This window comes from Bombyx mandarina, chromosome 06, assembly GCF_030267445.1.
Source record: "Bombyx mandarina strain Sakado chromosome 06, ASM3026744v2".
NCBI classification, from domain to species: Eukaryota; Metazoa; Arthropoda; class Insecta; order Lepidoptera; family Bombycidae; genus Bombyx; species Bombyx mandarina.
The window spans coordinates 13,972,981-14,117,159 of NC_143213.1; the positions used below are offsets into that span (position 1 = coordinate 13,972,981).

Here is a 144,179-nt window from a genome sequence, read left to right on the forward strand (position 1 = left end):
TTATTATTTTTACTTAATTCCGAGCATTTTCATATTTATCTACCTTTTCAACCTTCTCTGGACTTCCACAAATAATTCAAGACCAAAATTAGCTAAATCTGTCCAGCCGCTCCCGAGTTTTAGCGAGATTAACGAACAGCAATTCATTTTTATATATACAGATAGATAACAAACACCCAGACACAGAGCCAACATACCTGCTCATCACACATTTGTCCGATGTGGGAATAGTACCAACGACGCCGAGGGCGGCGCAACAGTCAGGGAAGCTAACCACTGCACCACCGAGCCAGTCGCTATATAGTATAGTTGCTAGTTATTGAGTTAGATTTTTTCGAGATAATTTAGTCTTCGATCACGTTCCAGTCGGAACGAATGATTGCGACGCAGAATAGGCAAGATGGTGAAATTATAAATGAGGATAAATATTTTCGGGTACCTGATTTTCGAGGTGTCATTCAGGTGGAATCTTCCGCGCGTTTTATTTCGTTTTCTAAATATTCTATATTTACTACACCACGTGGATGTGGCGGGTAACCATCATACAACGCAAGATATTTGACAGATGCCTATATCTCGCTTACGACATTATCAAGATAAACTTGCATCTATACAAGTTCCGAACAACAACATTCGGACCGTCGGTCTACTGAGCAATATCACCCGCTCGGTGGAAGATCTTTCCCTATGTCGATTAAGCTTCCCACGGTGGGAATAATGTATAATCTGGTAAATATGACAGGAAGATTTGTTATACAATATTTTCTGATGGTATATGGGGCCGAGACATGGAATCTCACTAAGAAAATTTTGACCAAAATGCATATCACGCAAAGAGCCATGGAACCGACTGTGTTAGGAATTTTTCTACGGATAATGATGCGCAATACCAAAATCCATAGAAGAACTGGATTTGGCAGACATAGCCAAAGTGAAGTAGTCGTGGCCTTAAGGATAAGACGTCCAGTGCATTCGTGTGTAGCGATGCACCGGTGTTCGAATCCCGCAGGCGGGTACCAATTTTTCTAATGAAATACGTACTCAACAAATGTTCACGATTGACTTCCACGGTGAAGGAATAACATCGTGTAATAAAAACCAAACCCGCAAAATTGTAATTTGCGTAATCACTGGTGGTAGGACCTCTTGTGAGTCCGCACGGGTAGGTACCACCACCCCGCCTATTTCCGCCGTGAAGCAGTAATGCGTTTCGGTTCGAAGGGTGGGGTAGCCGTTGTAACTATACTGAGACCTTAGAACTTATATCTCGAGGTGGGTGGCGCATTTACGTTGTAGATGTCTATGGACTCCAGTAACCACTTAACACCAGGTGGGCTGTGAGCTCGTCCATCCATATAAGCAATAAAAAATAAAATAAAATAAAAGTGTTTGTTTGGAGAAAGTGGAGGTTGGCTGGCTACATATGCCGTCGCACTGACAATCGGTGGGACACAAAAGTACTCGAGTAGAGATCGCGTACTGGACATCGTCTCTTGAGTAGACAACCAATCTGGTCAATATAGCTGGTCAGGGCTGGATCGATCGGAAAGAATGCAGTGCATATGAAGAAGCTGTAAAAGAGATGTCTGAGGGTAGCTTGTTCTAAATTAGAGAATAATCTATCTTATTTCGAGTTCTTATTTTAGAAGTCGTCGTGGACTAAAGGATAAGACGATCGGTACATTCGTGTTGAGCGATGCACCGGTGTTCGAATCCCGCAGGTGGGTACCAATTTTCCTAATGAAATACGTACCTCACGACAAACAAAATTAAATGTTCACGATTGACTTCTACGGTGAAGGAATAACACCGTGTAATAGAAATCAAAATTATAATTTGCCTAATTACTGGTGGTAGGACCTCTTGTGAGTCCGCACGGGTAGGTGCCACCACCCTGTCTATTTCTGCCGTGAAGCAGTAATGCGTTTCGCTTTGAAGGTTGGAGCAGCCGTTGTAACTATACTTGAGACCTTAGAACTTAAATCTCAAGGTGGATGGCGACATTTACGTTATAGATGTCTATGGGCACCAGTAACCACTTAACCGCCTTAGTTATTATATAATGTTTTAATGTAAGGAGGATATTATTCAGCGAACCGATGTCATTCCAAAGTGGTCAATCGAAACATATCTATATGTAGCTAGTTAGGCGGTTAAAATTAGGAGTCCGGATGACATGCCCTAGCATGGGAACCATCGCGTCTATATTAGTGATGATGTGTATATTCTATAATAATCTATTTATAACTGAGCCGAGAGCTTGTTTACTTATCTATGCGGTAAACAGAAAACAGAAAAATATTTTCTTGATTTCTTCCTTACGGCGATTTTAGTTATTATTGATATGGTTTCTGAAGCACGGCAACATATTACACCAGTACAATAAGTGTGTTCAAGAAAACTAATGAACTGTTCTGTTAAAAGTATCTGTGAGCATCTGTAAATCTGTGAAAGAAAAATGCTTTTTTTATCAACATTGTACGCGAAAAACTTTATTTCCACTCAATGGTAGGTATTCACCGTTATTCCTGGACATTTGCAATGAAAATTACTAATAAAGGGTTCGAAATATCAGAAATAATAAAGTTAAAATAGTAAACAAGAGATTAAGTCGTAATAGTAATTTTGATTCTTTTTACGATCCGCGATAACCTAAGAAAATACTATTTTTGGTCGCCTTGGGTTGATATTATAAAGTTTTTGCAAACACAAAAAAAGTACACAACGCAAGTTTTTATTTAAGACGAACACAAAATATACTTGTCGAAATCTGACTTGCGAGCGCGCATCCCGTGTTATTCTTCCTGTACTACGCCTTTCTAATTATTGCTTTTTCTTGTTTCGTGTACCTCTTGTGTTGCTTGAACTATCATATGTTTCTTGTTACTTTCTCCTTCTTTCTATATTTTGTGATCGTCTTAAATAAAAACTTTCTTTTTGTCCTTTTGTGTTTGCAAAGACATATAATACAAACCCAAGACGACTAAAATCTCTCTTTAGAGATTTAATTATGTAGAGTTTGAGAAGGGAGGGAATTAAAATGAGCGTTATAAAATGTGGGATCACAGAATTTCTGTGCGCAGAACTAACGCTCGTCTGCCTTGAAATTATTGGTCGGTAATGTACAGCAGTTCCAAACCAAACAGCCCTAACCGCCCTGAACCCTCTAATGAGCAATACAAACAAAATCACGGAGTAACTTAAACTATATTTCTACGCTACTTATTACGTTTTTTAGTTGCTTTTATTTTTCTATAAGTTTTCGGATAACACATTAGGGTATTATTAAATTAATGTTGAAGTGACAAGGTTTAGTTTTGATTGACTTGATTTTTAAATGAAAGACGCGTGGTCTGTTTAGCACTTTCTGTGATACTGACAAAGATACTTTATTTAAAAAAAAATTGTCAGTAAATGGCTGTAACGTTTTAAATGTAAAGATTATTTACAGTGCATTATACAAATAAAATTGAACAATAACACATTCTAATTTTCATTGGAGACTAAATCCCTAGAGATTGTTACATTGTTTTATATTTAAATTCTTAAGAAGAGAAGAAAACCATTTCTAAGTAATTTTAGTGGAAAATGATTTGGGGATCGATAAAGGACATCCAAAAATACGATGGATAAGACGCTCTATACAGGTGCTGTAAATGAGCAACCGGTTAAGTAGGTATCCGGGGTATCCGGGGATTTAACCCTGGGAATCCAGACAGATTCGATCCGCGCGGAATGCGTCGCTTTACTGTCTCGGTTGAGAGCAGTCTCATCCTAGGCTTCATCGGAGTCCCTACACAGTTCAATTACTCCATGCTTGCTCTAGCTAATGTTCTCAATGCATAGACACTATATACGCGCATGGAACTACTCCTTTTTCTTTGGTTTTTTGGGCAGGGGGCCGAACCTCATACGAGGTCAGTCTGGCAGAACCGCGGGCCCAATGATGTTTTAGGGTCCTACCCACCAACAGCGATTTACTCTTGATTTAAAAACAAAGACTGCGTTTTCGTCATGTACAGAAATATAGAATAGCTGTTTTTCAATCTATTTTACTGCGGCTATGCGTCATTTAGCGTCTACCTCATAGAATTCATTGTTTGGTATCAGGGGTCCAGCTATACAAAATTGTTGAAGGTCAAAAATTAGAACCATAGAATTAGTATTAAGGTAATGGACAATCTAAGATTGCTATTCGTCCATCTCAGCCATGCCTGTATCCTTTTTTCCAATTTGAATGGCAAGGAAGCTGTTAAATAACACAATTGAGACTTCGTGTCTTGAGTTGGATGACAGCGTCCATGTTTGTGATAACTGTGGGCTCCAGTAATCGCTTAACGTCAGATGGACCATGCGCCACAATACAAACGTCTGGTAAGTACTGTTTGTGAGATCTACGAAACTTATCATGGCTCTACATAGAAGGCTTTATTGCTCGACGAATAAAGCCAAAAACAGTACGGATTTAAGTATGTTTAATTTTTGCACAGATGAGTTTTAAAAAAGAATGCCCACGAATCTGGAAAGTTTTCCAGTTTTCCAGAATAATCAAGTTGGCTTTTGAATCACAAAGCTTACATCAAAACTTCTAAGTCGCCCTAAAAGTAATAATTTTCACGTAAAACTTTGCTCTGTGCTGAAATAAAGTACTCAACAATACTTTAAAAGTAAAATTGAACACAACGCACACAATATTCTTACACAGGTGTCGAGGAACTTAACGATCATCGTTAAAGATATAAATGGATGAAGGATTTTCTAAAATATCTTTCGAACCCGGAGAAACGGAGAATGCTAATTCAGAGTTCGGTATCTCACATAAGGGGCTCATACGCAAAAATCGGGCGGTAGATAATGAGAAATGAAATCCAATATTAAACGCGACTACTAAGTCAAGGTAGGTCAATAAATATTTTACAGTACTATTTTGTTTATTACTGGTGGTAGGACCTCTTGTGAGTCCGCACGGGTAGGTACCACCGCTCTGCCTATTTCTGCCGTGAAGCAGCAACGCGTTTCGGTTTGAATCGTTTCTTACTCTTCTTCTAAGTCGCTCTTCTATTGTTTAGGATTGAGACTCTACTGTAGTCTTCTCCGTGTCTCTCTTCAACAATTCCTTTGTCTTTTGGAGGTCTTCATTGACGGACATTTCCAGCTGCTATGTCATAGCTTTAAGTTGGACCCCTTGGCCTTTCACCTTCTATTTTACCGGTAATTGTATAAAGGATGATAGCTAGATGACACGTAATAATTATTATATTATTACACATCAATAGCCCTCACGGCGTGTTCCTATATAGCAAACAAGTATATGGGCAAAGTGAGGGTGAGTTGCAAGAACTTCTGTTTAAGCTCTGTTGTGAACGAAGGGTTTCCAAGTTGTAGGGATGAGTTCAATCCCAATGATAGGTAGAATGATGATAAACCATGATGCCGGATCGTCTTAAACAATCGCTAAAATATTCTTAATCGGGGTTTGGTCTATACAAACTTATTACATGTTTTCCTCTTCCTTGTTCTTAAATATTAAACAAACACATTTTATGAGTAAAAAACACATGCAGGCAATCCCTTTCAATTATGAAAAATACATGTAATTTATTCCTTAATAATAGGAATCCTTAATCTTTAATAATAGGAAACGAAAGAGGGAGAAGAGTTGACATTAACTTAATACAAGTGTTGCAACTTGTAGCAGAAGCTATCATAGAATAAAAGACACGAGAAGCATGGCTCGCGTCAAAAACATATTCTAGATGTGCTTGTACACATACAAATCTGAAGTAATAACACCAGAACCATCGGTCTAACTATCAATCACACGTAACTAAGCCTTGTCCCTTTTTTTCTTTTTTTTCGGATGTGGGGCCAAACCTCCGAGGTCCCCGCGCCTAGGGGACTTGCGGGGTATGTAGGACTTGACGATCTGCAGATTTTGGGTGCTCCCAAGGATCTTTTACGGCCCTATCGTACTAAATGACTCCCCTGTACTCTTACACCCGACGTCCGATCTCCGTCCGGGGTCAGAACCCGGTCAGAGTAGAGGACCTGACGTTTGTCCTGATCTTACCTCTGTATCTTGGTAGTTTCGGTCAAAAACGCGTTTGTTCTTTTCGTGGTCTACTAGAGGAGGCAGTTTAAAAATAAAAATAAAAGTCATCAAATTTCTCTACTCTTGACGCTTCAACCGATTTAAAACAAACGAAACTTAGGTATCGAATACTTCTGCCTCACTAACACAGATAATCTTTGTGGTCCACCTTCCAATACTGATCATTATTACATTATTAGGTACCTACATAGCCAATAGTTTAATTCTACACGACGGAGATAACCTACACCTTAAAAAGTAATCAAAAACTGTGAAAACGTAGTTACTTACTTAGCTTTTTTTCGTGCTTTTGTGAAAGTAGAACCAATTAATTAGAATGGATTAGATTTCGACTGAGCGGCTTCTATCTTGAACTCTCATCGCGGTTTACGTTAAAGCCATCTAAAGACTTGATAATATCTAAAAGATTCGCACTACGGCTTCTAGTGAAATATCTCGGTTGCACTAAGCTAGCGGATATTTATTTAACAGACCTTAATGTTTCGCAGTAAAACACGGCAGAACGGTAAACAAAAGCGAATTTTGTTTGTGTTAAATCGTTCTTTGAAGTAATCATAGGAGCCTATAGACAACACGGCGTCAATACGACGCACACAGATATGAGGTCGAAACTTCAATTGTATTGTATTCAATGAACCGCTCAAATATATTTTAAAATAAACCTCATTATTTATCTTTATTGTTAATGTTTCACTCCGGAATGTATGACTACTTTGCAACAGAAATAAAATGTATGGTTGTACTTATCCGTGCGGACTTAGAATACGTCCTACCAATAGTAAATGCTAATTTGAGGTACGTTGCTTTGATAATTATAGGACAAATCCGCTGTCAACCGGTAAATCTCTTTGTCGCCTTATACCACATCGGGATGAGATGGGGTGGTGATACCGGTGGTAGGACCTCTTGTGAGTCCGCACGGGTAGGTACCACCGCCCTGCCTATTTATGCCGTGAAGCAGTAATGCGTTTCGGTTTGAAAGGTGGGACAGCCGCTGTGACTATACTGAGACCTTAGAACTATATCTTAAGGTGTGTGGCGCATTTACGTTGTAGATGTCTATGGGCTCCAGTAACCACTTAACACCAGGTGGGCTGTGAGCTCGTCCTCACATCTAAGCAACAAAAAAAAATCTAGTACACTACACAATCTTACCTAAAGGGCAACGGTTTCCAAAGAACCACGTCACATGTTCATGTTCATTATCAGCGAAAAGACGTCTACTGCTGAATATATGTAGCTTTGTAGTATTGTTCTCGTGAAGTGACTGTCATGGCACGTAACTTAATTGCTCTGTACAAATATTAAACAAAAGAAATTAGGAAATATGATGAAAGTACCTGACGTTCGTTCACTGAAAATTACTTTCATAATGAAAGCATAACAATTCTGTTCTTAGTTTTCATTTAAATAGTTTATTGTTTCACCCTTTGTTTCATATTTTTGAAATTTTATTTTGATTGGATACCGTAATGACCAGATATTGTATTTCAAATATTAATAGCTATTGCTTTATTTAAACGAAAAATCAAATTGGTCCAATCTGTGAAAACTATTCACGCGAATGCATAAACTTTATTCATTTTTACGATATCCGAAATTATAGATTTTATGACAACAATTCAGTTAAGTGGTGGCGAGACGAACAATGCACGTGGATAGAAATCAAACCAGCATAAAATGGATGTCCACAATACGTTTAAAGCCTTAGCCGGTTGTCGGACTAGCAATTGTCATTTAAATCCATCCCAAACGTAGCACCGGGCGTCAGCTACACGAAGGTGGCACAACCACAGCCTAAAACCCTCTCGACTCAATAGTCGCCCAATACGCAGTCTTTGAAATACTTCACTCAAGTTTTCCTGCATGTGGTCCGCCGCTGAAATCTGATACAGATATCAAGCGAAGTTTCAGTATTTCGCTGACCTTCGATGAGAGCAGACGTCTCGCGTGTCCGATCTCTGGCGCGGAATTTCGAATTCGCAATTTAAACTCGAAAGTTGAAGGAAGATGATGCAAAAATCTTTGTGAAAAGATCTGTTAACGTAGATGAATTTTTGATTTTGTTATTTTTGAGTGGAAAGTGTGTGTTAATAATGTTGGCAACAAGAGCTCCTTTGACGGCGATTTTCGTCATATTATTTGGAGGTGAGTTTTTATTATTATGGAGTCCGCCACAGTGGCAACAGTCTTTTGAAAATCATATCGAGCAAGATCGAGGGACTGCTGATGGGATGCTGAAAAAAAATAAAAGTTATGTGTTAGATTTTTTAAGTTACTAACATAGATTATATAAGTAATTCTCACTAACAAAATGTTATGGTTTAAAAAAAAAAAGAAAACTGAAATAAAGTATTAATAATAATAATAATAATTATTTAAGTTGGTAACTCGAATTTTGCAAGACACGTATTTTTTAATTGTTCTTGTGGCTTATTCCGCGAAGGAAATTGGATTCCGTCGCAATATTCCCATTTCTTAAGTACTGTTTGTCATCATAAAGGAATTAATATGACGTGAATTCATATAATAATGTGACGCTGTGAGTTTTTATTTAATGGAGCGCTACGGATTTAATTTTGCTGAGTGCGTGTGGGTGAGGTTTTAGTCAAATGAAAAATCCGTTGGTAAATATTATAGTGAAATTGAAAAACCAGAGTTATGTACTAGCAAATTAATTAAGTGATACTGAAATATAAATATTCGGATGTGAGGTTTCCTATAAATATTCAGTACTTCGATGAATTGTTTTTTTTTTATCTCTGCATAACGTGCAGTCGTGTTCGTGGTTCATTTGCTGTTAAGCGGTAATTAAAGTCGATTGACATACTACATACATACAATTTTTTTATTGCTTAGATGGGTGGACGAGCTCACAGCCCACCTGGTGTTAAGGGGTTACTGGAGCCCATAGACATTTACAACGTAAATGCGTCACCCACCTTGAGATGTAAGTTCTAAGATCTCAGTATAGTTACGACGGCTGCTTCACCCTTCAACCCGAAACGCATTACTTCTTCACGGCAGAAATAGGCAGGGTGGTGGTACCTATCCCTGCAAACTAATAAGAGGTCCTACCACCAGTAAAAACCATACCATTGACTATATGGATGGTAATGCTAATTATGGTGACAGAGGTCTATCCTGATACATTTGTTTGAGTTAATTTTCTATAAGATGTTAAAGAGGTATATTATTCAACTCTACACTCACTGGCAGCTTTTCAATGTTACTATGATATTCATTAATCTCGCTAGTCTTCCAGTAGATATTTATAAGAGAAATAAATAGTGCCCGTGTACTTAAATATCTTTTTAATATTTATCGTTATATTTTTATGCGTTATCTATATATTAAAATGTGAAACAAAAACTTTGTATCCCTTTTTACGAAAATTGCGCGGACGGAGGAGTATGAAATTTCCCACACTTATAGAGAGTATAGAGAAGGAGTGCACAATCTTAATTTTTTTTTAAATTATTGATAAAAAACTACATTAAACCAATAAAATAAACATTACACACATTAAAATGTATTTGACGCACACACGCATGCATACTATTTGTTTATTGTCAAACTTTTCTTTGCAGTCTGTCAAATTGAGAATAGATTAAATATTGTTAGTCTTTATTAATATTTTTCTATAGTGTAGTCTTGGCGAAATCTGTCATTAAAAGAGTATTTAATAGTCTTTGACAAAATAATGATAATAGTGTACAAACTTATAATTTCAATTAATTATAGTCGAATTTCGATTATCGGGCTACCACTGGTATACGTCAATACGTAAAGTTTATAATGTCAAAACAACAACTGTTACTGACTGTTATTAAATACTTAAAGAAGTAATTATGGTACACATGACAAAAACAAAACACAATATTTATAAATTTTGTTATGTAATAAGCATTGTTACGTCCAAGCTTTGAAACGTCTAGACCAGCGATTCCCAAAGTGGTCTATATCGACCCCTAGAGTTCTACGACAACCTGCAAGGGGTCTACGTCCCCAATATGAAATTTGGGAGTCCACGATAGTGGATCTCAACACATACACTGATAGTACCTATTTACTTACATCATACTATCTTATAATATCAAGACATCATTAGCCGAGGAGATTTAAGATTAACCTTTACAAAATTGACGCCAAATGTTGATAATTTATTATTATAGCATCAGGTTCATCCTTGAAAATATTGGCTTATTGCTTATGTTATTTTATTTATAGTTTATGTTACGTATATTTTTCATAACAGATACAAAATTTTATTTTGAGTAGTTTTAATTTAAATTCAATTAATAAATGTATAAGTTAACAGGTGTTTTTACTTTAAGTTTTTAACACTAAACTTTACTACAGTTAGAAATTTACAGGAAATCAATATCAGGTAAGTAGGGGGTCTACCCAACACGGAAAAACATGGCAAGTGGTCTACGACACAAAAAAGTTTGGGGAACTCTGGTCTAGACAGATTTCAATGAAACTATATTATAATTGGCATATAGCTGATGTTACAAGATGGAACTTAGTTTACTTTTAATTGAGAAAATGTGTTGGGACTCCGTACCTACAAATCGGATTTTAATCCGATCCGATTAAAATCCAATTTAAATAGGATGTTTTATTAATATCAGAAAATGTTTGTCGGGTTTAGCTAGTAAATTTCTTCCTTCCTTCCTTAGTCGGGTTCTTCATTGCTTTTTTTCCTAGGTATTCTATTAACCTCGAGGGGTTATTCTAGATTCACCGAGCTAGTAGGTGAGCTCACGGGGCTCAAGCCGGGAGTGTTGCTAACACCGGTCATCGTTCTCGTCGAACTCGTCGCTTGCGACGAAGGGCTCGACGAGTAAATTAACCCCCAGACACAGCCCACTGAGTTTCTCGCCGGATCTTCTCAGTGGGTTGCGTTTCCGATCCGGTGGTAGATTCTAAGAAGTACGGCTCTTGTTAGGTTTTGTGTTAGCAACGCCGTCAGGTTTGAGCCCCCTGAGCTCACCTACTAGTTAAGGTTACGCTGAAATAGCCTTTCAAGGCTATCAGCTTAGGTAGGAAAAAAAAAGTTTGCTAACACTGGCCCTAGCCTTCGCAGAATCTACCACCGGATCGGGTATGAGCTTCATTGCTGAAGGTCGTAGCTTGAACTGTTGATCGCTCGACGCATTATGATTCCCATGTCTTCCTGTCCTCGGCTGTCTTCATAGCCTCGATTATTGGCAGGCCGATGAGCATCTTTACCAGATCTAACCAGCGGGTAGGTGAGCGAATTGAATTGGGGGAGGTGGAGGACCTTGACCCTCCTCGTCTCCCTCTTCCTCTCGGGAGGCGCCGGAGTCCGACATAAACCGGTTCGTAGCCCCCCTTGACCGGGTATCCGTAAATTGATTCCTCAGCTATGAAAAACAAAAAGGTGAGCGAACGCGTGATCTCCTGTCAGCTAGCAACATAACAAGCTAGTAAATAAATGATTCCAATTCAATTGAATTGATTCACGACAGGAATTTATGGGATCGTGGTACTAACTAGACCCACTGTATTTACACAGTTCGATGTTCCTCAATTGAATTCAGACGATAAATAAATAATTTAATGTGTATATATTTTATAAAATAAATTCACGTTTATATTTAGGGCGCGTTTAGCAATGCTCAACAACTTAATTATTTTATTACGTTAATGAGATAATTCAATTATTTCGTATTTCATCGTAAATATGAGTGGGGCTTTAGCCTGAAATTAATTTAATCTGGAAACAAACTGATTTAAATATTTTATGTTAACGCTTGTTTTTCTTGGAAACAGTGTATTGTTTTCAACAAGAAATTTATTTAATTTTAATTTTATTTATATGTATAGATATAGTCGGACGAACGTTATTAGGGTGTTTAGTATTTAAAGGTCAAAGGCCGCCGCTTACCTTGAGACATGAGACATTTCGCCGGGGCGCCCTAACAGGCTACCGTACCGCGGAGACCAGCGTCGTTGGTCGTCAACAATTGTCACAACACAAATAAATATCTGATTAATTGTAATTAGAGTTGTAATGAGCTTAATTGTGTATTCACAGTAATTTAAATATTATTAAAAAAAAAGAACATAAATATTCCTAACCTAAAAGTACATGCTATTATCCGCAACATGCTTCGTCAGATTACAGAAATAGAGTTATCAGCAACATGCTTCGTCAAAAAGTACAATACTTACTTTCAGCTACAAGCGTCGTCATAAAATGAGCTTAATTGTAATTAGAGAAAATAAGCGAGATTGATTGTGTATTTTACTTACAATTATTACTTATTTTGTACTATATCGTGTGTCGTATATTTTTAATTGGACGTACAATTAGCCGCTCTCTTCCAGGATTCTTGCTTGAGCGAAACAATATTAGTATCGCCGATCGTTAGAATACTTCCTCTGATTCCTGTAATTTTAAAATGTCAACAGTATTATTTATAAACTAGCGACCCGCCCTCTCTTCGCTTCGGAAACATTAAAACACACATGAAACCAAAAAAAAAAATAAAAAAAATAAATAAAAAAGTAGCCTATGTTCATCAGGGACAATGTCGGCTTCTAATGGAAAAAGAATTTTTCAAATCGGTCCAGTAGTTTCGGAGCCTATTCGAAACAAACAAACAAACAAATCTTTCCTCTTTATAATATTAGTATAGAAGTATAGATTAGTATAGACGAATAAAATTCAAGTAACAGTTTGTGATTTCGAAACTAAGGTTTTTAAGACTCATATAGTTCGTCGGTAACGGCTTGGCTTGGCTCCTGGTATTGTTGGTGTCCATGAGTCCCATCAAGCAGGCCGTGTGCCTAAAAAGTCAATAAAATTCTATTTAATACGATTATATATTGATGATATATATATGTGTGTGTCGTGGTTAACGACTTTTAGTAATATTAAGACGTTGTTTTGACTATTATTTTAAATGATGAAATGTTGTTTTGATAAATATCACAAAATGTAGGGTAGACTCCGTAACGCCACAGTATAAAATGGTGGTACGTGGACAGAGTCGTGGCATTCCGTGTCAGACAGTCATTCAGTCCGTATCAGACGGTCCGTCCGTCTCAGTCAGTGAGTCTCTGGCAGTCAGTCAGTCAGTCTGTCGGTATGTGGAACGAAACTGTCGGTTTACCCTGTCATTGTGAAAGTTGTGTGTGTTAGGTTTCAATAATTATTATTCAAAAGGTTTTATTGACTTTTTATAAACTGAGTTCAATCGAATACGAGTGATGATGGAAACTACCGCTTAGCCATCCCTGACGCGCGCGCCGACATATATGATATAATAATATGAATATACAGATTCAGACAAAAAAAAAGTGCGTGTGTACAAAGTACACATGTCAGAAGTGAAACTTTTTTGGCGAACTAATTTATGAGTCTTGCTTATATTTATACAAATCTAAAACTTTAGATTTCCGAGACTTGGAGGAAGGGAAAAAGGAAGACATGTTCCCGCCAAAAATCTGTCAAATGTCAATCTCAAACCTCAGTGTTGACAGTCACATTATGTTTAGATTTCTAAATTGTAAATGACTAATATTTTCCCAATTGAATTGACTAATTTAATTTCATGCTATTTGATTAATGTTCCAAATTCTTTTCATTTCATTTCAATTCCTATTAACATTTTTCACAAAAAAATTATAAAACATTAGGCTGTATGGTATGATACATTTGCTTTTCCAGTTGGAAAAATACAACAACTACTACTACTGACATTTGACAAGTACTTAATTTCAATAGTAGTTTGACGTCACTTCCGTTGCATACCTGCGTGACGTTCTGTAAAAATGTTACCCTGATGCGCCTAAAGAAGTTTCACTTCAAAAATGGTCTGTTGATTTGTAATTAATAAATAAATAACAGGTATTTGAATTGTTTGTAACTTTTGCAACTGGGTTACATTACATACACTATTATTTAATGGGATTTTTACTTTGATTTACTGATTCAATTTTCGGTACACAGCGGCTTGGCTCTGCCCCTGACATTGAAGTCCATGGGCGACGGTAACCACTCACCATCAGGTGGACCGTAATCTCGTCTCCCTACAAGGGTAATAAAAAAATTATATTCAATGATTTTCCGATCTTTTGGCGCTGTTGCCATCGCCTCAGTCACGTGTACACTATTTTTCCTTATTTTCGCAATTTCGATTCTCCCATATCCTCTGGGACTGAGATATAGTTTAATTTGCTGTATTCCATATCTAATATTACATATAGAACTATTATTTGTTTAGAATACGCTTTTATATGAAGAAGCCTTCTAAAGCAACTGGAGAAAGTTAATCGAGAATCAAACTAAAATATAATTTTGTATAGTTGATATAAAGTAAAGCTTTTGGCATCAGCCGACCATATTTTTGGTTTTACAACTCTAATTAATTGTTTTGGCAAAAGTCGCCACTTTGTTATTGATATATCATCTTGTTATTGTGGGAGTAATTCGTGCTTGAGTTTCCTTAAGAAAATATCACAGTTGTACGCAAGAATTACTTTAGTATTTCTGGGTTAATTAGCATGATATTTAGAGTGTAGGGTGAGTATTCCGGTAGCCGAAAAAGGCAAAACTATCATTTATTTACTGAATTAGGAATAAACGATAATACTTTAGCAAGTTGATGTTCTAACGCAAACTCAAGACGAATTGACTGCTCTTATTGATTTTAGTTTTTAACCGACTTCATAGAGGAGGAGGTTCTCAATTCGACTGTATGTTTTTTTTATGTTTGTTACCTCATAACTTTAGACTGGGTGAATCGATTTTGAGGATTCTTTTTTTATTAGAAAGCTGATGCTTCCCGTGTGGTCCCATTTCAATTTAGTCCAGTTCTGATAATGGTATCCATGAGAAAACCATATAAGTCTTAAATTTACATTAAGTACGTCCGCGACAAATAGATGAATAACTCAATAATTCAATATCACGCCAACCGATTTCGATGATTATTGTTTTTAGTGTATGTTACTTTGTTTTGGAATATCTTTTTTTTTTCTACTTGAAGTCGGTTTTTGTTTATTGTTTTTATACTCCTCAGGTGGGCGGGTACGCGGATTGTTGTTAAGTGGGTAGACCGTAAACATTGCAACGAGAGTGCCCGCATCCACTCCTAAAGACAGGGTGTAGGTCCCACCGCAAGACTCTTATATAATAAAGATGCCTCAGATCTATCCCGAGGGCACGAATGTTTTGTTCTGTTGCCATTTTCATGTTATTAGGTCTGAGCTACGAGCGCTTCTTTGTTTTTGGAAACAGTTCCGAAGCTGACCGGGAATTTTGTGAGTTTTGCGTACTTCTTGTACGGTAGTGGTGGCAGTAAATTCTATCTCAGGAATGTGGAAACCTTTTTTTTATTTTATTTTTTATTACATAGATGGGTGGATGAGTTTAGTTTAAGTTTCTTAGGTGATCGGAAAGTGTCTGAAAAATCACTGCAAAAATTTGTCGTTTTTTGGTGTCGATCTCAGTGCTGTGTTTGCATTGTTACATTTTTTCGATCTAGTCCCTGGGCCCGCAAACAAAACACGCAATAAGGAACTCTGTTCAAAAAAGGACCAGCGCTAAAAGCAGAGAATATAAAATCGCTTCAACGTTTAGTCTTCAATTTCCCTAATTTTAATTTGACGGCACGAAAATCTCCAAAAAAGGCATTAGCGAACTACAGTGGATGCTGTCGTAATAAAAGTAAAAGCAAGTTTTAATTAATTGGACGCTCCGTTTTAAAATGTCTCTAACGATCCTTTCCCTCGTAAAGTTGGTAAAGCCGGGGTCTTATTAATAAGGAGCCGAACTTTCACCCCTTTGGCAGCGTACAGGAAATAATTATTATAAACATTCAATTGTTTGCGTTTGTACTTTCAAAAAATCTTTGTAATGGCTTCTGTTTTCAACATTTTTAATACAATGTCTTTTTTTTAATTTATATATACAAAAATGAATTGCTGTTCGTTAGTCTCGCTAAAACTCGAGAACAGCGGGACCGATTTGACTAATTTTGAACTTGAATTATTTGCGGAAGTCCAGAGAAGGTTTAAAAGGTAGATAAATATGAAAATGCTCGGAATTAAATAAAAATAGCAATTTTGTATTTCCTTTGATGTGTTCCCCGTCGGGCGGATTCCTTTTGTTTGTTTTAAGTTTGTTTTATACAAAAGTTTAGGTCTTTTATTTATCGATTGAGGCACTACGAAGTCTGCCGGGTCAGCTAGTAATATAATAATTTGGAACGAATCACGCACGGTCATCCGTACTCAATTTAGGATTTCCAGTGTTATTGGTATCAGAGACTGACAAAGATACTTGTATATATTACGTTTAAATATGTATGTATTTTTTACCGTATGTTCCATGGGGAGTGCTCTGAGGAATTGTTTGAGATGATACCATCATCTCATTTTTACCGTAGCACCGCCTGCCGTCGGAGTAGAGTTCATCCATACTACCTGGAGCCACTGCGGTCATCGACAGTGCGTTTCCAGAGATCTTTTTTGCCACGTACCATCCGGCTATGGAATGAGCTCCCCTCCACGGTGTTTCCCGAGCACTATGACATATCCTTCTTCAAACGTGGCTTGTGGAGAGCACTTAACGGTTGGCAGCGGCTTGGCTCTGCCCCTAGCATTGCTGAAGTCCATGAGCGACAGTAACCACTCACCGTCAGGTGGGCCGTATGACGGTCTGCCTGCAAGGGCAAAAAAAAAATTATATATATATAGTCTCAAGATGGGTTTAGGTAGTGATGACTATGCGCTCCGAAAGTCAACACCATCTGAGTCTTTTTATTTATTTATTTTTATTGCTTAGATGGGTGGACGAGCTCACACCCCACCTAGTGTTAAGTGGTTACTGGAGCCCATAGACATCTACAAAGTAAATGCCGCCAAGGTGTGTATTGAGATATGAGTTCTTAGGTCTCAGTATATATTAGTTACCAGAGCTGCCCCGTCCTTCAAACCGAAACGCATTACTGCTTCACGGCCGAAATATGCGGGGTGGTGGTACCTACCCGTGCAGACTCACGAGAGGTCCTACCATCAGTCTTTAGCTCGTTCACCCATTGCAAAAATATGCAAACATAGTACAATATTATATGTATCATATTATTTGTAATGTATGTTCTAGCGTCAATGACGTCAATGACACAAGACGGACCAGATAACCTCCTGCGATAGAATTCAACACTAATTACTGTAGTTTGTTGATTAACTGACACTCACGTACCCTACTAATGATCTACTACTATCAATAAAAAACAACTGATATTCATAAATAAAAAAAAAACATACATAATTTCTTGTTAGTTCTTGTTTCGGAATATTTTTGTTACGCTCTACATACTATATACGAGGGCTGCACTAAAAGTATCGGGAATGGAATATTTCCACTGTTCCTGTCATATTAAAATATTTTTAATTGAAAACTCCATGGTTTTAAAAATCGAATACCATTTATTTATTTTAAAAAAAAAATTCGGTCTTGTCACGAGGTTTTCTCAAACTTGTTTAGTCGTTGAGAAAATGGAATTGACTCGAGAAAATTCAAGAGCGATGATTTATTATGACTTTCGAAGTGGTTTAACACAAAAACAGTGTGTCGACCGGATGATTTCTGCATTTGGTGATGAAGCCCCATCCAAAACCACAATTTATCGCTGGTTTGCTGAGTTTCAACGTGGACGTGTCAAGCTCAGTGATAATCCCCGTCAAGGTCGTCCAAAAACTGCAGTCACCAAAGAAAACGTTGATGCTGTGCGTAAGCTGATTGAGGAAGATCGACATGTGACATACCGCGAAATTCAGGCAACTTTAGACATTGGCATGAGTCAAATACAAATAATCTTGCATGAACAATTAGGTGTAAAAAAGTTCTCCCGATGGATACCGCATTTGCTCTGTAAAGAGCAAAAAGCGGCTCGCGTTACTTGGTGCGTCAGAACTCTCGAAAGATTCCACGCAGGATCCTCAAATGCTGTATACAACATTGTATCAGGTGACGAATCCTGGATATACGCGTACGAACCCGAAACAAAAAACCAGTCACGAGTTTGGGTGTTCGAAAATGAGTTAAAGCCAACAAAAATTGTTCGTTCACGGAGTGTTGCAAAAAAAATGGTGGCCACTTTGTCTCCAAAACCGGCCATGTTACGACTATTCCTCTTGAGGGACAAAGAACGGTTAATGCAGAGTGGTATGCTAGCATTTGTTTGCCACAGGTCGTTTCTGAACTCCGTAAAGAGAACTGCAACCGCCGCATCATCCTCCATCACGACAATGCGAGTTCTCACACTGTGCACAGAACAAAAGAGTTTTTAGAGCAAGAAAACATATAATTATTAGACCATCCGCCGTACAGCCCCGACCTAAGCTCTAATAATTTCTATACTTTCCCTAAAATAAAGAATAAATTGCGTGGACAGAGATTTTCATCACCCGAAGACGCTGTGGACGCCTACAAAACGGCCATTTTGGAGACCCCAGCTTCCGAATGGAATGGTTGCTCCAATGATTGGTTCCATCGTATGGAAAAATGTGTCAAATTTCGCGGAGAATACTTCGAAAAGCAATAAATACATTTTTAAATAGTAATGTTGTGTCACTTCGTTAATTCCCGAAATTTTCAGTGCCGCCTATGTACATATTATAAGTACGTTTCCCACAGAGTAGTTTGCGATTGTTTTAAAACAACATTTTATCGTTTTTCTTGACTTCATTACTATGGTAATGGAAAATGAGATATTATTCATAATACTACACATATTACACATGCATAGTATACCGTATTGTTTATTCTTATTTATGTGTAAAGAAGCAAAATCATTATTACGTTACATTGTGTATTTGTATGTATATTTATAAGTGTATATATGTAAGGAATTGTGTATGTATATGTATGTACGTGTGGGTAATGAATACACATATATTATATGTATTTCAATTGATTGGTACACCGCATGTAATTAGTTTCCAAATGATTCTTTTCCACCTGATGGTTATCTAGAAGAGATCGCTCTTAGCGTTAAGACCAATTGTATTTTTTTTGTATTTAATGTTTCGCATTGTTTGTTTTGTTGGTGTACAATAAATATTCTCCCTCTCTCTCTCTTTCTCATAGACATCACAGATCGGGCTTGACAGTTAAGCTTAGTTCACGTCCAATCTGCCAATTGCTTGAGACATGTGTAGACTATCTTAATAAGACAATATCTTTAATACACAATAGATAGAATGGTGGTACCGAACCACATTGCTCTACCGCCAGTTAATAAATACTTCAGAACTTCAAACCGAATATGAAAATAGGTTGTAATTCAACGTTTTTGTACGTTACAAAAGGTCCGATGGTTTGATGAATTCACGTGAAAATTAAGTGTCTGGCTTCTAGCTGAATACGTATATTTTTGTAAAGATCAAAAAGGATTGGGCTCTATCGCTGTGGAATGGAATAAAAATCGAAAATTGTATTTATGAAGTCATAAACGTCAGGTTTTTTTTATTGCTTAGATGATTGGACGAGCTCACAGCGCACCTGGTGTTAAGTGGTTACTGGAGCCCATAGACATCTACTAGGTAAATGCGCCACCCACCTGGAGATATAAGTTCTAAGGTCTCAGTATAGTGACAACGGCTGCCCCACCCTTCAAACCGAAACGCATAGCTGCTTCACGGCAGAAATAGGCCCCCGCCTGGTGGTACTTAGGTACCCGTCCGGCTCACAAGAGGTCCTACCACCAGTAATTACGCAAATTATAATTTAGCGGCTTTGATTTTTATTACACGATGTTATTCCTTCACCGTGGAATTCAATCGTGAACATTTGTCGAGTACGTATTTTATTAGAAAAATTGGTACCCGCCTGCTGGATTCGAACACCGGTGCATCGCTCAACACGAATGCACCGGATGTCTTATCCTTTAGGCCACTACTATTACTACGTTATATAAATATTATAATAATAAAGATTGTATATATGTAAGTACTGTTTAAATCCATCAGGCACTAAAGAGACAAAATATCTTCACTCTACTCATTCTCTTTAACTTCTTTTTTGCTACAACTGAATACATAGGTAGTGTAGACGCGAGATGAGCAAACTACGAAAATATTTGAAATTTGGTCGTTGCAAATGAAGGACACAGACTGCGGGAAGAAATGATAAGAAGCGGCAGTTCTGCGTTAAAGGAAGGATGCACAATACTTTTATGTAGTCCTTGCTGCAGATTCGTACCACTCCGCGATGAGAAACACCAACGATTTCACTTATTTACGTATTTAACATAACATAGACACGAAGCGCGCGCGCGGTTGTTCAGCCATATTTTTTCGTCTCGATGTCACCACACGATCTCGCTCGCACGCGTCCGTAGGTGAAGTGCCGGAGAGGGATGGGACAGGATTTGCAAAACCAAATTAAAATGTTGCTAATTTTCGAAACTTAAAACTAACAGTTTTAAACCAGCGCAACCAGGTAGTATTATGGACCTATGTATACTTATATGTATATGTTATCGCTTTCTATGTAGTAGGACCAAATCCATCTCATGTTTTTTAAAACGAAACTAATATTACGCTTCCGAAAATAGATGGTAGTTTTCACTTTTTTTGTTTAATAGTATGTTTGAAGGATTATTGGTTGCCCGGAGGCCTTTCCAGTTTCACCAGAACAGGTAGGCGAGCACAGGCTCAGTCAGGAGTTTTCACACCGTGATGTCTTCTTGAAATCCGCAATTTTACTGACATCTCATGCATTTTTTTAACGATACCAATGTGCGAGAAGATGGGTGACAGTTTTCATATCGTAATGTCCTTCTTAAAATCCAGTTGTGAACTCGTATACTGATCTTAGCTTTAAATAGCATCAGATTTAAGGCGTCGTAAGCACCGGGTACAATATTTTTGTAATCAACTGATTGCATGAGAACCTTCCTTGATCAATTAATATTTCGGTCAAATTTAATAATCAAATACCATTCTCGAAACTCCTCGATGTTATCAGGATTAATTCGTAGAATTCACTTGACTGGAACTTGAAGCTTCCGGCCCAAGTCGATTTCCGTTTCTGAAAAAGGTAGAGCCATTAATTTAAGGTTTTGTTCAATTAAATGCTCTACCTTTCTATGATAGGTTTGGTGTATTTTGAATTTAATTATTTATCTTGATTGAAATAGTGTTATAACATTGTGTTTCTCAAAATGCGGGTTGATGCGGTCAAGTGAATTTGAATTGTGATTTAAAGTAGTATATTTTTTTTTTTTCGAGTAACTGAAGAACTTGTTTATTAATGCTTTATGGAAGCCATAGTCACCCCAAAGAGAGTGCCCCCACCACGAAGGGGCAGTATTCTAGTACGAGTATCCTCCGAACTCGATCTTGCAAATGACTCACAGCAGAAATAAACAAAATGGTGGTATAGACTTCTGCGAGCTCTGAAAATAGGAAACGCCGCTGCCTGAAGTGCTTACTGAAGGATCGCGAGGTTGAGGGGGCAGTGAGCAGGGCACATTAATCGAAAAAAAGCCTCGGGTTCTAAAAAAATGCAGAGTAGCGGCCGCACGCGAAATTCTGTGTCGCACGGGTAGATACCACCGCCCCGCCTATTTCTGCCGTGAAGCAGTAATGCGTTTCGGCTTGAAAGGTGGGGCAGCAGTTGTAACTATACTGAGACCTTAGAACTTATATGTCAAGGTGTGTGGCGCATTTACATTGTAGATGTCTATGGGTTCCAGTAACCACTTAACACCATGTGGGCTGTGAGCTCGTCCACACATCTAGGCAATAAAATAAAAAATAAAAAAAAGAATAGGCTTGTATAGGCTTGTGTATCGAACAGGATTACGGAAATTATTTTATGAACAAAAGTGTACGCGATTTCGTGCACGCAAATGGAGCTCATCCCAATTGATTGCTCTCTATTGTGAGAAAAAAATCACTGTTTATTTTTCTTAATACACTTTTATTACCATGTGATCTATTTCATGGAATCTTTGATCGTCTTTTTACCGAATTCGAGAATTTATCATCTTCAAAGTCAGTTACTCTTGGTAGAGCAGTCGTGGAAATAGGCATTCCAATGCCTATTTATTAAAGCCTTGGCAGCTGTTCTCCATAGTTCGCAAAATGAGGCATAGCGCATGCATTCGTTGTATCAGGTTTTGGGAAGGATTTTCATCTAATCAGTCCAACGTTTTGCGCCATTTTGAGAAGGCGGCACGACATGAGAACCCTCTCATCGTAGCCGCTGGAAATTACATACCCGACCTAGTAGACCGAATGGTAAACCGTCGACGTCGCCCAAAGCACGTCATTACGGATCCTCCTGATCCATTAACGGTGCTTTTAGGCACCACAAGCACCGGTCACCGTCCTCGTCGAACCCGTTGCTTGCGACGAAGGGCTCGACGAGTGAACTAACCCATAGACACAGCCCACTGAGTTTCTCGCCGGATCTTCTCAGTGGGTCGCGTTTCCGATCCGGTGGTAGATTCTGCGAAGCACTGCTCTTGCTAGGGTCAGTGTTAGCAACTCTCCGGTTGAGCCCCGCGAGCTCACCTACTAACGTTAGGGCGAAGCTGAAATAGCCTCTCAAGGCTATCAGCATAGGTAGGAAAAAAAAAAAAAAAAAAAAAAAAAAAAAAGTCCAACGCATAGGGTTTCGTCCATGATATATTTTACCATTGACCCTACCCTGAACAACAAGTTTCTCGATAGACTCTGCTGGCCGTTGCGATACATGTCTAAAATATTGGAGAATCTTGGATTGCACTATTGACGACAACCTTTGAGAGATATTAATTTATTTCAGGATCAAGGCATTGATGCAAAGCTCAATCCAAGATATCGAGACGTTAGATTTACTTAAAAAATTGCATACGCTTTTATGGTCAATGCCAATACAATAACTTTGTAACTTCGCTCTAATATCCTGACTGGTATCGACAGAAAACAAAAAGTAAATTTTTTATTGCCCTTGTAGGCAGACTAGCATAAGTCCCACCTGATGGTAAGTGATTACCGTTGTTCATGGACGTCAGCAATCCCAGGGGCACAACCAAGTCGTCGCCTACCGTTAACTACTCTCTGCAAGCCTCGTTTGAAGAAGGACATGTCATAGCGCTCGGGAAACACCGTGGAGGGAGCTCATTCCAAAGCCGGATGGTACGTGGCAAAAAATATCTATGGAAACGTACTGTCGTTGAACGCAGTTTTAGTTCTAGGTAGTATGGTTGAACTCTGGTTCGGTTATGGAAGGTGTGATGGTTAAAAGGGGATGGAGGGATCATTTCGAGCAATTTCTCAGAGCACTGGAGCCATGTAGGCCAATGTATATACCACAAATAAGAATATCTGATACATTTTTAAGTATATGTGTGGTGAACGTTTTTTTCACACACAGCACTAGGCAACGGGAGACATCCCTAAGAAAAGAGACAGGCTGTCAGTTGGGAGGGAAAAATGTCATGATAAAAAAATGTGTTCTATACCTATATTTTTAAATGGTTCAAAGATAAAAAACCAAATGATTGTTAATGTATACGATTTTAAGGTGCGTGTGGAATAAATAAGTGCTTCCTATACTGCAGTTTGAGTTCAATCCGCAACGACGACAGTTCACAACATATTTCATAAAATAAATAAAAGTTGCTTAGATGGTTGGACGAGTTCACAGCCCACCTGGTGTTAAGTGGTTACTGGAGCCCATAGACATATACAACGTAAATGCGCCACCCACCTTGAGATATAAGTTCTAAGGTCTCAAGTATAGTTACAACGGCTGCCCCACCCTTCAAATCGAAACGCATTACTGCTTCACGGCAGAAATAGGCGAGGTGGTGGTACCCACCCGCGCGGACTCACAAGAGGTCCTACCACCAGTAAATATGTACGAATCAAGCTATGCGAACGTAACTTTAGTAATGTCGAAACGAGATCTTGCATTGCCAGTGACAAATTTGCGGGCGCAAACAGACGAAACTCAAACGCCCCGAGACCCCACTTTAAATTCGTAGGCGTCGGTACAATGTGACTACACTTAGCAACGACAGGGATGTACTGAGCAAGTTGTTGAAGTATAACTTCTTTGGGCGCGTTGAGAGTAAAATTTAACTCGCGAAAGAATTGAAAGAAGGAGAAAGAAGACGTCAGCAATGCCAGGGGTAGAGCCAAGCCGCTGCCTATTGTTTAATACTCTCTACAAGTCTCATTTGAAGAACCCTTGCTCCAACGAGGCTTGCGGAAAGTACTGCTACCGTGGCCTGAACGTGTTATTTTATCATTTTACTTTTAACTGGGAACAAATCACGCACGGTCAACCGGCCAATTAAGGAGCTCCTGTGTTATGGGTACCAGAAACTGATACATACATACTTATATACATATGTTAAAATGTATACATGTATAGATGTATACATACATGTATACTACGTATGTAGACGTAGATGTATAAAAAATACTGGTGGTAGGACCTCTTGTGAGTCCGCACGGGTAGGTATCATTACCTTGCCTATTTCTACCGTGAAGCAGTAATGCGTTTCGGTTTGAAGGGTGGGGCAGCCGTTGCAACTATATTAAGACCTTAGAACTCATATCTCAAGGTGGGTGGCGGCATTTACGTTATAAATGTCTATGGGCTCCGGTAACCACTTAACACTAGCTGGACTGTGAGCTCGTCCATCCACATAAGCAATAAAAAAATAAAAAAAATCAGCCGTAGACAGCGACTTGGCTACTGGGATTGCTGACATCGATGAACAATTGTAATCACCTATCATCATGTAAGCTATAAGCTTGACAGCCAATGAAACAAATATTGCAAAAAAAAATTTCTCATTAGCAACTGATTCTTTTCTGACATTTAGTTTAAATAGTAGTCGTTGTCAAGAATTCGTCGTGGTCTAAAGGATAAGACGTCCGATGCATTCGTGTTGAGTGATGCACCGGTGTTCGAATCCCAGGCGGGTACCAATTTTTTTAAAGAAATACGTACTCAACAAATGTTCACGATTGGCTTCCACGGTGAAGGAAAAACATCGTGTAATAAAAATCAAACCCGCAAAGTTATAATTTGCGTAATTACTGGTGGCAACACTTAACATCAGGTGGGTTGTGAGCTCGTCGACCCATCTAAGCAATAAAATAAAAATAAAAAACAAATAAATAGTTAAAGTAAATCTCAGTGCGTATCTGTATCCCAGAGCTTGAAAGCAGAAGTGTTGACAACAATATTAATTGTTCCCACACAATGACGACGCATATTCCTCTTCAAACATTGTTGTAAAGTCTTTGTTCAAGCGAACTCTTAATTTTCATAAATCTCTTAATTAAGAGATTTCTTGGTTATCTTCTGCCTAAAGGGTTTTTGATAGTAACACAAATACAATCATTAAAATGTATCTATATATTAATACGTGAAGCAAAAACTTTGTATCCCTTTTTACGAAAATTGCGCGGACGGAGGGGTATGAAACTTTCCATACTTATCTATACTTCTATACTAATATTATAAAGAGGAAAGATTTGTTTGTTTGTTTGTTTCGAATAGGCTCCGAAACTACTGGACCGATTTGAAAAATTCTTTTTCCATTAGAAGCCGACATTGTCCCTGATGAACATAGGCTACTTTTTTTTTTTTTTTTTGTTTCATGTGTGTTTTAATTTTTCCGAAGCGAAGCGAGGGCGGGTCGCTAGTAGAGAATATAGAGAAGAAGTGCACAATGCAAATTTTTTTTTTTTAATAATGCATAAAAGATACATTAAATCAATAAAGAAAACATTACACGCACTACATACCATGTATTTAACGCACACACGCATGCATACTATTTATTGTCAAACTTTTGTTCTTGACATCTGGGGTCAAATTGAGAATAGATTAAATATTGTTTGTTTTTATTAATATTTTTTATAGAGTAGCCTTGGCGAAATTTGTGATTATAGAAGTATAAAATACAATCATAATAGTGTACAAACTTACAATTCCAATTAATTATAGTCGAATTTCGACTACTGCGGGACCACTAGTTTACTAAATAAGACCGCTTAGAAGATGTACAACATATTATGTCTACGGGGAGAACTTAGTTCATTGTATTTTGTATCGTGTATTCCAAGGAGACTGCTCCAGGGAATTGTTTGCGATGAGCCCGTCGTTTCCCATTTACCATCGCACTAATTGCCGCTGTAACAGAGCTCAATTTACAGTAACTAAAAATAGAAAGGTGGTGTATCTTTTTATTGTAGGGGTGGGAAAAATCGTATCGACATAAGGAGACTGAATGGGTGGTGCTGTAGTTAGCGTCACTGACTGTTGCGTTATGAGTCGTGGGTTCGATTCCCCACATCGGGCAAACATTGTGTGATGATGAACAGATTTGTTTGCTCTTTGTCTGGGTGTTTTTTATCTTTTTTTTATTTATTGCTTATATGGGTGGACAAGCTTACGGCCCATATGATGTTAAGTGGTTACCGGAGCCCATAGACATTTACAACGTAAATGCCGCCAGCCACCTTGAGATATGAGTTCTAAGGTCTCAGTATAGTTAAAACGGCTGCCCCACCCTCCAAACCGAAACGCATTACTGCTTCACGGCAAAAATAGGCAGGGTGGTGGTACCTACCCATGCGAACTCACAAGAGGTCCTACTACTAGTAATATGTATACATCTACGTCTACATATGTATATGTATGTATACATTTAAGCATATGTATATAAGTATGTATGTATCAGTTTCTGGTACCCATAACACGGGGACTCCTTGGCCGGTTGACCGTGCGTGATTTGTTCCCAGTTAAAGGTTCAAAGAAAAAATAACATGTTAAGTTAAGGCCACGGTAGCATATGGCAGTGTGGGCGTGTATTCCCAGAAAATATACTTTTATAGAGATCATGTCCGGGGCATACGAATTCAGAACGAACTCTTTACCAGTCTTTAACGAAAGCTGCGAAATTTAAATTTAGTTTATTCATAAATACACAAGCTCCCATATTTCAGTAACCATCGAACAGAAGTAATCACTTTGCGTCATTATTATTATAAGAATGAGCGGAAAATATACATACAAACTTTGAAGGTATTTGATTTGAAGACATATTATTATAGCCCACTATTATAGGCCACTGAGTTTCTCGCCGGGTCTTCTCAGTGGGTCGCGATTCCGATCCGGTGGTAGATTCTGCGAAGCACTGCTTTTGCTAGGGCCAGTGTTAGCAACACTCCGGTTTGAGCCCCGTGAGCTCACCTACACGTTAGGGCGAAGCCGATATAGCCTCTCAAGGCTATCAGCATAGATAGGGGAAAAAATAGCCATTGTGGCAAGGTTGGATTTTCTAGATTGAGTGCGGATGAAAGCATGAAAAAATAAATTCAAAATCTAGACATAACGTTGGCAGACTTTTGTCTGTTTATCGATGGTTTTTTTCTCCTTTATCTATATAATACCCGAGCCAATATATCGTGTTCAGTGATATATTAAGATGACCCTATTTCTAGAAGAAAGTATTCGTTTATTACGCCCAGGAGGACGGTCCACTGGGGCATATTCAGAGCTCGAGTTTGTATGTACATACCGACAGCTGCTTAAGGTAACAGGTCTAGGTGTTCATGTCTGAAGGTTACTGGCCAAAGCAGTTAGCCGAAGATATGGCAGTTATCCACTTGTCGTGACCTAAAGGATAAGACGTCCGGTGCATTCGTATGTAGCGATGTAACGGTGTTCGAAACCCGCAGGCGGGTATCAATTTTTGTAATGAAATACGTACTTAATAAATGTTCATGATTGACTGCCACGCTGAAGGAATAGCATCGTGAAATAAAAATCAAACCCGCAAAATTATAATTTGCGTAGTTACTGGTGATAGGACGTCTTGTGAGTCCGCACGGGTAGTTACCCTGCCCATTTCTGCCGTGAAGCAGTAATGCGTTTCGGTTTGAAGGGTGGGGCAGTCGTTCTACTTTAAAAACTGAGACATTAGAACACATATATAAAGGTGTGTGGCGGCATTTACGTTGTAGTTATCAGTGGGCTCCGGTAACCACTTAACACCACGTAGGCCGTGAGTTCGTCCACCCAATCATCAATAAAAATATTCGATGTATGTATGTATGTACATATTTTATATAATTCTCCATAAACCACCTTAAGGTGACGCTTAATGTGTCCTCGTAAGAGGGCTGAGAAAGGCTGTGTTGTTTTTATTATTGCCTTTATAGGCAGACAAGCATGTAACGGACCTAATGGTTAGTGGCTACCGTCTCTCGTGGACGACAGTAATACCAGGAGCAGAGCCAAGCCGCAGCGTATCGAAAACCGTGTTTTATCTTGTTATATAACAGACAGACGCCACTGCTCCGTTATTTTGAGGTGCAAGTCTTTTTCACATCACCAAAACACAATGAAACTGTTACTAATTGAAAAAGAAACTTAATTTCATAGGTAAACTAGCTGACCCGGCAGACTTCGTAGTGCCTCAATCGATAAATAAAAGACCTTTTATATAAAATAAACTTAAAACAAATGAAAGGAATCCGTCCGACGGGGGACACATCAAACGGAAAACGAAATTGTTATTTTTATTTAATTCCGAGCATTTTCATATTTATTCACCTTTTAAACCTTCTCTGGACTTCCACAAATAATTCAGGACCAAAATTAGTCAAATCGGTCCAGCCGTTCTCGAGTTTTAGCGAGACTAACGAACAGCAATTCATTTTTATATATATAAATAGATAGATAGATTACGTATTAACAATATTTTCATCAATATGCATAAAACAGATCTGAAGATGAAAAGAGCTTCACAAATTTGGGGTCGTAGACAATTAGTTTACCCGGGTTTTACATTAATAGATTACTTTTGCACTACATCCGGGATCGACCTAAAATAATAAAGCTAATGTTTGTTTTGAATCAATTGGTATTGGGGGTTTGAGAGTACTTGTTGTTATTTCATTTTGCGTCTACGGCATATCAATCAATCGAATCATTTTACTGGTGGTAGGGCCTCCTGTGAGGCCGCCCGGGTATGTACCACCACCCTGCCCATTTCTGCCGTGAAGCAGTAATGCGTTTCGGTTTGAAGGGTGGGGCAGCCGTTGTAACTATACTGAGACCTTAGAACTTATATCTCAAGGTGGGTGGCGCATTTACGTCGTAGATGTTTATGGGCTCCAGTAACCACTTAACACCAGATAGCCTGTAAGCTCGTCTACCCATCCAAGCAATAAAATAAAAAAATCAAATGTAAAAATAAATCGTAGCGTTGAAAGTGGAGCGTCTGTTTTTTTTTCGTCTCAAATTGGACAGTAATACTGATGGTGATAAGGTATATTGTGGGATCGCGAAGGTAGGTACTACTATTCCACCAATTTCTGCCGTGAAGCAGAAGAGCAGAACAGAATTCATTTCTGCTTGAAGAATGAGGCAGCTGTTGTACTGCAAAAACTGAGATCTAGAATTCATATCTCAGGGTGGATGGCGGCATTTGCATTGTTCTTCTTTTAATGGTCGATTGATTACTGGTGGCCCGGAGGCCTTTCCAGTTTCACTAGGGCAGGTCGGGGAGCAAAAGCTCAGTCAGAAGGGGTGGAATTTGCTAACAGCTGCCTGAGCGCCTCCGAAGGAGACCTAAAAACTCAAGAGTAACTGCTTCACGAATGAATCTACAGATGGGAATCGCGACCCGCTGAGAAGATGCGGGGAGAAACTCAGTGGGCTGTGTCTATGGGTTAATTCATTCGTCGAGCTCTTCGAGGTCCGACGAGGACGGTGACCTGTGCTTATGGTACCTAAAAGCACCGTTAAGGGATCGGGAGGATCCATAATGACGTATTTAGGGTGCGACACGCTTTTATAGTCAACACGACAAGTTTACAATTATCGAGAATATTCTCGATAGGAAGATTTGTTTCAATATGTTTCTGCTATTTGATAATAGATGTCGTTACAATTCTCGAACATTCTCGATATTACTAGTTCTTTTGATATTCCTTTCTTCTATCTGTTGACCGATGGCGTTATTCTTACTGGCGTAACAATAACATTTTTACAGATCAGGAAAATGTAGAAGGAATTCTGATCAATATATTCAACGCACACCAATGGTTAATATAAAATGGGATTGTAGTTTATGGTGGGATCTCATATGGTTAGAGGCGAGTCAGTGGAAATCACATTCGCATGGGTCAGGTGGCGTCGGATGCTAGTGTTGTAAATATCCTCTTATTACAACAAGACAGTTTACCCCACTTGTAAATGACGACGCTTGCAGCTGAAAGTAAGTATTGTACTTTTTGACGAAGCATGTTGCTGATAACTTTATTTCTGTTATCTGACGAATCATGTTGCGGATAATAACATGTACTTTTAGGTTAGGAATATTGTGTTCTTTTTTTTTATAATACTTGTAAATTATATTAAAGCCTGTTGAACTGGTCCCGAGTAAGTTTACGAGATTTCGGAAAGTCACAGACAGATCCCGGATGAGTCTTAGATACCCTTACTGATCCATGATCCTACAAATCAAACGCTAGTCTTGCAGACATATATATAGTAATTCGAATTATTCATCTCAGGGTATTAATTACACATACCCAACATAGTCATGGTAGCGTGTTCAATTCGCTTTGCCACAAGCCTATAAGGTTACAGGTTGAACAATTGTAATTCTATAACCCGTTTGTGTTAATACAGGCCATTGTTGTGTCATGTTGCGTGAAACGTTGATGGTAGTTGCTTGCGTTAAAGAGATAGTCTTACGTAGATCGGGTCCCGTTGCACAGTCTAGTTCAAATGTTGCTGAAAACTTATTCAATTCTGACAAACAATCATTGCCGGAACGATATCTTTGTCAGGTTGCTCATACGTGATAACAGATGGCGCTACAATACAAAATTAATATGTCGTCTTACGTGATCTCTTGTCGGAAGAATTTATGGTAGAAATAGAGATATTTACGCGTTTTGATTCAGGTAGTAAATCATTCAAAAGTATGCATAGTGTTTATACATCATCATCATCATCATCATCAGCCTTTATCTGCCCACTGCTGGACATAAGCCTTCCCCAATGCCTTCCACATAATGCGGTCCTCCGCCTTCCGCATCCATAGTGTTTATACAAGTGTATGAAATTTTTGATAATTTAATTTCGCTTATTTTCTGGTAATATAGCATCTTTAGATTTTTCAGATGGTGATTAAGCTTTTTATTCGCTAGATTTAATTTTATCTTACCTAGTGTCGTTCAGTCATTAAGAAAGTGTTTTTTTTGTTAGTCTTCGCTTGCCAGCAGTCCAAGACCCGGTTCAAGGTCGACTAGGGGTGTCTCGGCGCCTATCCTCAAAAAAATAATTAGCTGTATTTAAAACAGGCGACTTTTTCAGAAAATTATCCTCCAAAATAACTAATTTAGTCTCTCATTTGAACGTGAACATGCTAAAACGCGTTTTTAAACAAATTGAAATGAAATTTAAAGGTGAATTCATTTAGCGAGACTCTCGTAAATGCAGACGGGGTAACGTGCAAAAAATATGTGCATAATTCACGGGTGAACGCAGCGAAACCGCACACCGAAAACACGATTTTTTTTTTTTTTTTAAAGAGAACATGAATTTTTTGCGCTTGAAAAACGTTGTTTTAAGCTAGCGACTCTGATGATGCTCTGCGTCTAGGCTAGAATTATGGCAGTTTTTAATTTGATTTTTCTAAAAAAATCAAAAAGCTTGTCGCATTTGATCGCGGTAGGCAGCGGCCCTGGCTCTGTCCCCCTCGCATTGCTGAAGTCCATGGGCGACGGTAACCACTCACTATCAGGTGGGCCGTATGCTCGTCTACCTACAAGGGCAATAAAAAAAAACCCAAAATCTAAGATGATTACACACATTGCGATTCTTTTCGCACTTCGCGCTAAGTCCCTCGACGCTTTTTCTTTTTTGTGAAAGATAATAACTGACCGGCGTTTTGGTTGGCAATTCCATAAACAGAACACTAACAGACATTTAACTGTAATTGGAAACTTTAGATGTGAGTTGGTCACGCTCATTATAATTCGTAACGCAAGTTGAAATTGTAATTGGAAAGTATGATCTTTGTGAATGAACATTTCCATTCAGGAAATAATTATCTTAATTTAAATTTATAAATTGCGTGTTATTGCAACAGTACAATAAAGAATATTAGCTTGACTTACTATAAATTTTCTAGATGTACGTTTCCAGAGATCTTTTTTGCCACGTACCATCCGGCTTTGTAATGAGCTTGTTTGTCCATGGTGTTTCCCGAGCGCTATGACATGTCTTTCTTCAAACGAGGCTTGTGGAGAGTATTAAGCGGTAGGCAGCGGCTTGGCTCTGCCCCTCTCATTGTTGACGTTCATGAGCGACGGTAACCACTCACCATCAGGTGGACCGTGTGTGTTTGTGTGCCTATACGGTAATAAAAAAAAAAGTATTTTAGATACGCATGATTATGTATTCATTTTATTTTTATTGAATGCGCATACTGCGTTACGTCAGAAATGGCCAGGACGATGGTACCTACCCGTGCGGACTAACAAAAGATCCTACCACCAGTAATTATGCAAATTATTATTTTGCGGGTTTGATTTTTAATTACACGATGATATTCCTTCACCGTGGAAGTCGATCGTGAACATTTGTTGAGTACGTATTTCATTAGAAAAAAAAGTGCGTGCGTACAAAGTACACATGTCAGAAGTGAAACTTTTTTGGCGAACTAATTTATAAGTCTTGCTTATATTTCTACAAATCTAAAACTTTAGATTTCCGAGACTTAGAGGAAAAGAAAAAGGAAGATATGTTCCCGCCAAAAGTCTGTCAAATGTCAATCTCAAACCTCAGTGTTGACAGTCACATTATGTTTAGATTTCTAAATTGTAAATGACTAATATTGTACAAATTGAATTGATTAATTTAATTTCATGCTAATTGATTAATGTTCCAAATTCTTTTCATTTCATTTGAATTCCTATTAACATTTTTCACAAAAAAATTATATAATATTAGGCTGTATGGTATGATACGTTTGCCTTTCCAGTTGAAAAAATACAACAACTATTACTACTGACATTTGACAAGTATTATATATATGAAGTCGTCGTGGCATAACGGTTTTTTTTTTTTTTTTGATTTAAAAAAAAAAAAAAGAAAACCAAAAAAAAAAAAATTGAGGAGAGCAGCAGCCGCCCCCTGATGAAGAGAAGAAGAGAAGAAAGGAAGAGGGTGAAGAAGTAGAAGATGAAGAAGAGAAGAAAAAAGTCGTCCCACCAATCACTTCGAGCCTGCTACATACCATCCCGCAGCGCATCACCCCTGCCTCATCAGGCAGGGAGTCATAAGTCCGGGCAGAGGGGTTTCCCCGAGGCCCGCTCCGCGCCCCCGCAAGGGGACGCGACGACCCCACGACGCGAGCATAACGGTTATGACGTCCGATGCATTCGTGTTGAGCGATGCGCCGGTGTTCGAATCTCAGGCGGGTACCATTTTTTCTAATGTACTCAACAAATACGTACTCAACAAATGTTCACGATTGACTTCCACGGTGAAGGAATAACATCGTGTAATAAAAATGAAACCCGCAAAATTATAATTTGCGTAATTACTGGTGGTAGGACCTCTTGTGAGTCCGCGCGGGTAGGTACCACCACCCTGCCTATTTCTGCCGTGAAGCAGTAATGCGTTTCGGTTTGAAGGGTGGGGCAGCCGTTGTAACTATACTTGAGACCTTAGAACTTATATCTCAAAGTGGGTGGCGCATTTACATCGTAAATATCTATGGGCTCCAGTAACCACTTAACATCAGGTGGGCTGTAAGCTCGTCCACTCATCTAGCAATAAAAAATAATAATAATTCAATAGTAGTTTGATGTCACTTCCGTTGCATACCTGCGTGACGTTCTGTAAAAATTTTAGCCTCATGCGCCTACAGAAGTTTCACTTCGAAATTGGTATCTGCCTGCGTGATTTAAACTCTGGCACAGTCGCTTCGTTCAATACGAATGCACTAGGCATTTTATCCTTTAGGCCACGACGACTTCAAACTCAATTGATTGAATCAAATCCAAAAACTTTCCAGACAATGAATCTGATGGCTTATATATGTATACAAAGGTATACAAAATACTGTATTCATATTATTGATATTTATTTAAAGTAGTTTCGTTTATAAGCTTTATTGTATTCAACTTAAGTAGTTTTTAGTTTATAAAGTTAGCTAAAGAGGGCGAAGTTGTGAAAAATATAAGAGATGAAAAAGAAAAGTCAACGTTTAGAATCATTGGCTTGGATCGGAATAGGAGTATTTACACTATTTAAGTAACTCGTAAATTTTAAAGTAATACCTATGTTCAATGAAAACCCCCCCCCAATAAAACTCCTTTTACGGAACTTGCTTAGCGTTTATCCATTTTTAATACGCTTTTATTAGCTTCAGACGTATGTATGTTAGTATGTAATGGAATCTTTGAACATGATTTTGACCCCCTTCAAAACGTTGGATTAACTCGAAATATGGTAAACTTATTAAGGACCGATGACAATTCAATATTTAAAAAAATAATAAAAAGATTGAAATTCAACTAAAAAATGAAAAATAAATAATAGTTTAAAAAACTCACAAAATACGCTTTTATAAAAAATTCAACTAAAACATAGAAAATAAATTTTAATACAGAGGCTGCACTAAAAGTATCGGGAATGGAATATTTCCACTGTTCCTGTCATATTAAAATCTTTTTATTTGAAAACTTCTTGGTTTTAAAAATCGAATACCATTTATTTATTTAAAAAAAGATTCTCGGTCTTGTCACGAGGTTTTGTCAAAGTTGTTTAGTCGTTGAGAAAATGGAATTGACTCGAGAAAATTCAAGAGTGATGATTTATTATGACTTTCGAAGTGGTTTAACACAAAAACAGTGTGTTGACCGGATGATTTCTGCATTTGGTGATGAAGCCCCATCCAAAACCACAATTTATCGCTGGTTTGCTGAGTTTCAACGTGAACGTGTCAAGCTCAGTGATGATCCCCGTCAAGGTCGTCCAAAAACTGCAGTCACCCAAGAAAACGTTGATGCTGTGCGTAAGCTGATTGAGGAAGATCGACATGTGACATACCGCGAAATTCAGGCAACTTTAGACATTGGCATGAGTCAAATACAAATAATCTTGCATGAACAATTAGGTGTAAAAAAGTTGTTTTCCCGATGGATACCGCATTCGCTCTGTGAAGAGCAAAAAGCGGATCGCGTTACTTGGTGCGTCAGAACTCTCGAAAGATTCCACGCAGGATCCTCAAATGCTGTATACAACATTGTATCAGGTGACGAATCCTGGATATACGCGTACGAACCCGAAACAAAAAACCAGTCACGAGTTTGGGTGTTTGAAAATGAGTTAAAGCCAACAAAAATTGTTCGTTCACGGAGTGTTGCAAAAAAAATGGTGGCCACGTTTGTCTCCAAAACCGGCCATGTTACGACTATTCCTCTTAAGGGACAAAGAACGGTTAATGCAGAATGGTATGCTAGCATTTGTTTGCCACAGGTCGTTTCTGAACTCCGTAAAGAGAACTGCAACCGCCGCATCATCCTCCATCACGACAATGCGAGTTCTCACACCGCGCACAGAACAAAAGAGTTTTTAGAGCAAGAAAACATAGAATTATTAGACCATCCGCCGTACATAAGCCCTAATGATTTCTATACTTTCCCTAAAATAAAGAATAAATTGCGTGGGCAGAGATTTTCATCACCTGAAGAAGCTGTGGACGCCTACAAAACGGCCATTTTGGAGACCCCAACTTCCGAATGGAATGGTTGCTTCAATGATTGGTTCCATCGTATGGAAAAATGTGTCAAATTTCGCGGAGAATACTTCGAAAAGCAATAAATACATTTTTAAATAGTAATGTTGTGTCACTTCGTTAATTCCCGAAATTTTCAGTGCCGCCCTTGTAAATTTAAATTAAAAATAGTGTAAGAAAAAATGATTTTATTGTAAAAAAAAAAGCGTGAGGTGCATGGTATCAGTAGTTATAAATATTTTATGAACATATATGAGTAGAAGGGTTATTTTGATAATATCCTGAAAAGCAGTGTTAGTTTTTTAAACTATTATTTTATTTCATTATTTCCGTTGTTTCGGATACTCCGGAGTTCTTGTGGTAGCGGAAGATGAAAATTATTATTCATCGACATTGAAATGTTTTGATAACTACGTCTAATTTTATATTAAAATTATTGCTTGACTTTTATATTTTTTTCACATAGAAAGAAGTAAAGGATAGTGCTAGTGATCATATTTTAATAAAACACAGGAGTGAACTGTAAAAACGGTTTTAATTATGTTGACAACTAGATATGTGTCGTTCGTTCAATTTTAGAGATTCAGATCAGTACTGACCTGTTGACAAAATGATCCGGTTCGTACGACCCGTTCAGTCGAACGAACGACTAAGCGAGACGGGCGCGGGGCGAGACGCGGCAACCCGAAATGATCCGAATGACCGTCGTACTCGTATGGTTCTTTTCTTCTGATTCGTAGGTTTTGTGTTAAACGAGTCGATTTAGAGAACGACTCATATTTTTTGAAGTGACCCTATCGTTCGCGCGGAATTTGAGACCCGGGTCGTTTGACTCGTTCGTTCGCGAACGACACATATCTATTGACAACTCCTAAAGAACAGAGAACGTAATATAAAAATCAGACGCTGAGATTATGTTACGACATTTATGGATATATTTTTTATTTTTTATTTATTGCTTAGATGGGTGGACGAGCTCATAGCCCACCTGGTGTTAAGTGATTACTGGAGCCCATAGACATTTGCAACGTAAATGCGCCACCCACCTTGAGATATAAGTTCTGAAAATTATAATTTTGCGGGATAAGGCTACTTATTCTAACATAAGAGAAAGCTACTTAATCGGAAATAGCAAATTATACAAACATTTTCAGCAACGCCTCATTAAATTCATTTTGTAGAATGCATAGCTGCTATCACAACACAATCCATACATAAATCAAATTTATTCATTACGTATTGTTTCGCTAATAAAATGTCTAAGAATTAATAATTAATTCTTATTTTAACATTTGTAGTTATAGGTGAGGAGATGAGCTACAACTTTAGTTACTGGTGGTAGGACCTCTTGTGAGTCCGCACGGGTAGGTACAACCACCACGTCTATTTCTGCCGTGAAGCAGTAATGCGTTTCGGTTTGAAGGGTGGGGTAGAGGTAGTAGGTTGTAACTACACTGATACCTTAGAACTTATATCTTAAGGTGGGTGGCACATTTACGTTGTAGATGTCTATAGGCTCCGGTAACCGCTTAACACCAGGTTTGCTGTGAGCTCCTCCAACCATCTAAGCAATAAATAAAAAAAGACAACGGGATGTTAAGTGCTGAGGCTGACAGCAACGTCTATATCTCTATTGTAGTATATAACGATTAGGCCAAGATCCAACCCAGAATGCGCGATGTTTCGCCACCACAGTCACTATCTAAACAAAATATTTTGAATAATATTCCTTTCTGATTTCCTTGTCATCAATATTGACGTCGGTAAAAGAAAAATGTGGCTCTCTATTGATTTTCAAACCGAAAATCAGTTTCCATTGTTTGTTTTGTTCGTCTAGTTCGATGCATACCGGATATTGTCTACTATCCAATTTCAGACTGGAATGAAAAATGACTTTGTCATGTCGTTTGGGTTTTTTTTTTTGAAACGGGAACACGGTACACCGAATACCTGGTGTATGAAATATTTTTGAGGAGCTAGTATTTGGAACTAGTATTGTTATTCCTTTAGATAGGTGCAGAAATTGACAGTTAGGCATTGGTAATATAACGCAAAATAACCTTGAGGCATGAGGTCGAAGTTTGAACAGTCTCAATGCTGTCATCTTCAACTATCAATGTGGAAGGCTTTAGCGGAAGAGGTAGTCCTAAGAAGAAATAGATGGATTGTATGAACGACATGTGTAAGAGGGGAGTGAGCGAAGAAATGGTATATGATAGAGGAGTATGGAAGGAGAAAACATGTTGCGCCGACCCCAGGTAACTGGCAGAAGGGCAGGAGAATGATGATCCTGTCATCCTCTTCAACTATGAATTTGAAAGGCTTTAGAGGGAGAGGTAGACCTAAGAAGAAATAGATGGATTGCGTAAAAGACGACATGTGTAAGAGGGGAGTAAGTAAGGGGAGTGACAGAAGAGTATGGAAGGAGAAAACATGTTGCGCTGACCCCAGGTAACTGGGAGAAAGGGCAGGAGAGTGATTATGCTGTCAACCTTTTCAACTATGAATGTGGAAGGCTTTAGACGAAGAGGTAGACCTAAGAAGAAATATATGGATTGCGTAAAAGACGACATGTGTAAGAGGGGAGTGAGCGAAGAAATGATATATGATAGAGGAGTATGGAAGGAGAAAATATGTTGCGCTGACCCCAGGTAACTAGGAGAAGGGCAGGAGAGTGATGATGCTATTATCCTCTTCAAAACGCAAGTTATAACTGCTATCCAAGCGAATTTTAAATACGCGGAGTGTGCCTGAGTTATACTGATTAGGTATCTTCATTTTTTCGACTATTTCGAAGGCAGACATAAATACGGTCCATTTAATTGTGTATGGTTACCATCCGTCATGGACGTCAGCAATAACAGGGGGACAGCCAATTCATTACCGACAGCAAAAATGTTACATAAAGAAACTGATTTTTTCATCGAATGTTTCTAAGAGACTACCATGGTTGCAATTTATAATAGTTGCAATAGTTGTTACTCGCACTTATTTTTCTTTCGTTGGACTATTACACGTTGACTGGTCACCCGATGTTAACTGCTTACCTAGAATGACGCCTTATAAAATCTCAGACACAAAGCCCATGGTGTGTGCTATGATTCGCGACATCACGTCTGCCACTATTTATTTTTTATGTCGTATGCCGAAACCATATTTATTATCATTAATAATAATCAATATTCAATTGATCATGTCACCGTCACTTCTAGACATCAGCAGAAATATAATCTCTGAGAACTCTCTTCAGAGCTCATTATAAAAAGAATATGTAAAAGCGCTCAGAAAATAATGTAAAGTGAGTTTAATTCTAGTTTCTGATAGGAAGTGGATATAATTATCAAACTAGGTCCATAGACATTAAGATTTGAAAGCTGATATAACGTCAAAGTATCAATCGCATCATTTAGCGGTTTTTGATATGGACGATGGTGGCCTAAATACCTAACAGTACTATTTTTATGTATGTGTTTTGTTTTGTATTGTTTTATATACTATTTGTATGTATATAACGTTACTAGTGGTACCATGGCAGTCAAAATTCGACTATAATTAATTGAAATTATAAGTTTGTATATTATTATGATTCTATTGTCCAAGACTATTATAAAGTTCTATAATCATAAATTTCGCTAAACTACTCTTTAGACACATATTAAGGAGTCAATTATAAGTGTGTGAAACTTCATACTCCTCCGTCTGCGCAATTTTCGTAAAAAGGGGTACAAAGTTTTTGCTTCACGTATTAATATATTATATAGATACATATATCTATTTTTTCTATGTATATATTTTTGATAATGTATGTGTATTAATAGTATACCGCAACATACCTGTTGTATCTTTATCTTTTCCATAATTTATGGTAATTAAACGGTTGTCTGGAAGAAATCGCATTTAGCGATAAGACTATTGTACTATTTTATTATCGCTGACTGTCTTATAATGTTATTTGTGGTTTGGTGTGCAATAAAGTATGTTCTCTCACTCGCTCTCTTTCTCTCTCTCTCCTTCTCTATATTTCTAAGTTACGTCATTAATTTAAAAGCTGGGAAAGGCAGGGGATATCTACAAATAAAAGTAATGTATACATAATTATACACTACAATATATAACACTACACTACTGTACATATAACCGTGCGAAAGCAAAATTACTATATTTACTCCACGTCCGCTCCGGAGGCAATAAAGAGTCTACGAACATGTCACTTTCAGGACTCTAGCTAAATGGCTCATCCTCCATCCCTTTCTATCATACAACAATATTACCGCTATCTCTCACAGTCAATAGAATATTGGGTGTAGGGTGGCATTTCAGAGTCGTCCATAACAACTCTTCATGTACCTAAATAGGGTTAAGAACGCTTTCAAAATTATACAGTGCTGTAGAGATTTGAAAGTTCGCGAACATTTTAACAAGTTTAAATAAAACATGAAAAGGAATTTAAGTTCGAAAATTTGTTTGAAGTAAGCCCAACCGAAGCTTGAATTCTGATTACTATTAAGTTTCAGACAACCTCTAAAACTACTATTCATTGCTACACTACACTTTGCGAAACTTGCGAAGGTCATATTATATTTGTTGAAAAGTCTCATGCGTCAGCTTTAATAGATTCGTGGTGCTGACCAGACCCGAAGTTTCAACAGAAACTACAGATAACTGTAAGTCAATAAGCTTCGAGTGAAGGCAAATAAATAACAATTAAAAAACGCAGCAAATTAACTTTTAAATAAGGTATTGATATGATTTATTTTTATTAAAACAAAAAATGTTTGCTCCAATTATAAATTATCAGACAAGGTAGAATAGACACCCTAGCTCATTTTTGGTTTTTTATTGCTTAGATGGGTGGACGAGCTCACAGCCCACCTGGTGTTAAGTAGTTACGAAAGCCCATAGAATCTACAACGTAAATGCGCAACCCATCTTGAGATATAAGTTCTAAGGTCTCAAGTGTAATTACAATATAGTTAATTTGTCGGCAAACATGCCTATATCAAGGATAACATAATAATTTTTCTCGATTCGATTGTACGATAATGGTTTAGGCTGGTCAATTGTTTCTTTTGTTATTAACGGATCATGGAATAACCCAGTTCAAGATATTTACCTCAAGATATCAATAGTTTACTAATTCATTAATTAACAGCATAGCTTAGTCCACTGTTGGACATAGGCCTCTCAAGGCAAGCCACGAAATCCGATATTTGGCCTTTCATCTCTATTTACTGCCCGTTATTATATTTGTATCAAATCTCCACCTTGTTACTAGTTCTACACTTAGTTTACAAACAGTCCATCAGTAATGGCCACGAATAGCTATATCGATATTTTTCTTTACTCAAAATCATTTAACATCATTAAGCACGCTGGCCCAATGATAATTCTTAACGTCAGTAATATGAAAGCTATATATTTTTTTTAATGCTTAGATGGGTGGACGAGCTCACAGCCCATCTGGTGTTAAGTGGTTACTGAAGCACATAGACATCTACAACGTAAATACGCCACCCACCTTGAGATATAAGGTCTAAGGTCTCAAGTATAGTTACAACGGCTGCCCCACCTTTCAAACCGAAACGCATTACTGCTTCACGGCAGAAATAGGCAGGGTGGAGGTACCCACCCGCGCGGACTCAAACTAGACTCAATCATTCAACCTAAATAAAGGTTGCCAATTTTTTTCGCATTACGTTTTCATGTTATTTTCAAATATACTTTTTTTTTGTCGTACTGTTAATATATAAATTTAGCCTATTTTTCCGCTGTTTGTAAAATTGCTGTAACATGTCATAGTTTGTTATAAGAAATTGCTGTACATGCCTGTAACTGGCTTACATACCAGTACTTAATTTTATACATGTTAATATTAAGCTTGAATGTTTTGTGTGTATTGCTGTTGGTGTGTCTAAATAAATAAATACATAAATAAAAAGCAAGATTACGCAATAACTAATAAAGCCAAATTAAATTTGAAAATGAAATTCCAACCAAAATAATTATACATCGCGAATTAAATTTTAAATCGAGTCCTCTGTCAGAATTCAATATAATTAGTTACAAATTTACGATTCAATTTCGCGCGCATCGAGATATCGTTGTGAAACTATTGAAATAAATATTAATAGGTGAAGCAAAAACTTTGTATCCCCTTTTACGAAAATTGCGCGGACAGAGAAGTATGAAATTTTCCACACTTATAGAGAATATAGAGAAGAAGTGCACAATGCTAATATTTTTTTAAAATAATGCATAAAAGATACATTAAATCAATAAAGAAAACATTACACACACTACATACCATGTATTTGACGCAACACGCATGCATACTATTTATTGTCAAACTTTTGCTCTTGACGTCTGTTGTCAAATTGAGAATAGATTAAATATTGTTTGTCTTTGTTAATATTTTTTATAGTGTAGTCTTGGCGAAATTTGTGAATATAGAAGTATAAAATACAATCATAATAGTGTACAAACTTACAATTCCAATTAATTATAGTCGAATTTCGACTACTGCGGGACCTCTGGTTTAATATAATTAGTTACAAATTTACGATACAATTTCGCGCGCATCGAGATATCGTTGCGAAACTATTTAAATAAATTTTCGTATTCAATTTAAAGATACATCGCTCGGACCTTATCGGTTAATATTAAGATCCAAATAGTTAACAGCTGCTTAATTCAGAATTTAATTACAATAAATTTAATATTTTGTTTGGGGACCGCCCAGTAGTTGATGCTACTTACTAGTGACATTAACTACTATTTTATACCTGTTTTTTTGTCATACCTACGTATTTTCGGGACCCAACGGATTTGTTTTACCATCTTGAAGCACACGGCCCACTTGATGGTTAGTGGTTAGCACTGTTAGGGTTTTTGTCATTTGTCACAGCAGTAGAGCTTACTTAGGAAGATCGGTCTGCATAATGCATAGAAAATTGGGAAAAGTCTCAGACAATTTTAACCAGGCAATCCCTATTGTGGCGTCTGGTTTTAATTAAGAACTCGCCGATGAGGCGTTCGGGGCTGGAACTAAAAAGAATAGCCGAGAAAATAAATAAAAAGAGCTTTCTTTTTCTCGGCTCTAGCGTATAGGAGTGTACCTATATTTTTGCACTAAATAAGTTTTTTTTATTGCTTAGATGGGTGGACGTGCTCACAGTTCACCTGGTGTTCAATGGTTATTGCAGCCCATATACATCTGTAAATGCGCCACCAACCTTGAGATATAAGTCCTAAGGTCTACCCGCGCGGACTCCGCGAGGTCCAACCACCAGTAATTACGCAAATTTTAATTTTGTAGGTTTGATTTTTATTACACGGTGCTATATTCCTTCACCGTGGAAGTCAATCGTGAACATTTATTAAGTACGTATTTCATTAGAAAAATTGGTACCCGCCTGTGATTCGAAACACCGGTGCATCGCTCAACACGAATGCACCGGGCGTCTTATCCTTTAGGCCACGACGACGACAAAACAAGTCTAACAGTATAGTGCGAGTTTACGGTCCATCTGATGATGAGGCGTCACGGAGACTACAAACATTAAGTGAAAAACGCCACCAATGACTATAAGACCTGATATTAAAGTACCTACCAATAATATCTTATGGTTCTAGTTTAGAACGCACTAATGTTACGAAAAGTATAAACAAATATCTCTATTAATATATCAGATATATCATATCAGTAAAATTATTAGATTTGGATTTTGCAACAGAATGAATGAATTTGTTCACAAGTGGTGATGATTAGCAAGGATGTTGCTTACATTATCAATGTTATAAACATTATTATTTCATCACGTGATTCAGGTAGAGAACAAAATGTATACGTTATAGTTCATAGCTGGCAATACGAATTCACGTCCAATGCATTACACTTATTAAATCTTAAAGGAAAGATCCAGAAAAACTGAGTTGGCTTAGTGACGCAGCTGTGTTCTGTTTCCGAAACGAGGGTACCTCACATTTCGTCGTCCAACGTTATTTAAAATAATGAATTGGCTCGCAAAGGTCGGCTTCTAGGATATTTGACTAGCGATACCTATAGTATAATCTGATTCGATGCCAACGCGCGCATTGCTGTTAGCGTGGACCTATATGTTACTTATGACGACGCTTGTAGCTGAAGTATTGTACTTTTTGACGAAGCATGTTGCTGATAACTATATTTCTGTGATCTGACGAAGCATGTTGCGGATAATAACGTTTATTCTGTATGGTTTTGATACACAAGATAAAAAAAAAATACGTGTGGCACTCGGGGACTGCCGCGGTAAAGCTATTGCAAAGCATTTTTAATCAATTTATGCAATTACAATTAGACAATAATATTTTAATATTAAAACAATAATAGAAATAAGACCAGGCTATATTTATAAACATTAACAAAAGCAAAACATTAACTGTCCCCTTCACACTCATAAGCTAGACCGCGGCGTGAGAGAGATGGGCAGACTTTTCATTATGCTCATGCAGTGCGACTTCACGCCGCGCGCTTATTCACAAACACTACACCAGCGCAACGTGTGAATGTGTTGAACGCGACCTACATAGTAGCCGTAGTGGGGGTGTCAGGTTATTTTCGTTACGGAATTTCTTGATTCAGTCGCCGCGCTCAAGGCCCGCGCTAGAAGCTATTCAATAGCTTAAAAATGCTTTTTTTTGGGAATATTTAACAATAAATTTTTCGAGCACTTAACTTTTATTGTTCTTAGGAGCAGAGCATAGAGCCCCCCTGATGAGGAGTGGTTACCGTCGCCCATGGACATCAGCAATGCCAGGGACAGAGCCAAGCCGCCCCCTACCGTTAGGCTAACTGTCCCACGTATCTAACTATATTTAACTGATCATATGACAATAATCTTATTAAATAAAATATTATGTATTGAGCCAAAAATATTGCAGATATTTACGTCTTTATAATAAATATGTATGTATATAATTTAGAGTGAACTCCTTACAAGGCTTTTAAGAGTCAATAATTTTGTAACAAGCTTTGTTTTCTTTGATATTGAGTAACGAAAGAGAGGCTTAGTTATTAATTATGACTCCGTGAACATTTTCGAATAATAAATACTTCTTATAAATATTTGAAATAACGTAAACCCGTTTGATGAGATGGAGAGAGTTCTTGATGTTTTGAATAATTATGAAAAAAGCTCTCCTTAGAAGTTCGGCGGGTGAAGTTTTTTTTTGTTGTAGAATAATGCGACGAATGTACGACTCACCTGTCGTTATGTGACAAAGACTATTATAACGCAATCTACATTAAAAATCATGATTATTGAACCTATATAGTTACTTGTGATATGTAAAATGCATCGCTCAACACGAATGCACCGGACGTTTTATCTTTTAGGCCACGACGACTTGTCTCATCATTTAACCCTGAAAAGTCGTTGAAATACCAAAAAACTGAAAGCTAACAATGAAGATTTTAACTCTTTTGAAATGCACCGCACGTTTCGCCCGGGCTCGGAAGACGTTCCTAATGAGGGCGCGTCAGGTCTTGCTTATACAAACACTGGGGACACATTTGTTGCTTTGAATATGTTAAACAAACGTCAGCAAAGTTGGACATAAGCATATGTGTTCTTGAGAAGCAATCCTGTCCGGAGTAAGGACTTTAGCTCGGATATATGTTCGGGGACTGTTTGGATAATTTTCAGGAGAAAAGGTACTTGATATAGGTTTTTATTTTAATCTTACAACCTGAAGTCATGTTGAGGATGAGAGGAGCGGGATGAGATGGTGAACTCATATCGAACTCTGCTCAAAATCCCACAAGCAGAGTACCAATTTCTCCCAGGAAATACACACAAATCGCCTTTCCGCATTAAAAGTGTACAATTTCCAAAAATAATCGAAATTAATATGCGGAATCATTTGGTAATTTTGTTTTTTTTTCTCATAAATACCGTCAAAAGAGCGTAGTTTAGTTATAGTTTTTATTTTAATTTTTTAGTTTACGTATGTTTTGACTACTATTAATAAAATTAATACGTAATTGTATCTTACTTTCAAAGACAAAACTGGTAAAAAATAAAAAATAAATGTTGCAAATATGGTTAATATTAAGTATATGTTAAACCTTTAAAACACTCTCCTGTAAAATTAGTAAGTTTTGAGATTATACAGTTTTAATGCGAGAAGATGAAATATGGGCAGCACCAAAATCTGCGATGGAGGGATAACGTCGTATGGAATAAATAATATAAACCCAGAATATTTATGATTTTGCATGTTTGCTGGTAGCGGGGCGTATTCTAAGCCAGCACGGGTAGGCTCCACTGCCCTGAATATTTATGCTGCAAGTAGCCATGCTTTTCGGCTTGAAGGGTGTGAGAGTCGTTCTCCAATAAAGTTGAGACTTCGATTTCATGTCTTAATATAGATGGCGCTTTTTATGTGATGTCTACAGACTCTGGTAATAAAATACCACCAGGTGGGTTGGGAGCTCTACCCTGATCTAAGTATTAAAAAATTTTTTAGCTTGATTTCGGTATTGGGTGTTGTTCGAGATGATTCGTTATTTCCATTTTACCAACACACGACTTTCACCAGAGCAGGGCTTGTCTAAAGAACTTGGAATCACTGCGCTCATACACAGTTTGTTTCTATCTATATATTTGGTGTGCCACGCATCATACGGCTCTACAATGAACTATCTAAAATGCTACTTCTGAAATGAAGATGAAAAATTTTGCGTGTTATAAAATTGTTCATGTCATCTATATATTAATACGTGAAGCAAAAACTTTGTATCCCTTTTTACGAAAATTGCGTGGACGGAGGAGTATGAAATTTTCCACACTTATACAGAATATAGAGAAGAAGTGCACTGTGCTTATTTTTTTTAAATAATGCATAAAAGATATATTAAATCAATAAAGAAAACATTACACACACTACATACCATGTATTTGACGCACACACGCATGCATACTATTTATTGTCAAACTTTTGTTCTTGACGTCTGTTGTCAAATTGAGATTAAATATTGTTTGTCTTTATTAATATTTTTATAGTGTAGCCTTGACGAAATTTGTAATTATAGAAGTATAAAATACAATCATAATAGTGTACAAACATACAATTCCAATTAATTATAGTCGAATTTCGACTACTGCGGGACCTCTAGTTATAATAAGCAGTTCAAACCACATAGTGTACTAATTAAAAGTCAACATCACGAATTGTTGAAGATTGCCGTTTTAATCTCTAAGATTAAGCACAACGAACTAAACATCGGTTAAGTTCTCGCAAGCACTCTGCAAGGAGAATTGTACTAACCGAAATTGGTGAAATTACAGTTAAAAGCATCATCAGTTACTTCGTGCTTGGTATTGTCTAAGAGCGAAACGCAAGTATCAATTTTATTTATAACACCATGATTGTAATGAATCCATAGTGTTTTTATTTTTATTTTTTATTGCTTAGATGGGTGGACGAGCTCACATTCTACATGGTGTTAAGTGACCACCCACCTCGACATATAAGTTCTAAGGTCTCAAGTATAGTTACAACGGCTGCCCCACCCTTCAAACCGAAACGCATTACTGCTTCACGGCAGAAATAGGCAGGGTGGTGGTACCTACCCGTGCAGACTCACAAGAGGTCCTATCACCAGTTTCATGGGGAATGTCCTGCAGAATTGTTTTAGAAAATCCCATTTCTTTCTTCGATTGAGGTTTGCGGGAGCATTTAGTGGTAGGCAACGGTTTGGCCCTTGGCGACATCAATACTGACGTGTATAAGCACTTGTAACCACTCACCATCAGACCATTTTTACTGGTGGTAGGACCTATTGTGAGTCCGCGCGGGTGGGTACCACCACCCTGCCTATTTCTGCCGTGAAGCAGTAATGCGTTTCGGTTTGAAGGGTAGGGCAGCCGTTGTAACTAAAACTTGAGACCTTAGAACTTATATCTCAAGGTGGGTGGCGCATTTACGTTGTGGATGTCAATGGCTTCCAGTAACCACTTAACACTAGGTGGGCTGTGAGTTCGTCCACCCATCTAAGCAATAAAAAAAAAAGATAAGTTTCTTCATCGACTACCTGTAACAGCAATAAAAATTAGTCATGATTTTACCACCAATTTAAAATACCTTTTTTCCCTTTGAGAAGGCTCGATAAGAAACTTAAGGCTTTCTCTTTTACAAACGTATTCACAACGACACAAAAAAAGATGTGTGGTGTCGTGGGACACCGGATAGGAACGAAGTTTCTTATTATAAAAATATTAATTTTAAGTTCTACTCGAGGTATAAAGAAAATAATTATTCAGGTATACATTTTTATTATGATTTTTTTATTGATAAAAATATAATAATAACTACATTAGAAAGTTATCAACTTTATTTTATTCACAATTATTTATAAAAAATATATAATAATAATATACAAAGAAACAGCTATTTATACGAATAATAATAATAACCGTCATCACGTAGACTATACATTAGACACTGTATAGCCATCGTACTAAGAATATACATAAATAATAAAAATCTTACGTTACGGACGTTTTTTCTCGGTTAGGGTGCCTCTCCGCATCGTCCCATAAGGAACATCGTTCCAAAAATACAATTAATATATAATATATTATATTCATCCAACTAAAAGTTTATGACTTGTGCAACGCCCCGAAGAAAATCCCTTGAGTTGCGAACCATCGTTTAAGTAACGTTTAACTGCCACCGACTAGAGAATAGTTTTGAAAACTTAAATTACTAAGTTACGTGTATAGAGGAAATTGAACTTATTTTAAAACTAACTTAGATTCCTTTGAGGCTTACTTCAGATTTGTGTAGCTTGGATGTTTTGATTGGACAGGTAAAAATATTAGCATCTGAAGCAAAACTGGATTAAGGTGAGATGTTTGAAAATTGATTTTTATTGATTAATAAATATATTTGATATTTGAATATTTTAGTGTCCGATGCACTGACTTTAACTGATTCGGTGGTGTAGTAGTTAGCGCCTCTGACTCTGGCGTAACCAAGGGTCGTGATTTTGATTTTATATTTTATAAAATAATTTTATTCAAGATTTCCCGATAAGGTCATTGGAAATTAACAAAACAATGCCGCATCTTGAATGGGCAGACTAGTTTTCAGTTCACTTAATTTAAGTCTATAGCCATAACAAAGAAAACTCCGCTATCCACCTGAAACATAAAGTCTATAAACTCTAAAAATTTAAAAGTTGTTATATCGACTTTCGAATTTGATGATGGCAAAAAGATTTGAATGTTCTAGATATACGTAATGTTGTGCCCAAGAGCCTAGTTGCGTTGTAAAGAAACCACACGATTACCACGCTACCGCATAATTATATTAAATGTTTGAGTAAGCATTTGGATCTTTAGTTCGTGCTTAGCAAACATTTTTGAGCGAAATCTGTTAAGGATGATTCTGCTATAAATAAATCTTACACTCTCATACCATTCCTTTTTTTTCCTACCTATGCTGATAGCCTTGAGAGGCTATTTCAGCTTCACCCTAACGTTTGTAGGTGAGCTCACGGGGCTCAACCGGAGAGTTGCTAACACTGACCCTAGCAAGAGCAGTGCTTCGCAGAATCTACCACCGGATCGGAAACGCGACCCACTGAGAATATCCGGCGAGAAACTCAGTGGGCTGTGTCTATGGGTTAGTTCGCTCGTCGAGCCCTTGTGGTGTCTAAAAGCACCGTTAATGGATCAGGGACCATTCGCGCATTTAGAATGACACATTACACCATTAATTTCATTATTCGAGGGAGAGCCTGTCATTTCAAAGAGAAGCCGTTTTTTTAAATACACGGAATTTTTGGAATTTTGTGTAAAGTTTTGCCACGTACCATCCGGTTATGGAAAGAACTCCCCACCACGGTGTTTCCCGAGCGCTATGACATGATCTTCTTCAAACGAGGCTTGTGGAGTGTATTAAGCGGTAGGCAGCGGCTTGGTTCTGCCCCAGGTATTGTTGAAGTCCATGGGCGACGTTAACCACTCACCATCAGGTGGGCCGATGCTTGTCTGCCTACAAGGGTAGTAAAATGTTGTAATCAAGTACATAAAGTTTCAGATTGATCACGCTATATACAAAATGATTGTTGGTGTCTTACACCGGGAAGCCACCATGACCGGCTTATTCCGTAATGACAGACTCCCCAATGTATAATGCCTCAAAATTATAGTTAAGTGATTAGATGAAAGAATAGATGAATGTAGTGTAGGTTTTTTGTCAGGAGGAAATCGCCGGACTTCCGCCCTCCCCTGGGGATGAAGGGCGGGGCATGTCGGAGTCGAACTGACTAAAACCTCCTGTCGCTCAACAACCCGCGTCCGAACCTCGCATGAGACAGAACCCATGAAAAGGCAAAGGGGGGAAAGTGAAGCGTTTAGTGCAGAGCACATCTCTCCCATCACCCTCCCCCTCGGGACGCCGGACCGGTGGTCGTCGGCGCCACGACCACCAGCCCTCTCGGTCGGCAGGCTATCCGGAGCCCGCCTAGATGGCGCCGGTTAGAATGGGTTATCCTACGGAATACCCCGCTGGATCAAAACCAGCGTGGGTCGAGGATAGCCGGCCTTCCATCACCCGGATGCTCTTGCGTAAAACGCGTGCAGAGCAGCTTGCACGTCGTCTTCTTAGGCCCCCTTTGCCGGTCCCCAGACCGACGTGTAAAGGGGACCCGAAACACTTAGAGGGCCAGGGCTTGGGCGATATCCGCCTCCCTGGCCCCCGCTCGACGGCGGCGGGCTTGCGCGTCTCTCACGCGCCCCGCCGCCTCCTTCTGCGAGATGGTACACTCGCAGAAGTCGAGCATCGCCTTCCACGACTCGTCGTCGCCGAGCATCGATGCCACAACACTCGGCAACGACAAGTCGTTTCCTATTTTTGCGACGAGGACACGGCGCCACCCCTCCCATGCGGGGCAGGCAACGAGCGTGTGCTCTGCCGTGTCCAAGTCGCAACCACAATGGTGGCACTCTGCCGTCGGCTCGGCTCTGATCCGGTGCAGGAACTCACCGAAGCAACCATGCCCAGTGAGCACCTGCGTGAGCCGGAAAGTGAGGCGTCCTCTGTCACGATTCGCCCAGTCCACAAGGACTGGGCGAATCGCCTCGACGGTCCTACGACCAGCCGAAGGATCGGCCAGCCGCCTGGACCATGATTCCAGCACGGACCGCCGAGATTGGGCCCTCCGCGCTCTGACCACACTGGGGCTGGGGCGCGCCACGCCCCGGGCACGAAAGTCAGCCCGCCACTGATAGTCAGCGGCGAGCGCCTCCGCTTCCAGAACCCAAGGCGGCGTACCAGCCAGTACACACGCCGCCTCGAAGGAGATGGTGCGATAGCCGCGGATGACCCTGACCGCGATGGTGCGTTGCGGCCGTTGCAGCAACTTTGCTACCCCCACGGCCAGGGACTGGCCCCACACGGGCGCCCCGTATAGGGCCATTGACCGCACCACCCCTGTATAGAGACGGCGCGTCACCTGGTCAGGCCCCCCGACGTTGGGCAGAAGCCGGCTTAACGCGCCGGCCACCCCCAACAAACGAGGGACCAGATTCTGAAAGTGAGCACGGAAGGTCCAACGACTGTCTAGAATGAGGCCGAGGTACTTCAACTGCACCCCGACCCCAATACGGACGCCTCCAACCACGATTTGAGCATCGATAGGTGGCACTCTCCGGGGCCTGTGGAACCACATGGCCTCGGATTTACTGAGTGCCACGTCGAGGCCCAATCTCCTGATTTTGCCGACGACATGCGCCACCCCAACGGTAGCAAGACGGGCAGACTCAGCAAAACTCCCCCCCCGGGCCACGACCAACGTGTCGTCTGCGTAGCAGATTACACTCAGGCCCGGGAGGAGGGCACCTCTTAGCACCCAGTCATACCCGATATTCCACAGAAGAGGGCCGAGCACCGACCCCTGTGGAACACCGCGCACGACCGGGAATCGGTGCACGATCCCATCATGTCCGGTACACGTGACCGATCTGTCCTCTAAGTAGGAACCCACCAGCCGGCGAAGGTAGGGGGGCACTCCGTGTCTTTCCAGCGCCCCCCCTATCACGGACCAGGGCAGGGTGTTGAACGCATTGGCGATATCGAGTGATACCGCCAGGGCCACCCCGCCCCTGGAGACGGCCTCCTCCGAGAGGGCCCGCACGCGAAGGATCGCGTCTACGGTTGAGCGGCCCTCTCGGAAGCCATACTGTTCCGCCGACAGATCGGGTCCCACCCCGGCCAGATGCTGGATGATGCGGGCTGCCAGAATACGTTCCAGCAGCTTGCCCACCTCATCCAGCAACACGATGGGACGGTACCCGGCGGCGGTATCCGCCGGGCGCCCCTCCTTTCTCAACAGCACGAGTCTGCCCGTCCTCCACGATGAAGGAAACCGTCCCGACTCGAGGCAGGAGTTGTAAAGCCTCAAGAGTCGGTCCCCCAGGGCACCAAGAGCCAAGCCCCAAACCCGACCATGGACGCCGTCCGGGCCGGGTGCAGTGTCCTTCGCGCACATTTTGCGTACGGCCACACGGAGCTCCGCCCCCGTTATATGGGGCACCTCAGCAGGGACTTCACCGTCGTATTCCGGCGGCGCGTCCATAGCGGGAGCGATAAATCCATCCCGCTCCTGCGGGAACAGCGCCGAGACGATGTCCCGCAGCTGCTGAGGCTGGAGACGCTCCGTGATCGGGGGGGCCCATGGGCGCATTTTATTGCGCACCATATGATAGGGCCGCCCCCACGGATCCTCATCCAGCGTCTCCAAGAGACCCTCCATGTGTTGGTTCTTGGCTCTTCTGATGGCCAGCTGCAATGCCCTCTGCGCGACGCGAAATGCGCCGTGCAGCCGGACCTCTTCCGCCGCGAATGCAACCGGATCATTGCGTCGCGGCAGGCGGCGGCGGCGGCGATGCCTGGCGCATGCGCGCCTCGCCCGAACGCACTCCACGCGGAGTTGCGCAATTTCGGGCGACCACCAGTACGCTTGGCGATTAGGAAGTCGAGGGCCAATCCGGGGCATCGACGCATCACAAATGCGACACATCGTGTCCCGGAACCACCCTGCCTCGCCCTCGACCTCGACCGGGTGTGGACGCATGGGCGCCCACGCCGCCACCATAGAGGCTTCCATCAGGAGCTCCTTATTCAGGCGCTTCAGTGCCCACTTGGGGAATGACCGGGACGCACCATGGGGGTGGTCCCTGTGGACGTCCGCGACTGCGGAGCGGGCGGAGAGATCAAACCGAATATATCGGTGATCTGACAGTGTCTCCGCCCCCTCCAAGACCCTCCAGCCGCGGATACGGCGCGCGATGGCCGGGCTCGCAAACGTAACGTCCACAATAGACTCGCCCTGCCACCGCACGCACGTCGCAACCGAACCTCTATTCAACAAACAGAGGCCGGCCACGTTCGCCCACCTCTCCAGCAGCCTACCACGAGCGTCCGAGCGGGGGGAACCCCATGCGACAGACTTCGCATTGAGGTCCCCCGCGAGAATCACTGGACGGGGAGCGAGGCGGCGAGCAATCGCCCCGATCCCGCCCAGGAAATGCCCGAACTCGACAGTAGGCCTGTTTGGAGAGAAGTACGCCCCGATCACGACGGTCCCTTCCAACTGCACCGCGACGAAACCTTGGCCCCTGGTCACCATCGCCAGGGGGGGATCGCCGCGTCTCTTCTTATGACTATGGCCGCCAGGCCGCCATCGTCCCCAAACCAGCAATCATTTGCCGGGGGAACGAAGTACGGCTCGGCGACCACAGCCACATCTATGGACCACTCCGCCATGCTCTGAGACAGCATGTCCTGAGCTCTGGCGGAGTGATTCAGATTTCCTTGGAGGAAGCGATAGGTGCGGTCCATTACTGTTGGACTACATCCATCGCCCCCTCCCCGTCACCACTGCCCCCGCCCTCCGGCACCGGCGCCGCAGCGGGGATTACAGCGTTGGCCAGTGCTCCTCTGGCCAACCTTCTGTTTTGCCGACGCTTTGACTTGCGGCGCCGGTTGCGTTCGGTATTATTACCGGACGAAAAGCACGCCTTGCCTCCCGTTCGGTGGCTTGCCCTGCGCCCGGCCGCAGCACACAGAGCGCAATGCGGGGCAGCCGTGCAGGACGCCGCTTTATGTCCCGGCTGGCCGCAGCGGAAACACAGACCACTGCGGTCAACCGAGCTGGTGCACCTGGCGAGGCCGTGTCCGGTGCTAAAGCACCGGAGGCATCGCCAGGCGCGTGGTTCAAGCAAGTGCACGTGGGCCGCTATCCAGCCCACGCGCAGCATGCCCGGATTTCCCGAAGGTCTCCCGGGAGGAGGAGCAGCCAGGGAGGCGGCCGCTTCCACCGGGCAACGCACCCACACCGAGCTGGCCCCGGTATAACCGCGGCGCGGCTCGCCTACTGTAACATTTTCCAGTGCGCATTTGCCCTGGGCAGCGACGGCCGCCGTCACCTCATCCCTGGTGGTGCAGTCGTCCAGGCCGGTTACTCTTAATTCGGCCATTTTTACCGGCCTGTGCACCCGTACCTCCTCCTCAGGCAGGACCATACGGAGCTTCGCCGCCAGACGCTCCGCGATGCCGGAACTATCGGCACCGGGACATTCTAGCAGCTTGGCCCCGTTGGCCGTCTGCCTGCAGCGGAGGCCCTCCTCCTCCGCCCCGATCTCGCCCAGGTCAACTGCCGCACGCGCCCGGGCAATGACATCTCTGTATGTCATGCCCTTGGCTTCAGCGGCTGGCAGTAGGGTAAGAACCACTGCCGCCGACCGAGGCGCGCGCGGCAACTTCTTTTTCTTCTTGTTTTTCTTGGTGGCTACAGGCGCTCGACCCTGTTGGGATGCACCCTGAGCCACCATGGCCACCGGCGCTCTACTCGTTTGAGGAGCTGCCGGTGGGGCCTTTTTGGTACCCCGCCGGGCCACCACGTTCCACCCCTCATCCATATCTGACGGGGGCGGAGGCAGCGGGCGGGACTGGGGTGCTTGTAGTGAGGGCTTCGCGTTAGCGCGACCCCCTCGCTTGGTTCTATCCCGTCCCGGGCCCGACCTGGTGACTGGAGCCCGTACGGGAGCAGGACGAGCGGCCAAAGCACCCGACGCCGCCGGCCGCCTAGCGTCAGCCGAGGTAGGGACTTTCGCCTCGAGAGCCGCCAACCTGCCGCCCAGCCTTTCTATTACAGCCTGGATGGTGCGGCTGATTACCTCTTCCAGGCTGAAGTTTGTTGGTTGTAGCGGAGCCAACATCCGTGGCCCCGCGAGTGCTTGCTGTCGCTCGGCAGCGGTCGTCTCCCTAGAGCGCGGCGACGGGAGACGCGGCCTCTGCTGTGCCACACGCGGTGGCGGCAGCACAGGCCATCGGTCGCCAGTCAGCGCCGGGGGACGGGGACCTCGAGGGGCTCCAGCGACCCAAGGCGTCGCTGCGCCATCATTGGGCTGCTGCTGTGCTTGAAGCTGTGCTCGAAGCCTCGAATTCTCCGCCCTCAGCTGCACTACCTGGTCATTGGCAGAAGCAACCGAAGGCAGAACCTTCGAGACTTGCGAGACCACTTCTCGCAGTTTACGGCCAGCGGCTTTGGTCTTGGTGCCGTTGGCCGCATAGGTTTTGATGGTCTTCATGGCCCTGTCTATGACCAAGGCAGGGTCCTGAAGGCCACCCTCTTCCTCCTCCGTCGTCTGCCCGTCCAGTGAGGCGACAGACATCGACACTGATGATGGCGCCGGTGACGGCGCGCCCCTTCTACGGGCGGGTCTACCTTTAGGGGGCGGCATCTCCTCCGCAGCAGATGCCGCATCGGAGACTACCAGCACTTTCTCCGGCGGGGCATCCGCACCAGAGGACGATGCTGGCTCCCCTACCCCCTCACGAGAGGAAACTCGCCAGGATTTCCTCTTCCGCCTGATCTTCTTGGCGGCTGTCCCTTTCGGATCAACTGTTTCGCCGTCGCTGACGAGCGCAGAACGCGTCGAGCCAGCGCTGGCACACCTCGGTTCGACGGGTTTTCCGCTGCCCGTCGCACAGCCCCCTTCATCATGGCATTCTTTGCCCCCCCCAGAATACGCGGGGCAGCGTGCTCCCACCGAGGTGGAAGCACGGAGGGATTCTCCACCTAAGGTGGTACCCTCCTGGGGTAATTTTTGTTTTAAGTTTGCCATCATTATATTTGTTCCTTTTTATTTAACCAGGGGTCGGTCCCCTGGGACGGTCCTCACGACTGGACTCCCTCCAGCCACTCATCTCATCACCGGACACGTCACAAGCTTAAGATTAGGGCATTTTTTATAGAGGTTCGCATCCTCGCGGCCCCTGCTAGGCAGCGGCCCCCGCCTCCTACTCGGTAGGGATTACGGTATGCTTCTACGAAACCACGCCGGTAAACCGGTACCCCCCTCTGGAGGGCCTTCCCCTGTAGCCACCAAGAGGCAGCCGGGGACATGACGACCAGCGACCGGAAGGGAGTGCCCTCCGGTTCACTTCTCATCCACGTGGGTCTACCATTACTGACAGACCCACACGTCTGACCACGTTGTGGCCACGCCGGCGTACCGGTACCCCCCTCTGGAGGGCCTTCCCCTTTAACAGCCAGAGAACCGCCGGGGACATGGCCTAGCATACAAGAGGGCTCCAGAAGGGAGCCCTCTTCCCTCTTCACGCACCCTTTGCTTAGCAAAGGTGGGAAAAGGGAACACGGTGTGCAGTCTTCTTAGTTCACGCCACCCCTGTGCAGACAACGCTGCTCCACGGTATCGGGGTGCACGCTTAAGCCCCACCGCCTCGACAAGGCGAGACCACGTTGTGTGGGGAGGTTGCATTATGGGCTTGTTTGTGTAGGATTTCCTGTTGAGGCGAAGGAGGTATTCGTTTTGGCTTAAAAAGTAGGAAACCCATTGCACAATACAATCGAGATGTGGGCCTTCCTCCTGTGGACCTGTTTGAGTTTATGTTATTGTTTTTTTTTTATTGCTTACACGGATGAATCGGCTCACGGCCCACAAAACTAACGTAAATGCACAACCCACCTTGAGTCGAGAATTCTAAGATTTCAGTTTATATACTAAATGCTGCCCCACCCTTCAAACCGTAACGCATTACTGCTTCACGGCAGAAATAGGCAGAGTGGTGGTACCTACCAGTAAGGACTCACAAGACGGCTTACCAGATAAATATGAAAATGCTCGGAATTAAATAAAAATAACAATTTTGTTTTCTCTTTAATGTCTCCCCCGTCGGACGGATTCCTTTTGTTTGTTTTAAGTTTATTTAAAAAAAGTTTAGGTCTTTTATTTATCGATTGAGGCACTACGAAGTCTGCCGGGTCAGCTAGTAATGCATAAGGCAGTATGTTAATTCGCTATTTTATTTACCAACGTGTCCAAACCAACCGAATGGTATAGTTATTAGTCGGTAACGTGTTTTACTCAAAAAACTCATTACGTTTTCACTTACTTTACCCTTCTAATCAAAACAACGCCAGCCTTCGTGAGCGTAAAGTTCCCGAAGTCTGGAGAGCCCGATTGGCTCGATTAATGTAGCAGAAAATGGAATTTCCTTCTAGTGCCGTCGATAGATGCGTAACGTACCTGCTCCTTAATTCAATGATCATTATTTAAAAGAACTGCTATGCTGAGGTAATCATTTGTGGGATATTTAACGACAAAGAGAAGATCTTCCACAGAGCGGTTAATATTGGTCGGTAGACCGACTTGAGAGGCTATTTCAGCGTAACCTTAACTAGTAGGTGAGCTCACGGGGTTCACACCTGAGGACGTTGCTAACACGAACCCTAGCAAGAGCCGTGCTTCGCAGAATCTACCACCGGATCGGAAACGCGACCCACTGAGAAGATCCAGCGAGAAACTCACTGGGCTGTGTCTGTGGGTTAATTTACTCGTCGAGCCCTTCATCGCAAGCGACGGGTTCGACGAGAACGATGACCGGGCGAATGTTATTGTCCGGAACTTGTATATACGATTGATTTTGTTGAAAATGTCGTAAGCGAGATTCAGGCATCTGTCAATTATCTTATATTGTATGATGGCTGGCTACCCGCCACAACACTCTCCTCCCCGTCACATCATTGTGCTATGAAACAGCCAGAGACGATTGCAGTTCCTTAACTAAATGCCAATCAATTACGCTCTAAATATATTGGAAGGACAATTAATATTTATTATGAATCCAAATCCACTGAATGCCAAACGACATTACAAAATATATTTATCTAAATAAATAAAAATGTGAAATGTTTGTGTATTCCGTGCGTTCCTAAAACCTTTTATCCGATTGCGATGATTGGCGTGACTATTGTCGGTACTCCAAGGAAAGTTTCCGTCACAGCAACTTGCGAGTAGTTTTAATAAATCTATATTTCTCATACAATAAGCAATAGTCACAGTAGCGGTAGCAATATATAATTTAATAGGAGAATGCCATTCCGAATCAAAATTTGATTGTAGTCGATAGTTTTGTAATAAGAGTCTCTAGTTATATCTAGATCTAGAGATCTATCTATCGGATGTTTTAATGTAGGCAGCGGCTTGGCTCTGCCCCTGGCATTGCTGACGTCCATGGGCTACGGTAACCACTCACCATTAGGTGGGCTGGATTCTCGTCTGCCTTGAAGCAGCAGAATTTTTTTTATCGGATATCCACTGCTGGACTTAGGCTCTATAGTGTGTCCGTTCCAAGCTTATTTAAATAATAGATCAGACCAAGCTCGTGCAGAGTTTCTCAGTTGAACACGTCACGATCCATTATAAACAAACACGTGACCAAAAGCATTCGAGATCAACGTTACGATTCCAATGTAATTAATATCCCTCGGAGTAGGTACGCAGCTTTTCAGGGCACGTGCGCTCGTGGAAACACTCCCATGAGAGGTCTCGTGCGTTTGAATCATTTCAAAAACAATTCAGCGAAATTATTTGGAAGAAATAACATTTGTTAGGTATTTATAAGTACATAATACAAGTTGCCAGGATATTACATAAATTATAATAAAGTCTGCTATCGTCTGGACTTAGCTGCTACGCATATCCGATGAAGTTGTCAATTGTATTATATTGAATATTAATAACATGTGAAGTATTTAACTAAATCGCGCATATGTGTAAAACTAATCTAATTATTCCTGAAAATAGATAATAGTACCTCAGATATAATTAACTGAATTTATTTTAATAATAATTTTAAATAAATATTCAATTGATTCGGTTGGCTCCACCCATCTAGTGACGTTGCCGATCGTACCACCATTCCGTTGTGGTGGGGCGATCAGGCAATATATATTCGAGCGCATCGGAGTAGCATCTCGGCAGAGAGTTGAAAGTGTAAACACGATCACTGTAGACAATTCTGTAAGTGAAAAGTGGAAATAAATACAAGTTAAATCCCGATTTAACCCACGAAATAATTCACAAAATCATAGACGAGAAATGGCTATTACGTTATTTTTATACTTAGAACATAATATTCACGATCAAAAACAATCAACCGCTGTGATAATCTTTGTAATTCGTGAACGACAATAATGATGATCGATTGATAAATATAATAATATGTATATAATAACTTTCTCATTCGCTGACTGAACGTCTCTGGCAACTAATAATACACAAACCGACTACGTTTAATTTGCCTCAAGATAAATTTAGATTTCGAATAACTCAACAAATCAGTACCACTTTTTTTTGTCAATCATAATTATCAGAACCCTGCCCCCCCTTGAGATATCTGGTAGAAGAGACAATTGTATATGACGGAGAAACGGTCCATGGCTTACTGGTTGTAGGGCCTCTTGTGAGTCCGCAAGAGTTGGTACCGCCACCCTGCCTATTTCTGCCGTGAAGCAGTAACGCGTTTCGGTTTGAAGGGTGGGACAGCCGTTGTAACTATACTGAGACCTTAGAACTTATATCTCAAGGTGGGTGGCGCATTTACGTTGTAGATGTCTACGGGCTCCAGTAACCACTTAACACCAGGTGAGCTGTGAGCTCGTCCACCCATCTAAGCGATAAAAAAAGTTTTTAAACGATGATGACATTTTGGCTGACGCCATTCTCTTCATTATGGCCATTGGCTTCCATAGTGATAGTCAATAAAACTTACTTTTCCAAGCAATTAACCCGTTTTATTGAATTTCTGCGGTATAACAATAACAACAGCGAAGTTCAGCCTTTCGTAATCGTATTTATAGTAGAACAGTGGGGTAGTTTGTCTAATAATTTTCCTGAATACCGTCATATACAATTGTTGATATGCGTTGGACTTATAACAGCTATCCAACATAACATTGAGGAAACAGTTAAATCTAATCATCTTAGTTAAATAAATAGCAGGGTTGCGCGCCGATATGATAATTATTGTTTCAACCCTCAAAAAGGAATGCACGGGTGATTCGCTTTAGTAATAGTTAACAGTAATAAACGGCATGGTATTTATTAGTTTACACCTATTATATATGAGATAAACGATTTAAAAATATCCAGACCCCAAATATCTAGAACTGTGATTCTAAATTAGTATTTTTCGTATTTAATAACATACTATTCCACACAGTGTTTTTAGGTAGGCGTAAATCAAGTTTAAATTTCTATTTTATTTATATACCGTTAATTTTTAAGATGGCTAAAAGTGTGACGTAATTTAAAAAAATAGGGTTTACAATCACTGATCTAGTACCCATATCAAGGAAACTTATTTCAATCGGGAATCGAAACCAAACCCTGACCGAAATTAGGGTCATTGTCGCTTATCTAACAAGGCTACGTAATAGCATTAATAAATATTAAGAATACGTAAATAATACCTAATTATTGATACCAATTGCTTTTATTCTAAGCGTAAAATACGTATAGATTACAGTTAGATGCTTAATGTACCACGAAATAAGTATCTTTTTGTTTATTTCGCCTGTTCCTTGATGGATCGAGCGAATGGGATTATCTAGAGGTACTATTCGAAGAAAAATTAGGATTTCTGATACCTTGAGTAAACAAGACCATCCGTACCAATAATGTTATCATTGTCTCTAAAATAATTCGAAGTCAAACGATCAAAGATTTACTTTTCCCTATTTATTGGGAGTGTTAAAGATCTTGCGAGGCGATAAGGAGGAAAATGTTTTGTTATTGACAATTTTCCTTGTAAAGGTGGAAAAAATCAACAATGTTTTTTTTTATCGATAACCTAAAGCTTTCATCAGTGGTAATAAAAAAACGGCGAACGAGCTTAGAGGAAAAAGTGCGGAACCGTTTTGTCTAAATTTTTTTTAATATTCGACAAATTCATCGTCGAACTATTTCGTATCTTCCATGAGGAGTACTCTGAGGAATTATTTGAGGTGATTCCATCATCTCGTTTTTACTATCGCACCGCCTGCCACAGAGTAGAGTTCATCCATACTACCTGGAGCCACTGCGTTCATCCACAGTGCGTTTCCAGAGATCTTTTTAGCCACGTACTATCCGGCTTTAGAATGAGTTCCCCTCCACAGTTTCCCGAGCGCTATGACTTGTCCTTCTTCTAACGAGGCTTGTGGAGAGTACTCAACGGTAGGCAGCGGCTTGCCTCTGTCCCTGGCATTGCTGAAGTCCATGGGCGACGGTAACCATTCACCATCAGGTGAGCCGTATGCTTGTCTGCCTACAAGGGCAATAAAAAAAATCGTATACTCGTTAAACCTGGAACGCAATGTAAGGCGTAGCCTGGCGGTCGCTCCCGTACTTACTTGAGACCGCTAATTTCGCGTGTCAACTAATTCACGTTACATTGCGCGCTGAATAAAAAACACAATTTCCGTAAGATCCGACCATGCTTTTGGAATGAGGTTCCCAAACGTGGTTTGCGGTAGAAGCTGATTTGTAGGAATTTTTAATTAAAGAAAACGCGTTATTTACCGCTACGTAAAATTCTCTCGCTCTGTCTGTCTCTATCTATTATGTACGAGTGAGTATATAGGTACGAGTATCCAGCAGACAAAGACTTTTTGATTTTAGAAGATATTTATGATAATAAGAAACCCAGAAGCCACAAAATTTACTGCTTCCCTAATTTTTTTTCGTATTGGGAATCACATTATTATTTAATGTGTGCCCAGAATACAAAAAAATATTCCTACGATTTTTTTTTATTGCTTAGATGGGTGGACGAGCTCACAGCCCACATAGTGTTAAGTGGTTACTGGAGCCCATAGACATCCACAATTTAAATGCGCCACCCACCTTGAGATATAAGTTCTAAGGTCTCAAGTATAGTTTCAACGGCTGCCCTACCCTTCAAGCCGAAACGCATTGCTGCTTCACGGCAGAAATAGGCAAGGTGGTGGTACCCACCCGCACGGACTCACAAAAGGTCCTACCACCAGTAAATACGTACTTCATTAGAGTACGTATTTCATTAGAAAAGTTGCATCGCTCAACACGAATACATCGGACGTCTTATCCGTTAGACCACGACGACTTCGAATTTCGAATGCTAAATATCTATTTTGTAATAAGAGAGGTAGTTTTCACCGGGTTGGCTATAGTATTGTTAGTTGGCTATAGTCATAGATTATACACTTAATATATTTGAGAGCTATAGTACTAACGCCTCTCTTCGTATTTTTCAATAATTTTTTTGCAGGAAATTCATGTATTAAGAATTATTTTAAATTTTCGATTCTCTCTACATACATTTTAACTCCTTTAATACCGTATATAACTATTACGTAGTTTATCCGTGGCCATGGCGCTTGCAACAGCATTAAAATATTTGAAACTGCTAGAGAGCTTTGGGGACAAAAAAACTTGATAAGAATCATTATTTTTGAGTCCACGCGGGTAGGTACCACCACCCTGCCTATTTCTGCCGTGAAATAGTAATGCGTTTCGGTTTGAAAGGGCCAGCCGTTGTAACTATAATTGAGACCTTAGAACTTATATCTCAAGGTGGGTAACCAGTAACCACTTTTTTTTCTTTTTTTTATGGCTTAGATGGGTGGAGGAGCTCACAGCCCACCTGGTGCTAAGTGGTTACTGGTTACCCACCTTGAGATGGACATCTACAACGTAAATGCGCCACCCACCTTGAGATAGAAGTTCTAAGATGTCAGTATTGTAACAACGGCCTTAACACCAGGTAGTCTGTGAGCTCGTCCACCCATCTAAGCAATAAAAAATATATATATAGTGTACATTTTCTCGCGTAAGTCTTGAAAGAAACATCTATAAATAAGTAATAATCTTAATAATATAAATAATACGAGCGTGAAGAAATAGTTCCAGCGGAGTACGTAAGTGATAAAACCTAGGAATTTATACGAGAAGTGGGATTGACTTTGCCGTGTTTCGCTGCAAACAGCGTCTATAACTTGGGAATAGTTTTTCGGGCGTTTGATTTAAGTGAGCGAACCTTTTTAGGTTTTAGGAGGTACTATAGGCGAAACCTTTTCTATTCGAAGGATATAGATAGATCTCTTTGATTTTTTTTTAACGGTTAATGCAATATAACATTTTTTCTTTATTGCTTAGATGGGTGGACGAGCTTACAGCCCACCTGGTGTTCCACTAGTTCTGCGGATCTCGGTATTGTGCCCTCTATCCTTGGCTCTCTGCGTGACTTGTAGTCTAATATAGTAAAAGCTCCTTATTATTCGAGCTTTGACAATTCACGGATAAAAAAAATGCGACCCAATTCACTGCTATAGATTTCATTATTCGCAGATCTAATAGGTACATTAATACATACGCATTGATAAAAAGGATTCTATTGGAATATGGTAAGTGTCCAACCGAATATCCTTTGTAAATGCGTTTTTATATATTCACGGTTTCTGTATTCGTGGAATATTTACAGAACATATACCCCGCGAATAAGAAGTTTTTACTGTGTACTATATTTTTGGTCCGACTTTTAGTTTGTCTGAAGAAAAAAAAAAAATAACTAGACACGGAAAGACAAAGTCGTTTCTATCGACTTCAGTAACCACATACAAGATGCTCTATCATCTGCCCTGATAATCAAAATCCTGCTAATACCATAAATACGTTTGTGAGGCTGGATGTTTGTCAGACTTTCACGCAAAATTATATATTTTGATGAAACTACAAAATGTCAGAACTTATTCGAATCGACATAACAGTATGATACAGAAAGAAAAGCAATAGGGGACGCGCGTGTAGACTTTAAGCATGGGTGCATATCCAGCTTTCACTAGAGTAAGCTTTTTCGTTATTTCCTATAGGCATGGTAATAAAAAACAGACCGTCTACAAATTCGTTGGATAACAGGTAATTTGCAACGTAATTTATGAAATAGGCTACGGTTGAAAGGCGATTGATGTTATTGATTACATTATCTATGTAAACGTATTTTTGCCATCGAAAATTCCCCGGAGACAGCGAGGGGGAGTCGCAGGAAATTTCCATTAATTAACGTTAAATAAATTTCAAATTAAAATTATTTGAGGTTTTGTATTTGGTTCGATTGTCGTGAGTCAAAGGCGTAAATAAAAGTACTTTAGAACTTTCATATATTCGTATGAGCAAGTCACTATTTGTAACTTTACAAAAACAGCAGTGTATTAAAAAGAATATGGTACATTGCAGTTTTCGTAGTCACGGGCGACTAAGGTATTAATTCCTTGTTTACAGTTGGTAATAAGCTTCTTGTGATGTCATTATTATTAATTAATAAAAAATATTAAATTTTTATTTAAAAGTCTTCTTTTATATTTAAAATGGAGCGAAATCTAGCTAATACATAAAAATAGCTAATTGCAAAGTTGTACAGAACTACATCTACCTCGGCTTTACTATCTATCTCAAGCAAGGGAGGATGTGGTGATGAGATCAGACGATGCGCCATCACCAGGTCGGGGCTGGAATGGCTGGGAAAGATTTGGATGTATAGGATGATTATCAAGAAGACTAAGGTCAGATTGATGAAAAACCTTATGTTTCCAATCTTTCTCTATGGAGCCGAAACTGTACATCTACTGGTTTTAAAGTTATTTGGTCACATCTCCAGAAAAGAGGATTTAATGGAGAGACTGATAATCCAAGACCGGGTGGATAAAGAAGGCAACTGAGTTCACCTTGGTCCATGTACTCGAAACGCTTCGAATCACCAGATCTGGAAGCGCATCGCTAGGAAGGCAATCTTCGAGAGCATGGGGGACCTAACAAATACTTCTACATATACATCGGCAGCGTAACCACGACCACTTTTCCCAGAGTGTCCGACTAAGAGGAATGACTGATCTACCCTTTAAGCCGAAAAAACAAAAGTCCTTGCTTGCATCAGATTGTTAAAATAACTCAAATAGTAAAAAAAATCGACACAAACCTACGAGATGTGTAAGTAAAAGTTACATAAAAAATACACTTGTTTCTGAATATAAATTACCCACTCAGATATTTGCGATCTATATCCCCGATTCAATTGGAATTCCCTCTAAAAGATAAAACTGGGTAAGGAAAGCAAAGAGACCTCAGGGGAGGGAGCCGAATATAATCGTGTTTTAGATATGAAAGCAGGTAGTTCCTACAGTGTAATATATAATAATGTAGAGGTTTACAAAGTACTTTCCATGCTTTATTATTCTGATATCCGATCTCGTCATGGTTTTTTGATTCCTGGTTCCAAATATAACTTAGGTTTTTAAGTATTTCCTTTTTACGTTCAATCAATATCAATTTTTTTTTTTGTTGCTTAGACAGGTAAACGAGATGACGGCTTATTTGAGGTTAAATGGTCGCTGAAGCCCATAAACATGGTAGGCAACTTGAATGTTGACACCCACCATGAGACTTGAGGTCTCAGTTGTATAGTGATTACGCATTTTTAGCGGGTATGATTTTTAATAGAGGAATAATCTTCGTTGATTGTGGAAGTCATTCGTGAAAACGAGCTAAGTAAAGTTTGGTTAAAGCAATTGGTGGCTTGCAAGACTCGAACACCGGTTAAGTCGCAGCGTTCGATATGAGTACATCGGTCGTCTTATCTTTTAGGCCATGATGACTTCTAAAGCCAATATTTTAAATGCGAGAGCATATATAAAGTAGATATAAAATTTACGGTAGGCACCGACTTGGCTATGCCCCTGGCATTGCTGAAGTCCATGGGCGACGGTAACCACTCACCATTAGGTGGGCTCGTCTGCCTAATAAGGCAATAAAAAAAACATGAATGATAGCTGATATGCCTTCAAACACCAAAAGTGCTGTTTCTATATTCGAAGGCCTACATCAAGGACGAACAAACACTGCCCCATATAGTTGTTTTAATATTTACACTTTATTGTTACCCTAATAGCTATATGCTACTTTTTCAGAATTTCTGTAGAACAAAACTGTTGTATAGAAGGCATCGTTTTTAGCAATTATACCTGCCCATTAACTGTGTCTTTGATTGACTTTGACTGTGACTTTGATTGACAACTTAAATGTTGATTATGTTTTGGTGTGCAATAATCTCTCTCTCTCTCTCCTCCCCTCCCTCTTTCCCTTTTTTTCTCTCTCTTTCCCCCTCTCTCCTCCCTCTCTCTCTCACTCTCTCTGTATTTTAGGTTACTTTTTAAATACGGTATTGCTTTAATGTATACTTGTCATTATATCTTTTGACTTAATCATATTATACGTATTGTTGTTTTAACGCAAACAAAAACCAATGAGCTTATAGCCGATCTCAAAGTTAATACATAATATAACGAACTTCAAAGCCTATTAAAGTGTTCCTAAAAGTTCCGCACCTTTTCCGGGCTGGTGCTTTTCGTTTTGTTAGGGGAAACGCTGCTCATTCAGAACATAGAAAGTTAGCTTACGAAATACTTAAAATTTTAGCATATTTCTTTTGTTGTGCGGATCTAAGAAACGAGGTTGAAAGCTGCTTTTCGATTTTTCTACACTATCACATCTTACTCACTGTAACCGGCGCCATCTAGGTGGGCTTCGGAAAGCCTGCCGACCGAGAGGGCTGGTGGTCGTCGCGCCCACGATCGCCAGTACGGCGTCCCGAGGGGGAGGGTGAGATGGGCTCCGCTCTAAATGCTTCACTTTCCCCCCTATGCCTTTTCAGGAGTTCTGTCTCATGCGAGATTTGGACATTGATTGTTGAGCGACAGGAGGTTTTAGTCGGTTTGACTCCAACACCCCTCCACTGAGGACGGCACGGCGGGCGGAAGGCGGCGATTTCCTCCAGAACAAAAAAATAATCACATCTCGTATTTTTGTTTAAATTAAATTTTTTCGACGTTACGCGCTGTTAATTATTTTTTCTTTAAGTTACTAGCGTCCAGACCATTTTAACAAGTAGGCAATACTAGGTAATAATAAGTAGCGTAATGTTCAGAAATACCTAGTCAGGTCATAAATTCTGTCACATGTTTAATGTAAAATAATTGAAACAAGTTTATTCATTATGTAACCATTCATATACCAAAATGAACTTAACAAAACATAGATTCTTATGACACTAAAGTTTATTCAAAATTACCTCCGTGATTTTGAATACAGGCCTTCAATCTGCGCGGCCAGTCGTCTATCGCAGCACGAACGAGGTCCATTTCAATATCGGCGGCTGCCTTAATCAAGGATGTCTTGAGTGACTTCAAATTGGGATGAGGCTTTGAGCACGCCTTTTCCTCCAAGTGTTGCCATATCTTGTAATCTAACGGATTCAAATCTGGACTGGAGGAGGGCCAGTCTTCGTGTCGGATGAAGTCGATTTCACGCGCCGCCAGCCAGTCTTGTGTGCTCTTCGCTCTATGAGCTGGCGCCGAATCTTGTTGGAATACCCAGTGCCTGTTATTGAACATGGTATGAGAAACAGGTTCCACAAGGTTCGTCAGGACTGTATTTTGATACACAACTGCATTCGTTTTTACACCTTTCTCACAAAAATGTACCTCTGTTAAGCCCCAATAAGAAACTCCCAACCATACCATGAGCGAGGATGGAAAATGACCTCGTTGGACACGCGGAATACGGTTGCTCGCTTCTTCACTACTGTGTGCGTACACCTTATCATTTTGTTTGTTGTAGCTCTCTTCTACGGTAAAAATTTTTTCATCCGAAAAAAGAATTTCCCGATATTTTTTTCCCGCGTACCGCTTCAACAAAGCGCGGCATCTCTTCAGTCTCAAGTCCATTAGACGAGCATTCAAATGATGTCCTGTTTTTCTTCGATATGCCCGAAGCCCTGAGTCTTCATTTAACAACCTTTTCACCGTGGTTCTGCTTAACCCCATCTGAAGGGCCAACAGTTTCTGCTTACGTTTGGGATTTTTTTGAATTCGCGCCTTCACAGCTTTTATCACTGCTGGAGTCCTAACAGACCGAGGGCGACCACTTCTTGACCTGTCATCTACACTAGAGTCTTCATTGTATCGTTTGATGGTACGATAAACGAATCTTTTGGTTATATTCAAAATTTTCAGTATGTTAACAATTTGAATTGGCGCGTAACCGCAACGATGCAACGCAATAACTGCAACACTGTCTTCTTTAAGCGTCCACTCCATATTTAAAAATGAGTAAAATTCTAAATGTATACTATTTTTATTTTCATGAACAATTCGAAATTCGGGTTCAATAGACTTTTTTGTGGCCAGCATTCTAAAAGAAAAGTTTTTACTGTGTGACAATACTTATGACCTGACTAGGTATTTGCAGGAAACTGGTAATGAAGTATGATTTTAACTTTGACTGTTAACGTTATTTCAACGTTAAATTTAATTAATATTCTCTTTTATTACTTTATAGTCTTCTTCTCGCTTCGGTTTCCTCAACAGTGAGGGTCGTCACCACATTTTAGTAATACCACGTACTTTATGGTAATCTATGGATTTTCCCCTCAAGCCGACTGGTCCTCGTAGGGGATAAAGACAACAGCCCTCCAAAACAACACAGAGAAATAACTACAAAGAAATAAAAATATACGCCGCAGTTGGAGGAGGATCTGTTTGTCGATTCACAAACAGATCTACAGAAACTAAGGAAAATCCAAATAAGACAGTAAATTATATAATTATAATATGGTTCTGAATAAAAGGCTATTCATTCATTCATTCGTTCACTCTATATATTTAAAATTCTTGTTCACTTCGTCGATCTAATTGGAGTCAGAACACATATTCTGAATGCTCATAGTTGAAGTCAGTCTACGTTAGTAGCGTGTTACTCTTGTGTTGTATATAAATGGTTCGGATTTCTAAGATCCATTACATATTCCTACCGAGCCAAGTTTCTGCGTGTCTATCCGTCCGTGGCGTACTGGGGAACAACAACCTGGTAGGCGGTATATAGCGTTCTGACCCGGCAGGCTGATTCTGATCCAGCGGGTCATCCTGGAACACCAGCGGCATTACAAGGGGGCTGAATGTGCCATCGTACTACGGACACTGGCGAAGTTGATCGTCAACTATCGCCTCGACGGGTACCAGGTGTCCTCAAGGTGGCGTCGCGAGTCTGGTTGTAATGTAGACCGCGGAAACATCTCGTTCTCATCTTCTTGTTTTTATCATCGCACCGCCCGACACCGGAGTAGAGTTCATCCATACTACCTAGAGCCACCGTGCTTGTCCACAGTGCGCTTCCAAAGATCCTTTTTGCCATGCACCATCCGGATTTGGGACATACTCTCCTCTACTGTATTTTCTGAGCGCTATGACATGTCCTTTTTCTAACGGGCTTGTGGAGAGTAGTTAACAGTGGGCATGGGATTGGCTCTGCTCCTGGCATTGCTGACGTCCATGAGCGAAATCAGTCACCATCAGTTAGGCTTTATGCTCGTCTGCCTACTGGGGCAATAAGAGAAAGAATACCCTACTCTGCCCAGATTCTAACTCCGTGCGCAGATCGGTCGTCGGGTGAGAGAGTGCAAGGAGAGTCGTTTGGTGGGTAGGGTCCTAAAAATATTTTTGAGTCCGTGGTTTGCTTTCAATATCTACAGACCTTCAAGTCCTACCTACCCCGCGGGTCTATTAGACGTGGATGCCTCGCATGAGTCTCGGCCCCCTACCCAAAAAAAAAGTATGTACGTGTCACCTTGAGTTCGCCCATCCATTAGGTTGAATACTGGGCCATACAATCCCTTGGTAAAAAAAGGGGTAGGTAATTCTAGCTTGAGGTCATTATGTGTTATTTACCCTCTTTTATCTTTATATACATAAACGGGAAACAAATATTTTTGAAGTCAAATATAATACATAATTATCTTTGAAGAAAGTTCACAGAACGTAATTATCTGTGCCGAATATATGTAATTTTTGTTTCATAAGTATACTGTGATCGAAAAAAATATTGAATAGAAAAGCCCGAAATGCGGAGCTTTTACGTATTCATTACATTACGTCAAGTCTTTAATAAGCTTCTTAAGCTCAAGGGTAATCACGCTGAGATGGACTAAGCTCAATGTAGTCATAAAATATCAAAATTGGACGTTACCAAATAGGCAAAAGAAGTTTATCTGCGTGAGTAACTATATTTACTATATTTAATTATAGTAACTACATATTTACGTTTATTGAAAACCTTTGAATTAAGCTCAAAGTATATTCTTAGTGTTTGCTTCTAAGGGTTATGAAATCGTTGCTTATTGTGAGTTGAGGTAATGAAAAAAGGGTTTTTGTATATATATAATTTTAATTCCAATAATTTGCAATATTTAGAATTACAATTGTGTACACATTTTTATTGGTGGTAGGACCTCTTGTGAGTCCGCACGGGTAGGTACCACCGCCCTGCCTATTTCTGCCGTGAAGCAGTAATACGTTTCGGTTTGAAGGATGGGGCAGCCGTTGTAACTATACTGAGACCTTAGAACTTATATCTCCAGGTGGGTGGCGCATTTACGTTGTAGATGTCTATGGGCTCCAGTAACCACTTAATATCAGGAGGGCTGTGAGCTCGTCCATCCATCTAAGCAATAAAAAAAAAACATATTTAATTGGATTTATTGGTTCGATCTAACAATTCGTGTGAAGTCGTTGGGTTCTAAAGCACAAAAGCGCATTTTTGCCGAGCGATACAAGTAAACAATATTTTTATGAATACACGCACACATGTCGTACTTACGTTTGACATTTAAGCAAGAACTATTTCAATGGTGAGGAATACAAACCTCGTAGAGCACATTACAAGCCCGCAGAATATTTCTGGCACTGAACTATACAGTTTATAAGGTGGGATAGTCACTACAGCTCGTTTTAAGGCTTTGGTGACGACTTAAAACCAGGTGCGCCGACTCACTTACCAAAGTAGTGGAATAAAATAATATAAAATGATTAAAGCTCAAAATCGATCCCGCGAGCACTTTACATCTAAGTTGCAAAAGCCAATTTGAAACTAATATTTGTGTGGTTTGAAAGCTCTCCTTTGCATTAGACGGATCTTGTTTAACATTCTAGTTTTACTACAACACGCGGTGAATGAACTCAATGTTTGTTTTGCAAATGAGTCTATGTATTCTGATTGCGTGGTTTGGAGAGCTTTCAGTATTTATAACAATAACTAACGGGTCGGAATTTAAGTTATATATGATTCGATGTTTGAAAGTATATGTTTTTTTTATTGCTTAGATTAGTGGACGAGCTCACAGCCCACCTGGTGTTAAGTGGTTACTGGAGCCCTTAGACATCTACAACGTAGACGCGCCACCCACCTTGAGATACTACTACACTATACTTGAGACCTTAGAACTTATATCTCAAGGTGGGTGGCGCATCTACGTTGTGGATGTCTATGGGCTCCAGTAACCACTTAACACCAGGTGGGCTGTGAGCTCGTCCACCCACCTAAGCAATAAAAAATAAATAAATAAAAGTTACAGGTACTAAAGTCTCAGTATAGTTACAACGGTTGCCCCACCCTTCAAACCGAAACGCATTACTGCTTCACGGCAGAAATAGGCAGGGCGGTGGTACCTATCCGCGCGGACTCACAAGTGGTCCTACCACCAGTAAATGTAAAGTAATATGTGTATATTTACTGGCCTTATACCCAGGACTTTAACAATATCGATACAATATCGGACAATATCGATAGCTCCGTGGAAAATTCTAGCACAGCAACTGTTCGAACGAAAAATATATATTTATAAGTACATTCACAACTGTCCATTGTTCCATCGGTCGGGGTGTTAAATACGCTTCCCCATTTCGCAGATAAATAATCTCGGAACCACGATCGCGAAGCTTGTTATGACATTTGGTTTTTTACTGGTGGTAGGACCTCTTGTGAGTCCGCGCGGATGTGTACCACCACCCTACCTATTTCTGCCGTGAGGCAGTAATGCGTTTCGGTTTGAAGGTTGGGGCAGCCGCTGTAGCTATACTTGAGACCTTAGAACTTATATCTCAAGGTGGGTGGCGCATCTACGCTGTGGATGTCAATGGGCTCCAGTAACCACTTAACACCGGGTGGGTTGTGAGCTCGTCCACCCATTTAAGCAATAAAAAAAATAAAAAATAAAAGTTCCAACAGTTGTTGCAAGTTTCACTCTTGACCCGCACCCGCGATCACCAACCTAACAATACCTTTTCCATTTCCAGGAGTAACAAGTCTTCGAGACGTCATGCTGCTAGTTGAACCATCAACAATCATACGAGGAGGCACGGCCGCACTCATCTGCTCTAGAGACATGCAGGGGTCTCCATTGTACTCGGTCAAATGGTACCGCGGTAACCACGAGTTCTATAGATACACTCCTCTTGAAGAACCATCTACAAGAGTCTTTGGTTTACCTGGAGGTTATGTCGATGTGAGTTCCTGAAGAAACATTTTATATGACAACCGACTTCAAAGAGTAATCATCAAGATTACATTAATCTTCTATATATATAAAAATGAAACCCGTTTTCCGTTGTCACGACATAACATGCAAACGGCTTGACCGATTTGGCTAATTTTGGTCTTGAATTATTTGTGGAAGTCCAGAGAAGGTTTAAAAGGTATAAAAATATGAAAATTCTCGGAATTAAATAAAAATAACAATTTTGTTTTTCCTTTGACGTGTCCCCCGTCGGACGGATTCCTTTTGTTTGTTTTTATTTTATTCTATATAAAAGTTTAGGTCTTTTATTTATCGATTGAGGCACTACGAAGTCTGCCGGGTCAGCTAGTTAATTTATAATAATAAATAAAATACTAGTTTTTGCCCGTGACTCCATCCGCGTGGAATAGTTACTTTGGCATAACGCTAAATTTTACCCCCCACTTCATTTACGAAGAAAGAAAATATTTTTGAATTATAGAATGCTAAGGAGCTATTTAAACTCCGATTTTGAAACATTATTTATTGGTGCTCCACTTGTATTGGTCTTAGCGTGATGTTATTTACGCCTATAGCCTTCCTCAATAAATGGGCTATCTAACATTGAGGGAGTTTTTCAAATCGAACCAGTAGTTCCTGAGATTAGCGCGTTCAAACAAACAAATAAACTCTTCAGTTTTATAATATTAATATAGATATTTTTTTAAGATTAGACCACTTCGTAAGTATACCCTTTTAAGCAAAAATATTCAATATCGGTCCACAATTGTCGGAGAAAACAGTTTACATGCAGACGTACATTGACCCTCATACTTTTTTGAAGTCAGTTAAAACAGTCTTTTTTTATCTCCACCTTATCCCACTAGATAGGGTCGGCACAGCAGATTTGTCTTTTCCATTCTCTTCTATCAGCCGTCATCTCAACACTCACTCCTCTGTCTCTCGTATCGTCATTCACACACTCCATCCAAGTCTTCCTCGGTCGACCTCTTCCCCCTCTATCTTGCACTACCATTTCCATACATCTCCTAGTCATATGCAAGTCAGTTAAAAACAGTATTACATGAATATGGCGTTGTAAAACTGAAAAGTGATTTTTAATTTCATTACAATTTTTTTTAGCGGTTTTTTGTCAATTTATGTGTAGTTTTGTTTTGGGGCTTTGATTGATTAGTGGTTGTGATTTGAGAAGTCAAAGCCCTGGAAACTTTGATGTTGAAAAATATAATTCCGACTCTATCATTACTTCGTAGCCACCAATTTGCGGTAAATGGCAAAAATGAGGTCTTTCACCGACCGGCTGAGCGCTGGTTCATTGATCGGTAGACCGATAGTCTGGTCGCTGTTGGGTTTGATACTTGTCCGATTATCTTGAAATAGTTGGTAGCGCGATTCAAGTCTTTTTCCAAATTTGATTTCGTCTATAATAGCTACCTCGACACATTAATATCAATAATATCCGTCGACAAGCTTTGACGAATTTCTGGAAACATTATCGAAGCACATCGAAAGCTTGTTTTCAAATGCGTTCCGTGAGCTTTTCTAGATTGAATCAATTTAAACTGAATGGTCTTTGAAAACGATGTTCGCATACGAAAGCTTGTAGGAAGCCTTTTGAAATTGAGCTTTTGAAATTCAAACACGGCTTGATTGGACGTGAAAGTATTGAAAACTCACCGATAAATCCACATGTGTTGAAGTAATTATAAATACTGTTAGTGTATTTTCTTAGAGTTTCACAAAGTCGTGAAAATAATTTAAAATGCTTTTATGGTTCAATCTCGCGTGTTTTTTATTGTTAATACATTATTTAGAACGCTCCGAAAACTTTAGATTTCATGGTCACTCACGACTGAGGCCCTATTCGTTGACGTTTGAAGATGGTACTAATTACTATCTATTTTTTTATGAAAAAATCAATAAATAATTTTTATATAACAGAAATTTCAAAACTATCTACAAGTCTCCAACTTGCGAATACCGAAAAAAATATCGCATGTGTTAAAATTAAAAAAATAAACCCGATAAAATGACCCCTAGTTTCATTTTCAGCGGTTCGGTTTCTCATAGGTGGCCCATTTTGTTGTACACGGTTTGTAGCTTTTATTTTGTAATGGTCAATTTTATATTCTAAACTTTCAGATGAACAATTCGAACGGAACGCAAGTTTTGGTGCGAAGAATGGACTTGAGTCTGGCGGGGAACTTCAGCTGTGAGGTCACAGCCGACGCGCCATCCTTCGCCACTCAAATCAGCTACAAATTCATTGATATAATCGGTAAGTCTAATGTACACCGAAAGTTTCAAAATTATACAAAATTAAATCATCACAATTTTTATTGGTCTGAGACGGGCTCTACGATGGGACTAGGAGTAGAGGTCCCAAACGATGGTCGGACCAAATAGCGGAGGAACTGGGGGTACCTGTCAGCGACGCACTCCACCAAGTTACACAAAACGGGATCGATGGAGACAGCTGGTTGACGGAATCCGACGGAGTCACGATCCTCAGCAGTGAGGGACCGATCGAAGAGACGATGGGCTCACGTTTCGCCTAAAATTGAGTGATCACCAGAGCCATATAGTGAAAATCGCTAATCTTCGTGTTAAAAATGGTTTGAAAAACCCCTCAGCAATAGGCAAGGTCTAGTGTGATTGTGGGTTCCAGCGACAACTTCTTAAATTAAATTAAAATTTGCGTAATTACTAGTGGTAGGACGTCTTGTGAGTCCGCACGGGTAGGCACTACAACCCCGTCTACTTGTGTCGTGAAGCAGTAATACGTTGGTTTGAAGGGTGGGGCAGCCGTTGTACTGTACAAATTGAGACCTTAGAACTCAAATTTTTAGGTGGGTGGCGGCAATTACGTTATAGGTGTCTATGGGCTTCGGTAACCACTTAACACCAGGTGGGCCGTGAGCACGTCCAACCGCCTAAGCATTTAAAAAAAAAGATGTGTGGTGTCATGTCGATGGCTCTGAGATCGTGGTCAATGAATGATAAAAAAATATGTTTTTTTTTGTACGTTATTACAAAGTTAAGTCGTACACTGTGTGCATTACTAATAAAAATCTTACGTTACGGACGTTTTTTCCCGATTACGGTACCCCTTAGCATCGTCCCATAAGGAACTTCGTTCCAACCTATTACAATTTATACGTAGAAGTATCTAGAAGTATCATAGGTTAGCCGTTTGGAAAAATTCCGTATTTTCCCGAACAATTGTTCTGGTGTTGCGTCTAGAACGTTCTCGACGCGCGATCAAACGATACAATGTTACGAAATGAATTCGCTGACCCAAAAACGAAAAGTTTGGAAACACCAAGCAAGCGTGGGCATTGTTAATGACGTCAGTGTCCGAAACATGACGCGGGGTCAGGTCATTTAATTTTGTTCGTCGAAAAAATTATCATCACACCGCTCACCGGAGCACAGTTTATCCTTCGAAAGATAATTTGTATGACGTACGACTCGACTATAGCATGATTTCTCTCCTGAGGTATTTTATAAGCGCTCTGGGGTCTCTTTGTTCAAGCGAGTAAGTTTCTAAAACCACTTAATAGCAGGTGCTCAACTACTGTAATCAAAAACATAAAAAATAAAAAAATGCCTTAAAAAAACTTTTCAAAACAATTTAATATGCACTAAAAAGTAAAAAAAATATTGGGTATTCTTCTATAACTTATGTAACATAAAATATACTATTATTATACATAATATTAGGTAAATATAATGTAGCTAAAATTGTTCTTAATTTGGGGGTCAGTGTAAGCCAAGGCAGGTTTGCAACTACATACTATGTATTTAGTTAAAGGTGACAATATGTTCTAGTGTCGTACGTGCGACTTATTTTTTTTTTAATGCCCTTGTAGGCAGACGAGCACACGGCCCACCTGATGGTGAATGGTTACCATCACCCATGGACTTCAGAAATGCCAGGGGCAGAGCCAAGCCGCTGCCTACCGCAAACCGACTTGACGAAACAAACATTTAAAAAAATACAGTCGAATTAAGAACCTCCTAATTTTTTTAAGTAGGCTAAAAATAAAATTTGCTCTCTCTGGCTAGCGTCTGCACTTCATTGACACTGATATCGTAATGTGTGAAATAACATAATTTTCTTGTTTTTCATAAGCTACCTAACTATAATTTGACAAATAACTCTTAAAATTCGTTTCAGAGACATTCATTTAAAATGATTACTTTAGTATTTTGCTTTGTAGCATTATGTTCGTTGTGTAGGAGTCTCTGGCATGATTCATTCTATAATTACGATTCCCGGTAACTAAAAATTTTATGGCTACGGAAGACTTAATTATAATAAGTATAATATTAGCCTTACCTAATAATACTCATAGCTAAGAATTAAAATGTAAACCAAATTGTATTCTACAAGTTTTTGGAACGAAATACCTTATGGGACGAAACGGAGGGGTGCCCCAACCGGAAAAAAACGTCCGTAACGTAAGATTTTTATTAGTAATGCACACAGTGTACGACATAACTTTGTAATAACGAACAAAAAATAACATATTTTTTTTTCATTCATTGACCACGATCTCAGAGCGTTCGTTTGCGAAATACACTAAATCTTATGCAGATAACCGTGAATGAAATGTACCACAATAAGTTCGCATGTTACCGAATGACCGTGGGTTGTTGCGAAACCTCCAGTTTTATTTTCTTTATACCTCGAATAGAACTTAAAATTAATATTTTTATAATAAGGAGCTTCGTTCCTATCCGGTGTCCCACGACACCATACATCTTTTTTTTAATCGCTTGGGTCGATGAACAAGATCACCATGGTCTTACGTGGTTAAAAGCAGTAAAAAGCTCCAATTTAGAGGATAGGTCAGTCAAATACTATAATAATTGGGACTAACGTCTCATGTGTCGAGGTAGGTGGCCGCATTCGTGTTGTGATATCCGTGACTTCCGGTGACCATTTGACCGTAAAGTCGTTGGTTCGTCCTTGCACAAAAAAAAACAAAATCAAAATATCTTAAAAATTTCCATAAAAAAATTTTTGTACAGAACTTACTATTTAAAGAAATTATAGAGAAATTTAACGAAGACCAAAATTAATGCTGCTAAAATAAATATGTATCTATATCCCTTTCTGACGTTATCAATTTCAACGGTTCACATTACCCTACGAGGTCTGTTTGATCATGAATAAATCAAAGGGAAAACAGGTCAATAAGGGACAAGTTCGTTACGCCGTAGATTGTCTCGCCAAGGGAGGGCTAGCATATTGATATTATCCATAAATTAAGTGAAAATAATTAAGACAACGTGTTAATATAATCAAATTCAAATTCAAATTCAAATTCAAAATCATTTATTTCAACTTGGATGTCATCAAAAACACACTTGTTGAATGTCAAAATGTAAAAGAAAATGTTAACTCTACCACCGGTTCCAAAAAAAGCCACAGTCCTGAGAAGAACCGGCGAAACAAACTCAGCGGGCTTTTTTTTTTTTTTTGTATTTTCTCAACTATTTTCTTTTTTTTTAAACAAGAAAACATATTTACAGTATACAAAAAAACAAGTCAAAAAAATACAATTCAAATAAATAATAATAATAATGAAAAATGAAAAGGCCAGGAGCGAACGCCTCATTCCCACGTAGTGCCATCTAGTAAAAAATCCTTAACTTTATAATATGCCTTGTTGCACAAACGTTCCTTGACAGTTTTCTTAAATCTATGAACAGGTAGTAGTTGAACGTTTTGTGGGATGAATCTATGCGTTTGTTAAATTATTACAGCCAATTACTAACTGATTGCAATCAACAATTCGCTATCACTAGAATAGGCACATGTAAGAGTCAAAATTAGCAATAGAACGTGCTCTTTGTGCTTTCATTATTGGCAACAAGCGAACTGCTGAAAATTGTCTTTTTTTCCCATCTAAGCTGGTAATCTAGGGGGTTCAATCCAACCCACCTTTGTACTGTGAGGCATCTAAACTATACCATAAATTCTTTGTTGTGGAAATGGCATTGACATTGAGATGTCAATGATTTTTAATGACTATTTAAGAACAGGTGAGCCGTAAGATCTTGAACTTGATTCGAAAAGTGTCAATGTTGTGGTAATAAAATGAGGTAACAAATAATAAATTTATGGAACTCTATATTTGAAATAGAAATAAGCATTCCCTCATTTTTATTCCCTTAAATCTATTTTTCGCTAACAATAGACCGCTATAATCTCGCGACTCTGAAAGCATCAGAAGTTACGGTATAAAATATTGACATCAGACCTCGGGGAGTAAGAGGCGACTCGGAAAAGCTTTGAGGAATGGAAGAATTGGCATTCAGAACCACGTCTCGGCGCATTGAAATCAATTAGGATTCGTGAGCCGTTTCCCGAGATGGACACGGATTAAACTGATGTTTTCTGGCGTTAGTATGTCGTCAGAAAACTTCAACGGACGTCTTATTTTAATTGGGGCCTCTGGAAACCGCTTCGTGAATAATGGTCGCTCGTTAAAATAAGGCTAAAACGTATTCATAATCTGTAGCGATCGTAAACACAGCTTAGGGAGATATTTTGAAAGCGACTTGTTTTTTATTTATTTTCGATCTTGTAGAAACATGCCTAATGCCCATGTTCTATTGGGTTATCAGGGCTACTTTTTGTATTGCAAATTAAATTTTTTGCGGATTTGATTACTATTTGATTGTCATTGTCATTTCTTCGTGTGTCAAGTACGTATTTCATTAGAAAAATTAGTACCTATCGAATTGTGGGACTCGGGTAGCAACCAGCCTTTCTCGCGTCGATACGAATTAGGTGTCTTATCTTTAGGCTACGACGACTGTAGTTTTATCAATAAAACAAATATGCATACGAATTTAAAACCATATTTTTTCATGTCGACAATTTAAAGAAAGTTTGAAGAGAAGTTGAGAAGCGCTCGTTTGTGATGGTATGGACATGATGTGATAAACCGAAATGACAATAAGGTTGTTAAGAAAGTTAATGTGGAAGGCTTTAGAGGAAGAGGTAGACCTAAGAAAAAATGGGTGGATTGCGTGAAAGAAAGGAGTGAGCGAAGAAACGGTATATGATAGAGGAGTGCGGAAAGAGAAAACAAATTGCGCTGACTTCAGGTGACTGGGAGAAGTGCAAGAGAATGATGATGATGATGATGATTTCAAATCAAGAAATCTTTGTTTACTTATTACAGCCCTGCCTGAATCCGGCCCGGTATTAAAGGCGGATAAAGATCGGTACCAACCCGGGGAGGTGCTTCAGGCTAACTGCACGTCGTCTCCGGCGAGACCAGCTGCCAATCTCACGATATACATTAACGAAGAACCTGTAAGTATTAGGTATGATATTAGTAACTGTGGAAAAGCCAAAGAATTGATAAATATTTAGGTTGTTAAAAAGTTGAAGAGAATACGTGTCCAAAACTGTTGGTGGGGTATTGACTCATGGACATGTATTCATATCCGGCTCATTGCCGCGAAGCAATCGTGCATCGGACTTCGATTCCAAATTATCTAATTTTAATAGTATTTTTTCCCGTTATATGGAGAAATAGGCTCTTTTTATACTTATTAACTCGTATTAATTTTTATTAAAAAATACTTTCATCGTTATATTTTTTTCTTATGCCTCCCAATTCATAGTTTTTGTGGTCAAGGACGAATTTAATTGTTACTTAAAGAACTTACTAGTGGTATAACCTCTTATGAGTCCGCGCGGGTAGGTACCATCACCCTGCCTATTTCTGCCGTGAAGCAGTAATGTGTTTCGGTTTGAAGGGTGAGGCAGCCGTTGTAACTATACTGAGACCTTAGAACTTATATCTCAAGGTGGGCGGCGCATTTACGTTGTAGATGTTTATGGGCTCCAGTAACCACTTAACACCAGGTGGGCTGTGAGCTCGTATACCCATCAAAGCAATAAATAAAAAATTAAAACCATGTTATTAATTTCCAGCTTCGTTCATCAGAAACTAGCTTTCACCCATCAGAGAATGGGTTGTTGTGGACTAGTGTGAAGGCAGACGCTAAAGTCAGCTCAGAACTCTTCGTCGGAGGAAGGATGAGGGTTGCCTGCGTGGCCACCATACACAATGTTTACAAAAACTCCTCGAATTTGGACTTCTTTACTCCAGAAACGGATCCTAGGCCAGAACGAAGTAAGTTTGAGAAATTGCGACATTAAGGCATGATTAACATTCCAGATTAACGATTTTATTGCTTAGATGGGTGGACGAGCTCACAGCCCACCTGGTGTTAAGTGGTTACTGGAGGCCATAGACATCTACGACGTAAACGCGCCACCCACCTTGAGATACAAGTTCTAAGGTCTCAGTATAGTTAAAACGGCTGCCCCACCCTTCAAGCCGAAACGTATTACTGCTTCACGGCCGAAATAGGCAGGGTGGTGGTACCTACCCGCGCGGACTCCACCAGTGATCCTATCACCAGACCGAACTACAAAGTCGATGACCCTTAATTTGATTGTACAGTCAAGCGAAACAAAAGTGGTAAAATAAACAAATTTTACTAAATTATGAAGCCTTTGATAGTAAGATTTATTGTAGTTTTGTTTTTATTTTTCGGTTTGGTGTACACCACGAAGATAAATGATTTTGAATATAAAATTTGTAATATGTAAGAATTATAAAAAGTACATCATTGTGTTAACGAATCAACGTCGCGTCATACATTGATGGCTGTGATTGGCCAACGATGACGTCATATCACACGAACCAATCACAAAACAGGAAACGCAATAGTGGCACCATTTGTCAAAATTTTAAAAATTTACACGAAGGAAAAAATATGGACGCGCATTTCAATGCTATATTTGTAAAATAATTAAAAATAATATAATGAGTATTTGAAGAAGTAATCGCATTTATTCATTTTCTTGGCCACCTCAAGATACATCTAAGAAACAGACGCAATAATTGTCATTTTCAATGATCTTAACTTTTGTAGCTCCCACACGTTTTGCTTTATATGATAACTATGCATATCTAAGTAACTTCCCATTAAATGTTACTCTGTTACCGAACCAACCAGATGTAAAGAGAATATCGCTGCCAATCTCAACATGAAGTTTTCGTGGCCAAAAGACAAAACGTCAGGTCTCAAAACATTTCTAAAGAAATATACGATTATTACAATGATCATCCTGAAAGTCCCGGCTTTAAAAACGGGGAGAGTAATTTTTGGGACTTTGAACTTATGTCTCATATAATGCGATGGCATTATTGCCCTTAAACCCCTTACAATACCCACTGTGGAATAAAAAAAAAAAAGATCGAAGCAAATTGTCAATAAATCTTCTCTATTTAGCTTATTTACCGTCAAAAACATACCCTAAAAAGGTAAACAAACAAACATTTGGTCTTCATTAATTAATTTAACCGTATCCTGCCGTGTTTACCAAGTTCGTGAGCAATTAAAAAAACATTAGCTTCCCGTCCAACCCTCAGTGAAATACGGGAAATGTCCCCTAGTGACGTGTTTGCTGTTTAACCGAGTAATTGCTTTATGAAATCTCCTTTTTTTAAATCGATCACTGCACGATTTTTGCTCGTGAATACATTTATTGGAGACTAGCTGAGTCCCGCGATGTTACTCGCGGTTATTGTCGTACCGCGGGTGACGCCGTGGGGCGTAGCCTAAGTTACTCCTTATAATATCATCAGCTACCTATCAGTAAAAGTCCCGTTAAAATCGTTCCAGCCGTTCTCGAGATTAGCCGGAACAAACAGACAGACAGACAGACAAAAATTGTAAAAAATATTATTTTGGTGTATGTACCGTATACTTATATATACCTATATTCATATGCATTACAAACAGACACTCCAATTTTATTTATATGTATAGGAACTTTGCGGCGGTCCGTCATTGCGACGTGAATGTTATCACCTGCCTTGAGACACGAGGTTACCTCAATTGTATAGTAGATGTCCCACTAACATACTGTTTATTTTTACCGTAAATCAGTCATGCTTTTCCGTTTGGTCGGGCCATTGTTGAGTCTTCGACCTCATGTCTCAAAGTGGGCAGAGGTATTCACGTTGTGCTAAGTATAAGCTCCAGTAATCACTATACCAGTCAGACCATGACTTCGTTTACCCATGTAGACAATAAATAAAATATCCATTCGCAATTACTTATGCTTTAGTTTGTCACCAAAATTATATTTTTAAAACGCTGTTCGCTCTTCTTCCAGTAACCCTGAATAGGAGTTCCAAAGCGTTTCCCAGCTGGATTTTCTTAATGTTCCTGCTCTTGCTGCCGATGATGGTGATGTCCCAGGACTACTTCGCATACGAAGACCTGCCTTCTTACGACGAGCAGAAGTACGAAGACACAATTAGATCAATGATCGGGGCCTGATTTTGTTAGATAGACTATATTTTAATTTAATGATTCGCTGTTAGATTGGATTAAGGTCTGACAGTAAAATTTGACAGATATATAAAATGAGAAAACACGCTTTAAAAAAGTGGACAAGTTCAAAGTCTCAGTTGTACTCGAATTCAATCAGAGAAATATGCTTTAAGACAGTGTCAGTCTACCCTTGCGAGCTAATTGGGACTCCACGTATCCACAGGCTCTAGCAAGTTTTTAACAATAGATAAAATGGCCTTGTTTGCCTTACGGTAATAATGCGAGTAAATTATAGCGTGTTCATAAGTGCTCATGTTTGTCAGCGTAAAGAGCACCTTAATCCAAAGAAGACGATTTTGTGAGAATGTGATTGTACATGTAAACACATAAGTTTATTAAGAATAAGCACGAATTCTAATAGTTAAGTTTATAAATGTATTTAAGGATCACAATTTTAATATTTGTAATTTTCTTATAAAAAAAATTTTGAATTGAAGTCGGCGGCTTGACTACGATAATAATTTTCATTCCATTGCGGCGCGTGGGAAAGAGATGCCGTTAATGTTAGCATTATGTAAATGATACTTATTGGTTTGGTTCGTAATTAATTAATGTGCTATTAAAATTCATCATTTCATTATTAGAACGTCAAATTTTAATGTACTACAGTGTCTTAAATTAAGCTATCGTATTGTTTCCGATGCACTGTGAATAGCTAATACTTTTTTAGGTCATGGACCCAAGATGAACCAAACACACATGAACGTAATTTTTGCAAAGATTTGGCATGAGGACTGGCGCGTGTTGAAAAATGACTATAGGAAGATCTTCCTTAAGACCAGAACTTTGTAGACCGACTCTCCGAAAGTTTTTGTTACTTACTCATGGTAGGACCTCTTGTGAGTCCGCGTGGGTAGGTACCACCACCCTGCCTATTTTCTGCCGTGAAGGATGGGACAGCCGTTGTAGCTATCTGAGAACTTGAACTTATATCTCAAGATGGGTGGCGCATTTACATTGTAGATGTCTATGGGCTCCAGTAACCACTTAATACCAGGTGGGCTGTGAGCTCGTCCACCCATCTAAGCAATAAAAAAAAGAAAAAAAACTGTTCGGTGATATATTACCGAACACCTTTGTCAGCATAATTCGCGTGACGCGTTAACTTCATTTCCACAAATCGTCAGTGCACGATCAACAACCGCGTCACCCGGGTGCATCCATAACATTTACATTAATTTATTTTCTCTATATTTTAAAAACATTTTTAAGTAACATTATCTTTAACTAACAAACTCACACCGCACCCTACAAAAACAGTTCGGATATAAATTATTATTATGCAAAAGTAACTTGAAAATCTTTTCGATTCATGTTTCTGATGTCTATTTTATAAAGACGCTACACGTACATAAGTTTTAATACGACTATTACCGAATCTAAAATGGTTAAATTAAGCATAAAACCAGAACTTTTTGCTCTATTCATTTAAGGCTGTTACTACACATTTTTATTTATTTATTAGGCACACAATACACAATGCCATTTTATGAAACCACGGTTAAAGTGATACTTTTTTTCACATTAAATACCTTTAACTCCGACAAACAACATTTACATTAAACACTGACAAAAACAAACAAAATAGCGTGGAGCACTGGCACAGATGAGTAATAGTCTATACACTACACGGTCAGCTGCTGCGAACTATAGGCGCCGCCATATTGGCCTTGGCTGCTCTGACGAGCGCCTTTCACTGTATCCCTACTCCGCGGCCGACCGTCACGCGACATGCAACACACAGACGAAAAAGTTTGAGACGATGTAACAAAAGTTTCACTTTAAAAATCTGACTTTTAATATAAGCCTTGTGGGCACGACCAAGCAAGATAAATGTGCTGAGTGTGTACGCAAAGATCCTTACCACTACTGGATAAAACAACACGATGGCGAGAATCAACCTAACTTATAGTATAAGGAAATAACTTTATACACAATAAAAATAAAATATTTAGACTGATTTATCTACTATTAACTATTAACATTGTATGATTTGAAGTATTTTATTTTACTGGCATTGGAATACACTAGTAAAATACTATCACACATACTATATACTATGGTGCAATAGTATTTACGAGCTGTCTGCTTACATTACTTGTATTTCAGAAACGATTGAAATACACCGTGCCTAAATAATTTTATTTAATCCACGAACAACGCTTAACGTTTTTCTCCTACCCTACCATTAGAAGCATCACTTCTGAATTTCAAAAAAGAATTAGTAAAATTAATACTGTGTTTTGCAGACATAGTGACATCTAGAAGTCATTTCGGGAATTAATACTAAAAAAAAACAATGCTTTATTTACTTACAGTATATACTAATATTCTTTAGTAAAAAACCATCTAGATTTAACTATAGATAAAGTAATAATGTAAATAAATAAACAAATAAAATATATACAACGAATGATTTCGTATAATAAAGTTTTAAGTATTGTATATTTACATATTATGAATCCTTTAAATTCATTTTTTTTATAACACGTAGATGGGTCAATTTCGCGAAATAATATTTGAATAAAACTCATACTTGTATTAAGATTTAGTGTGACGCCAATTTGCAATAGATTTAGCTGCAGAACAATTGTCTGGCCAATTTTTCTAATGAAATACGTACTCAACAAATGTTCACGATTGATTTCCACGGTGAAGGAATAACATCGTGTAATAAAAATGAAACCCGCAAAATTATAATTTGCGTAATTAATGGTGGTAGGACCTCTTGTGAGTCCGCGCGGGTGGGTACCACCACCCTGCCTATTTCTGCCGTGAAGCAGTAATGCGTTTCGGTTTGAAGGGTGGGGCAGCCGTTGTAACTATACTTGAGACCTTAGAACTTATATCTCAAGGTGGGTGGCGCATTTACGTTGTAGATGTCTATGGGCTCCAGTAACCACTTAACACCAGGTGGGCTGTGAGCTCGTCCACCCATCTAAGCAATAAAAAAAAAAAATTAATTACAATGCAAATTCGAAATAATGAAACATAGCTTTATTTATGGTATTTATATTATGATCTATGTTATATTATTTATGATATATTATGTTTGAGGGCGCGATAACGTCGAATTCTATTTAAAGTTTACATTCCGTTCATTGGCTTAAAATGTTAAGACGTATTTTATTGAAATATTAATAAGATCATCGAAATGTTTTTTTGTAAATAAATCAATGTTTGTTGTAATTAAAGTTGAACGAATATTTAGAACGCATTTTCATAGTACAAAATACAAAGATTTTTATGAACATTTTTTGCTGCACATTTAGCGTTCAAGTCATGATGTCTATGGACATCGTAAATAACGCTGCTGCTCACCTTGAGGTATGAGATTGATGTCTCAATTGTATTGTAAACGACTGTCCCACCTTTTAAATCGAATGGGCTACCGTTTTGGTATTACCACAGGTCAGTTTCAAACATGCCAATTTTTACCCATATTTTTTAAGCTGAAACATTAAGAAAAATATGTTACCATAAGCTCGAGCAAAAAAAAAAAACTTTAAATATCAAAATCTTTCGTACCTATCTAAGGCTCAATCTTAATTTATTGGGAGTGCATTTGATTCTAAGGAAAATATTAATAAACCATTTCTCAGTAAATGCTCATACATCTCACACATTTCTAAACAATGCGTCTTTGATTAGGTGTCCGTGTGTCTTTGAAATTATTTATTAGATAGAAGCTGATCTACAATTTGTAACCAGTGTTAAAATATTAAGACAGGTAAATACTCTTAAGGATATATCTTACATCTTTGGATTTTTTTAAAGACTATTTACGCATTTACTCTGTTATTAGCACTTTACATGAAGTAAGAATTACGAATATCTGCGAAGTGTGTTTCAATTTATGTAAAAAAAAGTTATTGCTTATTAATTTATACTATCTCTTTATATATGTTTTTTTTTTATTGCCTTTGTAGGCAAGTGAGCACAAGACCCACCTGACGGTAAGCGGTCGTCGTCACTCATCGATATCTGCTATGCCAGAAGACAGTTCAATCTCTGCCTACAGATGCATCATTTTTGAGCTATTGCATAGCTTTTATCGCCGGCTTTAGCGCGGCGACTGAATCAAGAAATTCCTTAACGAAAATAAAACCTAACACCCCCTACTCCACCTACCATGTAGCTCGCGTTCAACACAATGTGTTGTGTAATGTTTGTGAATTAGCGCGTGGCGTGACGTCGCACTGCATGCGAATCATGAAAAGACTGCACGTCTCTCTCTCGCGCGGTCTAACTTATGAGTGTGAAGGGGACAGTTAATGTTTTGCTTTTGTTAATGTTTATAAATTAATATAACGTGGTCATATTTTATTATTGTTTTAATATTAAATTATTATTGTCTAATTATAATTTCATAAGTTGATAAAAAATGTTATGCAATAGCTTTACCGCGGCAGTCCCCGAGCGCCTCACGTGTTTTTTTTAAATTTAATTTTATCTCCTCGTATTTATCTGTTTCGATATATGTTCCTTATGTGTTCCTTACAAGAATCTAGCAAATATCTAGCTGATATGATATGAAAAGCGTTTACTTCGCTGAACGGGATAAGGAAATAAAACCACACTCCGGACGGGTGGAATCACGATTACCTAGTCAGTAATGTAGATGTCATTTCGAAGCACGTTTCATAATAATATAGTTATTATTAAGAAATATGATTTTTCCAAAGAATTTATCACCGTCTTACACCTAAATAAAGATGATTGTTTTTAAGGCATTTGTTTTATTTCGTCCAGAAACATTCACAAGGGTTTTCACAAGTATATAAGCTTATCTAATGAATTCAATTCTTTTTGCGTTATTTCCTGACGAACGTCTATGATCATGAAAGCTATATTAATCCGCGACTAATATCTAAAGATATAATTACGTTCACAACGTGAATGCGTGAATGGGCCAGACGATTCTGAAAACGTGCACCCCTGAGCTGACAGCTGCCCTAACGCGTTTGTATCGCCTCTCTTATTGTACTAAAAGGGTTCTGTTTTCATGGAAGACAGCCCACGTCCACGGAAGACCACCCACGTCCACCCTATCCCCAAGAAGGGTGACCGGTCGGACCCATCGAGTTATAAACCTACCGCGATAGCTTCCTTGCTTTCCACGGTGATGGAGCGAATAATAAATATACAACTCCTGAAGTATTTTGAGGATCGCCAGCTGATTAGTGACCGATAGTACAGTTTTCGTCACGGTCGCTCAGCTGGCGATCTTCTTATATAACTTACTCACAGGTAGGCTGAAGTCTTGGAGAGCAAGGGCGATGTTCTTTCTGTGAGCCTTAATATCACGAAGGCCTTCTACAGGGTCTGGCATAGGGCACTTCTGTCGAAGCTACCATCTTACGAAATCCCCGAGGGACGCTGCAAGTGGATCGCTAGCTTTTTGGATGGGCGGAGCATCACGGTCTTTCTAGACGGTGACTGCCCTGATACTATGACCATTAACGCTGGCGTTCCACAAGGTTCGATGATCTCTCTACGCTTTTCATCCTGTATATCAATGAAATGCTGTCTATTAATGGCATGCATTGCTATGCGGATGACAGCACGGGGATGTGCGATATATCGGCCATCAGGGTCTCTCTCGGAACGTGGTGCAAGAGAGACGATCAAAACTTGTATCTGAAGTGAAAAACTCTCTGGGACGAGTCTCCGAATTGGTTGAATTGAACTTGGTTCAAGTGTAAAATGGATGAAGGTCAAAAGCATGGGGTTAACGACTCAATCCCACTAAAACAGTGGTTAGCATACCCTTTAAGCCGTAATGAACTTCGTTCTATGGAAACTAAAGCATATATTAACATCATGTAATAGGTTGGAGGAAAAGTTCCTTCGCATTTTTTAAGAAAAATCACATTTTTTTATATAGTTTATATACATTTAACTAAAGTATGTAGGTACCATTTTGTTCAATAACTTTTTGCCATTTGTAGGTAAGGACATGAGCACATTGCTATAGAAATTTTGGGGCTTCTGATCAAAATACCGCGACAATTGGTTTTGGCAGTTCTCTCGTGATGTTAACCTGACACTGCCTAAAAAATTCTGCAGAGACCGAAACAGGTGGAAATCTGAAGGTGCAAAGGCAGGACTATACGGCGGATGCATTAACATCTCCCAGCCAAGCTCTCTTAATTTTTGCTGAGTGGCTATGTGTGAGGGCTAGCGTTATCATGATGAAAAACCACATCCCTTCTGTTGATTATTTCCGGCCGCTTTCTCTCAACTTCTTGCTTTCATCTCATCAGTTGTTCGCAGTAGAGTTAAGAATCGATGGTCCTGCCTGGTGGTAACAACTCATAATGAATAATGCCCTTCCAATCCCACCACACACACAGCATCACCTTGTTGCAAGTTAACCCGGGTTTCGCAACAGTCTGTGAAGCCTGACCGGCCTTTGACCGCAACCTTTTTCGCACGTTCTTGTCGTACGTGATCCACTTTTCATCACCAGTTATCAGCTTCTTCAAAAATGGTGCGGTTTCATTACGTAGTAATAAAGAATCACAAATGAGTATAGGGTTCATTAGGTTTCTTTCAGTGAGCTCGTGAGGTACCCAAATATGGAGCTTTTTTGTGTACCCAGTTTTTTTTTTCAAATACGCCAAAACTGTTTTGTGGTCAATTCCCAGTTTTTCAGCTATGTCGTAACTGCTGATATGCCGATCTTGCTCCACTTTTTAAAAAATGGCATCCATTTAATCCGTAATAGGGCGATCAGAGCGACTTGCATCTTTGACATTAAAATTTCCGGATTGAAAACGCTTAAACCAAATCTGTGCTACTCTCACAGACACTGACTGCACTAGGTCCATAAACATCGCAAATTTCTTTTCGCGGCTTGTGCTGCATTTTTACCTTTTTTATATTTAAATTTTAAAATGTATCGAATTTTTTCATTATATTCACTCATCTTAACAGTACGAAGACTCCGGTCACCGTTCTCGTCGAATCCGTCGCTTGCGACGAAGGGCTCGACGAGTAAATTAACTCTCAGACACAGCCCACTTAGTTTCTCGCCGGATCTTCTCAGTAGGTCGCGTTTCCGATCCGGTGGTAGATTCTGCGAAGCACGGCTCTTGCTAGGGTTCGTGTTAGCAACGTCATCAGGTTTGAGCCCCGTGAGCTCACCTACAAACGTTAGGGTTACGCTGAAATAGCCTCATATTTTCCTAATTTGAATTTGGAATTTATTTCTTTAAAATTGAAACTCTTAATGATACCAAAATCAGCCAGATACAAATAGTATATACCCAAAGAGATTTTATTACAAGTACATACATACTATCATGCGAAAAGATTTTTTCCCCAACCTTATTATACAGCGCTATTATTGTTGACGCAAATCAGTAGAAAATTATCACGAGCAGACCGCAATTAGAATGCGCTAGAAATAAAAAAATCAAATTAAAACCCTCTAATGAACAAACAGCGTTCGCGTCTCTCGGCCGTCATAGATGATGATGTAGACTGGGTATTTGGAACTTATAAATCACTGTTTTGGTATGAATTACATTAGCAATTATAAGTCAAAAATGCCATAGTTAGGTAGAAGAACTCACTTTTTTGTTTTGTAAAAAGTAAATAAACTAAAACTTTTGCTGTGTTTTATAGCACCACCCCACCCCGACTCTTTCCATGGGTGTGGTAATTCTATGTACATTCTTTATGCATTACGACGCTTAAAAGGCAAACATGACTAAGCGACAATGCGTGAACTTTACAGTAGAGTAATTTAAAGTTAAAATACCTGGAAAAAAATCTATTTTAACGAATGTAGCTGTAGGATTGAAATTATTTTAATAGACGCAGAATTTTTTTTTGCGCATCGAATATGGTTGTCACCTGTCACTTATGTACAAAGCAGTTATTGTCGTTTGGTCACGTTTGCCTTTCAAGCGTCGATTATTTGTGTACAATAAAGCATCCTCTCTCTTTCTCTCTCTCTATCAAGTGGGTGTCCTTTTTTTTTAACGCTGGGGAATCCATTTACGGATACACAGTCGGGGGGGATAAGAGACCGGGTTATGTCGGACTCCGGCGCCTCCAGAGAAGAACAGGGAGAAGAAGAAGACAGGGTCCTCTTCTTCTCCCAATTCCTGTCGGGAGACTACGCCTTGAGAAAAGCGCGCGAGGCACTGCACGGCGTCTGCCACGCAAGAGCTACCCCGCAAAACCGACTACCGACTAAGCCCCATCGAGCCCCACCACTCCGACTCCACGAAACCCACGGTACCGCAAAGTGCGCGCCGAAATCAAGTGGGTGTCCTGCGAGTATTTTTGTTTGTTTTACATGTATTTAGCACTTATAATATTAAAACTGAGGGTCCATTAGCACTGGATAGTAAATAATTAGTATTAAATTGATGTCTCCTAAATAGCCACTTATTTTACTATTGGTCGATAAAACGCGATTGGGTACCATTACTCTGGTAATTTCAACGGTAAAGCAATCATGCGTGATGCTTATAATTTACATATTATGCCACTTTGTTCGAATTGTCTGGTGATGGATTTGATGATATCGTATGACTTTGATAATCTTCAAATAAAAGCTAGCTGTTAATTAGTTTATCCATATATTTATTTAGTTATATAGATAGAAAAACATAACGATATGCTTATTTCTTTGAGTAAGCTGTTCTAGCAGACTAGCGAGAGTGTAATTAGCAGACTTACGAGAGTGTAATTAAATGTAATTAAATGTGAGTCTCCTGCTAGGTTGGTACTTCTTCAGCGAAATTTGTATCAGCAAATAGAGACGTGTTTAATTTAAAAAACATAATAAATTCGTAATTTTTTCTTTTCTTTGGTGGGTGGACAAGCTCATGGCCCACCTGGTACTAAGTGGTTACCGGAGCCCATAGACATCTACAACGTAAATGCCGCCACCCACCTTGAGATATGAGTTCTAAGGTCTCAGTATCGTTACAACGGCTGCCCGACCCTTCAAACCGAAACGCATTACTGCTTCACGGCAGAAATAAGCAGGGTGGTGGTACCTACCCGTGCGCTTTCACAAGAGGTCTCACCACCAGTAAAAGAACGTCAAAACAGCATGCTACCCACAGTCTGACACTAAAAAATGATTTCAGCTCCAAACCTAATAAGAATAGAAAAGTGTGTCTCTTCTATAAAGGCATATAATCTTTTCCGAGTCATCGGGAGCGACTTCCTTCCCGTCGCATAGTTGACTCCCGCGGGGCACATAGCACGTCACTACGCAAAGCTTACCCCCAAGAATTTATTCAACTTTATGCATCACAATAGAATAGAAAGACGCGGTGACTCCTTCCTGAGTTGTTAGTAGCTCTATTCAATATCTAATTTGAATTATTTGTCAATAGTGAAAATATGCGGTATTAAATGGTTTTCAAAATAATACATATTGAACTATGTCGTCAAATTGTCGTGGCCTGCGGGATAAGAATAATAAAAATCAAACTCGCAAAAACTATAATTTGCAAAAAATATATAAGTCTACTATTTTTTAATACATACTAATGTATGATGGATATGATTTTTGATTGAATATGATTTTTGATTTTTAACCAATTTTATTAGCTCTAGAAGATACATATAAACCAGAGGTCCCGCAGTAGTCGAAATTCGACTATAATTAATTGGAATTGTAAGTTTGTACACTATTATGATTGTATTTTATACTTCTATAATCATAAATTTCGCCAAGGCTACACTATAAAAAAATATTAATAAAGACAAACAATATTTAATCTATTCTCAATTTGACCACAGACGTCAAGAACAAAAGTTTGACAATAAATAGTATGCATGCGTGTGTGTGTCAAATACATGGTATGTAGTGTGTGTAATGTTTTCTTTATTGATTTAATGTATCTTTTATGTATTATTTAAAAAAATATATTATCATTGTGCACTTCTTCTCTATATTCTCTATAAGTGTGGAAAATTTTATACTCCTCCGTCCGCGCAATTTTCCTAAAAAGGGATACAAAGTTTTTGCTTCACGTTTTAATATATAGATAATTGCAGTAACAACACTGATTTGAAATAACCATTTTAAAGTTTCTAAAGCGAAACGCGAACAATCCTATTTGAAATTTAACACCTGATAAATATTTTACGATCGCGCTTCGTCTGATCTGCGAAGATCCCGGATTGGCCGGAATCGTGATTGAGAGGTCCGCGGGATTGGGCGAGATTTCTCAGGGTAAGAAAATGCTTGACTGTCTGCATAGCGAGATAAGCCGGGATACACCCGAGCACGCGGATTTACTGTTCGAATTGTTTTACGGGTACTTTTTAAAATTCAGATTTTCGTTTCGTTCATGCAAATGTTTTTGTTTTGAGCTTTGCATTGTTTGTATTTTATGTTCTGAATCATCATCATTATTTTTTCTTATCACCCTCTGCTGGGGTGTAGGGCTCGAATCAAATCCTTCCATTTACATCGGTCTTGGGCAGTCTATTCTAGCTCCTTCCACGTCATTCCCAAGACCCCTAGCTCCTGCTCCACCGAGCGACGCCAAGTTGTCCTGGGGCGGCCTCTTTTCCTTTTACCAGACACTTTCCAGACCAGTGCTGTCTTTGATAAGCGGATATAGGGTTTCTCAATATGTGACTAATCCTATATGTTATGAATAGTACATATTATTTTTTAAGGAACAAATTAACTAAATAAAGATTATGAAAGGTTTTAATCTATATATATAAAAATTAATCCCGTTTTCCGTTGTCACGACATAACATGAAAACGGCTTGACCGATTTGGCTAATTTTGTTTTTTGTAGTTTTCTAATACTCTGTACAATGTTCTTACGGAAACAAATATTAAGAAAATCTCTCAGAAATATTGAATAATATACATTTAATTTTGCATATTTATTTGTGAACTATTCCACGCGGACGAAGTCGTGGGCAAAAGCTAGTTTCGTATAAAAACTAAATGCCTTGCCATAATATTAAGTACCGTTGACGTCAAAAACACGTTTTCCGGCATTCCGATAGAGGCACCCGTCACGTGCGGACGTGCTCATCGTCCACTCGATCGCCCGGTCTTTGTTCGCCCGGCTTTTGTTAGCCCGGCCATTGTTCGCGCGGCCTGTGTTTGTGATACATCTGCCGACCAAGTGTGTTTCCTGGAAGCTTTTATTTGTTTTGTTTTAGTTATTTTTGTGTTCGTGGAACATTTGCCGACAAAGTGTTTTCCTGCAAGTATTTATTTGTTTTGCTTCTTTTTGTAATTTCTGTTTTGTTGTGCTTTTTCTTTGTCCTGTAGTAATCGCGCCGCATTGCCACCTGTGTTCAATAGAACCGCTCAGGTCCGAGAAGTTGGGGCCTCGCCGCAAGGCGAGTGTTTTCAAGACCCGGGGCCGCCCCACCTGGGTACTCAGCGATCATGGACGCTGTATTCGTGGAATTCCTCCGACTTCGTCACCCACAGCTCGCCTCAGAGTTTCTGGCTTTCAAGGCCAATCACACTGCGAGCTCTCTCGAAGACTCCGCCGTGCTCGCTGCTCCTGCGTCGCCTGTACCTGCGTGCAAAGCGTCTACATCGAGCACCGCAGCCTCCGTCGTGCCTGCCGTTCCCGCGTCGCCTATACTGGCGAGTAAAACTACTGCGTCGTCCGCCGTGGCCACCGTTCCAGCAGCGCGATCATCCGCGGCCTCCGTCGCGCCCTCCAAAACTCCTGCTTGTAGGTCACCTGCGCCCGCCTCCTCGTCCTCCGACTCTGACTCGGAGATGGAGGTCGACCTCGCCCCCGCCTCATCGACGGATGGATTCACCCTGGTACAAAAGGGTAAGAAGCGTGCCGCGGAGTCTCGAGCTCTCGCGGCCGCTAAAATTAGCAAAGCCGCGAACGCGTCGCGCCCCCGCCCTCAGACTCCCGTTGCGCCTCCAGCCCGTGCCACTCCGTCGCCGCGACCGGTGGCGCAATCTAAAACTCAGACCCCTCCCCCGGTTATCCTTCAAGAGAAGGCAGCTTGGGACCGAGTTTCCCTGGCCCTTAAGGCCAAAAATATTAATTTTGCCAGCGCCCGTAATCTCGCCAACGGGATTCAAATAAAAGTAACGACACCCGACGACCATAGGGCCCTCTCAAGTTACCTCCGAAAGGAGCGTATAAGTTTCCACACTTATACGCTCCAGGAGGAGCGCGAACTCCGCGTTGTCATACGTGGAATCCCGAAGGAGCTAGATGCCGATCTCGTCAAGGCAGATCTGATAGAACAAGGCCTACCAGTAAATTCCGTGCACCGCATGCACACCGGCCGCGGTAGGGAGCCATACAATATGGTTTTAGTCGCCCTCCAGCCTACCCCCGAGGGTAAGCAAATTTTTAACATTCGAACCGTCTGTAGGCTCTCCGGTATTGCCGTCGAAGTCCCCCATAAAAAAGGCACTCCTAGTCAGTGCCATAACTGCCAACTGTACGGGCACTCTTCCCGTAACTGTCACGCGCGCCCCCGATGTGTTAAGTGTTTGGGCGATCACGCCACGGCCCTCTGCGCTCGCGACCAAAAAACCGCGACGGAACCGCCTAGCTGTGTCCTGTGCCGAACACAAGGTCACCCCGCGAACTACCGTGGATGCCCCCGAGCTCCAAAAATAAATCGCCGCGTCGCCCGTCAAAACCGCCTCCGAGCTTCCGGCCCAGACATCAAAGCCACGGTACCCTCTGTGCCGAAGGCTAAGCCTGCTTTCGTGCCGGCGTCGGTGCCCAGCGTCTCGGCTTGGGCTAAACCGTTGCCGTACACGAACACGGCTACAACTCTCTCCCCCGCGATACGTCCCTCCCCCGCGACCTGCCCTCCGACCGCGTCCGAAAATCTCGCTCTAGCGATCGACTTTTTTCAGTCGATCAACTTTGAGCGTGTTAACGCTTTTGGTGACGCCATTCGCGCCGCCTCCACTGCACAACATTTTATCGACGTTGTGCAAGAATACGCTGACGTATACGCGTCGTTAAATACGTACGTCCTCCCCTCACTCCGCCGGTAATCAATGGCGTACATTAGTAGAATAAAACCCTTATCCGTAACAATAGGATTTTTTAACGCTTACGGTCTCGCAAATCAACGTGATCAGGTTTGTGATTTTTTGCGTGACCATCAAATTGACATTTTCTTAGTGCAGGAGACCCTACTTAAGCCCGCGCGCCGTGACCCTAAAATCGCGAACTATAACATGGTCAGGAACGACAGGCTCTCTGCCCGTGGTGGTGGTACCGTTATTTACTATAGAAGAGCCCTGCATTGCGTCCCGCTCGATCCTCCCGCGCTCGCTAATATCGAAGCATCAGTGTGCCGAATCTCACTGACGGGACACGCGCCGATCGTTATCGCGTCCGTTTATCTTCCACCGGATAAGATCGTTCTAAGCAGTGATATTGAGGCGCTGCTCGGTATGGGGAGCTCTGTCATTCTGGCGGGCGACCTAAATTGTAAACACATCAGGTGGAACTCACACACCACAACCCCGAATGGCAGGCGGCTTGACGCGTTAGTCGATGATCTCGCCTTCGATATCGTCGCTCCGTTAACCCCGACTCACTACCCGCTAAATATCGCGCATCGCCCGGATATACTCGACATAGCGTTATTAAAAAACGTAACTTTGCGCTTACACTCGATCGAAGTAGTTTCAGAGTTAGATTCAGACCACCGTCCCGTCGTCATGAAGCTCGGTCGCGCTCCCGATTCCGTTCCCGTCACGAGGACTGTGGTGGATTGGCACACGCTGGGCATCAGCCTGGCTGAATCTGATCCACCATCGCTCCCGTTTAACCCGGACTCTACCCCGTCTCCTCAGGATACCGCTGAAGCCATAGACATCTTAACATCACACATCACCTCGACATTAGATAGGTCATCGAAACAAGTTGTAGCGGAGGACTTCCTTCACCGCTTCAAATTGTCCGACGATATTAGGGAACTCCTTAGAGCTAAGAACGCCTCGATACGCGCCTACGACAGGTATCCTACCGCGGAAAATCGTATTCGAATGCGTGCCCTACAACGCGACGTAAAGTCTCGCATCGCCGAAGTCCGAGATGCCAGATGGTCTGATTTCTTAGAAGGACTCGCGCCCTCCCAAAGGTCTTACTACCGCTTAGCTCGTACTCTCAAATCGGATACGGTAGTAACTATGCCCCCCCTCGTAGGCCCCTCAGGCCGACTCGCGGCCTTTGATGATGACGAAAAAGCAGAGCTGCTGGCCGATACATTGCAAACCCAGTGCACGCCCAGCACTCAATCCGTGGACCCTGTTCATGTAGAATTAGTAGACAGTGAGGTAGAACGCAGAGCCTCCTTGCCACCCTCGGATGCGTTACCACCCGTCACCCCGATGGAAGTTAAAGACTTGATCAAAGACCTACGTCCTCGCAAGGCTCCCGGTTCCGACGGTATATCTAACCGCGTTATTAAACTTCTACCCGTCCAACTCATCGTGATGTTGGCATCTATTTTCAATGCCGCTATGGCGAACTGTATCTTTCCCGCGGTGTGGAAAGAAGCGGACGTTATCGGCATACATAAACCCGGTAAACCAAAAAATCATCCGACGAGCTACCGCCCGATTAGCCTCCTCATGTCTCTAGGCAAACTGTATGAGCGTCTGCTCTACAAGCGCCTCAGAGATTTCGTCTCATCCAAGGGCATTCTCATCGATGAACAATTCGGATTCCGTACAAATCACTCATGCGTTCAACAGGTGCACCGCCTCACGGAGCACATTCTTGTGGGGCTTAATCGACCAAAACCGTTATACACGGGAGCTCTCTTCTTCGACGTCGCAAAAGCGTTCGACAAAGTCTGGCACAATGGTTTGATTTTCAAACTATTCAACATGGGCGTGCCGGATAGTCTCGTGCTCATCATACGGGACTTCTTGTCGAACCGCTCTTTTCGATATCGAGTCGAGGGAACCCGCTCCTCCCCACGACCTCTCACAGCTGGAGTCCCGCAAGGCTCTGTCCTCTCACCCCTCCTATTTAGCTTATTCGTCAACGATATTCCCCGGTCGCCGCCGACCCATTTAGCTTTATTCGCCGACGACACGACTGTTTACTATTCTAGTAGAAATAAGTCCCTAATCGCGAAGAAGCTTCAGAGCGCAGCCCTAGCCCTAGGACAGTGGTTCCGAAAATGGCGCATAGACATCAACCCAGCGAAAAGTACTGCGGTGCTATTTCAGAGGGGAAGCTCCACACGGATTTCCTCCCGGATTAGGAGGAGGAATCTCACACCCCCGATTACTCTCTTTAGACAACCCATACCCTGGGCCAGGAAGGTCAAGTACCTGGGCGTTACCCTGGATGCATCGATGACATTCCGCCCGCATATAAAATCAGTCCGTGACCATGCCGCGTTTATTCTCGGTAGACTCTACCCCATGATCTGTAAGCGGAGTAAAATGTCCCTTCGGAACAAGGTGACACTTTACAAAACTTGCATAAGGCCCGTCATGACTTACGCGAGTGTGGTGTTCGCTCACGCGGCCCGCACACACATAGACACCCTCCAATCCCTACAATCCCGCTTTTGCAGGTTAGCTGTCGGCGCTCCGTGGTTCGTGAGGAACGTTGACCTACACGACGACCTGGGCCTCGAATCAATTCGGAAATACATGAAGTCAGCGTCGGAACGATACTTCGATAAGGCTATGCGTCATGATAATCGCCTTATCGTTGCCGCCGCTGACTACTCTCCGAATCCTGATCATGCAGGAGCCAGTCACCGTCGACGCCCTAGACACGTCCTTACGGATCCATCAGATCCAATAACCTTTGCATTAGATGCCTTCAGCTCTAATACTAGGGGCAGGCTTAGGGACCCCGGTAACCGTACTCGTCGAACTCGACAAAGAGGTCGACGTGCAACCTAACCCATGCATCAGCCCGCTGAGTTTCTCGCCGGATCTTCTCAGCGGGTCGCGATTCCGATCCGGTAGTAGATTCATTCGCGAAACAATTGCTCTTGAGTTGTTAGGTCTCCTTCGGAGGCGCTCGGGCAGTTGTTAGCAAATCCCACCCCTCTTGGCTAAGCCTTTGCTCGCCCACCTGTCCTGGTGAAACTGGAAAGGCCTTCGGGCCACCAGTAAACTTACAATCATAAAAAAAAAAAATAAAAAAAAAAAAAAACGTTTTCCGGCTTCAAACTGCTTAAGCTAAAAGAAAACTAAACTAGTACCTGAAATAAAACTAATCTCGGCTTCCTCGAGCTGACGTAGCGTTTCCACCATGCGTCGATCGTGGTAATAACTCGGTGGTTCAATAGTGTGACTTGTTCTCGGCTATGTTCTTGGTATAATTTTTGTTTTCCTTTTTAACTAACTTTCTTATTTCTATCATATGCAATAACTCAAACAAGTCGATACATCCGATGTCGTGGTTCGTTTGGAGTTCAGACCACGAAGAGGATTTAGATCATTTTGTGTTTTGCACCGTATGTAATTACGGAAGATTTTGATTTCTTTATTGTGTGAATGGATGAGCGGTAAGCCTATGTGGTGCAAAGTGGTTAGTGAAGCCCGTGGAGATCGAGACGTGAATTCCATCACCAATCTTAAAGTATAAGGTCGAAATAGAAAGTATAAATTAAGTATTTTAGGTATAAGGTCCAAATTTTTTTTTATGGCTTAGATGGTTGGACGAGCTCACAGTCCACCTGGTGTTAAGTGTTTACTTGATCCCATAGACATCTACCACGTAAATGCGCCACCCACCTTGAGATATAAGCTCTAAGATCTCAGTACAGTTACAACGGCTGTCCCTCCCTTCAAACCGAAATGCATTACTGCCTCACGGCAAAAATAGGCAGGGTGGTGGTACCTATCCGCGCGGACTCACAAAAGGTCCTACCACCAGTAAGAAAATCTCATTAGCGTGTACTACAAAGGCTCGTCCACTTTTCAAACGGGAATGTATCTAATCAGTTTGAAGTGTAGGACAGCCTTAATCGAATAAAATGGGCGGCAGTTTTTACCATATGATGTCTATGGACCCTGTTCGTCAAAATAAGTGAGCTCACTAGCCCCAATAAAAAATATTTTAATGAACGAACGTTTTGTAGTTGGCAACGAAAACGCTTAGCGAAGCCAGCTTCCGCCTGAAGCGTTTAGATAAAACTGCTATTTACCTTGTACGTAGCATGAAAATGAGATTTTTGAAATATATGACAGCACTAACATATTTACTTTTTTTATCTCAGTACCTATTTGCTGGTAATTTGGTCCAAGAGAGAGCACTGAACTGGAAAGTATCTGGCAAATAGAGAGACCGTCCCAAAACCACTTGGCGTCGCTAAGTAGATCAGGAACTGGACGTCTTCGGCATGACGTGGGGGGAGATTGATTGCCCAAGACCAATGCAAATGGAAAAAATTGATTCGAGCCCTACACCCTAGGAGAGATTAACAGGAAAGAAAGAACAAGAAAAACATTTGCTGATAGTCTAAGGGGTTATTTCAGCTTCGCGCGGATGAGTGGATGAATATTCAAGCAGCGTATCAATATTAGACGAAATGGCTTATTAGTTTCCGTCATGTACAGCTTAGATTCTAGTTTCGTTTCCAGAGATCGATCCTGCGATATTGAGTCAGTAATGTAAATCGTAAACAGCTATTAATGTGGGGTACTTAGGTAAGTAGTCCTGTGTGTACATAATTTCCAAAAATAGTGTGTGGAAGCTCCGTTCTTGTTTATTTGACATTCCGAAAGCACGTAGTTGTGGATGAAGATATAGATAGTAATCTTTTTTTATACCTTGGATGTGTGGACGAGCTCACAGGCCACCTGGTGTTAAGTGGTTACTGGAACCCATAGACATCCTCAACGTAAATGCGCCACCCACCTTGAGATATAAGTTCTAAGGTCTAAGTATAGTTACAACGGTTACCCCACCCTTCAAACCGAAACGCATTACTACTTCACGGCAGAAATAGGCAGGATGGTGGTATCTACTGCGGACTCACAAGAGATCCTACCACCGGTCAGTATTAGCTGTCACTATAAAAATATCATGCATGGATTCCCCAAAACATGTAGCAGTCATTCTGCGCATTAAAAGATAATACTCAAATATTATTAATTGAATTCCAGTCGAGGGTCGTTTTCAAATTTGGGGCCAAAAGCGAGTTATTTGATTTAATTCTCATAACGTTAATGTTACCGTAATTATAAGTACAGTAAATTTGATGTCATGACGTGACAAGCACGTGGTCCTACAACAATATATTTGTAAACACTGTTAAATTAGGACTACCCCAAAACTACTAGGACTACCCTAACTACCCCAAATCTCATACGTATCATTGGTTCGAAATTCAAATTCTAACTTGTTTGCTATTTTTCCAGTAATGCGTGTGGAAATTCGGCAATTTTATTAAGTCAGTATAATAAAATAATATAGGAAAATTAGCTGGATGTTAGAACATTCTTAAAAACGAAAGAAGTACGATTTCTAAGCTTTTAAAAAAAGTTCCTATTTAAATTGTCATCCGTGTTGGCGTTATCAAATGCGTAAAATGGAAAATATAATTGAATATTATATTATATTATGAATAAATGAGTGATTGACTTGATTGTGATGAAGCATTTTTTATTCTGAACGTGCTTAAATACAAAAAAAAGCGAAAATTAGAGAAAGTTAAAAATTCATGAAATCGTTACTTTTTTGGCCGCAAAATTGAAACCGACCCTCGAACGCAATCTCGCAAATCGGAACGGCAACTTAACCCACAACTAGATCCTTAACTTGTCTCTATTTGAAACAAATCAAGCTAGATTACTTGGTGTTAAGATAAGGTCAAGTCACGTAATACTTACTTAGTATTCTGTATTCAATTAAATTAATTAGTTGTCGCTGATGGTTCTCAAAGAGGCTCCGGTGTGTTCTGTCGTCTTAGTATTACGCAAGAAATTCAATTAGTTTTTTAGTTTGAACTAATCCGCTGACCTCCAGTACCAAGAGTCGTCACGTTTTTCAGTTCTTTTTTGTTAAATTATATTTAAGTCATGCATAATCTTTATAATTTAAAAAGACTGATCTGTATAAAAGGATTTTTTTATGCCAGTCTCCTTTCTGCTTTCATTTAATTATGATGAAACTTTGTACGGTCGATTTCAGTATTTTAAGAAAGGTTTTTGCTATAGTACCATCAATATACGATATGTGATGCATGTAGATTCATTAAAAGAGCGTATTTCATATGATATAATCAATCGCCAAAGTGGGACTTGATCGATTTTACACTCACGTTAATTAAAAAATGTCTAACTGAGAGATAAGATTGAAAAAAATAATTATTTAATCACAAATGTTAGACAATACGTATGCATATAATAACAAAATTACTATATAACTTACTTGCTACTATATATGTACATAAAGAAGAAGGCATATCATTTGGTGGCCTTAACTGATTAAAAATTTGGGTGGACAACCGCAAAACAAACCCCACCTCAAGCTGATCAGTCACCTCCCTTAATATTTAGAGTATCTACTATACATTACATACTATTAGTACTATCCTCCTTGTGTCGATAATCCTCATGCTGAGGATTGTGATCTCATGAGACTTTCTTGGGGAAATAGACATGGTGGGGTCCTGCGTCCTTCCACGGCATTACTTTTGGAAGAGATTTAGTTCTTCAAGATTGCTGAAGCCTTATTGAATTAACCGTCGTCCGGCATTCGGCGATGACTGTTTTACGGTGAAAAGGTCAAACTCCACCTCAACCCCCTCTTTTCTAATCCGGGCTTGGGACCAGCATCGGCAGAGTATTAGTTCTGTTACGCCAGTAAGAAAAACGCCATCTATCGCCGAATAGTCGAACGAATATCTAAAGCACCTAGAACGCTCGAGAAGTACAACGCCATCTATTGTTAGATAGTGAAAACACAATACTCGAAATGTGTAGAATATTCTCCATAATTCTTGGCATGTGGTATCGGCTATAAAAACGTTGCAGAGATGGCACACTGTCAGTTAGTAATCGGAACTACTCGAAGCGAAACGGCGAACGGATCACCTGAAGCGAAGCGGAAGAAGCGAATTGAGAATTTTAAAGTGCTTGTGAAGTGTTTTAAGTGTTCTAAGTGTTGAATGCAGTTTTTAATTTGTACTTCGGTAGAATTTTTATACATCTCGAACCCCAGCGCGTAACAGTCAATAATTAGTGCTATTGATTGCTTTATATGATACAATCAAGTAAATAAAAATACCCAAAGTGGAAGTATGAAACTCGCTACATAAACCATGTACCCACCAAAACATCGGAGCGTGAGCGTAGCCGACATCTGCCAAGTTTCCGAAGCCCGAGGAAGCCACAATTAACAATGCAAATTCGCGGTGTGAACGCTGCTCTGAATTTCATACATTGTATACATATGGTAATCGAGTTTTGAAACAAGAAAAACCACATGAGGTCCTTGCACCTCGTTAGCGCAGCTCTGAATACTCATCCGCGCTGAATAAGTTTGTTTCCTTCTTTGATCGAATTAGCAGTCTTGTAAGCTTGCTTCTTGTTGATTTGAGTGTTAAATTCTCGTTTTCAGAACTGAAATGTCTCCTTTTGAGGTGCCGCTGAAGGAAAATCTTCTTTAAGCGCAGGAACGTAGAGACGTTTTTTGCTAATTCAAAGTTCAGTTTTAGGTAGTAATTACGTAATGGAAGCTCAGGATCGTAGAATGAAAAGAGTTGATAGAAAAACTAACGAACAAATTATTTGTTGCTTTTCAGGTTTGCACACAGAATGTACTTAAAGCGCACCTTTTAATCTAATAAATAATTAAATTTTCCAATTTAATGAGATTTCTGGGTGTCAGTAATGCTACCGTCCAATCTATTGCTTCGGAAAAGCAGTGATGTATTTCTTTTTGAATATTGGGGTAGCTGTTGTACTATGTGATTGATTAACTCTGTAGACCACACTACTAAATCCTCAGTTGGCCGTAAGGATACTGCACTATTATAGTGCTTAAGGATCTATTTTTTCCCTACCTATGCTGATAGCCTTGAGAGGCTATATCAGCTTTTCCTTGACATGTAGGTGAGCTCACGGGGCTCAAACCGGGCGTTTTGCTAACACTGGCCCTAGCAAGAGCAATGCTTCGCAGAATCTACCACCGGATCGGAAACACGACCCACTGAGAAGATCCGGCGAGAAGCTCAGTGGGCTGTGTCTGTGGGTTAATTCGCTCGTCGAGCTCTTCGTCGCAAGCGACGAGTTCGACGAGGACGGTGACCGGTGCTTGTGGTACCTAAAAGCACCGTTAATGGATCAGGGAGGGATCTATGCGTCGCCAGACATCGCACGTCATAACAAGAGCAGTAACCTACAAAGAGAGTGACAGAAAAATAAATGTTGTAAAATTCCCAATTTCAATACAAACATTATCACGCGAACGATAAATATTTTATTTTTATTTATGTATTCGTAAAATATTTATTGCGTTGGAAACCGTCACTGAATGCGGATCGGGTTGTAAAATGAAAACAGATTTATTGTTTTTCGTGCATTGTTTTTGTTCGGTGCTCATTTTAGAAGCAAACTGCAAAATTCAATACGAAACAATACCATCCGAAGATATCAGAGCTACCACTTATTCTCCTAAAAGTAATTGTTTTTTTACTATATTTGGGCAAATAAATCAATAGTTCAGACACTATAGCATAAATTGACGATCATTTCTATTGCTTAAGGGCATACAGGCCTTCAAATCCGGATCAATAGTCAACTTTAATAATGTTACGTGTGGGCATGTAAATATTTTGCCTTAAGACTCCTATTTTTATCAATAGGTCATCGTGATCCACGTGGACTTAAGAATCTGTGACAGCTTTTACAGTCTATTTTTTATGAGTTTCAATAATAAATTAATACAAATTGAGCCAGGGTTTCGCTTGCATTGTTTAAAAATATATTACTCCCGTTTCTTCGAATAACTTCTGACTTTATCCGTAATATCTTTCAGTCGTATCCAAGACTTGTACACTGATACCAGATGATGGACCCTGCAGAGGGAACATTCGAATGTACTACTTCGACCCGGCGTCATTGAAGTGTAATATATTCTTGTGGGGCGGTTGTCAGGGCAATGGAAACAGGTTCAAGACCGAGGAAGAATGCATAGGCAAATGTCTTAGTAAGCCTAATGCTGGACGTAAGTAGGCGTTTTTGAAAAAATTCAAAAGTAAACTTTAGAAATATTTCTATTCTTTCTATTAGGGGCTATTTCAGTTAGGTTGTGACTGGTGGGTGAGCTCACGGGGCTCATCCTGAGAGAATGTACTATCACTGGCCATAGCAAGAGCAGTGCTTCGTAGGGTCTATCACTGGATCTGAATCGCGACCCACTGAGAACACCAGGCGAGAAATTCAGTAGGTTATGGATATTGGCGAAGATTTGCCATGTACTACATATTATACGCTGATTGAATAAAATTTGGTAGCTGTTTAACGGCCGTCTGGTGTAGTGGTAAGTGACATGGTCACTACACAAGGGGGTCGCGGGTTCGAATCCCGCCAAGGGAAGATATTTGTATGATAAATATAAATGTCTTTTCCAGGGTTATGGATGTATATTAAATATGTGTATGTGTATAATAAAAATCCTATATTTATTTCCGTTATCTGGTACCTGTAACACAAGTTCTTTACGAACTTATCACGGGACCAGTTAATGTGGCGTGACTGTTAGTAAATATTATTATAGTCTGTTGCAAATAAGCTCTTTTTCTTCTCAGCGCACCGTCCGCGTTGGTGCAACCTGTCATTTGACTATGGTTTCTGCTTCGGGAACGAGGAAAGATGGTACTACGATCATCTCTGGAGAGTTTGCAAGAAGACCCTTTATTCGGGTTGTGGAGGCAACAAAAATAACTTCTATAATCGAGAGCAGGTATCTTTGAAATAAAAAAATAGTACTCTGTTCTCATTCTTACTTTTAGTAGCTTCGTTTCTCTGATATAGGAAACTGATGCGACACGTACATTTGAAATTTGAAATCGCTAAATTTTTGTAGTACTTAGCGCAACGTTATCCAAAATTTTACATTTTTTTTATTGCTTAGATGGGTGAACGAGCTCACGGCACACCTGACGTTAAGTGGTTACCGGAGCCCATAGACGTCTACGACGTAAATGCCACCACCCACCTTGAGATATGAGTTAAGGTCTCAGTATAGTTACAACGGCTGCCCCACCCTTCAAACCGAAACGCTTTACTGCTTCAAGGCAGAAATAGGCAGGGTGGTGGTACCTACCCATGCGGACTCACCAGAGGCCCTACCACCAGTAATTTTTAAATATACCTTCGTTTTAACAACTTCGCTATGATTGTATTACAGTGTGAGTCCGTATGTCGCTTCGGACATGAAGGTCTTATGAAGGTCCAAGAAAAGAAAGATAATGGAGGCATGAGTAAAATTCTCATTATCAACCCTGAGAACGCCACAAAGAAAAGAGGAAGAATACAAAATACAGTACCAACAACGCCTTCTAATGCTAAAGTTCAATGAGATAAATCCATTGCGCGATGGAACTTTATTGTTTTATTTTTAATACGCTTTTATTAGCTTCAGACGTATTTATGTTTGTAATGGAATCTTTGAACATGATTTTGACCCCTTCGAAACGTCGGATTAACTCGAAATTTTGAATACTTTTAAAAGGCCGATGACAATTCAATATTTAAAAAAAATAAAAAAATTGACATTCAACAAAAAAATGAAAAATAAATAATGGTTTAAAAAAACTAACAAAATACGCTTTTATTGAAAATCCAACTAAAAAATTGAAAACAAATTTCAATAAATTTGAATTAAAAATAGTGTAAGAAAAAATCATTTTATTATAAAAAAAAGCGTGTAAAAAAAGCGTAAAAAAAATATTTTCTATTTTTTTGTTGGATTTTCTATAAAAGTGTATTTTGTTAGTTTTTTAAAACTATTATTTATTACAATTAGATTTCCAATAGATATAAAATCCTCATGTGAGCGGTCGGTGAGTTGCGAGAAAAACCGTAAAATAGTGACATGTGACAGTGAAATTAGTAACGGCAAAAATTAAAAGACCTCAACATAAACGTTCCAGACATTGAAATCAAAATTACGTTGATATAACTTTTATAAAACTGGACAACGTTGTTGATTTGCGGCAGAAGCAGGGGAACGGTGGTATCTGCGTATCAATTTACAATACATCCTGTAAACTACTGTTTTCAGATAGTTTCACGACCATAAGAAAAATATATGAGATATGCTGAGATGATGATGAGATAAAACATTCGAATATCGTTGAATCCAAATTATGGAATTAGGTATGCCAACATTTGTAAAAGAAATACCCGTTATAACTGATATAAAAATTGATTGAGATCAAAAAATTTGCGGTAGGCAGCGGCTTGGCTCTGCCCATGGCATTGCTGAAGTCAATGGGCGACGGTAACCACTCACTACCCGGTGGGCTGTATGCTCGTCTGCCTACAAGGGCAATAAAAAAAAAGTTAAATCAAAAACATACTTGCAATAGCAGTTTAAAAAAAAGATTATGATTACTACCGTCACGTATTTATTAAACAAGATGAATATTAAAAATATAAAACAAAACAACACCTTACAGCTTAGATTGGTAATAAAACATTGAACTAAACTAACTAACGTATCATAAATTACCATTTGGAATGTTTAAAAACTAGGATTGTTTTAAAGCCTTGTCCAATAGTAGTTTGTAGTTGCTGTAAACCCATTCGGACCTGAAAATGATATTACAATAAGAAAAGGTCCGCCTAAAAGAAGTGAAACTTCTTTTGCGGTGTGTAGTATTGTGGTTTTGTTCATTTGTGTGATAGGAAATGCTGTGCATAAGAAAAACGAGCTATCTCGCTTCGTCCTTTCCCTCTCTCCAAGGTCGAGTGGTTCGCGAGACGTTCTGTTTATTTCTCACTTTCACTCTTCCTAAATTGTATCTTTTCTCTCTAGCCGTAACGAAGCTTTGGCAATTTAAATTTTACTCTCAACGCGTCTAAAGAAGTTTCACTTCATATACAGGACAGAGATTTCATCATTTTCATCACCTCCTTTTTACAACCGTCCTTATCGATAGAGCAAAAATAGCCACTATGACTTCAAACAATTTTGTTTATTTATAGCACGTTTGACGCATGTTAATTATGTAAAGGCAGTTTTACTAAAAATCGGACCGTAAAAATGTTTCACTAAAAAGCTCCGTGACAACTCTATACAAGTAAATAAGCTTGGAGTTTCTATTTGTAATATTAAAATAACGCTTTTTACTACATGTATTTGAATATAACGGTATAAACAGTACATAATAATTATACCAAAATAGCATTTCTTTTAATTGTTGTCTGTCTATTTAATTTATTTATTAGTCTTATTAATATCTATTATATTATATATCTATTTATTAGTCTAAATAAATTTAATTTGTTCCGGCTTATATTTGGATCGGCTGGACCGATTTTGACGGAACTTTCACTGGCAGACAGCTGATTTAATAAGTTTAATAAGGAGTAACTAAGGCTACATATTTCTATTTTGTTAAATTCCATGCGGACGAAGTCGCGCGCACTGCTAGTTAGTCTTTATGATGCTACTCATCTATGCGGCCTTGCAATATGCGTATACATTAACCAACCTGTTGTTGCTGACTTTAGCTAGAAGATTGAAAATGTATGAGGGACACTCTTCTGGGTAAAACACTCGAGCACTAAACAGGGTACCCTGACATATACAGTACAGGAGTTCTGGTAACGGCAAACGTGAGGGCAGTAGCTTTTTCTCATACAGTATTGTTGAATATAACTGAAAAGGTAGGTATATTAAGTTTTACGGAGTGGGTCTAAAATTAAGAGCTTACGGCAGCACGAAGCTGGTGCTGAAGCATGAAGTGGTAGAACGTCTTGTGAGTGCTCACGGGGAGGTAGTACCATCCTGCCTATTTCTGCCGTGAAGCAGTAGTGCGTTTCGGCTTGAAGAGCGGGGCAGCCGTTGTAACTATGCTGAGACCTTAGAACTCATATCTCACGGTGGGTGGCGGCATTTACGTTGTAGATGTCTTTGGGCTCCAGTAACCACTTCACACCAGGTGGACTGTGAGCTCGTCCACCCATCCAAGCAATAAAAAAAAAGACGTTTTATAAGACCGGACGAGTAAGTACCATCATCCTGCTTATTTTTGCCTTGAAGCAGTAATGCGTTTCGGCTTGAAGGGCGACGCAGCCGTTGTAACTATACTGAGACCTTAGAACTCATATCTCATGGTGAGTTGCGGCATTAACGTTGTATTTGGGCTCCGGTAACCGTATAACATCAGATGGGCCGTGAGCTCTAACTATCTAAGCAATAAAAAAAGTTCATTGAGTGAACTCTGTCTTATGATTATAATATATGTATATATAGACTATAGTATAGACTTGATGACGTCTAAGCCTATTAAAAAATGGAATTCATTCGAAACGTTACGAGCAAATCTAAATTCATTCACAAACAAGATGCCTTTTTATAACATACTATTTTTAGGTATTTAATGATGTACAAACTCCGAGTACATTTTGAATTTATGTATGGTAAGTACATTAACATAAAATCAATGAGTTAATTACAGTAGCTATATTGAGGGTCGATGTTTGATATCGAAAACATTCATAGTCTTACTTAGGTGAATGGAAAGCTATTATAACTACATTTATTCGCACTATTTACCTTCATGGCTCCTGTCATTGCCCCAATAGCTATTCCCAGACTTGGGCTGAAAATGAATGATAATCCGGCCAAACAGCCAGCTGGTAAAGCGTATATTGCAGAATCACATCCTCTCTTGCGACACAAATAACAGATCACAGCCTGAAAATTATAATATAGTAAAATCATTTTGGTTTAGATATTTGTGCGAATGTAGGTTTGATTGGATTCAACTATGACTTCATAAGAATCTTTGTGAAGCTATGTATAGCACTTTAGTGTTCGCCATCGTTCTGGTCGAACCTGTCGCTTGCAACGAAGGGCTCGGCGAGTCAATTAACCCACAGATACAGCCCACTGAGTTTCTCCCCGGATCTTTTCAGGTGGTCACGTTTTCGATCCAGTGGAAGAAGAGCTAATGTTAGTAATGACGTCAGATTTGAGCCCTGTGAGCTCACCTACTAGTTTGGTGAATCTAGAATAGCCCCTCGAGGTTACTAGAACAGGTAGAAAAAAAGCTATCCAGCTGGGTTAAGTGCTTGCTACAGATAGCCGTTTTTCGTGATAGTTGGAGTGTTTTAACTGGGAAGCTCTAATCGCATTTGTCTTGGTCATGGACGGTATCACCAAGCTATTCTTTAATAGTACTATTTTTAATCTTATTTCTATTTTTCTTACGCAATTGATACCGTGATAATGAATGTACAGTTGATATTAATAGTAATCCCCGAAAAACTGTTGTTTAACCATTTGAACAAAAACTTATGATTGCAGTTCGGCAGAAACAGGCAACATGGAGGTACCTACCGGTCTGTGACTCGCAATGCCTCATATAACCACTAATGATCTAGTTATAGAGGTTTTTTTCTACGACATTCCTTCACCCTGAAAGTTATATGGAGGATTCCAATCATGATGTAATCTCATCGCCCTATATCAGCATACCGGGCGTTTTGCCATTTAAGCTACAGACATTTCATATCACACATTAAATCGATCGTCCATCAAATCTCCGCCCCCATTCTATTTTAATACCTAACGACACGAAACAAATCGTACTCTGTAAATACCGATATAAGAACCGAAGAACATCGCCAGTTTCAAATGTCTCGTCCTCAATGAAGCTATAGCTGTCATAGGTGAGCGTATCCTTGGTAATATGAGTCTTGCTACAGTAAACGCTAGGCCAAGTGCAAAGTATGTAGCCGTACCCTGAAAGTAAGAGTATATTTAATTCCTCCTGCTTGCATCGATAATCCTCAATGCTGAGGGTCGTGGCTTCATCTAACAACTTTCTCATGGATTATCCTGCGCAATTCCTGCCTATTCTCAGCTATGTGTATAGCATTATATAGCAGATTTACTGGTGGTAGGACCTCTTGTGAGTCCGCACGGGTAGGAACCACCACCCCGCTTATTTCTGCCGTGAAGCAGCAATACGTTTCGGTTTGGAGGGCGGGGCAGCCGTTGTAACTATACTGAGACATTGAACTTATATCTGAAGGTGGGTGGCGCATTTACATTGTAGATATCTATGGGCTCCAGTAACCACCTAACACCAGGTGGGCTGTGAGCTCGTCCACCCATCTAGGCAATAAAAAAATAGCAACGTGGACTGAAGTGTTGAGAGGAAGCGTATCTGGTCCGACCAGTGCATTAGACTTCTGCCTCTGGGCCTTCTTCCGCATACCTTGCCTGTTACCAGCAGCTTCTCCAAAATTGTCCAAATTTCTGGCTGTGTCCTAAAAACTCGAAACTCATCCGCGCGCAGTACTGTGGCGAATTGGAATCTTGAATATTTAATTAAGAACCAAAAATCTCTAAGCTAAGGAGAAACAACAGAAGAGTATGTTGTAGAGAAGCAATGATATACCTCCAACGCGCAGACATTTGAGAGCCGTTTATTATTTGCTTGTAAATCGAGACATGGTCATAGCTTCTCAAACTGTATTTATAGTGAATTCATATATTCAAAAGGCGCTTCAGGTTGCTCAATACTAAACTTATTCTCGATATTCGAAGCCTCAGTCACAATTACGTGGAATACTCACTCTTTTAAGTGAAATCGTATTGTTTATATGAATTTATTTTTATTCTGTTTTAAAAATAATTCACTCTAACAATAGTGTAAAAAAATAATAAAAATAAAAAATAGACTATTGTCGGTAATTACACAAATATTATTATAGATTATCAATATTTGTTCTACTATTTTTATAATTACCATATCATAATATTGTTATCAAGTTGCTACTCACTATTGATACTAAAACATAATAAAATTAAATTTACTATCTGTTTATTACTATTTACCTATGTGCAGGATAAATAATTAAAATAAACAATAATTTGAAACACAGAGCCTAATTTTAAGGCTCGTGTTATTTTTGTTTAACTGGGAGGACGAGTTTAAGATCTTCCTGGTATTAACTGGTTAGAGAGGTCCACAGACATCAACAAAGTAAATACCACCACTAACCTTGAGACATGATTTCTAAGTCTCATTAAGCATAAATGGTAGTAACTACCCATGTGGGCTTACAAGACGACCTACCACCAGTAATATTAACACTGTCATTATAATATCCTGAATATAACCGCTGAGTCATGAGATCAGTGATTAGTACTGATCCAAGATTGGCTGTAACTGTTCACATTTTATTTACCTTTTGCTAAGAGTCGTCACGCAATGAAATATGTGTTTGCGAGTACCCAAATGTAACTAACTTCGCCATTGAGCGAGTGTTTATTAATCATAGAAACCCAAATATGTAATTACTTATACAACATTTGCAGACACGTGATTATACTAAAGCTAATAACAGATTTTAAGAACCACTTAACGGTAACTACAATGATTTGTGAACTTACTGTAAAACTATAAAAAAACAGCAAAAATCGTAAGTGTAGTTGAAGTAGAAGGTGTAAGTAAGAAGTAAGAAGTTTTAGTTGAAGTAGTAGTAGTAGTAGTAGAAGAAGCAATTTTTAGCACGGACCCTGCTACTGAAAACATAGAAAATTAAAGTTAGTTTATAAAGATATTAAATTACCTTAAAGATATACTTATGACAGGAGCCTTGGTGAGGACAAACGTTGTTTGAATCATCTGTTTTTCGTCTCACCTTGTCCGGGGTAAATAGCCTGTTTTCAAAATAAACTTATTATTGTACGAACTATGTGCTGATAAATTGAAAACGTTAAAAGAATTATCCAATGATTGTATTTTCATTACATTCATAGAATGACCTATATCGACATTAAGTTAGATGATCCTATGTTCATTATAGCCTGTTTGGCTGTTGACTCATCTTGAGTAGGTACTGCCAAACATCGGCCATGACTAGCAGCCTGTACATTTCTTTAACAAAACCTTAGTAGTACCACATTTTTTTTGTATCTTGTCCTTCGTGAATTCTTTCTGAGAATATCCCTTATTCAGTTCATATAGGTCTGTACCACTATCCTATCTTTAGAACCCACTTTCATCAGCTTCGTATACATGTATATATTATTTGTATATAATGTGATCTTTGAACGACATTTAGACCGACTGAATTACTTCCGATTAACTTGCAAATTTGCGCAGGCATAGAGGACCGATGATAGTACACAATTTACAAAAACATATCACTAGAATAAAAAAAGAAATGAATTGTTATTTCGGGTAGCTATTTAAGCGTGTTTTTTAACTTCGGATCCTCAAGATTCACTTTCGGTACTCTTAGGCTCTCCAAGTGCCGGTCGCCGTTCTTTATATTCCGAGATTGACGTGCAACTTAACCCACAGACACAGCCGGGTCTCTCGCCAGACCTTGTTAGTCGCTCGATATTCTGAGCTATCGTAAACTATTTAAAATATAATTATCATTCTTCTAAGAAGCATTCGTACGGTTTTTCCTCTTTATATCAACAGAAAATAATAATAAATTATACACGTAATTAACGAATAGGAATTCAGTAAAAACGAATGCTGCTAAAATAAAAGCTGCTTTAAAATTATGCACAGTAAATAGTTATCAAGAATGTTCAATTAATTTAATTCGTGATTCAAAAGATTACCAACGTCCATTGAACTCTACAGCAAAAGTCAACATGAATAGTTCCAATCGCAAACTGATTGAACAGAACAATGACAAACGTTGTGCGCTAAATGCATAGCGTATACGGACAGTTGCATTGTTATTTGTCGTTCGCGATAAATCCGTATTTGAACCGGAATAATTTAAATGCTACCCATTAAACAATCTCTATCAGCGCCTCAATACGAAAAAAGTAAAAGTTGTATAGCTTTGAGAAGAATTTTAAGAAGATCTTAAACACTTTTTGGACTGTCAGTCTACTAATCAAATTCGTAGGAAGATTTTCCCTTTGTTTTTTCCCGTGTCTATAGAACATAAGTGCCAAACAAATCTTGTAAAATTTCATGGATTCGGAAATAGAACGTATTATATCTGCTAAGTGTAATGAAAAGGTCCAAATAATGTATGCAGTAATAAAATCTACTTATTAATTAGTAAATATTGGCTAGGAGACAAGATTAGAATAGTTATCGTTGACATTAGTACAATGTGTGTCCACTGTTTTAAAATTCAATTAGGGATATTGTTAACTTTAAAATGATTATTAAAAATCTTGATTTCGATTTTTAAAAAATCCATTCTTTAATAATATATGATAATTACTTCAGGTTTCTAATTATTATATTATTATAGCGATGATTCCGTATTTTACGTTTTAAAGCTAATGAACTTTTTGTAACTTTTTTTTACATAATAATATATTCGTACTTTGGAGCTAAAAAAGGCATTAAATAATTAATATTTCGTTTATTATAGTCAAAGAAATTAATTATTTTATTATTATATTTTTATGTAGATTAAGATTAGATTTAGAATTGTTTTATTTTATTAATATGCACGTTAAATTTAACAGATAGTTCGTCAGTTATCTATATATTAATACGTGAAGCAAAAACTTTGTATCCCTTTTTACGAAAATTGCGCGGACGGAGGAGTATGAAATTTTCCACACTTATAGAGAATATAGAGAAGTGCACAATGCTAATATTTTTTTAAAATAATGCATAAAAGATACATTAAATCAATAAAGAAAACATTACACACACTACATACCATGTATTTGACGCGCACACGCATGCATACTATTTATTGTCAAACTTTTGTTCTTGATGTCTGTTGTCAAATTGAGAAAAGATTAAATATTGTTTGTCTTTGTTAATATTTTTATAGTGTAGTCTTGGCGAAATTTGTGATTACAGAAGTATAAAATACAATCATAATAGTGTACAAACTTACAATTCCAATTAATTATAGTCGAATTTCGACTACTGCGGGACCTCTAGTTTTGTTTAATATTATGTAGATAGTAAGTTTTCTATTTACCAAAACAATTGGGTCCTTTCTTTTTTATCTCCCTCTAATCGCATTAAGTAGAAAAGGAGACCGCTGCCCAGCATAAAAAGTGCGGTAGTTCGGATTTTCGTAATTTTTATATATGCAGCTGCTTCCAATCTCCGGAGCCAGTATTCTATGTACTGAAAAGTTTAATCAAATTTATGTCCTTGTGCGATTTTTTATTGTCTGCGAGCGAACAGATTTTGTTTCCCATGGTGATGCACCGTAACTTAATTATATAAAATTTGCATAGATGAACAGTTCAGTATTTATTGAAATCAAAATTGATGTTATTAGAGTAAAGTAAAACCTAAAGATCCATAAAAACGTTTTTTGTTCAAAGCTTCCAATTTGATGAATTTGGTGACGAGATGGTCACGAGATCCGGTTTGTAACAAGAAAGAAGCTAGCCGTCTACTTAGTATTCCAACTAAAAGATCATCAAAGCAAAAAAATCTGAAGATATCCAATCCGAAAGCAAACTATGCGTATTAAGGGAAATGAGTGCAGAGGATTTTAGACTTGTAATTTATAAAAGACCTACTAGTTATTAGTTAATCTGTAACATAAAAAGGATAACACATTTTTTCTTTTTAGTGACAGGATTTCTTTAGTGTGGAGCAACATTTTAATAAGCAGAACGACCGAGCTTATGCTCAAAGCTCCACGAAAGCTTCTCGATTAATTAGTAAGGGGTACAACGTGGGCATTGTTCGGCTTCAATGCGGCTTTGGTGGGATGTTAGTTATCAAGGAGTGACTGATCGATATTTGTGTTAAAAGTTTTAAAGCTTCAACCTAGGAATACCAAACACGATTGTGGATTAATATTATCAAGTTTCATAGCCATTTATGTGAAACTCACATCTCACATCACTTGGATCACAAAGCTCGATCTAAACAAGCTAGTCTGTAAAAGAGCTTTAAAAAAGCCGAAGATTGGCCGTCATATAATGCAAATCGTAATCTGTTTGACTATGTTTTATAGTCTCCTTGGAAATGGTTATGGCATTTTTCTAAACGACATTGGATAATTTGGCGTGCATAATTTCTATAAAATTAGTAGTGATTAATTTACCTATGAAAATATCGCATATTTCAATGTGTGTTTGTTCAAGTGGCGTTATCTGTAATAAGGCCAACGGACATCATTTGATGTACCTAATGAATTTAATATTTTTGTAATATTATTAAACTAATTTAATGTGACGCGAAAGGAAAAAAAACGTTATCCTTGTAAAATATAGTTGGGTTATTATTGTAGCTTAAATGTTATGGATCCGACGAGGCAAAGACTAGAGGTCCCGCAGTAGTCGAAATTCGACTATAATTGGAATTGTAAGTTTGTACACTATTATGATTGTATTTTATACTTCTATAATCACAAATTTCGCCAAGGCTACACTATAAAAAATATTAATAAAGACAAACAATATTTAATCTATTCTCAATTTCACCACAGACGTCAAGAACAAAAGTTTGACAATAAAATATAGTATGCATGCGTGTGTGCGTCAAATACATGGTATGTAGTATGTGTAATGTTTTTTTTATTGATTTAATGTATCTTTTAAGCATTATTTAAAAAAAATATTAGCATTGTGCACTTCTTTTCTATATTCTCTATAAGTGTGGAAAATTTCATACTCCTCCGTCCGCGTAATTTTCGTAAAAAGGGATACAAAGTTTTTGCTTCTCGTATTAATATATAGATTATTTATAGTTGGATACATGTCAAATTGATAGGAAATGTAAAATAATAAAGATTTGGGTTTGTCTGTTCAAAGGCAAGTAATATTTTGGAACTTACCAAATTAACAAACAAATTGATGACGAGTCCTCTCCTGCTTGGCGGCTCCAAGTAAATAAACAGACCATTCAATGTGAACGGTACAAAAAGGAACGTATTGAACTTGAACTTATTGCCGTTTAGTTTCCTAAAAAATACCCATAAATATTAAAGGCATAATTCTGATGGATTCTACGTATTATTTACAATGGCTTTGTACAGTAACCATCAAAGCCCATACCAGATCCTGTAGACCGAATTGTAAACTGTCGACGTCGCCCAAAACATATCATTACGGATCCTCCCGATCCGTTAACGGTGCTTTAAGGTACCACAAGCACCGGTCACCGTCCTCGTCGAGCCCTTCGTCGCAAGCGAATCAACCCACAGGCACCGCGCAATGAATTTCTCGTCAGATCTTCTCAGTGGGTCGCGTTTCCGATCCGGTGCGAAGCACTGCTCTTGCTAGGGCCAGTGTTAGCAACACTCCGGTTTGAGCCCCGTAAGCTCACCTACACGTTAGGGTGAAGCTGAAATAGCCCCTCAAGGCTATCAGCATAGGTAGAAAAAAAAACCAATTTTTGGTAAAGCAAATTAAAAAGTACACGACAAAAACTACGTAGGCAGACCGAGCGCTACAACTAGCAGCAACTTTGCATGATATTGTTTTCGAAATGGTCACAATTACCAAAGGGAGATTAAAGTAATAATAAATAAAATTAAGAAATGGGAAGAATTTACGCACGGTCATTCAACCCCCTCAAATTAGGATTCCTTGTGTTATGGATACCAGAGACTGACATAGGTACCTATTTAGATACAAAGAACAAAAAAAAAACCCTTCATTACACGAATGTTTGCCCCGTGTGGGAATCGAACCTACGACCCTCAGCGCAATAGTCAGAGGCTCACGACACGACGACGACGACTTAGTCAGATTGTGCGTGTAAGCTTTAACTTCAAGGTGGGATTTCTATGATTTCTATGCTTACTATGGACTTTTATGTAGCTTTCCGGCTAAGTGCATACGATGCTGATGTATTAACACACCTTACCTGACGATACATCCGATGATGGATGCGGTTCCTGCAACAAACTGTCCGAAAAGAATCGATCTTATGTAGTAGTTACCCATTTTGAGCCATTGTTCTTTCTTTCTCATTTTCTTACCACGCATTAGTATTTGTATCTGAGATAAAAAGTATTTTATTGCATAAATCTGGTATTAAGTGGTTACATAAGTCCATGGACATCATGGCGTTAATGTGGTCATCCGCCGTGAGACGCAATCGAGTCTCATAGAATGTCTGTTCTGTGTTGTTACTCGGAACGCTGAAGTTATCGCGGCATAAATAGGCAGGATGGTGGTACTTATCCGTGCGTGATTACAATACCAGATCAGATTAGATTTATGTGTTGAATAAAATAGTTATGTTGTCTGATATGTTATGTAGTTGTTCGCAGAAGATTTCGTTATGATATTGGTCTGGACCATATTTTAAGACACAATTTTTTTATTGCTTTGATGGGTTGAGGTCATAGTCCACCTAGTGTTAAGTGGTCACCGGAGCCCGTAGACATCTATACAATGTAAACGCTACCAACCATCTTGAGACAAGGGTTCTAAGGTCTCAGTTTTTAAAGTACAGCGGCTGCTTTACCCTTCAAACCGAAACGCATTACTGCTTCACAGTAGAAATAGGCAGGGCGCTGGTACATGGTACTTTGCTCGTGCAAGTTGTAGACACAATTAAAACTATTATTACGGCTTAATCTTGTGTTTGTTAAAATAATTATTGTCCTCATATCATTTCCAAATGTTTCGAATTTTTTGTGTCGTGCTCACGAATGTTTTAAGTAAAAAGAAATAAGAATTAAAATTAAGAATTAAGAAGAAGAGTTAAGAATTGGAATTATGAATGAAGAAATTAATTTAAGTGAAAAGAAAGAAATTAGGCCCTAAAACGAGTTTTAATTATAGTGAATATGCTTAAATAGTAGTAAAAAAAAACTTACCAAGTATACCATAGAATAGAATTTTACGCTGCCGATCAGAGAATCCTTGAATAAAACCGGCAACGATGTGATGCAGCCTTTGCCCCACGGATGAAGAAGATAATGGCAGTCAACATCCGTGTAGATTTTCTCGAACAGCTCCTTGCTCATTTGAACCATATCTAATGGATATAAGGGTGGCTTTAGTCAGTGACCTGTGAAATACCAGATCACTTTTTAATTTACCGAGACATTTTCAATAAATCTTTTTATTTTATTTAAAATAATGTTGTAACTATATAGTAATAAGTATGTATGTTCATATATGTAGCATTGTGTTTTTTTATTTTATTGCTTAGATGGGTGGACCAGCTCACAGCCCACCTGGTGTTAAGTGGTTACTGGGGCCCATAGACAACTACAACGTAAATGCGCCACCCGCCTTGAGATATAAGTTCTAAGGTCTCAGTATAGTAATTTATTTCACTTCTTACTTAAAATGTATTCGTACAAAATGAATTGTTACTACCCAGTTATTTTTAATTTCGTAATTTATAATAATTAATGTAAAATTATTTCACGGAGACTACAATAGATTAAATCTGTTAGAATTCACACACTTCGCCATGTAATAAATTGTATTTTTTGATAGACACAATTCACTTTACACGCTTATTTTTCCTCGAACTAGACGCTGGTTTGAAACCTTTTAAACCTGCCATGGTAACTGAATAACAAAGTATGTTTTATTGATCACTTTAACTGTGGTCAGGATATGTGTGCCTTATACTTTTGCATGACTGCTTTGCGACAGAAATGAACGGGATTGTGGTACTTATCCATGTGGGCTCACAGTACACTTTACCATTTAAATAACTCTAGGCAGAGAATTTCTGCATTGTCTTTCTCGCATTTCATAGAAAACTTTACCACTTAGGATAAAGAGTGAGATAATGATCGAAAAAACAGACAGCCTACTGAGTTTCTCGTCGGATTGTCCCAGTGCGTCGCGAATCTTATTCGGTACTAGATTCAGCGAAGCACTGCTCTTGCTAGAGCAGATATCAGGATAGACTCCCAGGCTGAGCCCGTGAACTCGCCTACACGTTCGGTAACGCTAGCATAACCCTTCCAGGTTACAAAACTTTACCAAATGTAAAGGATAAGTAAGTAAAAAAAAAACAAGTGTGTGTGTGTGTGTGTGTGTGTGTGTGTGTGTGTGTGTGTGTGTGTGTGTGTGTGCACGTCACACACGATAGAAGTGAACATATAAAAATAAAAAAAATCGCAAGGGTCAACCACTCCGCAGTGCAATGGAGCAGCCTCACCCTGGGGGAACCGCCTGCATGATCACTGTATCCCTACGCCAGGTAAGTAGAGAACTACGAGAGCGTCTATCAACTGTGTAACAACTCGTTACCGAGATTCAGGAATTGTTGAATTTACGTGCAGTGACATCTCTTCATAACAAACTAAATAGAAATAATTGTAAATCATCTTTTATAGTATGAGTTAGCGCCCTCCGTGAATTGATATTTTAACTTCACGTATAATGCGTTCTATCTCATTCTCTCGCCGGCTGAATCCTATACATTTATGTGTTTGTGTCTCTATGGACTTATTTTTTCGTTTCGTTTCATTTCGTTTCATCGAGTTTGAAATCACAACGATTGTAAAGAAGTTTCACTTCAAAAGTAAAATAGGAAAAACATAGTGGGCCGTATCTTCTATACGCGTAATACTCTGACCATGTTAGTGTACAAATATATTAATATACATTAAAATTTGGACTAAATCAAGTCTCCAGAAATAGACGGCTGTGTTCACTTTTCGAATATCCTACTTTATTAATAATGTCTTCAAGTATCCTGTCATAGCATCATCATTTACACCTACGCTTGATTAGGACTGAAAACGCGAATATACAGATGTAGGCGTTGCTAACGAGATTTGCTAGCACGAGTGTTCTTGCCCAACAAACTCCTTTCACTCCTCTCCTGATTCTTATCCAAGGTAGCGTTTACCGGAGGGGTTGTGAATGGGCAATAATTCAGTAACGTTCACAGCGCAATTGCTCAAACACGGTTACCGGAATAGATTGAAGTTGCCTTGGCCTGGATAAAAAAATCAAAGTGGTAATAATTTTTAATATGCATCATTACTAGGTCAGTTGAGTCATAGACGTTAAATATCAAAAGGGGGTGGCGGTGTTCACGTTGTGATGTCTATGGACTCTCGTGTCCGCCTAACACTAAGTGACTAAGTGGGCTGTTAGCTTGTTCACCCGTCTAGGCAATAACTCTCCGTAGCTAAGAGAGTATTTCATTTAAAAAAAATGGTTTCCGCCTGGGGTTGGATTTGCACATTGAACGTAGTAGCATCGCTTGCCACTCAGTGGATCTTAACAGTGGGTTGCATTTCCGATCCGGTAGTAGATTCTGCGAAGCACTACTCTTGCTAGAGTTAGTGTTACCAACGTCGTCAGGTTTGAGCTCCGTGAGCTCACCTAGTTGTTAGGTTACGCTGATATAGCCCCTCAAGCCCTCAAGGCTAAAGTAGGAAAAAAATGCTTGCTAGTATCAAGTAGTACACCTGTCTTATCCTTTAGGCCACGAGGACATTAAAACTATTTTCGTCTCAATGCCTCAATCGTACTATTAGCTGACATTGTTGTTTAAATCATATTTTCTATGACGTTTCCGAGATCGGATAAAGAGTAAAAATCCTCGGTGGACGGTTAAAATCGTAATGAACCAAGCAAAAAAAAAAGCACACAAAACATAGCGTATCGTTGATTATTTAGCGCATCGCCGATAGCGTGCTCGCTTGTGTGATTAGCATTACCGTTCGGACCTGGAATACATAACAATGGACTGCGTAATTGGTTGTCGGCTGCGCTGTGTATATAGAAAAAAAATACGCGGACATTTGATTTGTACTAGATACCTTGTGGAATATGTTTTGATTACCATGCGGGATATTTATAATAGGTAGTACTGCGAGAACGCACGGGTAGATAACGGACGGATTTTCTCAGCGGGTCACGATTCCGATTCTGTGCTAGATGCATTCGCCAAGCAACTGCCCTCGAGTTGTTAGATCTCATCTGGAAGCGCTCGGGCAGCTGTTGGCATATCCCAACCCTCCTGGCTGAGCACCTCGCCCACCTGTCCTGGTGAAACTGGAAGGGCCTCCGGGCCACCAGTAATCCTTCCTTCATAAAATGATTGTTTTTTAGTATGCTAAGACGAAACGCAAACAAAATTTGACTTCATACGTACTGAAACAGAGCGTTATCAGGATCGACCACATTTTGCGGCACTAATCTCCGTTCGACCTCATTCCTGAACTTGTTCGCGGATCCGTTTTGAGGTTACAGTTATTGTGTTTAACGGGATTAATTTGGCGGTTAAACTAAGCGTTTCGCTGATAAAGATTATCAGAGATAAGGACGTGTGATTTAAGCTGAAGCAAAGTGAAGTGAAGATTTAAACTCTTTAGTGTTCTAATTCTAACGATATGAATAGAGGAAATACCAAAAATAGTAACTAAAAGCTATATCTATATAGAGAATGATATAGGTAAGTGAAATCTTCCACCGACCATATATTCGGATGTCAGTCTGTTTCAAGGGGTTATAAACAGACCAAATATTGCTCCGAATGTGAGCTTAATATTATTTAAAAGTAAGCACGGTAATATTTGATGGGTTCCCGATATTTCAGCGCATTGCAAGCCCCGTGATTATTAAGTCGAAAATTGTGGTTAAATAATAATGCAGATAGCAGCGAACATTTGAAACAATTGTCGCCTCAAAGTTGAAAATGTTGCTAGTGCGATTCAGGGCAGTTTTTCTACTTACTGAAAAAAAAAACCGTGTTCTCAGTGTGTTGATTTAAATCTATACTAATATATAAATCTATAGTGGTTTTTACGGATGTTCCGATATAACTACTGAACCATGCATCCGATTAACTTGAAACTTGGTATCCATGTAGAAAATACATGTACTTAATAGATAGGGTAATATTTATATGAGTGTTGGCGTCAATGATGAGAATCTTTGTGGGGGTAAGCAAAGCGGGCGGGTACAGCTAGTTCGCTTATAAAATTATAAGACAAACTAGCGACCCGCCCTCGCTACGCTTCGGAAACATTAAAACAAACAAGAAACAAAAAAAAAAAATAAAAAAAAAAAATTAAAAAAAAGTAGCCTATGTTCATCAGGGACAATGTCGGCTTCTAATGGAAAAAGAATTTTTCAAATCGGTCCAGTAGTTTCGGAGCCTATTCGAAACAAGCAAACAAACAAATCTTTCCTCTTTATAATATTAGTATAGAGTATAGACAAGAATAAAGACAAAAATTGCCTTTAAATAACATTTTATGAGTCCTATCGGGGATCAAACCGAAACCCTGTTGTTCATTAATCAGGATCACTAATCACTAGACATTAAGCCGATCAAACAGATCTATACGTATTATTATCATTGACGAGTCGCTCTCACTATTTGTCACTGTGGAAACTTCAAATACATTAGAGATTACACGTCTCATTAGGCATTTTCGTTGATACCTATTCTACCGAAATCATTTTGTACTGGAAATGGAATAGCGATATTCTTCAATAGCTTTCAACGTTTAAAACCTGTAAGTATTGGTGGTCCGAACGTCAAAAACCGTTGCAAAATCATCCTTAATCGGAGTTGCTATAAAGTTCACTTTATTTTATTTTGGCAAAGCGTTTGAGATCTATTTGTGCCGTGAAGCAGAAATTCGTTATAAAACATCTCCAGCTTATTCCTTAAATAATACATACCTTTACGAAGCACTCCTAGCTGTTAGGAATTTCTTGAAGTTTCGTTATTAAATTAGGATCGGAATCGAAATTTTTGATTAATGTTTTCAGTTTATTCTCAGCGACACTAAAGAGGTGAGTAAGGTTATTGGTGAATAGAAAACAAATCTTGTTCGTTTGTGTATTTTTGATTAACATTAATTGTTAGCCACGACCGCTTGATATACTGTTTGCTTGAGAGCAGCGCACCGGCGCGCGCGCACTCTCCGATTACAAAACGCTTTGTTATGTTGCCAAGTCATTCCTGACCGAGAACGCTCCACAGACCTAGAAACTACTAGAAATATAATAATTTATTTTTAATTTTTTTATTGCTTAGATGGGTGTACGAGCTCACAGCCCACCTGGTGTTAAATGGTTACTAGAGCCCATAGACATCTACAACGTAAATGCGCCACCCACCTTGTTCTAAGATCTCAAGTATAGTTACAACGGCTGCCCCACCCTTCGAACCGAAACGCTTTACTGCTTCACGGCAGAAATAGGCAGAATGATGGAACCTACCGGCGCGGACTCACAAGAGGTCCCATCACCAGTAAATTACCAATACTACCATTCAGTGTGTTATTTATTTAATTTTTTCCTTTAGAGGAAGAGGTGGATCTAAGAAAAAATGGATGGATTATATGAAATACGATATGTGTAAGAGGGTAGTGAGCGAAGAAATGGTATATGATAGAGGAGTATTGGAGGAGAAAGCATGTTGCGCCGACCCCACTGGGAGAAGGGCAGGAGAATGATGAAATAGTATAAAACATTTTTCAAGTGAAACCTTCCTTATTGGCGTTGAGGTATTTTTGTTAAGGAAAAATCTTATGGATTCACGTCACCGACATGCGTAATAACAACAGGTATATCTGTAGTTAAACAGGTGTCGTGTTGTGCGACATTAGTGCTTTGCGTATCTTTAGAAGTAAAATTAAATGTATTTAGTAAAAAATGATTGTATATTAATTGTTATTTCAAATAAATTGTGTTTATATGTATTTTGTTATGTCCTTGTACAGGCCGTAGTATATTTGAGTAATAAATAAACTATATGAACATGTATATATGTAATTGTTGCTCGGAGTGTCAATAAATGTGAGCACGAAATTGATGTTGTAAGTTTTAATTGAAATATTATGAAATTTCTAAATTTATTACGTTTATTATTAGTATAACTATACTGAGATCTTAGAACTTATATCTCAAGGTGGGTGGCGCATTTACGCTGTAGATGTCTATGGTCCAGTAACCCTTTAACACCAGGTAGGCTGTGAGCTCGTCCACCCATCTAAGCATTAATATATATATATATATCGACGCTTGAAAAGCAAAAGTGACTGAGCGACAATGCGTGAACTTTACAGTAGACTAATTTAAAGTTGAAATACCTGAAAACAAAATTTATTTTAACGAATCTAGCTATAGTAGAATCTAGCTAGTAGCTGTAGGATTGAAATGATTTTATTAGACCTAGGTCTATTAAAATCATTAAAATATTCGATCCGCAAAAAAAAAATATTTTTAGAAATATATGGTTATTGCCTATCATTTATGTACAAAGCAGTTATTGTCGCTTAGTCATGTTTGCGTTTCAATCGTCGATATATATATCGACGCTTATATATATATATATATAATATTTCATTCGCTATGAACGTCCACATTTTTCCGAAATGAATGAATGAATAAGTGTAGTCTGTAATCGTAAACACCTTATGTTTTGCCTGAGAATTTTTAGCATTGAATTGTATTATTAATTTAATTGACGCAAAAACGTCCGAATCACAAAAATATTAAAAGTAAGAACACGTGAGGAAAAAAAAAACCAATTTTATTTCACAATCACCTCAACCACAATCAAACAATTATTTTCGTAAAAAATTGTTTACATGTAAAAGTCTTAAACGTTTTTGTAACTAATCGGTATGCACACAGTTTGTTAATATATTTTAGTTAAATTTTGTTTTTTATTCAAAACAGGAAAGACATATAATATATTTAATTTTAATTATGGAGCAAGTACAAATAGAAACAATATTTCAGTTAGTCATAAGCAATGAAAAAGGAATTTTGTGAAAAAAAAATGATGTGTCAATCTTTTATCATTTACTGTACATTAGCGATACATTAAGGCGATTGCATGCAGCACAGATGCGAATGTTGCGATGGATGTGTGGAGTAACGAGAATGGATAGAATACGGAATTAATATGTTAGAGGAAGTCTGAAAGTGGCACCTGTGACAGAGAAGCTGAGAAGTGCGCGTTTGGGATGGTATGGACATGTGATGAGACGAAATGAAAATGAAGCTAGTAAGAGAATGTAGACTATGAATGTGGAAGAATATAGAGGAAGAGGTAGACCTAAGAAGAAATGAACGGATTGCGTGAAAGACGATATGGGTAAGAGGGGAGTGAGCGAAGAAATGGTATATGATAGAAGAGTATGGAAGGAGAAAACATGTTGCGCCGAACCCAGGTGACTGGGAGAAGGGCAGGATAATGATGATAGCGATACATATAGCAAATAAGGGGTCTTATCCCTAAATATTACTTCTTCCAAACAATCGATAGCAATAAAATACTGATTTGATGTCAATATACTTAATTATATAGCGTATTGCACTGATGGCATTGTGTGATAGTTATGTTAGTGCCGAGCGTCGTGGGTTCGATCCCCATATTTGTCAAGTACTCGAGTGACGAAGAAAATCCCTCTTTGTCTGCGCGTTTAATATCTAAATGTCGGAGAAGCCACAATTATTAACATTATCGTCAGTCATCGTAGCAGCGAATAGGGTGATCGAGCTAAGAGAAATATTGAGTACCAATCACGTTCGCTGTCTTAGAACAATTTATAAATCATCTCTTGACGTTAGCAAACGAAAACGAATGACAGTGCTTGGGACGGAGGCACCGCTCTTCAAGAAGGCTGGTTGGTAAGTGTGATGGCGTCTACGCGCCTCATCAGCTAGGCTCTGTCGAAGCACGAAGTTTGCCGAGTTCCAACGATACTGCAATCGTGCTGCCATCTCTCGGGAATCGTGCTGCGTTTCGTTTAGCTACCAGACTAATGACCGTCTCCGACATTTAAATCGAGGGTTGAAAAGCTTTTTGGTTTAAGCAACATTTTTGCAACTTCACAGGAGAGCAATTAAAAGTTCAGGTGTAAGTTTAATTATTTTGAAAAAATATCACTACAAAAAAAAAACTTCTTGAGGCATTTTCAGTGGAGTAAACTTAATTGAAGTTCGATTCAAAGCATCGAACTGTTGATGATGATACCAAATGAAACACACCTTTAATTACAAAGCTAAATGTCGTGTATTAAGCGAAATGACGCTTAAACCAAATATCCTTTCACTCCTCAGTATTATTATTGTTACGCGCTGGGGTTCCGGATAAATAAAATTCTACCGAATTACATGTTAACACTATATTCAACACTTAGAACACTTAAAATACTTCAGTACACTTTAAAATATTCAATTCGCTTCTTTCGCTTCGCTTCAGGTGATCCGTTCGTTGTTTCGCTTCGAATAGTTCCGATTACTGACCGACTGCGTGCCATCCCCGCAACTCTTCTATAGCCGATACCACATCTCTAGAATTATCCAGAATATTCCACACATCTCTAGTATTGTGTTTCCGCTATGTGACAATAGATGGCGTTGTACTACTCGAGCGTTTTGGGTGCTACTAGATCCTTCGATATTCGTTCGACTATTCGGCGATATATGGCGTTACTCTTACCGACGTAGCATTATGTACTATGTGGGATCGAAAATAAATACTTTTTCGGAGTTGAAAAATGATTTCATTCTCGACTTTTAAATAAGACTAGCGCAATAAAATAAAATTAATAACATTGCCACAACTTAAACATCTTCACCTTCGTTTTCTTTCTGTCGTCTGTCACACGTCGAGCTTTGACAACCGTCTGCGTGCCACGCTCACAATGCTCCAGTCCTACATAATATATAAAACATATATTATTATGTATATTTAAACCTAAGTAAGTACGTAAGTCAGTATCTAGTTTCTTTGATTATCAGCGAATGCCCGGGTGTGAATTAGCCCTTATTATTTATTATTTAGAGAACAGCTCGGCTCTTCTCCTGGCATTGCTGATTGTCACGAGGCAATAATAACGGACAATGACGGAAAAAAAAAAACATGTGGCACTCGGGAACTGCCGCGGTAAAGCTATTGCATAGCGTTTTTTATCAACTTATGCAATTATAATTAGACAATGATAATTTAATATTAAAACAATAATAAAACAAGACCACGCTATATTAAACATTAATAAAAGCAAAACCTTAACAATCCCCTTCACACTCATAAGCTAGACCGCGCGAGAGAGAGATGGGCAGACTGTTCATGATGCGCATGCAGTGTGACGTCACGCCATGCGCTTATTCACAAACACTACACAAGCGCAACGTGTGAATATGTTGAACGCGAGCTACATGGTAGGCGGAGTGAGGGGTGTAAGGTTTTTTTCGTTACGGAATTTCATGATTCCGCTCTCAAGCCGCGCTCAAGGCCCGCGATAAAATCTATGCAATAGCTTAAAAACAAAAAAAATATAACGAAAATTATACAAGCAAATAGTTAGTCGAACACACAATTAAACACGAGAACATTCTAATTCATCTTGCAAACTATTAAACAAAAAAAACTGTTGTTTCAAAGCAATTGAGACATCAAACTTAATTCTTAAGATACGTTATGATGGCTATAGTTGCCGGAACGAATTAATTAAAATGGTTTTCAAAGAAAACGTTTTGAGACGGTTTTACCGAATCTAAATTTTCTTTAGATTCCAACATTATCTGCCACCTCTAGTGACTTCTTAGTTCAATGTAAATTTAATTCTTCGGAAGCGTAAAACAAAGGCTTCATTTATTTAGTAAGGGATAGCGCAGGAAAACCGCTAAATGTTCAAAGATGGATCCGGCTATTATCATCAAGTCTCTCAATAAACTAGCTTTAAAATCCATAATTATTAAACGGAGAATAAATTAAAAATAGAGTAACTCTTTGTTTATCGCGTTATGAGTTTTCTTCAAACACAATTGAAGTTAAATTATTAGATTTGGTTAAAATTAAATTATTTATTATCACAATCAAATTTAGCGGTAGGCAGCGGCTTGGCTTTGCCCCCGGCATTGCTGAAGTCCATGGGCGACGGTAACCACTCACCATCAGGTGGGCCGTATGCTCGTCTGCCTACAAGGGCAATAAAAAAGAAACGCGTTCTAAGAAACAATGAATTACATCGCATTTAATGTTATAAGCAGGCTAGGTTTAGATTGTGCTATGAATCTGAGACTCAAAATACATGCCGCGTCTCTCGTAACTGCTTAACAAGGTAAGACCTGTTCCACATAATTAACAAAAAAAAAACAATTCAAACAGTTTAATGTTTGAAAAACATACAAATAATAAAAACATCGGAAGCCCGCAATCCAAACACTGATCGACGCCATCCAATATCATCCAAGGCATTTGACTTCGCTGATCAGGTGTTTTACAATAGTATTATATGGCAATCAATGCAAGGCGCGCTAGAAAATATTTTTCTTTTTTATTATTGTTTTATTGCTTAGTTGGGGGGACGATTTCACAGCCCACCTGGTGTTAAGTGGGTACTGGAGCCCATAGACATCTACAACGTAAATGCCGCCACCCAACTTGAGATATGAGTAGTATAGTTACAACGGCTGCCCCACCCTTCAAGCCGAAACGCATTACTGCTTCACGGCAGAAATGGGCGGGGTGGTGATACCTACCCGTGCGGACTCACAAGAGGTCCTACCACCAGTAATCGATGATAGCTCATTAAAATTATAGCTGAAATACAATTAAAATGGAAATTTCATTTAATATTACAAATAATATAATAATTTGTTGTAATTGTAACAGTTAAAATAGCAATTACAGTTGAAATGCGATGGGTTTTGTGGGGATTTAAGAGTTAATAATGTCAATATCAGGCCCGTGATTACCAATCAATTTGTAGAACTAGCGAACATTCATGTCATGTTTCCAACTACACTTACACCCGTCATTGACATGTCAGTTAACTTATAAGTACATCTTGTCACATACAGGTCATTATAAACTGTATTTTCACTACTGAGTAACACACATCAAATCGTACAAACTTTTTTCAAACATTTATAATATTATTATGTATTTAAATAGATTGTCAGCGGAACATTTTCCAAATACCCGGTCTGATTTTTCGCTACAAATAAAAGTTTATTATTGTTTTCTTTCAGACTATATGGTATTTGTATTTTATCATAAATTCGTAATTAATTTCGTTGTTACGTTGTAAGCCTTATTTATGGGTTTGCTTGTTTTAGGATGATATTACTTTTAGTCTTGTTTTTAGTATGACCTTGAAAGAGTACCATCCTTAAATTAAAACACACCAAAACATTTGTAGTTTACAAACGACCGTGAAAATGCACATCATTGACGAAGAGATTACGTTTCAAAACTGTTTACAAGAATATTAATTATGCATTGTTTTAAAGTGCTTTGCAGAAACTAATTTTAAATAATTAGAAGTCCATTTTATTTAACCGCTGGAAGTCCTTGCAAAAGCAATTAGTCGAATACACAGTTCTAACATTTTAGATAAATTTTAAATGCTATCTAGCGTAATAATACTATTTGGTAAGAATCTACCGAATTGCTACTTAAAGTTATAAGTATTATTCTTGTAAAAGCTATAAAAAATTAATATCAGTTGATTATTTTACCAAATTTGTACATGTTTACATACATGAATAGCTCTTCTAAATACAGCAATAACCTCAACTAAAATGAAGCAATGAAAATTATTTACGCTATTCCAGGATGAGACTATGTATCCTGGCTTCTGGCCAACGCAATTATGTTACTGGTAAGTGAACCGAGCTGGATAAACCAGGCAGTGGCTAGACTACCTCCGTAAGAGTTTAGTGGGGTGGGACTTAGCGGGATTCTTCAGGCTAAGAAAGGTTTCAAAATTTTCAGGCCATTGCATTGGATGCGAGGATAAGGCAATTGACTATTCAAGCCTAGCCCCTACCTTATGTTTTTGCGGTCTACATCCATCGTGTGGCCTGTCTCAATATGCTTACCTTATTATTGGGTATCCTTCACTGTATTTTCTTTGATTTTAGTGTTTGCAAATTTTATTATCTTGGACATTAATTTTATTAATTAGCCGGCTCTTAGCGGGATTCCTCAGGCTAAGAAAGGTTTTGAATTTTTCAGGCCATTACATTGGATGCGAGGATAAGGCAATTGACAAATCAAGCCTAGCCCCTACCTTATAACTTTGCGGTCTACATTCATCGTGTGGCCTGTCTCAATATGCTTACCTTATTATTGAGTATCCTTCATTGTGTTTTCTTTGTTTTTAGTGTTTGCAAATTTTATTATCTTGGACACTAATTTTATTATTTTATTAATTAGCACGTTTATATAGACTCGTTTTCTGTAAGTATTCAATGTTAGATAAGTGAAAGTGTTCATACAAGGTCAATTTCGCGGACTTCTCGGATTTAGTTCAATGTGTCTGCTTCGCGATATGACCATAATGGTATCCTGGGATACCTCGATTAATGGAAGCCCAAAAGACTTGCTCACGTAAAGATTTATATTTCATGTACATATTTATAATGGCGTAGAAACAAATAATCGTGCTTGAGGTAATTTTTTTGTCGCCAATTAATGTGTTACACTCGTAATACTCAATCAAAGATAAAGCCTAGACAGTACAGAAAGAGGTAAAGTATTAAAATCTCTCGGCGCTGTTATCCCTTGGCCCATTATTCGATAGGAAAGAGGAAACTGTCTTAATCATAGTCAATATACATCTTACCTGGCGTGAGCCAAACCATGATATCACTAATTGAACGAAAGACCAAAAAAGACCAAAAAATTTTCGCAAGCTAATAGTTTAACACTAATGCCATAATATGCACGCTTGCGCCTCACCCGATGCGATAAATACTCCCCGTATAAGATTATATTGGCTTCAAGCCAATTTTAATATCCTATAGTGTTGTATATCCGTAGGAGATACGACCGTGTATGCCAGTAAATACAAAATGCCGTTCGGTACAAATTTCCAGTTATTTCGGGTAGGTGTTTGAAGATTGTTTATTGGCGTCGATGCAAAATTGAATGCTGGTGGTGTTGGATCAAATGATTGGAAGTTTAATCTAGTATTTAATTCAAGATTTAAGAGTGTGGACCGGTTTTTCTAATAATTTCAAATTTCAGATAAAAAATTCAATTACGATGTGCTGAATTGTTTTTATAAAAAAAACAGTGTTGGTATTTCTCGCTAATAGAGTTCTTAAAAGAATAATATTCTTTCAACGAGAAGACGGAGTAATAAGCAATTAATACAATGATCAAGATCTCTTCGGAGAAGCCATCTCTCCAAGAAGTGCCTACGCATCCTGCTAACTTCGGTTTACCAATTGCGCCAGGAATTAAATAATACCAGTCATAATAATATATATATAGTTTAACCATCCTAACGCCCACTATCATAAAATGGGCCATGTGATTATCTGTCTTCTATGATACGTGATAAATTTAAAAGCAAATTATGGAAATCGGAGGTAGATCATTGAGTTTCTCAGTTTCTGAAACCAGAGGGATGTAACCAAACTTCAAGCATGAGTGGAGTCATTTAAGCAAGGTGTGTCTGTCACTTAAGGCTATTCAACAAAGTACGATCAGACAGTTCATCATTTTTTTTAATTACCTAAACATGCGAACCAGCTCATGGCCACTTGGTTTTAAGTGGTTAAAGCGGTTGTAAGATCTTTGGATTAAGTTTCCCGTGATCCAAAGCGAATTAGTTTTCCTTCGCATTACCTAATCTTCATATTTCAATCTTCACGTATGGTACGTTGAGAATTCTTCTGTCTATCCCGAAGCTACAGCGGTGATGCAGAAAGCAAATTTCGCATACATTGATGCAAGTGAAATCTTTCTTCGTGTGCCGTGTTTTAATATTGATAACAGCATTGAGAGCTATGACCTTGAAACAATTGTCTGTGAGCATTAGCACATGAAACTGTAGCTATACGTAAGTATATATTACAAAACGTTACATTCAGCGTCATCTACCTTGAACCGGCTCTAATAGTTTTACTACCACGCTCGTTGTGGACTGACTCGAAACTGGGTCATATTCATACAGATCCGTGAAACGACATCGAACTAGCTCCAAATTAACATCGGAGCGCTCCTCAAACTGTTTTTTGGTATCCTTTAATAAAGTAAATAATGAAATAATAAATAACTGGGATCAAATCAAGCACGGCCATCCGGACCCAATTTAGGATTCCCTGTGTTATGGGTACCTATTTTTTATTTACATATGTTTAAATTATACATTATATAGATAGATATAACATAGATAGACAGAACAGAAAGACAAAGAGCAAAAAAATCTGTTCATCACATAATATCCGATGTGGGAATCGAACCCACGACCCTCGGTGCAACAGACAAGGGCGCTAATTACTACACCACCGAGTCAGTAATTGACAACAAATCTAACATTAAGTCCGTATGAAGAAGATTTAATGACGTACAATAATTAACACTTCTATGAGTATAATACTTCTGGTGCCTTCCATCTAATTATTAGTCGCATGTTTCGTGTCTTCTATATATTTATTATAAACATTTTGTTCAAAGTATCTTGTAAATGAATTCAGTCAAAATTGACTTCTAAGATGTTTTCGAATTGCATTTACGTTAATTTATTTACGTTAATTAAGGAAGATCGCATTGAGTTCTTGGACTTTTTGTTTTCCATACGCTTGGCGTGTTAAGACTATCTTCATTTTGCTGTTTGTTAAATTCCACACGTCCGTTGTGTAACATGTGCTCATGATGAATTGCAAGGGAAGAAGGAGACGAAAGTTAAACAAACACTCCGTTCTTCTTACATAGCATTCGATCGATATCGATTGTATGTACTAGTATGTCGTGCATATGAAACCTCAAAAGGAAAAGAACAATTTAGACCCAAATGAGCTCTTGGTCACGGTTCGTCTAAATTAATAGTGTCTATGACTTCTAGGCCAATAAATTTTATACTGATGGTAGGGCCTCTTATGAGTCCACACGGGTAGGGACTACCACCCTTCCTATTTGTGACGTGAAGCAGTAATGCGTTTCGGCTTGAAGGGTGGGGCAGCCGTTGTAACTATACTGAGACCTTAGAACTTATATCTCAAGGTGAGTGGCGCATTTACGTTGTAGATGTCTATGGGCTCCAGTAACCACTTAACACCAGGCGGGCTGTGAGCTCGTCCACCGATCTAAGCAATAAAAAAAAAAGACGTGTGGCACTCAGGGACTGCCGCGGTAAAGCTATTGCAAAGCATTTTTTATCAACTTAGGCAATTACTATTAGACAATAATAATTTAATATTAAAACAATAATAAAAATAAGACCACGCTATATTTATACACATTAACAAAAGCAAAACATTAACGGTCCCCTTCACACTCATAAGCTAGACCGCGTGAGAGAGAGATGGGCAGACTTTTCATGATGCTCATGCAGTGCGCTTATTCACAAACACTACACCAGCGCAAAGTGTGAATATGTTGAACGCGAGCTACATAGTAGGCGTAGTGGGTGTCAGGTTATTTTCGTTACGGAATTTTTTGATTCAGTTGCCGCGCTCAAGGCCCGCTATAAAAGCTATGCAATAGCTTAGAAATATTTGCAAGGCCATTTTTCAGTAGACTTTTTAACCACAACTCAGTTTTGTGTTCACGATATAACGATGCCTGAAGGAATTCGAAATGAATTTTACGACGTCTGATCATATTTTAATAAATAAATAAAATAGTTATTCGAAAGATCCTTACTAAGTTAAACGTGCATTTTTCTTCAGTGATATACTTAGTCAGCAATGTAAATAGATGATGACGAGTGATGATGATGATGATGATGATGATGAGTATAGTTTTACATTTTAGGGCTCACACAATATTTCTTTGCCTTCCGTGTTTTGTTATTCGAACGTTAATTACTTTGTTTTTAGCCAGGATAAAGCCACTACTATACTACTTATGTACTACCATTTACTAATATAATCTATACTTTATTTAAGTTAGGTCAAATGAACATCAAAAAGTCTCTTGCTTTAAAATCACTATTCTTTAAAAACTAGCGCTCTCATGTGTCCTGAGATCTATTTTAAATAATTTTTTTTCATTTTTGAAAAAAATTATGTCACACTCTTTGGAACAAGAATACTTATTAATGCACTTCATGAGTCAATGTGAGCTCGTACCGTAATTAAAACGTCAATGAACTTTTGACCGAATCGAGGAAGCAGGACTAAAAGGCAGGTCCACTGCCTAGACAACGTGAAAAAGAGGTTGTTACCCCATAATAATAAGTTTCGCCCAAAAATAATATTACAATAAATTGAGTGCCACTGTACGTGATACAAACATCATAAACCCAATCAATAAAATATTAATACATTTGACGATTCCGACTATTAAATGTGTTCACGCAATTTTATGCTTCATAGCTGAAACTTAAAGCAGCTTTTGGTGTACCACAATCAGAAACTCGTTACGAAAACAATTGAGTATTACTGTTTGACGAAGCTTTATATGATTGAAGGTCGAATTTTGTCTGTGAGTTACCGTTTTTGATTTTGCTTTGATTCACAATAAATGAACTAGTAAATCACCGCGTTCGCTTCATTGATCAAGTGGTTCTTGATCTGGTATTAAAAGTTTAATACAGTCCTTAGGTAGCGCAAAGATTTTGTTACTTGGATTATTTTCTCATTGTCCGTCTCTCAACGACCCTTCATAAACCAAATCGGATCATTTGGTAAGTAACTGACCAAATCATCTTTCAATATCAAGATATTTCGAACCCAAATCTCCAAACTACTGTTGTATGTACGTAAGGGAAACAAACAGTTAACAACTCTATTCAAAATCATGACATAAACTACAACTAACTTACAACACTTCGTTGACAGCTTGAATTGTGAAACATTGTAGTACTCCAGCCAGTGATTGAATGACCAGTCGCACTGATGTTGCAAGAGTATCGCAAAACACGAAAAGAAAATAAAGTAACATACGATTTGTATATCAAATTCTTTCATTAACGTTGATTGATTGATATATCCGGGGCAATTTTAGGTGTTATTTAGGTGGAGTTTGCCCAAACTTGGAACTATCCCGTATAGCTTACCTGACCTTGGTAACCAGTGATCGTGCAAGCCAAGACTTCTCCAGGCGAAAGTCGAAAGTCTGAATAGCATAATGTCATATTGTAACAATGGCTGTCCCAGACAAAATGCATAACTGTCGCATTCAGGGTCTACACTGTCATTTCGGGTCATGCGAGTCAAAGTCATAGGGCTAGAATCCAACGGATAATCATATTTCTAAGTGAAAAATCGATTCTAGGACCACCATTGTAATCATTAAGGTTTCTCACAATTTACTCTGTAGGAGCCACTTAATACTAGACCGGTTACGATTTCATCTGCCTATCTACATCAGTTAATAGTAGGAAAAGGACACTATACACGCGTGCTTGTTGAAGAGACAAAAAATATGGTAATTTTCTGTAAAATGAAGTTAAATTCTGGCAAGACTGCAGTAAAACCATGTTTGCCACGTCTAACTTAACTCTGAGGGATATCTGTGATTCGATTTCACTAGCCAATACGGGCCTCTGAATCCACAGTAGATTTCTAATAGGGTATCTTGAAGTAGTAAATCTTTTTTTTTTCATTCCTTTGGATTGATGGCCCAGTTCTTTTTTTTTTTCGGGGTGTGGGCCGAACCACCTACGAGGTCCCACCCCCTAGGGAGCGCGTGGGGTATGTGGGACTAGACAATCTGCAGGTGTTGGGTGCAGACCGCGGGCCCAAGGAATTTTAGGGCCTTAACGCACTAAGCGACTCCCCTGCACTCTTACACCCGGAAGGCCGAGTTCCTAACCCATCTACTAAGTATTGAGTGTTATAGTTGTCTTACTCTTTGAGCGCGAACTGTCGATAGATCGACTCTTTATTGATGCGTATAAATTGTGGAGCGTCGGGATACCGACTATTTGCGCAGTTTGGTTATACGTATTCGTTATCAACCAACCGATACGGATGTGACTTAGCGCGCGCATTTAGTATAACGTTTTTTAATTAGTTAATAACATTTATAAATAACCGTTTAAAAATATTTTGGTGGGAATTTAGCATTTTTTTAGGCGAAAGTTTTTAACAAGATACTTTTGTTTAAATAATTTAGGAATTTCTGCAAAGCTTTTGAAAATAATCTCACCACTAAAAGGCTTAAACGGTAGCGTATGACTAGTCTATGGTAAAAATAGGGAGGATTGTGGTATTGCAGACTAATACACTCCTACCATCAGCAAAAGCTCATGTACCTTTATACTATAGAATTGAGATTAGAACCCCTATCTCAAGGTAGGTCGCGGAATTTAGTTTGTTGATGTCTATGGTCTCCGCTAACCACTGAACACCAACTGGAACGTGACGAATTTCACGTGTCTAACCAATAGAAGAAGAAGAACTTCTATCCACTTCAGCTATAAATACATGTTTTTCTATAACAGGTTAATAATGTTAGTAGCTTTTTTTTGCTTATGTATGTGGACGAGCTTACGGCCCACCTGATGTTAAGTGTTTACCGGAGCCCATAGACATCTACAATGTAAATACCGACTCCTACCTTGATATGAGTTCTAAAGTTTTTACAGAATAATGGCTGCCCCATCTTTCAAACCGAAACGCATTACTGTTTCACGGCAGATATAAGCAGGGTGGTCGTACCTACCCGTGCGGACTCACAAGACGTTCTTTCTACCACTAGTAATTACGCAAATTATAATTTTGTGGGTTTGATTTTTATTACACGATGTCATTCCATCACCGTGGAAGTCAATTGTTAAGTACGTATTTCATTAGAAAAAAAAAAAATTAGTACCCGCCAGCGGGATTCGAACACCGTTGTATCGCAAGATACGAATGCACCGGACGTCTTATCCTTTAGGCCACGATGACTTCAAATGAGGTATAGGTAATAAAGTACTTTTGGCCACGAGGCTCGCCAAAATATCATAATTATATCGCTACAACAAGCTTCACAAGCCGACAACGAGGTCGTTAATTAGACCTTAACCCTCAATCACAGCCGCTCCCGATTCACTGCGCAACTCATACATTTTGCACAAAACAAACGTTATGATGCAACCCAGGACCGCAGACCGCTCTTTAAATATGCCACTAAATTACTAGCTTATAAATAGCAGCGATTAAAATTGTATCTTATTTACTGTTAACGGGGAAGCCAAGTTCCCGAATTCTATGGGAGTTTATTTTTATTTATTAACTAGCCGACCCGGCACATTTCGTAGTGCCTCAATCGATAAATAAAAGACCTAAACTTTTGTATAAAATAAACATAAAACAAACAAAAGGAATCCGTCCGACGGGGGACACATTAAAGGATAAACCAAATTGTTATTTTTTGTAATTCCGAGCATTTTCATATTTATCTATTTTTTAAGCCTTCTCTGGACTTCTACGAATAATTCAAGACCAAAATTAGCCAAATCGGTCCAGCCGTTCTTGAGTTTTAGCGAGACTAACGAACAGGTGCAGAGAGTGTGATAGTGATATTACTTAAACATATGTGTGTATAATATATAACATACATAGTGTTTATAGATACAGATACTCGTACTTAAATAAATACATATACATAAATATATACATACAAAATATATATAAATAAATATTACCAACTACATTAGAGTTAATCCGCACGAACTCAAATCGTGCTTGAGCTTTCTTCCATTGAAACTGCTAATGCTTTTCTGATATCGTCACAAGAAACATTCATATGTAAAGATTTAAAATTCGTAGACAGGAGAAAAAAAAAAGACGAAGTCATATAAATAAAAACGGATAAGAATATTTAAATGAAAGTGAAAAAGTTAAAGAACCTTTTGAAAATTTACTCATCATGTCCACGAGAACTACAAAGCAGGTCGTAGTCGAAAGGGCTGCAATATGTCCAGAAACAACGTCTACGATGCAATTTCAATTAAAAACTACTGCTGTACTGGCTTTGTACTCTAGAACTTCTGGGTGCTTAGATAGTCGTAAGAGGAGCGGTAATCGTCACAATAAATCTTCAAAATATATCATTAAAATCAACATTCAGAAGATATATTTTCTTGAAAATAATAATTTCACATCAACCTTGAGGATTCATGAAGACACAATGCTTAATAATTTATTGAAAGCACTATGTTTCCTGTATTGGAACAAAGATCCAGAAGAAACGTAATTTTTGCGATTGGGCCATAAATGCAATTATATCAGTTCTGCAAGGTGAAAAACTACCTAGAATTATTTATAACTAGTGGATCCGGCGAACTTTGTTCCGCCACACGGTTTATTTCAAACATATCAACCAGTCTACTTAAAAATTCTACTACAATTAACCATAGAATATATTACGTTTAGCTGTCAGTTGCGTTTTGTTTTTCCATGTCAGTTGCGTTTTGTTATACCACGTTTTATGTCACGTCCCATGGGAACGTGATAAAAAGTCCTATGTCATTTTCCTGGTTCTAAGCTACCTCCTCACCAATTTTCAGCCAAATCAGTTCAGCCGTTCTTGAGTTATAAATAATGTAACTAACACGACTTACTTATATATATAACTATACATATATAGATACTCTCATTCCTGGTCCATATGACTCTTTTAATTTGAGTATATTCGGAACTGAAAAGCGATGAAAGTTCAAAGTTCCACAGTATTAAATTAGGTTCAGATTTCTTAGTTGAAATCGTTAGAGGAATAGTCGAAAGGATACATTTTTAATTTTATCATTAGCACACAGATGTCCACTACTGGGCATAGGCCTCCCCGCCAGGGGTCCCTATAATGACCAGTTCTACGTAGCTTGCATCCAGCAGATTCCCTGGACCTTTAGCCAGTCGTCCGTCCACCTCGTGGAAGGCCTACCCACGCTGCATTTTTTACATACGTTTTACTTAAATTGCTTTATTTAGATTTAAGGTTCTCATGTCTCAAGACTAATTTGGATTGAGGTAAGAATTGGCTGCATAATGACTATTCTATTTCAATGATGGCTCAAATGTCATCTACCTTTTTTTTAATTGCTTAGATTGATGGACGAGCTCACAGTACGAGGTCACACAACGTAAATGCGCCACCCATCTTGAGATATAACTTCTAAGACCTCAGTATAGTTACAACGGCTGCCCTACCCTTCAGACCTAAACGCATTAGTGCTTCACGGCAGGAATAGGCAGGGCGGTGGTACCTACCCGCGCGGACTCACAAGAGGCCCTACCACCAGTACCTATTTCAGAAAAACAGGAAATATTTCCAGACACACGTTCCAATAGTTTTTATTCGTCGTTTCGCTATTTTGAAGCCAATGAATACGCTACCTTACATCATTTTGCTTGGTAGTTCTCTCTGGACGAACAATTAAGTTAAGTCAGTGTTGAAGTGACTTTACCGTTTCAATGGTCCATTGTGTTGCAATTAAAGACAACTTCAACTTGATATTTACAATGGACTTAAAATAATTCGATACCTCAATGATAATTTAATATGATCTGGTCATCTATAATCTGGCAAATGATTTATATAGTTTTACTGGTGGTAGGACGTCTTGTGAGTCCGCGCGGGTGGGTACCCCTTGCCTATTTCTGCCGTGAAGCAGTAATGCGTTTCGGTTTGAAGGGTGGGACAGCCGTTGTAACTATACTTGAGACCTTAGAACTTATATTTCAAGGTGGGTGGCGCATTTACGTTGTGGATGTCTATGGGCTCCAGTAACCACTTAACACCAGGTGGGCTGTGAGCTCGTCCACACAACTATGCAATAAATAAAAAATGCTTTATCAGTGAACCAGCGGTCCAAATGTTGATGTTTTTGAACTACTAATAACAATATGCAAGATTACTTCATAATATTAAAATTAGATTGATTTAAATTAGCTTCATATTGATTTTGTTTATCAGTACACCACGCTACACTACTTTGTTACCCAAATTTATGCGTTGGAATAATGTGGAATTGTTAACATCGGGCCATTAGCAATCTCTTAAGTGGTAATCCGTAGATTAATAGTCACTAAAACTGGAATAAAGATAGTGTCGGTGCCCGTAGGACGTCTAGGTCGAATTTTATCGTTAAAATTGTAATCACACTTGTAAAATCGTCTACAGCATTTTTTATGGTTACAACGAGTCAGAGAAACAATCCAATCAAACTTCTAGAATATTTATCCCTTTATTTTGCTTCAAGCAAACGTGGAATTTTAAATGTATTTCTTTAAAATATACACAATTATTAGAAATGATTATAGTTTTAGTACACATGTACTGAATCTCTTCTTTTTCTCCACCTTATCCCACTAGGTGGGGTCGGCACAGCTAATTTTTCTCTTCCATTCTCTTCTATCAGCCGTCATCTCAACACTCACTCCTCTCTCTCTCATATCGTCATTCACACACTCCATCCATGTCTTCTTCGGTCGACCTCTTCCCCCTCTACCTTGCACTAGCATTTCCATACGTCTCCTAGTCACATGCATCTTCTCTCTACGCATCACATGTCCATACCACGCTAACCGTCCGCTCCTTAATTTGTTGCTTACCGGGGCCACTTTCACACTTCCTCACACATGTACTGAATGATTAGTTTAAAAAGTTAATTGAAGAATTGAATATTTTCGTAATAAAATATGAATACTTCCGTATTTGCGAAAATAGGGTATTTTACAATCACCTATTATACAATTACAATACTAAATTCACGAATCTCGCATTGTCATCTACGCATCTAAGCTATCTAAGCACTAAGGTCAAACCCTAAATATATGAACGAACGAAATTGCGGACAAAATTTCCCGAAAAATCACAACCCTAATATATTACAGAAAACATGTTGCCAATTGCGAAATTGGTTCGGTAACTTTCTTGAACTTACACCGATGCCGGGGCTCAACCGTTCGACACTTACACGAAGCTATAAAATGTTGGACTTAGAATTTTGTACCTTCCATACTGAAAATGGCCAAGAATAGAGAAAACGTTTTCACGGAGCATATGTCGAGCTATTGGCATCGTTCCACTGATTTTGCTGCTCCACTGTGGTGCAGTTTGTCTCTTGTCTTGCTTTACAAAGACGGAAAACAATTGGAGGCTTTTCATTGCTGCTTTTCATTGCTCTAAGTATAATCATAAATGATGATCTAGGATAACGGTACGGTGAATTTTAATGGATAACAAAAATGATTTTTCAGAGCCATAATCTCAATAAAAATATTAATTGTCTTTGGGGTTCGTTGTTGGTATGTGAAACAGAAGACGAGATCCGAGACCGGAATATAACATACAATTGTTTTGATTTAAGCTGAAAGTTAAGTAATTTTAATCTATTCACGAGTGCTGCATGTTATTTTTAATGTAATAAACCTAAGATTTCCGGTTGTATTAGTGCTTGCTTGTATGAAACCGACTGGGTACTATCGACCATACAACTATAATTTGATGTCCTTTTTACGGTACTGTTCACTAACGTGCACATTGCCTCGTTGATAATATTTGTATTTTGTGACCCTAGCTTCTATACCCAGACTGGAGACCGTATCTTTGAAGTTTAGGTGTTATTGTTCCGGTCTTGTATCCAGATTTTCCCCATAATATCTGAGCAACTCCTAAGTTTGGGTAATTTTTTTGGAAACTTTTAATATCTTCTTTAAGCTCACTATTTACCTGATTTAAAATAAATACCAGACTCTATAGACATCACAACGTGAATACCCTCACCCACCTTCAGAGATGATGTCTTAATTGTCTCAATGCAAAATGCAGTCGGCAGGATTATGGTACTTCTCCATATGGGCTTACAATACGCTCTACGACTATTCAATGCCAATTCCTGCTTGCATTACGCTAGTATAATACACATATAACGCTGCTGCCCAAATTCTAGTCAGTGCCTTAGACTCCTCTTACAAAACTCGCTAAAGGAGATGGCGTGATGCTATTTTAGATCAATACTACAAAACGATAATTTAAATCATATCGTAACATCACAGCGAGCTTTTAATTTTTTGTCATATTAAAACACAGCAATGGTAAGTGAATCAAACGATATTCTCATTGAAATGCAGATCGAGTCAAACGGCAGCAAAATCGATCTAAACGAAACACTTCAAGCCTTTTCAGGTTTAAGCGAATCCATAGTTTATATCTGAATTAGCTTAATCATTTCAATTGATGTGTAGATAGGACTTAGTAAAGTATGCTTGGGCGCTGTTTGTTTTGCGTTTAATATAATAAATTTAATTTTAGTTGTGATAGGCCATATTGGAAGACCGTACTAAGCATTAGGTCAAAATTTCTATAATATTTCTATAACTAGTAAGCTTAGTAAAATTTGCAGGTTTCATTTTTTTTAATACCTTTTAATTTCGTAATATCTGTTTGATTATAATTTAGCTGGGTGGCTTATGGTCCACCCGGTGGTAGATAGTTAGCGGAGCCCATAGACATAATCACAATGTGAATGTCGTAAGCCAAAATGATTTTTAGTCCTAAATGTAATGGGTATTCTATCTTTCAACCGCAACGCATTACTGCTTCGCAGCAAAAATAGTCAGGGTATGCGGACTATGCGGACTCACAAGATATACTGCCACAAGTTTTTTTTATTTTTTTTTATAGCTTAGCTGTGTGGACGAGCTCACAGCCCACCTGATGTTAAGTGGTTACTGGAGCCCATAGACATCTACAACGTAAATGCGCCACACACCTTGAGATATAGTTCTAAGGTCTCAGTATAGTCACAACGGCTGCCCCACCCTTCAAACCGAAACGCATTACTGCTTCACGGCAGAAATAGGCGGGGCGCGGTGGTACCTACCCGTGCGGACTCACAAGAGGTCCTACCACCAGTAATTACGCAAATTATAATTTTGCGGGTTTCATTTTTATTACACGATGTTATTCCTTCATCGTGGAAGTCAATCGTGAACATTTGTTGAGTACGTATTTCATTAGAAAAATTGGTACCCGCCTGCGGGATTCGAACACCGGTGCATCGCTTCAACACGAATGCACCGGACGTCTTATCCGTTAGGCCACGACGACCACTCCGT

The 144,179-nt window shown here is 39.3% G+C and overlaps 3 protein-coding genes across 4 annotated transcripts; 2 read left to right on the plus strand and 1 right to left on the minus strand.

Annotated features, from left to right (window-relative positions):
- Positions 1-7,931: 7,931 nt before the first annotated feature.
- Positions 7,932-87,889, plus strand: LOC114253579 (uncharacterized). Its single transcript, XM_028188507.2, has 6 exons — positions 7,932-8,260; positions 72,497-72,705; positions 74,860-74,995; positions 79,920-80,053; positions 80,681-80,882; positions 82,940-87,889. Exons 1-6 carry the CDS (start codon positions 8,209-8,211, stop codon positions 83,104-83,106), a joined length of 900 nt encoding a protein of 299 aa, XP_028044308.2. The 5' UTR covers positions 7,932-8,208; the 3' UTR covers positions 83,107-87,889.
- Positions 87,890-104,655: 16,766 nt separating this feature from the next.
- On the plus strand, positions 104,656-106,781 carry LOC114253565 (inter-alpha-trypsin inhibitor-like). Its single transcript, XM_028188490.2, has 4 exons — positions 104,656-104,782; positions 105,141-105,329; positions 105,913-106,067; positions 106,515-106,781. The coding sequence occupies exons 1-4, from the start codon at positions 104,656-104,658 to the stop codon at positions 106,683-106,685; spliced, it is 642 nt and encodes a 213-aa protein (XP_028044291.2). The 3' UTR covers positions 106,686-106,781.
- A 938-nt stretch (positions 106,782-107,719) lies between these two features.
- LOC114253492 (transmembrane protein 135) lies at positions 107,720-124,149 on the minus strand. 2 transcript variants are annotated; one of them, XM_089728410.1, is made up of 10 exons: positions 123,888-124,149; positions 119,090-119,250; positions 118,129-118,262; positions 117,095-117,221; positions 115,274-115,425; positions 112,922-113,012; positions 110,931-111,083; positions 109,893-110,033; positions 108,826-108,992; positions 107,720-107,920 (listed from the first exon to the last, which is right to left on the minus strand). In XM_089728410.1, exons 2-10 carry the CDS (start codon positions 119,246-119,248, stop codon positions 107,860-107,862), a joined length of 1,185 nt encoding a protein of 394 aa, XP_089584536.1. In that variant the 5' UTR covers positions 119,249-119,250; positions 123,888-124,149; the 3' UTR covers positions 107,720-107,859. The 2 variants fall into 2 exon arrangements, with proteins under 2 accessions (XP_089584536.1, XP_089584535.1); XM_089728409.1 differs by having other exon boundaries at positions 119,090-119,283.
- Positions 124,150-144,179: the final 20,030 nt, after the last annotated feature.

What these genes read in the sequence shown, in the direction of transcription:
- LOC114253579 (XM_028188507.2), top strand. Translation starts at nt 8,209, where the DNA reads ATGTTGGCAACAAGAGCTCCTTTGACGGCGATTTTCGTCATATTATTT. An exon ending in CAAATTCATTGATATAATCG is followed by an intron (nt 74,996 to 79,919) that starts GTAAGTCTAATG and finishes TACTTATTACAG; the next exon opens with CCCTGCCTGAATCCGGCCCG. An exon ending in TATACATTAACGAAGAACCT is followed by an intron (nt 80,054 to 80,680) that starts GTAAGTATTAGG and finishes ATTAATTTCCAG; the next exon opens with CTTCGTTCATCAGAAACTAG.
- LOC114253565 (XM_028188490.2), top strand. Translation starts at nt 104,656, where the DNA reads ATGAAAACAGATTTATTGTTTTTCGTGCATTGTTTTTGTTCGGTGCTC. An exon ending in TAGTAAGCCTAATGCTGGAC is followed by an intron (nt 105,330 to 105,912) that starts GTAAGTAGGCGT and finishes TTTTCTTCTCAG; the next exon opens with CGCACCGTCCGCGTTGGTGC. An exon ending in ACTTCTATAATCGAGAGCAG is followed by an intron (nt 106,068 to 106,514) that starts GTATCTTTGAAA and finishes ATTGTATTACAG; the next exon opens with TGTGAGTCCGTATGTCGCTT.
- LOC114253492 (XM_089728410.1), bottom strand. Translation starts at nt 119,248, where the DNA reads ATGGTTCAAATGAGCAAGGAGCTGTTCGAGAAAATCTACACGGATGTT. An exon ending in TCTATTCTATGGTATACTTG is followed by an intron (nt 118,263 to 119,089) that starts GTAAGTTTTTTT and finishes TTTTTATCTCAG; the next exon opens with ATACAAATACTAATGCGTGG. An exon ending in CTTATATCGGTATTTACAGA is followed by an intron (nt 110,034 to 110,930) that starts GTACGATTTGTT and finishes TATAATTTTCAG; the next exon opens with GCTGTGATCTGTTATTTGTG.